This window comes from Arachis stenosperma, chromosome 3, assembly GCF_014773155.1.
Source record: "Arachis stenosperma cultivar V10309 chromosome 3, arast.V10309.gnm1.PFL2, whole genome shotgun sequence".
Classification (NCBI taxonomy): Eukaryota; Viridiplantae; Streptophyta; class Magnoliopsida; order Fabales; family Fabaceae; genus Arachis; species Arachis stenosperma.
This window is the reverse complement of record NC_080379.1, coordinates 34,980,435-35,101,165: the sequence shown is the minus strand read 5'-3', so window position 1 is coordinate 35,101,165 and position 120,731 is coordinate 34,980,435. Positions and strand designations below refer to the sequence as shown.

At 35.4% G+C, this 120,731-nt stretch overlaps 5 protein-coding genes, 1 long non-coding RNA gene and 2 pseudogenes across 6 annotated transcripts; 6 read left to right on the top strand and 2 right to left on the bottom strand.

The window, feature by feature from the left end:
• The first annotated feature begins 37,278 nt into the window (after positions 1-37,278).
• Positions 37,279-38,874, top strand: LOC130965879 (uncharacterized; annotated as a pseudogene).
• A 3,063-nt stretch (positions 38,875-41,937) lies between these two features.
• On the top strand, positions 41,938-44,026 carry LOC130965878 (cation/H(+) antiporter 15-like). The gene is made up of 4 exons (XM_057890638.1): positions 41,938-41,943; positions 42,454-42,820; positions 43,052-43,624; positions 43,721-44,026. Exons 1-3 carry the CDS (start codon positions 41,938-41,940, stop codon positions 43,456-43,458), a joined length of 780 nt encoding a protein of 259 aa, XP_057746621.1. The 3' UTR covers positions 43,459-43,624; positions 43,721-44,026.
• Positions 44,027-45,916: 1,890 nt separating this feature from the next.
• On the top strand, positions 45,917-46,729 carry LOC130965877 (glutathione S-transferase T2-like). The gene is made up of 2 exons (XM_057890637.1): positions 45,917-46,391; positions 46,467-46,729. Exons 1-2 carry the CDS (start codon positions 45,917-45,919, stop codon positions 46,727-46,729), a joined length of 738 nt encoding a protein of 245 aa, XP_057746620.1.
• Positions 46,730-47,663: 934 nt separating this feature from the next.
• Positions 47,664-61,509, top strand: LOC130968553 (uncharacterized). The gene is made up of 2 exons (XM_057893895.1): positions 47,664-48,057; positions 60,738-61,509. The coding sequence occupies exons 1-2, from the start codon at positions 47,835-47,837 to the stop codon at positions 61,049-61,051; spliced, it is 537 nt and encodes a 178-aa protein (XP_057749878.1). The 5' UTR covers positions 47,664-47,834; the 3' UTR covers positions 61,052-61,509.
• A 10,868-nt stretch (positions 61,510-72,377) lies between these two features.
• On the top strand, positions 72,378-74,120 carry LOC130965876 (uncharacterized). Its single transcript, XM_057890636.1, has 3 exons — positions 72,378-72,700; positions 72,809-73,334; positions 73,440-74,120. Exons 1-3 carry the CDS (start codon positions 72,378-72,380, stop codon positions 74,118-74,120), a joined length of 1,530 nt encoding a protein of 509 aa, XP_057746619.1.
• Positions 74,121-78,584: 4,464 nt separating this feature from the next.
• On the bottom strand, positions 78,585-79,925 carry LOC130967863 (uncharacterized). The gene is made up of 3 exons (XR_009081439.1): positions 79,721-79,925; positions 79,521-79,609; positions 78,585-79,103 (listed from the first exon to the last, which is right to left on the bottom strand). It is a non-coding gene; the product is annotated as an uncharacterized LOC130967863 (long non-coding RNA).
• A 4,249-nt stretch (positions 79,926-84,174) lies between these two features.
• LOC130969628 (homogentisate 1,2-dioxygenase) lies at positions 84,175-90,566 on the bottom strand. The gene is made up of 9 exons (XM_057895448.1): positions 90,151-90,566; positions 89,365-89,595; positions 88,209-88,288; positions 87,298-87,465; positions 87,015-87,190; positions 86,826-86,895; positions 86,521-86,675; positions 85,999-86,082; positions 84,175-84,706 (listed from the first exon to the last, which is right to left on the bottom strand). Exons 1-9 carry the CDS (start codon positions 90,336-90,338, stop codon positions 84,497-84,499), a joined length of 1,362 nt encoding a protein of 453 aa, XP_057751431.1. The 5' UTR covers positions 90,339-90,566; the 3' UTR covers positions 84,175-84,496.
• Positions 90,567-97,367: 6,801 nt separating this feature from the next.
• On the top strand, positions 97,368-99,008 carry LOC130965875 (ethylene-responsive transcription factor ERF114-like; annotated as a pseudogene).
• The last annotated feature ends 21,723 nt before the right edge of the window (positions 99,009-120,731 follow it).

Here is a 120,731-nt window from a genome sequence, read left to right as displayed (position 1 = left end):
TGTTGATGCATCCAATATTCTAATGGGTAATCCATCTATTATAAGCTCTCCGGCAGATTCTGAAGAATGTATCAATTATGATAGATGATTTGTTGGTAACAAGTAAACGAGAATACGGTTGAATCATGCATTAATTTTTTTTGGACAAATTATACCCTAATAAATCACTATTACCGTCATAAACACGGGAGTTATCAATAGAAAGATACTTACGAATGAAAAATAGTGATAAATTTCTATGATTGTGATAACTACTTGTGATGTCTTGCATTTTTTTTTTTACTGAATTTTGCAGAATTTTTTGACATTTTTATTTGTCCATAACCTACTTGAAATGGGCTCTTTCAATTACCACATAATCAATGATCACTGTAGTAAAATCGAACAACGTTCACCTCTAAATTTCACGTTTAATTTAGTGTTTTTTTCAGTCCATACAAAATAATTTTATGCAGTTTATACTTTTTTTTTAATTTAAACCCTAACTTCAGATAAATTCAATTTATTAGGTACAAGCTTTTTCAATTTTTCGATGGTTGATTTCTTCTCCCTCCTTCTCATTATTGAAAAATTAATAAGATATATGCTATTATCTGATTTTAAATGCTTGATGATTTATAATTTTTATGCTTTCTATGATTATTAATTAGCTGATGTTGTTAATTTTTTCTTCTTGATTAAACAATAATTTTTTAGTGTAGTTGTATTATTTATTACCGATATAAAAATCAGCTTGTAGTGTAATCAAAGAAACCAAATTATATACGTTCAATTTCACTATTTCTTTCTTTTGTACTGTACATATTTTTTATGTCTGTGTTCTTTCGGGCCAAATGTAATTCCAGTGTTTAATTCTACAATATGAATTAATTTAGAGACTTTGGTAATAGAAAAAGAATGATTTAATTGAAAATAAATGTTGAAATTATAAAAAGAGCATAAAAAGTAGAGTTTTTGTGTTCTAACTAATTTTAAAAACTATTAACTATGATTAATTGGAATAGTAACTAATTTAATTACTAAGTATAATTAAATTCATTTTGATGTTGAAGAAAGAAAAATCACACATTGTGTTTATTTAAATTACGTTTCATAAATCTTGGGAAACCAATTTAATTATAAACTAATTCGTCGAGCAATAAATGTTTCAGTTCTATTTTAAATTTTATCTTTAACTCTTAGTTTTAATGACTATTTTTTTATGTAAAAATTATATGTTAGTATAATTTATTCTTCTTAATAGGGAGCAGAATTTGAATTAGGGGTGTGAAGTGAATGAAAATTAATGGCTTTTATATATTTTGTGAAGATTTTCATGTGTTTTAAATATTCTCCGAATTTTTTTATAACAGTTGCTGAAAACGAAAAATGCATGCGCTCCTTTCTTTTCAGACTTTGAGAATTTAGGGAGAACATTAAAAATGGATTTTAATCTAGGAGGACCTTTCAAGAGACATTTGGATTCAATGTAAATAAAATAATTTATTTAACAAAATGTAAAAATATTATAATTGTGTGTGTATATATTACTTTTGTGTATATGAATTAGTTCTTAGAGTTAAATAGTTAAATGCTAGAGTAAATGCTATATTATTTGGTGAGTTAACTGATGGAATTAATCTATAACTTGAGTACATAATTAACCTCCAACATAATATGATCGTATAATTAGTAACTAAACCAACTAGCAAAGAACTTAAAAAACATCATAGGCAAAATTATATCCTCTTGAAAAGTCCTGTCTAGTGATTTTTTAATTTTTTATTTGTTTATATGAATTTGATTAATTATCTTAATTATAAAAAAAATTAACTAATTATGCTTTTTAATCATAATGAATTTCTTACTATTTAAGTCACACAAAATGATAATCCTTTTTGAGTAAGGTGACGACATATCATTATCACTACTCGCACGACCTTACAAAAAATTTTCAACTTGGATTACTATGGAAGTGTAACACCCTAACTTTTAGCACCTCATGATCGTACTAAAAGTCTGAGTGCTACTTACCTCTAAACCTTTTTATTATATACTATCTTTATTTAATATTGAGCCTTCGCGAATACGAACCGAAACTTTAATTAAGAAAACGAAAAGAGACTTTATTTTACGCCACTAAATCACAAAAGTATATATATTCACATAGTATTAAATACACAAACTTATTTTAAGATTCCCAAAAACAAATCCTACCCCTCTAAAAACTCTAACTAACAAGGCGAGGGGAAAACAAATCCCAACAACTCAACTTATAAACATATTCCTCTGTGCTCCTGTAACTTGACAATGAGCCTTTGCACCTGTAGCTGAAAGAGGTGGAGATAGGGGGTAAGAACCGGAAAGTTCTTAGTAGGGTCGGGGTTAGAAGTTAAGTTCATTTTGCCATTATTAACCAACCGCAACTAACAACAAAACACTTATAAGCATGAATAATAAAAGAACTCAGAAGTCAATCAGCCACGCAGCACACACACACAATCACAGAGTTACACAGCACAGAGATATGCGCAAACAAGCATGATGCATGTCTATTCCTATCGCAGGTAATGAGCTCATTTGTCGGTTTCGACCCGCACCCGACGCAATCCGACCCGCAAGTCAGATAAGGCATTCCAGCGGCATAACCTCTGCAAGTTTTCACTTCTTGCAGGCGCTAATTCTCCAGCTGAAGTATGCCGAACATGACCTCTGCAAGTGCACAAAAATTACACTCACACTATGTAATTCCGCACAACTAGCCAGCAAGTGCACTGGGTCGTCCAAGTAATACCTTACGTGAGTAAGGGTCGATCCCACTGAGATTGCCGGCTTGAAGCAAGCTATGGTTATCTTATTATTCTTAATAAGGATATCAATAGGGTTCTTAGTTTTAATTGTGAAAAGTGAAAAAGCATGAAAGGAATATTTGTTACGCAGTAATGGAGAATGGGTTGGAGTGTTGGAGATGCTCTGTTCTTTGAATTTCTGCTTTCCTACTGTCTTCTTCTTCACGCACACAGGTCTCCTTCCATGGCAAGCTGTATATTGGTGGATCACCGTTGTCAATGGCTACCAGTCGTCCTCTCAGTGAAAAGGGTTCATGTACATGGCTAATTATCTGTTGGTTCTCACTAATGTTGGAATAGGATCCAGTAATCCTTTTGCGTCTGTCACTACGCCCAACGTTTGTGAGTTTGAAGCTCGTTACAGACATCCCCTCCCAGATCCTACTCGGAATACCACAAATAAGGTTTAGACTTTCTGGATCTCAAGAATGCTGCCCATTGGTTCTAGCTTATACCACGAAGACTCTGGACTCACGGATTGAACGCTCTGTTGTCAGGAGAGGCAGTTAAACTCGTGAGCCAGAAATCCAAGAGATAAATATTCAATCTAAGGTAGAACGGAAGTGGTTGTTAGGCACGCGTTCATAGGTTGAGAATGGTGATGAGTGTCACAGATCATCACATTCATCATGTTGAAGTGCAAATGAACATCTTAGAATAGAAACAAGCGAGATTGAATAGAAAACAGAAATACTTGCATTAATTCATCGAGACGTTGTAGAGCTCCTCACTCCCAACCATGGGGTTTAGAGACTCATGCCGTCAAAGGTAAAATTTCATATGTAAAATGTCATGAGGTACAAAATAAATCTCTAAAAGTAGTTTTTATACTCAACTAGTAACCTAGGTTTACAGAAAATGAGTAAACTAAGATAGATAGTGCAGAAATCCACTTCTGGGGCCCATTTGGTGTGTACTGGGGCTGAACATTGAAGCTTTCACGTGCATAGGCTATTCTTGGAGTTAAACGCTAGTTTGTAACCAGTTTTTGGCGTTTAACTCTGGTTTGTAACTTGTTTCTGGCGTTTAACACCAGAATAGGGCAAAAAGCTGGCATTAAACGCCAATTTTTGTCATCTAAACTTGGGCAAAGTATAGACTATTATATATTGCTGAAAAGTCCTGGATGTCTACTGTCCAAAGCAATTGAGAGGGCGCCATTTGGACTCCTGTAGCTCCAAAAATTCCATTTCGAGTGCAGGGAGGTCAGAATCCAACAACATCTGCAGTCCTTCTTTAGCCTCTGAATCAGACTTTTGCTCAGGTCCCTCAATTTTAGCCAGAAAATACCTGAAATCACAGAAAATACACAAACTCATAGTAAAATCTAGGAATGTGAATTTTGCTTAAAAACTAATAAAAATATACTAAAAACTAACTAAATCATACTAAAACTATCTAAAAACAATGCCAAAAAGCGTATAAATTATCCGCTCATCACAACACCAAACTTAAATTGTTGCTTATTCCCAAGCAATTGAAAATCAAATAGGATAACAAGAAGAGAATATACATTGAATCTCACAATATCAATTAAACTTAGTCCAAATTAGATGAGCGGGGCTAGTAGCTTTTTGCTTCTGAACAGTTTTGGCATCTCACTTTATCCTTTGAAATTCAGAATGATTGGCATCTATAGGAACTCAGAATTTTAGATAGTGTTATTGATTCTCCTAGTTAAGTATGTTGATTCTTGAACACAGCTACTTTATGAGTCTTGGCCATGGTCCTAAGCACTTTGTTTTCCAGTATTACCACCGGATACATAAATGCCACAGACACATAACTGAGTGAACCTTTTCAGATTATGACTCAGCTTTGCTAAAGTCCCCAGTTAGAGGTGTCCAGAGCTCTTAAGCACACTCTTTTTGCTTTGGATTACACTTTAACCACTCAGTCTCAAGCTTTTCACTTGGACCTACATGCCACAAGCACATGGTTAGGGACAGCTTGGTTTAGCCGCTTAGACCTGGATTTTATTTCCTTGGGCCCTCCTATCCATTAATGCTCAAAGCCTTGGATCCTTTTTACCATTGCCTTTTGGTTTAAAGGGCTATTGGCTTTTCTGTTTGCTTTTTCTTTTTCTTTCTTTTTTTTCGCTACTTTTTTTTCTTTTTCTTTTTTTTTTCCACTGCTTTTTCTTGCTTCAAGAATCAATTTCATGATTTTTTAGATTATCAATAACATTTCTCTTTGTTCATCATTTTTTCAAGAGCCAATAATTTTAACATTCATAAATTTCACTATAAAAAATATGCACTGTTCAAGCATTCATTCAGAAAACAAAGATTATTGCCACCACATCAAAATAATTAAACTAATTTTAAGATAAAATTTGAAATCCAAATACTTCTTGTTCTTTTGTAATTAAGCACATTTTTCATTTAAGATATGTGAAGGATTTATGAAATTATTCATAGCTTTAAGACATAGACACTAGACACTAATGATCATGTAGTGAAGACACAAAACATAGCAAAACATAAAGCTCAAAACCGAAAATAGAAAAATAAATAGACAAGGAGATTAAGGAATGAGTCCACCTTAGTGAGGGTGGCGTCTTCCTCTTGAAGAACCAATGGTGCTTTTGAGCTCCTCTATGTCTCTTCCTTGCCTTTGTTGCTCCATCCCTAGTAATTTTGGTGCTCCTATCCTTAGTTGCTCCCAATAGTTGTGTGGAGGAAAATGTATCCCTTGAGGTATCTCGGGGATTTCTTGATGAGGGAATTCCTCATGCTTTTGTTGAGGTCCATGAATGGGCTCTCTTGTTTGCTCCATCCTTTTCTTAGTGATGGGCTTGTCCTCTTTAATGAGGATGTCTTCCTCTATGACAATTCCAGCTGAATTGCATAGGGATCACCTTTTTCTTGGCCACAACTTCATAGAAGTGGTCTTGATGGACCTTTGAGATGAATCTTTCCATCTCTCATGACTCAGAGGTGGAAGCTTTTGCCTTCCTTTTCCTCTTTCTAGAGGTTTCTCCGGCCTTAGGTGCCATAAATTGTTATGAAGTAAAAAAAAGAAGAAAGAAAGAAGGGGAAGAACAAGAGAATGGAGGAGATGGAGGGAGAGAGAATGAGTTGAGATTGGTAGGGATCCTGTGGAGTCCACAGATCCTGAGGGGTCAAGAACTTCTCATCCCTGCTCCATTTAGGCGTTCAAAAACGCCCTTAATGTGCAATCCTGGCGTTTAACGCCAGACTGCTGCTTGTTTCTGGCGTTAAACGCCAGCTTTTATTCCTTTCTTGGCGTTAAACGCCAGGCTACAACCTGTTTCTGGCGTTTAACGCCCCGAATGGTGCCAGACTGGGTGTTAAACATCCATTCTGCTATCCTTACTGGCGTTTAAACGCCAGTAAGTTTCTCCTCCAAGGTGTGCTATTTTTAATGCTGTTTTTTATTTTTCTTTGATTTTTGCAGTTGTTTTTGTGACTCCACATGATCATCAACCTAAAGAAAACATAAAATAACAATGGAAAATGAAATAAAAAAGTGATTAACATAGATAAATAAGATTGGGTTGCCTCTCAATAAGCGCTTCTTTACTGTCTTTAGCTGGACTTTTACTGAGCTTTAATCTAGTCTCAGTTTTGAGCATTCTTACTCGACATTGCTTTCAAGATAATGCTTAACTCTCTGTGTATTAACAATGAACTTTTTGTCAGAGTCAATATCCTGAAGCTCTACATATCCATATGGTGACACACCTGTAATCACATATGGTCCTCTCCACCGGGATTTTAGTTTCCCAAGGAATAGCCTGAGCCTAGAGTTAAACAGCAGAACCTTTTGTCCTAGCTCAAAGACTCTAGATGACAGGTTCTTATCATGCCATCTTTTTGCTTTCTCCTTGTAAATTTTGGCATTTTCAAAAGTATTGAGTCTGAATTCCTCTAGCTCATTCAGCTGGAGCAATCTTTTCTCTCCAGCTAATTTGGCATCAAGGTTTAGAAATCTGGTTGCCCAGTAGGCTTTATGCTCCAGTTCTACGGGGAGGTGACAAGCCTTTCCATACACAAGCTGGTATGGAGAGGTTCCTATAGGAATCTTGAATGCTGTTCTGTATGCCCATAGAGCATCATCCAAGCTCTTTGCCCAATCCTTTCTAGGGCAATCACAGTCCATTCCAGTATTCTTTTTAGTTCTCTATTAGAGACTTCAGCTTGCCCATTGGTCTGTGGATGATATGGAGTTGCCACCTTGTGGCTAATTCCATATCAGACCATGACAGTATAAAGTTGTTTATTGCAAAAATGAGTGCCTCCATCACTGATCAGTGCTCTAGGGACACCAAATCTGCTAAAGATATGTTTCTGGAGGAACTTCAGTACTGTCTTAGTATCGTTAGTGGGTGTTGCAATTGCCTCCACCCATTTAGATACATAGTCTACTGCCACCAGAATGTATGTGTTTGAGTATGACGGTGGGAAAGGACCCATGAAGTCAATACCCCATACATCAAACAACTCAATCTCTAGGATCCCTTGTTGAGGCATGGCGTAACCATGAGGCAGATTACCAGCTCGCTGGCAACTGTCACAGTTACGTACAAACTCTCGGGAGTCCCTATAGATTGTAGGCCAGTAGAAGCCACATTGGAGGACTTTGGTAGCTGTTCGCTCACCTCCGAAATGTCCTCCATATTGTGATCCATGGCAATGCCATAGGATCTTCTGCGCCTCTTCTCTAGGCACACACCTATGGATTAGTCTGTCTGCGCATCTCTTGAAGAGATATGGTTCATCCCACAAGTAGTACTTCGCATCAGAAAGCAGCTTTTTCTTTTGCTGCCTGCTGAACTCCTTGGGAATGAATCTTGCAGCTTTATAGTTTGTGATGTCTGCAAACCATGGCACCACCTGAATGACAAAGAGTTGCTTATCCGGAAAGGTTTCAGAGATCTCAGTGAGGGGTAGAGATATCCCTTCTACTGGTTCTATCCGGGACAGGTGATCTACTACTTGATTCTCTATCCCTTTTCTCTCTTATTTCTATATCAAACTCTTGCAGAAGCAACACCCATCTTATGAGCCTGGGTTTTTAATCCTGCTTTGTAAGTAGATCTTTAAGAGCAGCATGGTCAATGTACACAATCACTTTTGATCCTATCAAATAGGATCTGAACTTGTCAATGGCATAAACCACTGCAAGCAATTCCTTTTCTGTGATTGTGTAATTTTTCTACGTGTCATTTAGAACACGACTAGCGTAGTAAATGACGTGCAGAAGCTTGTCATGCCTCTGTCTCAATACTGCACCAATAGCATGGTCACTGGCATCACACATTAGTTCAAATGGTAATGTCTAGTCCGGTGCAGAAATGACAGGCGCTGTGACCAGCTTAACCTTCAGAGTCTCAAAGGCCTACAAACACTCTGTGTCAAAGACAAATAGTGTATCAACAACTAGCAGGTTACTCAGAGGTTTTGCAATTTTTGAAAAATTCTTTATAAACCTCCTGTAGAATCCTGCATGTCCTAGAAAACTTCTGATTGCCTTAACATTGGTGGGTGATGGTAATTTTTCGATTACCTCCACCTTAGCTTGATCCACCTCTATGCCTTTGTTCGAAATTTTGTGCCCAAGGACAATTCCTTCAGTCACCATAAAGTGACATTTTTCCCAGTTTAAAACCAGGTTGGTCTCTTGGCACCTTTTCAGAACAAGTGCTAGATGGTCAAGACAGGAGCTAAATGAATCTCCAAATACTGAGAAGTCGTCCATGAAGAATTCCAAAAATTTTTCCACCATATCAGAGAAAATAGAGAGCATGCATCTCTGAAAGGTAGCTGGTCCATTACACAGACCAAATGGCATCCTTCTGTAGGCAAATACTCCAGATGAACATGTGAATGCTGTTTTCTCTTGATCCTGGGATCTACTGCAATCTGGTTGTAGCCTGAGTAGCCATCCAGAAAGCAGTAATAGTCATGACCTGCTAGCCTTTCTAGCATTTGGTCTATGAAGGGTAAAGGAAAATGATCCTTTCTGGTGGCTGTATTGAGTCTTCTATAGTCAATACACATACGCCACCCTGTAACTGTTCTTATAGGAACCAGTTTATTTTTTTTATTATGAACCACTATCATGCTTCTCTTTTTGGGTACAACTTGGACAGGGCTCACCCAGGGGCTATCAGAAATGGGATAAATAATCCCAGCCTCTAGTAATTTAGTGACCTCTTTCTGTACCACCTCCTTCATGGCTGGATTCAGTCGCCTTTGTGGTTGAACCACTAGTTTGGCATTATCCTCCAATAGGATCTTATGCATGCATCTGGCTGGGCTAATGCCCTTGAGATCACTAATGGACCACCCAAGAGCTGTCTTGTGTGTCCTTAGCACCTGAATTAGTGCTTTCTCTTCCTGTGGCTCTAAGATAGAGCTTATGATTACAGGAAAAGTTTCACCTTCTCCCAGAAATGCATATTTTGGGGATGGTGGTAGTGGTTTGAGCTTGGGTTTAGGAGGTCTCTCCTCTTCCTGAGGAATTTTTAGAGGTTCTTGTATTTCCTCTGATTCCTCTAGATCAGGCTGAACATCCTTAAAGATATCCTCTAGCTCTGATTCGAGACTCTCAGCCATATTGATCTCCTGTACCAGGGAATCAATAATATCAACACGTATGCATGCAGTCTTTTGATGTGTCTGGGTGCTTCATTGCTTCAATAGCATTCAGCCTAAACTCATCCTCATTGACTATCAGGGTTACTTCTCCTTTTTGGACGTCAATGAGGGTTCGTCCAGTTTCTAGGAAAGGTCTTCCTAGAATGAGAGTTGCACTCTTGTGCTCCTCCATTTCCAGCACTACAAAATCAGTGGAAAAGACGAATGGCCCAACTGTGACAATTATATCTTCAATCATTTCTGATGGATATTTAATGGAGCCATCAGTAAGTTGAAGACATATCCTGGTTGATTTGACCTCTTCAGTCAAGCCAAGCTTTCTAATAGTGGATGCAGGGATTAGATTGATACTTGCCCCAAGATCACATAGAGCTATCTTGGTACAGGTTCCCTCTAATGTGCATGGTATCATAAAGCTTCCAGGATCCTTAAGCTTCTCTGGTGAGCTCTTTAAAATGATTGCACTGCATTCTTTAGTAAGAAAAACTTTTTCAGTTTCTCTCCAATCCTTCTTATGACTTAAGATCTCTTTCATGAACTTAGCATAAGAGGGTATTTGCTCAAGTGCCTCTGCAAACGCAATCTTGATTTCAAGAGTCCTGAGATAGTCTGCAAAGTGGGCAAATTGTTTATCCTGTTCCGCTTGGCGGAGTTTCTGAGGATAAGGTATTTTGGCTTTGTATTCTTCAACCTTGGTTTCTACAGGTTTATTTCCCACAGAGGTAGGTTGAGAAGCCTTCTTGAAGGAGTTATTATCAGTACTTTCAAGTGTCTGACCCCTCATAGGCGTTTGAATGCCAGGATTGGGGGTTGAATTGGCGTTTAACGCCAGATTCCCTCCCTTTTCTGGCGTTTGAACGCCAGAACTGAACATGGTTTGGGCGTTTAATGCCACTTTTTCTCCCTTTTCTGGCGTTTGAACGCCAGAACTGGGCGTCCACTGGGCGTTTAACACCAATTTTTCACCATTTTCTTGTGTTTGAACGCTAAAATCATTCCTCTCTGGGCTCTTACTGTCCTCAGAGGGATTTTGGTTAGCAGTCTGCTCATCCTCTATTATTTGTTCTTTTCTTGGCTTTCTGCTACTTTGAACTGAGGTATTCAATGTTTTTTCACTCCTTAATTGAATTGCTTGGCACTCTTTTGTTATCTGTTTTGATAACTGCCGTCTTGTTTGCTCAAGTTGTGCTTCCATATTCCTGTTAGCATCCTTAGTGTCTTGTAACATCTCTTTAAATTCTGCCAACTATTCTGTCAGATAACATAAATGCTGATTGACTTCAGCAACTTGTTCCAGAGGACTAAGTTCAGTGGATACTGCCTTAGCCTCTTCTTTTATGGAGGACTCACTACTTAAGTACAGATGCTGATTTCTAGCAACTGTATGAATGAGATCTTGAGCCTCTTCAATTATATTTTCTCATGTGTATAGATCCACCAGCTGAGTGGTCTAGAGATATCTTAGCTTTTGCTATAAGCCCGTAGTAGAAGATGTCTAACTGCACCTATTCTGAAAATATTTCAGAGGGGCATTTACTTAGCATCTCTTTGTACCTCTCCCAGGCATTGTAAAGGGATTCATTATCCTCTTGTTTAAAGCCTTGGATGTCCAGCCTTAGCTGTGTCATCCTCTTGGAAGGGAAATATTGATTCAGGAATTTGTCTGACAACTATTTCTATGTTCTTATGCTAGCTTTAGGTTGGTTATTTAACCACCTCTTAGCTTAGTCTTTTACAGCAAATAGAAATAGTAATAATCTGTAGACATCCTGATCTACTTCCTTATCATGTACTGTGTCAGCAATTTGTAAGAACTGTGCCAGAAACTCAGTTGGTTCTTCCTGTGGAAGACCAAAATACTGGCAATTTTGCTGCACCATGATAATGAGCTGAGGATTCAACTCAAAACTACCGACTCCGATGGAGGGTATACAGATACTACTCCCATATGAAGCAGTAGTGGGGTTAGCATATGACCCCAAAGTCTTTCTGGACTGTTCATTTCCACTTAGGTCCATGATGGAGTAAGGGAGATGAGGTGGATTTATTTTATTTACTTTATTATATTTATTTATTAATTTTTTTCGAAATAATAAAATAAAGTAAAAAAAACCAAAATAAATAAAAAAATATTTGAAAATATTTTATGAGGACTTTCGAAAAAATGAGGAGAGAGAAAGTGGTTAGGATGTTTTTGAAAAAGATATGATTTTAAAAAAACTTAAAAGGATATGATTTGAAAAATTTTGACCAAGTCAACCCAAGGGATTCGAAAATTATGAGAAATTAAAGGAAAAGATATTTTTTATTTTGATTTTATTATGAAAGAGAAAAAACACACAAAAGACACAAGACTTAAAATTTTTTGATCCAATGCTCCTTGTTTTCGAAAACTTTGGAGGGAAAACACCAACGCACACAAAACTTTAAAATTTTAAGATCAAAACACAAAGAAGACTCAAGAACACCTTGAAGACTCACAAGAACAACAAGAACAAAAGAAAGAACACCAAATTTAAAATTTTTTAGAAAACCAAAATAAAATTTTCGAAAACTAAAGAAAAATTAACAAGAGAACACCAAATTTAAAGTTTGGCACAAGATTTAATCAAAGAAAAATTATTTTTGAAAAAGTTTTAAAAGGAAGATACCCAATTACTAAGAACACAAGCACAATGCTCTAGCCAACTGAGATATAAATTTAACGTGTTTTAAAAAGGTATTTTTAAAGGAAAATAAAAACATGCAATTGACACCAAACTTAGGATATGAAACTAAACTCAAACAAAAGACTCCAAGAAAAATTAAAAACTAATAAAGAAAAATAATATTTTTGAAAGATTTTTTTTAAAAAGAAATAATAAAAGATGTAATCCTAGTGACTCTAAACCAAAAAGACGAATTTTTCCTAATCTAAGTAACAAGATAAACCGTTAGTTGTTCAAACTCAAACAATCCCTAGCAACGGCGCCAAAAACTTGGTGCACAAAAATTACACTCACACTATGTAATTCTGCACAACTAACCAGCAAGTGCACTGGGTCGTCCAAGTAATACCTTACATGAGTAAGGGTCGATCCCACGGAGATTGCCGGCTTGAAGCAAGCTATGGTTATCTTATTATTCTTAGTCAGGATATCAATAGGGTTCTTTGTTTTAATTGTGAAAAGTGAAAAAGCATGAAAGGAATATTTGTTACGCAGTAATGGAGAATGGGTTGGAGTGTTGGAGATGCTCTGTCCTTTGAATTTCTGCTTTCCTACTGTCTTCTTCTTCACGCACACAGGTCTCCTTCCATGGCAAGCTGTATGTTGGTGGATCACCATTGTCAATGGCTACCAGCCGTCCTCTCAGTGAAAAGGGTCCATGTACATGGCTAATCATATGTTGGTTCTCACTAATGTTGGAATAGAATCTAGTGATCCTTTTGCGTCTGTCACTACGCCCAACGTTCGTGAGTTTGAAGCTCGTTACAGACATCCCCTCCCAGATCCTACTCGAAATACTACAGACAAGGTTTAGACTTTCCAGATCTCAGGAATACTGCCCATTGGTTCTAACTTATACCACGAAGACTCTGGACTCACGGATTGAACGCTCTGTTGTCAGGAGAGGCAGTCAAACTCGTGAGCCAGAAACCCAAGAGATAAACATTCAATCTAAGGTAGAACGGAAGTGGTTGTTAGGCACACGTTCATAGGTTGAGAATGGTGATGAGTGTCACGGATCATCACATTCATCATGTTAAAGTGCGAATGAACATCTTAGAATAGAGACAAGCGAGATTGAATAGAAAACAGAAATACTTGCATTAATTCATCGAGACGCTGCAGAGCTCCTCACCCCCAACCATGGGGTTTAGAGACTCATGCCATCAAAGGTACAATTTCAGATGTAAAATGTCATGAGGTACAAAATAAATCTCTAAAAGTAGTTTTTATACTCAACTAGTAACCTAGGTTTACAGAAAATGAGTAAACTAAGATAGATAGTGCAGAAATCCACTTCTGGGGCCCACTTGGTGTGTGCTGGGACTGAGCATTGAAGATTTCACATGCATAGGCTATTCTTTGAGTTAAACGCTAGTTTGTAACCTATTTTTGGTGTTCAACTCTGGTTTGTAACTTGTTTCTGGCGTTTAACGCCAGAATAGGACAGAAAGCTGGCATTGAACGCCAGTGTTTGTCGTCTAAACTTGGGCAAAGTATAGACTATTATATATTGCTGGAAAGCCCTGGATGTCTACTTTCCAACTCAATTGAGAGCGTGCCATTTGGACTCTTGTAGCTCCAAAACATCTATTTCGAGTGCAGAAAGGTCAGAATCCAACAACATCAGCAGTCCTTCTTCAGCCTCTGAATCAGATTTTTGCTCAGGTCCTTCAATTTCAGCCAGAAAATATCTGAAATCATAGAAAAATACACAAACTCATAGTAAAGTCCAGAAATGTGAATTTTGCTTAAAAACTAATAAAAATATACTAAAAACTAACCAAATCATACTAAAAACTATCTAAAAACAATGCCAAAAAGCGTATAAATTATCCGCTCATCACTAAACATCACAAATTCTGCTGGCCCCCGAGCACTCCTCATTATCTATAGTTAATTGGTTTGGTTAGAAACTTGTAGGAGATATATGCACTTAGCATGCAGTATCTGCAAAGGTTTGGGTTTCTATATTTTACTATTTCTTCTGACTGGGATGACGATGTTATATTAATGGATCTTAATGTAACTTTTAAAAATAAATTATTTGCTAGCACCTATATACAACACTATAAATTGAATATAAATAGTTACATTTTTTATTTATATAGACAAGCGTTACAAACAAGCCAGCATATGAGTTTGAGTGGGCATGTCGAAAACAATTCATCATTATAGAGCGACACATTTCAAATTTTTTCTGTAAGAAAGGATATGTTCGCTCTACAACTGAATCACCAGAAATCCAAGCTGCGGTAAAAGATTTTGATCTCAAGAAGAAGCCATTTTGGAAGGATGATTTGAATCCTTTTGCTCGTGAGAAAGCTAGACGATTTTGTGAAATCTGGTATCCAAGAGAATATTATGTCTAATATACTTTTAGTTTAGTTTCGTTGAACATAATCTACTTTATTATTAGCTCTTCTATTTTTTATTCCAATTTTATTTAGACTTAGTCTTTTTGTTTATTCCAATTTTATCTATGGTAATTGATGAATGCACATTTCATGGTATTTATTTGCTTTATTTGGGTGAATTTTATTGACTTCTCTTGCATTTATTCATTAAAATAGCATAGTTTTATGAATTTTTCTTAAATTGTGCTTAAGTAGATTGAAAATATGATTTTTGTTAGGCCCTTAAATTGCTAATTTTAATCCACTTTAATTCTATTCGATGTCTTGATGTGTTTGATGAAGTGTTTTCAGGTTTTTAAGGCAAGTATGAATTGAAAGAGTGAGAAAAAAACATGTAAAAGTGAAAAATTTATGAAGAAATAAAGTTTGGAGTGTTTTACAGCCATGCGTACGCACAAGCTTTCATGCGTATGCACAGTTTCAGTTTTTACATCCATGCGTATGCACAAGAATTGATGCGTACACACGATTGCATTTTTTACAACCATGCATACGCATGATCAGGCATGCGTACGCACAAATGAGATCATGTGACTCATTAACGAGAAGATGCTGAGGGCAATTTTTGGACCTACCAAAGCTCAATCTAACTCATTTTTAAAGCTATTAGAGGCCAAATTCAAGAAGATTAAAGGGGGAGCAATTAGGTTTAGTTAGAAACATGCTTTAGGTTATATTGTAGAAAGAGAAGCTCTCTCTTTTCTCTAGAATTAGGGTAGATTAGTTAAATTTCTTAGGTTTAGGTTTTAATTCTTGTCTTGATTTAATTTTCCTTGTAATTTCTTGTTGTTACATCTTTTCTCTCTTAGTTTTACCTATTATTCCCTTTATTTTGTCACTTTTAGGTTCATGCAATTTTGTTACTTTTGATTTCTATTAATACAATTTATGTTTTCATGTTATTGTTACTTTTTTTAATTGTTGGTTATTAATCTCTTACAATGGGTAGTCATAGATTTTTATATTTCTTTCTAATTTACCATGCTTTCATTTTATACCTTTCAAGTGTTTGATAAAATGTTTGGTTGAATTTTAGAGTAGATTTTTATACTATTGACTTGTGATTCAGGACTTAGGTGCCTTGATAACATTGATGTCCAGTGTCATTGGTGATTTAGGGTTGTTAGTTGATTTTAGAATCAATTATGTCCACTTGACTTAACCCTCCGATTTTAGAGAAAAACTAAGTGGAATTAACCCTTTGTAATTACCATGTTGTGGTCAATGATCTAGATAGGAAACCTTGACTCTTGATCCTTGCCATAAGTGTCTTTTAGCATTTATATTATCTTAGTTGTTGGCTTTACTTTCTTTCAATTTATATTTCTTGTCTATCATTCCAAAATTCCAAAAATACCTCATAACCTATATGCAAACTTCCTTGCAATTCCTTGAGAGACGACCTGAGATTTAAGTACCCTTGGTTTTTATTGGTTTGACTTAAGTGACAAACAAAATTAAACTTTGATTGAGGGTTAATTGTTGGTTTGGATCTATACTTCGACGAGATTATTTTTGTGAAAATTCCTAATCGACGATTTCTCTTCGTCATGTTTTTTGGCATGCGTACGCATGGGTTTAAAAACTGTAACAGTGCATACGCATGAAAGCTTGTGCGTACACATGGCTGTAAAACACTAAAAAAACTTCATTTTTTCATGAATTCTTCACTTTTGCATGCTTTCTCCTCATTCCTTCAATCCATACTTGCCTTGAAAACCTGAAATAACATCAACAAACATATCAAGGCATCGAATGGAATTAAAGTGAATTAAAATTAACAATTTAAGGGCCTAAAAAGCATGTTTTCAATCTTAAGCACAATTTAGGAAGAATTCATAAAACTTTGCTATTTTAATGAATAAAATACAAGAGAAGTCAATAAAATTCACTCAATTAAAGCAAATAAATACCATAAAAGGTGGATTCATCACATCTCCACACTTAAACAATAGCATATTCTCATGCTAAACTCAAGAAAGATATAAGAAAGGGGTATTAACATTTATTCAAAGTAAACTATCTAAATGCAATCTCTCTATATGCATGCATTACTTGGTCAAAATAAATCAATTTCCAAAAATACATATATGAACATAAGGGCTAAGACAATCACAACTAAATCCAATCCAACAATTGATTAGAGTTATTGAAAATAATTTACAACTTTTAAGATAAGGAATAATAACCGGTGGAAACATAGAATTGAGCAATCAAACCCATCACTGGATGTGTATACATTCTAATCACTCAAGTGTTTAGGGTTGATTCACTCAATTCTCCTCTAATCATGCTTTTCAAAATTTGTTTTTCATCTAACAATCAACAATTATTCAATATATGCATACAAGTACCATGAGGACTTATCCAAAGGTTGTAATGGGGCTAGGGTCAAAGAGATTATATATGGTCAAATGAGCTTGAAATTTGAATATTTGATTAACTTAAACTCTCACTTAACATACATAACAACCTATACAATTTAAATACAAACCTAACTACCCGTTCTTTACTTTTTCACACACTCATATATTCTCCTTTTAGTCACAACACACATATATTGTTATTATTTCTTTATTTTTGGGCATTTTGTCCCCTTTTTATTGCTTTCTTTTTCTATTTTTCTTTTTTTCCTTCTTTTTATTTTCTTTCTTTTTCTTATTCTTTTCTTTTTCTCTCTTTTTTTCTTTTATATCCCATAATATATATACAAGAGACTAATCCATATGGTTTAAGTATTAAATGCATGAATATATACCCAATTTTCAAGGTTTCAACAAAGCAACAAAATACACTTTTATCTTTACCAATATTTCCAAACTTCTCCACACTTGAATAATACACACTCTCACTAGTCTAAGCTAATCAAAAATCTAAATTAAGGATATTTATTGTTTTTCACTTAAGGATAGTAATGTGCTAAAATTAAAAACAAAAAGGATTAAACAGGTTCAAAGTTGGTTAACAAAAGTCGATAAAAGGGTAGGGCCATTTAGGTAAGTGAGCTCAAGTAAAATAAAAGTTTCAATAATATAAATGCATTTATATACAAAATAATGGACATAAAGAATCAAACAAGTCAAAGATTATAATCATAGAAAGAGAATAACACACATAAGAATGAAAATAGTGGTTATATGATGAGACCACACAATTAGACTCAAAACTCATATCGTTGTGTGTTCTTAACTCAAAAATCATGTTCCACAATATAGTTCAAACAAATTTCAATGAAAAAATATTTTAACTCAAATCAATTGGGATGTCAATGCCTTATATAATGGAAAGTTTTCTTGGAAATTTCATCAAATTGACTAAGCTTATTATATATATGCAAATCGAGAAAATGTAACTAAGAATTCTAAATGACAGTAATAGCAGAAAAAATATGAAATGTGAAAATGTTTGGATTAGAACTTTTTCACCCAAATATTGCCGATTCGGTCAGACGACCTCCCCACACTTAAAAGTTTATACCGTCCTTGATGCATTCAAAGATGAGCATGAAGGGTACGGGCGACTTCACGGATTACCACCTTCAGCTGGTGGATCAACCGGCTGCTGCGCGTTCTTTCCTCTGCTTTCCTTTTTGTTTATGGTGAATCATCCTGAAAGATAGTAAACAAGATAGTAAGATGAGTAAATGCAAAGGCAAGGGAGCATAAATTTTTGGAATGAGGTAATAATCACTAAAATAAAGTGAATTAATAAGTTTGTGACATTAGTGAAAATAGTGTGTCACAGCTACACAAAAAAAGCATGTACTTTACCCATTCTAGTGTGCTTGAGATATTTTAAATGACTTGTAGGTTAAGATAAACAAACAAGTAATAAAAAGATATTCAAGTATTAATCAAGTAATTGTGAAATGGATATTGAATGGACATTGGTTGATGTGCGAGAAAATTCAATAAAACAAATAAAATATGGAACTCGTACATCAAACAATGACACACGTTGAAATTGATTTTTGCATCACCTAATTGACATAAAGTGGAAAACATAGTTGCTATGCTACTTGGGAAAAGAGAGATATAAGATGAGATCAATCACATAGAAAATATGGTCCACAAAACTTAAAAAGCTCAAAAAATGTCACTAGGTAAGCTTACGATCCAATTTCACAATTCCTCAATTTCAATACATCAACTAGGTGACGTAAATAAAAATCAATCATAAACAAGCATCACCTAACAAAAAAATGCATCGACTACACACAATTGTCTAATAATAGATAGTGAATTCAAATTACATGGGGGCAAAAACATGTAATTCAAAAAGTTTTAGAACGCTTTAAAGGCAATTTCATAAGTACTTGGTGTGCACCAAATTAAGCATGAATAATTCAATACCAAGCAACAAATTATAACCTCAATAAATGAATCCAACAATGAATATTCACAGCAACGATGCTAAAATAGCATCATGTCGGTAATCAGCAGCAATATCTTAGCACAATCAGATTAATAATCCAACACTTATCACCAAAATATAACCTAAACTAACAACCTGATCTACTAAAATAGAAAATGAAACTAACTAACTAATAATTGGAGATGGTGTTAGATGGTGAATGGTGAATGATGATGGATGGTAGTTGATTGAAGGAGGGAAAAGAAGAGAGAAGAAGAAAAGAAGTGGAGAGAAGAGAAGAAAAGAAAAATATGTGAAACAGGGTGGTCGTGCGTACGCGGACTAATGTATGCGTGCCTACAACAAATTTTTTTGGGGCCGCGTACGCATTAGTAACACTGCGTACGCGGCAATATCGACGCGAAGGATAGGGGCGTGTATGCGAACAACTCGTATGTAGATGGTGCTCTCTGCCTGAGACCATTACGTACGCGGACATGGACCGCGCACGCGTCTTGGGACAAAAACTGTTGAATGATGCGTATGCAGCTTTAAGCATGCATACGCATGGTGGGATTTTTTTTTTACATAACAACAAGACTTTCTTACCTATTATTTAGACTTTTAAAATCAACCAAAATTCAGAATCAACAAAATCCTTAGAACACAAACCTAATCTAGCAAATTATTCAAACAGTCATCTATGCAACTCAAACAAAAAAGCAATTCAAAACAAGATGCAATTCAAAACAAGTAGCCTACACTTAAAGCACAAAGCTAATCAAACAAACTAACATCTAAGGCAATATATACAAGAGTGATATAAGGAAAGAAAATGCCTAACAATGGTAACTCAATTCATTCATCAACTATATATACAAGAGAATGGAAAGAGTTTACCATGGTGGGGTATCTCCCACCTAACACTTTTAGTTATTGTCTTTAAGTTGGACAATTGGGAGGCTCCTTGTTATGGTGGCTTGTGCTTAAACTCATCGTCGAACTTCCAACTATGCTTAGATTTACAAAATGCTCCAACATTCCAATTCAATTGTACCAAGCTTCGATGGAGTTCTTCACAAGTTATGAGCTCCCAAAGTTGATCTTCATCTTGTAATTCAGGATCCCATATCTTGTTTTTGCACCCGACTTCTAGTTGATCATCACAATTACAATCGGGTGGCAAGTTTTTAGAATTCTCTTTTAGGCGCCAAACTATCCTCCTAGACCTATTTAATTTAGCATAACTCCAACCTATACATTTCAACCTTGATGATGCAACCACAGTGAACCTTGAATTGCATTTCCAACCATTAACCATCTCTCCCTTTTGCTCTTGAATCCACAAAGAGCTCTAAGTTGACAATCTGTCTCAAACAAACCATGTTCAAGCGGAATAAGAAAGCTTAGGGATAAGAGATTTACCCACTTGAATGAAAGAATGGATAGTGATGGCTTGGGGAGAGATGTTTTCAATGGTCTTGCAAGTTCCACTCCCTTGTGCTATTCTTTGATTACCTCCACCTCTTGGCAATAAGCTTCCTCAATTTCAATTCCTTATTCACCAACTTCTTCTACACATTCCTTATTGCTCAAGTCATGTGTTGGAGGTTATGCACGATCTTCCTTATCATCAATTTCACACAACAATGAAAAAGGTTCAACATTTCAAATGGTACATTGGTTGGTGCGGAATTATCTTTAATGGTGGAGCTTGCTTCTTGTTCAACTTCTTCTAATTTCTCCTCAACATCCCTTCCAATCTCAATGGAAGAAGATTCAACAGCTTCCACAAAATTATCAACAACATTAATTGGTATAGAAGCGTCCTCAAGCTTGGAACCCACCTCTTGCATAACTTTGCCTAAGTCTTCAATCACTTTTTCCTCTTTAATGATTTCGACTTCCTCCACTTGTTGTAAGACATGCTCCATACCCTTGTTCTCACGTTGAGATTCTAAAATCTCCTTCATGCTCCACTCTTCAGTTGATTCTCCACATTCATCCGTAGAAACGCTTTGCTTGTAGCATGAATCTCGTGAGTCTAAGTTAGCTTTAATTTTGGTAAGGTTAGCCATGATAGTTTCGTGCCTCTTTTGGGGTTTTGGAATGATAGATAAGAAATATAAATTGCAAGAAAGTAAAGCCAACAACTAAGATAATATAAATGCTAAAAGACACTCATGGCAAGGATCAAGATTCAAGACTTTCTATCTAGATCATTAACTACAACATGGTAATTACAAAGGGTTAATTCCACTAAGTTTTTCTCTAACATCGGAGGGTTAAGTCAAGTGGACATAATTGATTCTAAAATCAACTAACAACCCTAAATTACCAATGACACTGGACATCAATGTTATTAAGGCACCTAAGTCCTCAATCACAAACCAAGAGTATAAAAATCTACTCTAAAACCCAACCAAATATTTTATCAAACACTTGAAAGGCATAAAATGAAAGCATGGTAAATTAGCAAAAAATATAAAAATCTATGACTACCAATTGTAAGAGATTAATAACCATTAAAGAAAGCAACAATAATATGAAAACATAAATTGCATTAATAGAAATCAAAAGTAACAAAAGTGCATGAACATAAAAAAAGACAAAATAAAAAGAATTACAAGTAAAACTAAAAGACCAAAGATGTAACAATAAGAAATTGCAAGAAAAACTAAATCAAGACAAGAATTAAAACCTAAATTTAAGAGAATTTTAACTAATCTACCCTAATTCTAGAGAGAAGAGAGAGTTTTTCTCTCTAGAATATAACTTAAAACATGTTTCTAACTAAACCTAATTGCTCTCCCCTTCATCTTTATTGAATTTGGCCTCTAATAGTTTCAGAAATGAGTTGGATTGGACTTTAGTAGGTCCAGAAATCACCCCCATCGTCTTCTCATTAACGAGTCACGTGATTGAATTCGTGCGTACGCATGCCTAAAAGCTTGCGGATACGCATGGATGTAAAACTGCAACTGTGTATACGCATGAAAGCTTGTGCGTACACATGACTGTAAAACACTCCAAACTTCATTTCTTCATAAATTCTTCACTTTTGCTTGCTTTCTCCTCATTTCTTCAATCCATAATTGCCTTGGAAATCTAAAATCACTTCATCAAATACATTAAGGCATCGAATGGAATTAAAGTGAATTAAAATTAGCAATTTAAGGACCTAAAAAACATGTTTTCAATCTTAAGCACAATTTAGGAAGAATTCATAAAACTATACTATTTTAATGAATAAATGCAAGAGAAGTCAATAAAATCTACCTAATTAAAGCAAATAAATACCATGAAATGTAAATTTATCACTTAATTTTTCTGTTTAATGTTACTTTTGATTTTCAGCTGAACATGCTATATAGTCATCATTGTATGATGTACTGAAGTTTTCAATTCAATTAATGATACTATTTTCTTCTTTATTTTCTTTTTCATGTGAGCATTTTTATTTATGACTTGCTATTAATAGTAATGTTAATTCTATAAAACCATATCGTATATAACAATAATAAATTTATAAACTTGAGTATTCACTGGTGAATATTATCACAGTTATGATGTAAATAGAAGAAAATTATACACATTCTAAGAGTGAAAGGAAAAAATATAACATAAAACGTAATGTTCATACCCTGACCCAATAATCGAGAACCAGACCCAACAACATGAAAAGGCACACCAGTAAAGGTAGACCTGATTACAAACCCGACCTTTTAAAGGAGGTCGGACCACGATATAAAGGTCTACCTCTACTTGACCTAACAAGTAACTGCCTCCTTAAATTTCTCTTGCTATCTCTACTCATCTAGAAGGTAGATCCTAACAAACTCCCAAGATAAAGGGAACACTTATCTATCAGAAAAGATAGAACTACTCCAACAAAGATGGTTATCTACTCTACTATAAATACACTGGAACTTCCAGGTATACTCACGTTCTACTCTACCAAAAAATGTAACATACTGAGTTAATATTCTACCTTTAAAGGCCTTTAAGTAGGGTGTCACACTTAATATGAAAAAGCAAAGAACTAAATCGTTAGTTAAGAAAAGAAGGAAAACACGCGCGAAACTTTGGGTGGAAATCGAGTAGTACTAAAAGGATGAAATTGAACAAAACTCAAAGGGGTTCAAGCAAACATAAAAGAATTCCCATGAACACGGTTCTAAAGGAGATAGTGCTTAAAGGTAACTATGACGAAAAGGAAACTAACGCATCCTAACTAGTTTCATCGAAGAAACTTCCATCCTTGTGTCATGTCCTATCCTTGGCTCGGGTTGTCGGATTTCTCTTCCTCGGTTTCGGAGTCAGACTCGAGGTGTACCACCTTGGATGACCGCTTCTTAGATGCTGAAGCGTTCCTATCTAGGAAGGTTACGACGGGCAGCTGGGGTTCTTCTTCCACTAACTATCGATCTAAGTAGATAGTTTGGAGCACGGTAGTAGTGGTCGCAACTACCCACGCGTGCTTCGAGGGGTCATACTCAGAAGTTACCTTCGGGGGACACTGCGTCGTCTCTATCCGCTGTGCCATGTTTCTCTGGAGACAGTATGGGAAAAGAAAGGGAGTGAGAACCTAACGTCTCAGTAGGAGTGCTATGCAACACCTCCATATCCATCTCCAGCCCACGTGCGGGATTTTTAAAAAGAGCGTATAACGTGGCATGTAATATGTATCTTTCTTGTAAAACATGTGTGCAAAAAGGAAAGCATATAGGAAAATAGAAGGATAACATCTTAAGTAACATCAACATAATCATAATTAAATCTAAAGAAAAAAAAACATAAACATCAAACTTTCATTCATGCTTTCTTCTTTCTTAACTTTTAACTTTTATGGAAGGTATGAGCTCAAACCGGTATAAATGAGAGTCCCCTTCCCTTACCGAAGGTTCTTATCTCGAGTGTCTTGGCGATCACCTTCCCTTACCGAAGGATCATCTCGATCGATCACCCTCCCTTACCGAGGGATCATCTCGATATCTTGTCTTTGGGGGTCACCTTCCCTTACCGAAGGATCACTCCCTCAGTTCAATTTACAATCAAGGTTATTTAGACATACACAAGAAAAGAGTTATATCAACAAAGATATCTTATTATAAAAAATTAATGGGAGTTCCCTTCCCTTACCGAAGGTTCCCAAAGGTTTGCCGATCACCTTCCCTTACCGAAGGATCATCTCGATTATCTTGTCTTTGGGGGTCACCTTCCCTTACCGAAGGATCATTCCCTCAGTTCAATTTACAATTAGGTTGTTTAAACATACACGAGAGAAAAATCATATAAGAAGAGATCATGGAAGAAAAGGAACAATTGTGATAATAAAGGGATATATGAAAATCATGAGACTCTAGCATGTGTATAGATTTTCTAATTAAAAGATCTTGGTAATATAATAGCATGGATTGAAAGAGGTCATATCAAAGTGCAGAAAATAGGGCATTTTAAATAATTGCCCAAAATATTAAAGAAATTATGTATTCTTGATAATGGTGCAACGATCATATAATAAGAATAGAGTATATTATATATTTGAATAAAACATTTAAGAAAGCATGTACTCTTGACTTTGAAGGAGTAATAATAATGATATGCACATAATAGAATAGGGTATATTAAATATTTGAATAAAATATTTAAGAAAGCATGTACTATTGACTTTAAAGGAATAATAATGACATAATGATATGCACATAGTAGAATAAGGTATATTAGATGTTTGAATAAAATATTTAAGAAATCATGTACTCTTGGCTTTAAAGGAGTAATAATGACATAATAATATAACAGGTCACATAGATGCACATAATAGAACAGGATATATTAAATTTTTGAATAAAATACTTAAGAAAGCATGTACTCTTGACTTTAAAGGAGTAATAATAACATAATGATATGCACATAAAATATTTGAATAAAATAATATAAATAGTAATATAACAATGTAAGAGATCACACATATGCATATAATAGAATATGGTATGTTGAACAAGACAGTATAAGAAGGCATGTACTCTCGGCCCTAAGGGAATATTAATATAATAATATAGGAGATTGAATAAGCATTATAAGAAGGCATGTACTCTCGATCTAAGAGAATATTAACAATATAATCATATGAAAGAGCACAAAATGAGTATAGTAAATAATTGAATGAACATCACAAGGAGACATATACTAACGATTCAAGAAGACATGAATGACATGATGGATAGACATGATCAACATGAATAAAGGATGAGTGAAAGATAATTAATGCCATGATAACATTCGTGAATGGAAGAAAATAAAAATGGAACATAACACATGCCAAGCATTTTAAAAAAACATAATTCCCTACTCTTTTTCCTAACGCTTCTTCGAGCTTGCCTCTTGTGTTTGCCCACAGAATATTATTTCTTTGTAGAGAGAGAATGGTACGACTCTAATATTCTGAATCCTTAATATTCAAATCCTTATGCTCGAGTCATAAGTCAATGATATTACGGTGGTACGACTCTCAGGTGGATTTTTTTTATATATAAACATAGGTAATTCGAAAGGAGTATTAATCGAGAAGCCTGAAAAGAGTAGAAATAAAATCGCGAAGACGTATCACTCACGTTTCAACAACGAAAAGATAGAACGTGAAGCCGAAAGCGATATACGAACAAGGCATAAAGGAGATTAAGAGATAGGTAACAGATAGATATATATAACATAAGTAATAGCCACTAGTCGCGACCCGCGAAGTTTAGGCCGGCTAGGGTACAGTATGAAAGTAGTTGACAACAGTGCATCCTAATCTCTCCCAAAGGAAACATAAGAGCCTCTATAGGCAAGTTCCAAAAGAGTTCAACACATAATATAATCCTTTCAAAACATAGGTGGAGAGATTCTAAGCAAAACACAAAATAGAGAAAATAAATATCTTCGCCGACTCTCAGACGAACCGCAGCTCACTTCTGAGCACCTGAACCTGTATCTGAAAAACAAGAGATATATACGGAATGAGAACCCCGGGCCCCTGGGTTCCCAGTACGGTAAAAGTGCCAAATAAATACTATGCACTGCAATAAAAACTCGCTAAGCATCCTAAACTCCTTTTCACCAAGTATCCAGCCTAGATTCTCACTAATCCATAAATAGGCATCTGTCGTAAGGGGATACTAAATCTAGTTCATGTTACACATGTTTCCCAATTCGCTGATTCTTTCACGAATCAGACTCAGAATCATGAGCAAAACCATTACCAGTTGTTCTGCCTCAGCAACTTTATATCAATACATCATACCCTCGCCTGGAGCTAGTGAAATCACATCACTGCGTCTACCCAGGGGGCTCAAATGATCTCATTTAAAAAATCATCATCATTATGCAATCGCATTATCAATTCATCTCATCAAGGACAACCCCCAACATCCGCCAACCCATCATGAGGGATCTCTCAATTGTACAAACACAAGCAATACAGACAAGTAATACACAAATAAGGTACAAGTAGAACAAGTAGCATGTAATCAGGTAACATAGCATATATGATATAGAAATCCAAAACAAATAGGCAAACCCAAACAATTCAAACATATGCAAATGATGAATGCCTGCCCTATGGCTGATGATATCATCTGTCGGTTATCAAGCCAACCCGACGTGTCCGGTAGCTAACCCGGGCACAGTCTCTCTGTTGCGTATTAATATCATTAGAGGGTATCCGCGCCCTGTCGCCATTAGAGGGTATCCGCGCCCTGTCGCCATTAGAGGGTATCTGCGCCCTGTCGCCATTAGAGGGTATCGGTGCCCTGTCACCCTTACAACCAGAGAGAAAACACAAGCATGCTTACATTCAACATTTTTCACCATTACCCGGAGCAAGTGGGACGAGCCACAACCCTTGCTACTGCCCAGGTATCTTAAACATTAACCCGGAGCAAGCGGGACGAGCCACAACCCTTGCTACTGTCCAGGTATCTCAAACATATATTCATTCAATCTCAATTCATATTATCAATCCTCATTGTTATCAAATCTCAAACATTAACCTGGAGCAAGTGGGACGAACCACCACCCTTACTACTACCCAGGTATCACAAATACATTCATTCATTAATCATATATGCAATTATTCTCAGCCATAATCAATAATGGCTTTGCCGTGACCCGGCAATAACTCAGCCATCCGGCTCATGGTCCAATCAAGAACCAGCCATTTATCAATAAATATAGCCCTTCGGCTCATGGCATACACGGTACTCCCACCGTCATCCTCCATATCTTATATACTCATCGTTGATCATCATTGATCATAACTTTTCCCCTTGCTTCACTCGCAAGTTACCACATCCCCTAACTCTTTTCTCATTGATAGGCATATCATAATGATTTAATACATAAGGGGTGAGATCGGAGGCTTAAAAGTATGAGATTTGGCTTTTAAAACTCAAAAATCAACTTTGGGATGAAAACAGGGCCACGCGTACGCGCACTCCACGCGCACGCGCGGATGGCCTTAAAAACTCATCGACGCGCAAGCGTCATGCACACTAACGCGTGGATTACAAACTTGACAATCGACGCGCACGCGTCAACCACGCGTACGCGCGGGTGTTCTCGTGCCCCAGGCACAACACTGGCACAGTCCTGGCATAACTCTCTGGAAAATGGCTGGGCATTGGGTGCAGCACAATCGGCGCACCCGCGCACATCACGCGCACGCGTGGATGGCACTTTTCGGAAGAACGGCGCGTACGCGCCAAGTGCGCCCACGCGCAAGGGGTCATTCTGCTAAAAATTTTCTAAGTTAAAACTGCAGAATTCACAGATTTAAACCCCAATCTTCCAACGGACATAACTTCCTCATTTTAAATCGTTTTTCACCCGTTCTTCGAACGGCATGGACATCCCGGATCCAATTTCATTTCTAAACAGATTTGGTACAAAACAGAGATCCGTAGTCCAAGTTATGTCCCATCAAAGTATGCCCAAACACCATATTTTCATACAAAACTACAATATGCCATTTTCAAAACAAGCCATTTTCAACTCTTTTCAAAATCAACCAAAACATGCCAATTTCAACCCTTTTTGAAACCAATCAAAATATACCCAAAATCAACATCAAGCCTCCTCAACTCATACATTAACACTTTACCACGAATCGCAAAACCATCATATAACCATCTTTACCCATTTCAAGCAAATGGCTAAATTACAAACATAATAACATGTCATACATCCTTCCTCATCTCAATTTCCAACAATACTATTTCCAATCAACCATCATTATACATAATCAATATCATAATCACTATCACGTGGTTTCACCCACAAATCAACCTTAATCATCCCTCAAGCATATATCACAACATATATACCTCTCATGCATCACCATACCATCAAGACATCAATAATCATAATCACATATATGACCACATAATATTTCTCAACCCAAAACCAAACATACTTCATCTACATAATTTTACCCTTCAACTCCTCAAACCTTATTATTCAACAATCAACCCAATCATTCGCATATTCATTATATGAAATTCATCTAATCACTTGTGTCATCATACAATGCACACATCAACTTACCTCCCTGACCTCTTTCCGGCCTCCGGCCCAATTTCACAATTTAAATGCATAAACCACAAATTAATACTCATTATCCAATACATCAAATTTTCAATACACCAAGCATACAAGGCCACACAATTCTCAACCCAATCATCAATTCACATTACATACCAACTATGCATATTAGCATCAACCATTTACACAATCCAAACTTAATCCTAGGGGAATCTAGCCTAGGAATTCTCATCACGCACACGGTACTTAAATGAAACTTAAACCGTACCTCTTGTAGCCAAATCAATTGAGCCTCTTCTATTGAAGTCTCCACCACCCTTAGCTCCAAGCCTCACCAAAGGTCCACAAGCAATACCAACCTCCCAATTGTGCATCAAAATCACCAAATACACTAACATAACCAATATCACATATATACATCAACCTAGGGCTCATAAAGATGATAAATCACAAGGGTTTGAGCACTTCTTACCTCAGCCCATATGAAGTAGGGATAGAACCCACTTAGAATCCATGTTGGAGTATCCCTAAACACCCAAAATCACAAGATTTCAACACTAACTTCCCAAAAACGTGTAACAGTGGGGAATTTCGAAAACTGGGCAGAGATGAATGGAATACTCACCACAAAACTTAGATAGAATTGTAGAGGATGAGAAGAGCGACGCGTGGCCGCAAACAGCTCGCCAATCGGAGCTTCGTAGCTCAAGTTATGGTGGTTTGAAGATCAAAGAGAGTTAGGTTTTCTCTCTTCTCTTCTCTCTTCTCAATTCAGCGCCCCACACTCCTCTTTTAGGGTAAAAATGAGATGAAATGCTCATAACTAATGTTTATATATGTTGGGTCTTGGGCCCACTTAGGCCCAATTCACTTATTTTTGTCCGTTGGCCCAATTTTGGACCAAAACCTTTAACATTAGCGCTCTAAATCGCACTTCAAATATTTCTACCTCCCCTAATTATAATTTCTCATTTCTTAATCTTATTTACTCATAATCAACTTTCTCAGCTGCAGTACCAGACAGGTCTCAGCTGGTACTGCCGGTCAAAATTCCACTGCGCACTTTTACGCAGAAAACTATGTCTTCCGACTCGGAAAAATTCACTGAATCCAAATATCATATTGAAATCATCAAATTCCAATTGCCAAATCTTCCAACCATATTCGCTCCTACTTAACTCATTATTTAATAAATTTCGGTTAGACCGGGTATTACATTCTACCCCCCTAACAGAAATTTTCGCCCTCGAAAATTCCATCCATCCCTACGAGTACGCGAGCATAGTCTGCCTTTATATCAAACACATAACAGTTCCAAGGTCCTTTTACTCTGTGCGCTTCCGTTGCCGCGCTCTGATTTCTCTATTCCTGAGGGTCTCGGTCGTTCGTTCAACGCCGACCAACAGCCTCGTTCCTTACTTTTTCCGTCTCATCAACTCACACCTTATTAAATCTCAAATCATGTCATCAATAAGATTGCCATCATCGTTAATCATAGCCATTATCCCACATCACTATAATCAATCAAAGCTTTCGAGACACATCTCTTTTGTTGAAGTTACTCAGATCAAAAATCATTTTCAAAAATATAACCAACACTCCTTCAAATTCTTGGGAAAATTTTTTCAACAGCACCTCCCCAAAAATTGGAGTTTACCACCCGTCACGGGTTACCTCAACCAATCTCAATACCGCATCGACATTTCGATTTAATGGTTTTCACATTCGTCTTTCAAAATCAATCATGATAAATCTCAAACTAAAACCAAGGTCACTATGACCAAACATCACAGTACTCATCTCTCAACACCACAACTTGCACTCTCTCATCATCTAAATCCAATTGTGCATTAATGATAATTTCCTCATCCGTTTTAGAACCATCAACGCTTGCAGCCGCAATCATTTCAAACTACTTGGGGATCATCACTTGCAGTAACCCGCTTAACCCTTCTAGTATTCAAACATAAGATACTATAGTAAACTTTTACAGCTCTCATTCGTAGCTATCCTGTGTTACTGCTTCCACAAGTTTCCGTTGCTTTATTCTGATCTCTCGTCTAGTACGAGCTCTATCACTTACTTCCTCAGGTGCTCAACCACAACTTAGCTTGACTGGCATTCACTAAATTTCTATCTACGATAGCCAAAACCACATACCAACTTAATCGTACTTTTAGCACGTTGTTACCAATCTTTCGCTTACCAATTCCCAAACTGTCGGATCTAACGGTATCCCCCGTTGTTGTAGTGAACACACGACCTTGTTGTTGGCTCTTGGTAGTATTCCGGTTGACCTTCTTAGGACGTTTCTAGGACACATGTCCAACTCCTCTACAACCATGGCAAAGTCCCAATCTACCTCGACACACAGGTTCTCGAATGATGGCTTTGACATCGCCCGCCAGTCATTCCATTCTGAGATTGCTTTCTGTTAAATGCCTACCTAATCATTTATGCTCACCAAACCTTCTATTAAGACAACTTAGGGTTATCTAGAACAGATCATAATTTTTCATTCGACCATGTATTATGAGTGAATACCAGCCTTCAGCATTATCTAAAGTGGTAAAGAATTAAGTTATCAGTTTTCTTATTACCTCAGGTATGAAAATCGGACCTGGCAGTCTCCCGATCCTTCCGGTGTGGGCAATCTCTGACCAAATGTCCTAGCTTTCCGCAATTGTAACATAAACCCGAACCATAATGACACGGTCTATTTGGGTGATGACCTCCACATCTCTGACAGCTCAAAACATCTGAAGCAGCCACTATTTGTTTTTCCCTACCTTTCCCTTGGGAATTTTTATTCGTCGCAAGGTCATTTCGCCTTTGGGAAAAACGTTGTGGGTATCCCCTTCTCTTAAACTCTTGACCCCTTGTTGGGTACTCTTGATTGTGCTCACTGCGGTGGGACTCCCGATGGTCATTCTTTGCCTCAACAGCCTTCCTCACACATTCTTCAGCAATACGGCTCTTGTTTACAAGTTCGGAGAAGACCCTAATCTCCATCGGTCCAACGGAGCTCAGGATTTCACTTCTAAGTCCCCCCTCATACTTAATACACTTCCATTCCTCGAAGTCTCCCGGGGTTCCTTGACACATACGAGAAAACCTGAATAACTCCTCAAATTTATCCGTATACTCAAATATGGACATTGTACCCTGCTTCAGTTGCAGTAATTCAAGTTCCTTGGCCGTTCTAGCAGAATTCGGGAAGTACTTCTTATAAAATTCCACTTGGAAGGCACCCCAGGTGATAGGATCATTCCCCTGCTGCAGGAGACGTCGAGCCCCTTGCCACCAATGCGATGCTTCCCCCGTGAGCAGATAGGTAGCAAATTCAATACACTGTCCTTCAGGCACCAACTGCGCTTGCAGTGCTCGCTCCATGGCCTGAAACCAGGTGTCAGCTTCAGTCGGATTAGTGGTTCCCTTGAACTTAGGTGGATTAACCTTTAAGAAAGTTGCCAGTGTCATCGGGCCCTGAGCTCCACTTCCATCTTTGCCATTATTGTTTATCTGTTGCCCAAGAGCCTCCGCAGTGGCTTGCATAGCAGCAGTCATATTCTCCAACGCCGCCATAAGGTTTACCGGGTTATTCGGGTTGAATTCCGGTTCCTGAGTACTAGTACGATCTCTCTCACGTCCCCAACCGGGTCCACGAGGCGCCATCTGGTTCCTATACACACCAAACAATCGATATCAAGTTGATCAGTCTCAATATCGGAAGTATAGTGCTTCAAAGTACCAAAGGTACACTCATGAACTTCATGCTAGATGTATCGGTTAGATACCCTAACTAGCACAGGCACAGACTCAGAGTATGCATTGAAGCATAAGCAGTTCCATCCCTCAGGCTCACGAGGACGAACTGCTCTGATACCATAATGTAACACCCTAATATTCAAATCCTTATGCTCGAGTCATAAGTCAATGATATTACGGTGGTACGACTCTCAGGTGGATTTTTTTTTTTATATATAAACATAGGTAATTCGAAAGGAGTATTAATCGAGAAGCCTGAAAAGAGTAGAAATAAAATCGCGAAGACGTATCACTCACGTTTCAACAACGAAAAGATAGAATGTGAAGCCGAAAGCGATATACGAACAAGGCATAAAGGAGATTAAGAGATAGGTAACAGATAGATATATATAACATAAGTAATAGCCACTAGTCGCGACCCGCGAAGTTTAGGCCGGCTAGGGTACAGTATGAAAGTAGTTGACAACAGTGCATCCTAATCTCTCCCAAAGGAAACATAAGAGCCTCTATAGGCAAGTTCCAAAAGAGTTCAACACATAATATAATCCTTTCAAAACATAGGTGGAGAGATTCTAAGCAAAACACAAAATAGAGAAAATAAATATCTTCGCCGACTCTCAGACAAACCGCAGCTCACTTCTGAGCACCTGAACCTGTATCTGAAAAACAAGAGATATATACGGAATGAGAACCCCGGGCCCCTGGGTTCCCAGTACGGTAAAAGTGCCAAATAAATACTATGCACTGCAATAAAAACTCGCTAAGCATCCTAAACTCCTTTTCACCAAGTATCCAGCCTAGATTCTCACTAATCCATAAATAGGCATCTGTCGTAAGGGGATACTAAATCTAGTTCATGTTACACATGTTTCCCAATTCGCTGGTTCTTTCACGAATCAGACTCAGAATCATGAGCAAAACCATTACCAGTTGTTCTGCCTCAGCAACTTTATATCAATACATCATACCCTCGCCTGAAGCTAGTGAAATCACATCACTGCGTCTACCCAGGGGGCTCAAATGATCTCATTCAAAAAATCATCATCATTATGCAATCGCATTATCAATTCATCTCATCAAGGACAACCCCCAACATCCGCCAACCCATCATGAGAGATCTCTCAATTGTACAAACACAAGCAATACAGACAAGTAATACACAAATAAGGTACAAGTAGAACAAGTAGCATGTAATCAGGTAACATAGCATATATGATATAGAAATCCAAAACAAATAGGCAAACCCAAACAATTCAAACATATGCAAATGATGAATGCCTGCCCTATGGCTGATGATATCATCTGTCGGTTATCAAGCCAACCCGACGTGTCCGGTAGCTAACCCGGGCACAGTCTCTCTGTTGCGTATTAATATCATTAGAGGGTATCCGCGCCCTGTCGCCATTAGAGGGTATCTGCGCCCTGTCGCCATTAGAGGGTATCGGTGCCCTGTCACCCTTACAACCAGAGAGAAAACACAAGCATGCTTACATTCAACATTTTTCACCATTACCCGGAGCAAGTGGGACGAGCCACAACCCTTGCTACTGCCCAGGTATCTTAAACATTAACCCGGAGCAAGCGGGACGAGCCACAACCCTTGCTACTGCCCAGGTATCTCAAACATATATTCATTCAATCTCAATTCATATTATCAATCCTCATTGTTATCAAATCTCAAACATTAACCTGGAGCAAGTGGGACGAACCACCACCCTTACTACTACCCAGGTATCACAAATACATTCATTCATTAATCATATATGCAATTATTCTCAGCCATAATCAATAATGGCTTTGCCGTGACCCGGCAATAACTCAGCCATCCGGCTCATGGTCCAATCAAGAACCAGCCATTTATCAATAAATATAGCCCTTCGGCTCATGGCATACACGGTACTCCCACCGTCATCCTCCATATCTCATATACTCATCGTTGATCATCATTGATCATAACTTTTCCCCTTGCTTCACTCGCAAGTTACCACATCCCCTAACTCTTTTCTCATTGATAGGCATATCATAATGATTTAATACATAAGGGGTGAGATCGGAGGCTTAAAAGTATGAGATTTGGCTTTTAAAACTCAAAAATCAACTTTGGGATGAAAACAGGGCCACGCGTACGCGCACTCCACGCGCACGCGCGGATGGCCTTAAAAACTCATCGACGCGCAAGCGTCATGCACACTAACGCGTGGATTACAAACTTGACAATCGACGCGCACGCGTCAACCACGCGTACGCGCGGGTGTTCTCGTGCCCCAGGCACAACACTGGCACAGTCCTGGCATAACTCTCTGGAAAATGGCTGGGCATTGGGTGCAGCACAATCGGCGCACCCGCGCACATCACGCGCACGCGTGGATGGCACTTTTCGGAAGAACGGCGCGTACGCGCCAAGTGCGCCCACGCGCAAGGGGTCATTCTGCTAAAAATTTTCTAAGTTAAAAACTGCAGAATTCACAGATTTAAACCCCAATCTTCCAACGGACATAACTTCCTCATTTTAAATCGTTTTTCACCCGTTCTTCGAACGGCATGGACATCCCGGATCCAATTTCATTTCTAAACAGATTTGGTACAAAACAGAGATCCGTAGTCCAAGTTATGTCCCATCAAAGTATGCCCAAACACCATATTTTCATACAAAACTACAATATGCCATTTTCAAAACAAGCCATTTTCAACTCTTTTCAAAATCAACCAAAACATGCCAATTTCAACCCTTTTTGAAACCAATCAAAATATACCCAAAATCAACATCAAGCCTCCTCAACTCATACATTAACACTTTACCACGAATCGCAAAACCATCATATAACCATCTTTACCCATTTCAAGCAAATGGCTAAATTACAAACATAATAACATGTCATACATCCTTCCTCATCTCAATTTCCAACAATACTATTTCCAATCAACCATCATTATACATAATCAATATCATAATCACTATCACGTGGTTTCACCCACAAATCAACCTTAATCATCCCTCAAGCATATATCACAACATATATACCTCTCATGCATCACCATACCATCAAGACATCAATAATCATAATCACATATATGACCACATAATATTTCTCAACCCAAAACCAAACATACTTCATCTACATAATTTCACCCTTCAACTCCTCAAACCTTATTATTCAACAATCAACCCAATCATTCGCATATTCATTATATGAAATTCATCTAATCACTTGTGTCATCATACAATGCACACATCAACTTACCTCCCTGACCTCTTTCCGGCCTCCGGCCCAAAATTTACGGCCTCCGGCCCAATTTCACAATTTAAATGCATAAACCACAAATTAATACTCATTATCCAATACATCAAATTTTCAATACACCAAGCATACAAGGCCACACAATTCTCAACCCAATCATCAATTCACATTACATACCAACTATGCATATTAGCATCAACCATTTACACAATCCAAACTTAATCCTAGGGGCATCTAGCCTAGGAATTCTCATCACACACACGGTACTTAAATGAAACTTAAACCGTACCTCTTGTAACCAAATCAATTGAGCCTCTTCTATTGAAGTCTCCACCACCCTTAGCTCCAAGCCTCACCAAAGGTCCACAAGCAATACCAACCTCCCAATTGTGCATCAAAATCACCAAATACACTAACATAACCAATATCATATACATACATCAACCTAGGGCTCATAAAGATGATAAATCACAAGGATTTGAGCACTTCTTATCTCAGCCCATATGAAGTAGGGATAGAACCCACTTAGAATCCATGTTGGAGTATCCCTAAACACCTAAAATCACAAGATTTCAACACTAACTTCCCAAAAACGTGTAACAGTGGGGAATTTCGAAAACTGGGCAGAGATGAATTGAATACTCACCACAAAACTTAGATAGAATTGTAGAGGATGAGAAGAGCGACGCGTGGCCGCAAACGGCTCGCCAATCGGAGCTTCGTAGCTCAAGTTATGGTGGTTTGAAGATCAAAGAGAGTTAGGTTTTCTCTCTTCTCTTCTCTCTTCTCAATTCAGCGCCCCACACTCCTCTTTTAGGGTAAAAATGAGCTGAAATGCTCATAACTAATGTTTATATATGTTGGGTCTTGGGCCCACTTAGGCCCAATTCACTTATTTTTGTCCGTTGGCCCAATTTTGGACCAAAACCTTTAACATTAGCGCTCTAAATCGCACTTCAAATATTTCTACCTCCCCTAATTATAATTTCTCATTTCTTAATCTTATTTACTCATAATCAACTTTCTCAGCTGCAGTACCAGACAGGTCTCAGCTGGTACTGCCGGTCAAAATTCCACTGCGCACTTTTACGCAGAAAACTATGTCTTCCGACTCGGAAAAATTCACTGAATCCAAATATCATATTGAAATCATCAAATTCCAATTGCCAAATCTTCCAACCATATTCGCTCCTACTTAACTCATTATTTAATAAATTTCGGTTAGACCGGGTATTACAACATTCGTGAATGGAAGAAAATAAAAATGGAACATAACACATGCCAAGTATTTTAAAAAAACATAATTCCCTACTCTTTTTCCTAACGTTTCTTCGAGCTTGCCTCTTGTGTTTGCCCACAGAATATTATTTCTTTGTAGAGAGAGAATGGAGAGGATTAGTATCTGAGAGGAGTGATTTTCTACCTATGGGTGCTCCCCTATTTATATACATTTGGGGATAGGGTGGTTGGGATATTTTAAATTTCAACAGAGGGTGGTTACTAGGCTCCTATCCATAAATTCAAAATTCTAAGCTTATCTCTAACTGACTTTCGAATTTCGAATTTAATTTTTGTTTCTAGAAGGGGTGGTTGTTACAAAAAACCTGTATAAAACCCTTGCTAACTTAAACATCGGAGTCTCTTGCAGGTACCACCCCCAACCTCTTCACGAAAAATTTAGACAGGCGACACTTCGGCATCACAAGTCAGACGCTGCCACTTGAAGGGAGCTGGATCTCACGTTCAGACCCAAATCAATGTTTCAGGTAACTCTCAGAACACGTAGTAAGCTGAATATGTTCCAAAGTCACTTGTTGGAGCATCAATGTCATCCTCTTTCGAGCATCGCTACTGGAGAATCATCATTGAATACAAGTTTAGCAAAATGAATCTCTAATAACTAAAGAAAAAGTGCATCACTCAAGTCAAGATTAATACCATTTAACAATTAATTAAAATAAAAATATTACTTGAATAAGTATATTTACCTACACAGCACAAGTAATTGTCTTTAATAAGGACCTAAAATAAAAGGAGAATAAACAAGATATGAGTTATGACAAAGGAACGAGCAAGATCATCATATATTCTCAAGGAATGTCTTAAATTCAAATACTTTATTGAATAAAATATTAGACAAATTTTATTTTAAACAGCTAGATAGATTGGATAAAAGATGGTCGTAAAAAGTAGAGAAATATCTAAAAATATTATATACGGGTGGTCAAAGAAGACCTACATGTATAAAAATTAAAAAGTTTTATTATAGACATAATAAATGATATAACTCAATAGCATCTGTTAATCTATGTAGCCGATTTTATTTAGTAGAATAAGACTTTATTGTTGCTTCTATTGTTATTTTACATGTTTATAACAAAAATGTTTCAATGTTAATTTTCAATGGTAGTCTTTGATTTCATTTTATTTTACTAATTATAACAGCGACCGATAACACTGAATTCAAGAAGATACACCAACAAGATTACCATGTTTCTGTTCCTTCTTCACATGTTAATAGCCATAGTATTGGTTGCTTTTCTTATATTCAAGGAAGTTGAAGGACTAATCCAACCCTCATCAGATTCTAAAAGGAGAAAGCAAACAAGGGTAGTAAAGTATTTTCTACCTCAAGTAGAAGCAGCTTCAGTTCTAAGCATTGTTCTAGCACTAACATGGCAAACTGCAATAGAAAATGGCCAAATTTCAGGACACATTTCACACTACGGTGTTCTTTCTTCATGTCACTCTGCTAAAATTTTCCTTCTCTGCTTCCAAAAGCCTCCAACAGATGGTGTTGGAGTTTCTCTCATTGCATTTTCAATAGGGAATGGTTTATATGCATGTTGGGTTCTGAACAGAATCAAATTTTGCACCAAAATTCTAACACTTTCACTTCAACCTGTTTCCAAGTTCCATGATCTGAACCAGCCAACTTTTTACATGCTTGGTGCTGCATTGTTTTGGAAGTCACTATGGAGTTTAGCAGTGATTGGTGCATTGAATTTCTATTTGCCTTCTTTGGTGATCATTGCTTTGGTTTTGAGCTTGGCTTGGACTTCAGAGATTATGAAGAATGTTGTGAACATTAGTGTTAGTAGTGTTGTTGCTTTGTATTATATTGGGGGAATGCAATCTAGCACTAAGTTTGGATTCATGAGGGCATTGACAAGGAACCTTGGGAGTGCTTGTTTGGGATCTCTGTTCGTGCCGGCGATCGAGGCGACAAGGGTTGTTGCTAGGTTTCTGAATTTGCTTGAGGGGAAGATGAGTTCTTGTTTTGTTTTGCTAGGAGTTGCTTCAGAGTCATGGAATTCATCTTCAGATATGGGTATGGTTGGGCCTATGTTTAGATACATACAAGTACTAAACTATTTGCTACTTCATACAAGTTACAAATATATACGAGTACACCTAACAATTTCTAAAGGTGAAAAACAAGAGTTTGGTTGTTGAAGTAGTCCATGGAAATATTAAGCTCTGTTTGGTAAGTATTTTAAGGGAAAAAAATAGAAAACTGTTGAAGTTGAAATAAAAAAAAATTAAAAAAGTACAAGAGAATAACGTTTTTTTTAATAACGTAAATAATAGATTAAAAAAAGAAAGTTAATTTTAATTTTAAAAATTAAATTTTGAATTAATTAGATATAATCTTTGTTTTGAATTTGATTTTTAACAACTACAAATCCTTTCTCCCACACCGGCACCACGCCCCATCCCTGCTCCCCACAATCCCCTGCCGTTTCTCGCAAACCACTGCACACATTCCGACTTCCTCGTGTGTTCGCAACCGCCGCACACATCCGTGGTTCGTGGCGCCTCCCCAACCGCTGCATGCAGCCCAGCCTCGACGCACCTCCATCCCGCCTTCACACCTCCATCTTAGCTAATTTTGTGCGTCCTTCCTTACTTATCTCTCTTTAAAAACATAACCCTTGTCACAGATAATAAAAAAGATAGTGAAAATAATTATCCTGTTTAAACAAACAATTTTTTTAATTAAATCGTACATCGATCCATCCCACGTATGCAAGACACAAGAGCCTTTTTTTAGTAAATTACTAATTATATATTTAATAAAAAATAATGTTAGGTAGCTAAAACATTATAGATAATAAATAAAAATACATGATCAATAACATTTACATTGATCTTAACTTAGTTAATTGACACAATTAATTTTTTTATAATTATTTTTTCTTATTTAATTACATCAAAAATCAATTCCAAATTTAATGTGAACCAAATCTCAAAAAATTCTCTTTTATTATTACATTCATAATTCTATCATTTTTTTCTAAATAAAAAGTTTAAATTGTGATATTTTTAATCCTAAAAAAAAGCTCAAATCGCTTCAATATATTTTATAAAAAATAAAAACATCTTAAATTTGATTTAGCTCTATTTATTGAAAATAAAAAACATCCAAAATTATTAATTTTTGACCTGCAAAATAAAATCATAAATAATAAATTAGCACCAATTCATTGATTATAGATATTATGCGTTTAAAATTATAGATGTTTTACATATAAAATTATAAATGTTAAATTAAAAAATTTTAACAACTTCTATTATACAACTCATATTTTATATATATACTATTAAAAAATAAAATATAAACAAAAATAAATTTTTTAAAAATAATTATTAACTCATCATATTAAAATCAATAAATAAACATACATATGAATATTAAATAAAAATATTAAAATAATTAAAATATGATTCATTAGTGGACATATGAGATAATTTAAAAAATATAATAAACACATAATTTGAAATTTAGTAATACTAATTATAAAAATTTATTAATTATGGGCATCATATACATTAAATTATGAATAATATTATGAGTATAAAATTATAGATATTATTAATATGAACTTATGTATGTTATGAGTAAATTTATCAATTGAATAAATTAATTTAAGTATTTGATATTTTTTTCAAATTCAATTATGGTAAAATTTAAAAATATATGTATTAACTTGATAGTTACTTATGTAATAACTAAAAAATAAAATAATATGTGTATGAATGTAATAACTAAAAAAATATTAATTTAATTTTTAGCGTTAGTTGTATATAATTATGGATGTTATTTGTATGAATCTATGGATGTCATAATCACTACAAACTTATAAATGATATCTCATACCTCATCGAATTAGAATGATTTTTCATATTCTCATAAATTACTTTATTGTGAACAGCGATGGTGGAGCTTGAAAAATTTTTTTTGGAAAAATCTTAATAAAAAATTATATAATAGTATTTATATTAAAATAAAATTTATAAATATAATTATTTTATTTTTAAATTTATTATTAATACGTAGGATTATATATAGTTAAGATTAAAAAAAGATAATTTTGATTTTGATTAATAAAAAATTTTATTTAGGTAAATAAGCTAATTTGATTTTAAATAAAAAATCAATTTTAAAAAAATATTTTTACATGAAAAAAATTAGTTTTTTATATAAAAATCTATTTTTATTTAGAAAACTAATTTTTTATCTAAAAACTGAATTTTCTTTTTTAAAAAATTGATTTTTTATTTAAATTATATAAAATCAATTATAACTTATAAATTATTTTTTAATATTTTAAAAAATTAATTTTATTTTTAATAATATTTATCTCTCAAAAGTTTTAAGATTAATTATTTTTATTATAAATTAAATAATATAATATAACAAAACAAAGTCTTAAATTTTTAATAAAATAAAAATATCAAATTTTATTAATGTAAATAGTATTATACTATAATGGCATTAAATTTGTAAAGTTGATTTAAAATAAAATAATAACTTTTTATTAATAACAGATATTACTACTAGTTATATTATAATTTTTATTATTCTAAAAATAAAATAATGCATGAAACTATATGAGAAGCTAAATATAATTTAGTGTTAATTTTATAATGATATTTAATTTGTAACGTTAATTTAAAAATATGTCACTTGTTGTTGATTTAAAGTTATGCTATTTGTTATGTTAAATAAGATAAGATAAAAAATTTGAAAGAATGGTGAAAATGAATATAAAACTCAAATACATAAGTTGAAAGTATATCAATATAATCAAATAAGTTAATTTTACTTTCTTTAAAATAGAATTGCTAATATTTTTACAAAAATTTTAGAAGAGGGGCATGACTCCCTTTGTCCACACAAAACTCTGCCACTTGTGAACAATCTCATCAAATAAGTTTATTTATTGTTCTACTCGTGAACAATCTCATCAAATAAGTATATTTGTTATTCTACTTTTTCAACTCTTTTTGATATAAACACTGTATTAAAATCAAATTCAAATGTCATACTATCAAAAAAGAGAATTATAATTGGTTGTAAATTATTTGGCCTGATCCACCCGAAATAAGACTCAAAATTTTAAAAGAGTAGCATGTACGTATTGGCTCAATTTAAAAAACACGTCAATTGCAAATTCTATTTTTCTGCCAACTAATTGATGGATCAAGCTTTCAATTGCTTCATCCTTGCCTTGTTATGCCACCAGTGACAAAAACTCAGTTAAATTTTTTCCTTGTAAACAAAGTGAAGTGAGGAGACTCAGTAAAATGGTGACTGGTTACAAAAAAAAAATAAATTAAAATTAATGTCAATTAAAGAATATTTTTATGATTAATCTCTATTAATGTTCTAAAAATTAGACCGAACTGATCGATCGAACCGATTTAACTGTGAACTGACAGAGTTAATGATTCGGTCAAATATATAAAACCAATAATAAAAAAATCGGCAAAAAATTGTTGAACCGGACGAAAACTGACTGATCAGATCGAACCAGAATCCGGCCGGTTTACACAAAAAAGAAAGCTCCTTCGTTTCTTTCTCCCGTTCTCCCTTTCTTTCTTTCAGTCAGAGAAATCACACAAACCCAACCACAAAACCCTAGCAGTGTAAGCCTATAGCACCACCACAAAGAGTGGCATACTGCCGCCGTCCGTCGCACTCAAAGTTCGCCATCCGTCATCTAGCTTCCCTCGTGCTCCAAGTCTTCAACCCCTATTCGCTGTCATCGATTGCGGTTGCTTCCTCGAGCTCGGCGTCCATCGTCTTTGTCTGCTCAGCCGTGCTTCTATCGCCGCGCTTCAAAACCCTAGCCCTAGGTTCTTCCTCAATAGTTCTGCCGCAGTGTCGCCGCCATCTTTATTGTCGGCGCCTCCGCTTCTTCCTCTGCTTCTCTGTTCGAGGCTTGGAGCAGTTCGCCGTCGGGTCTCCGCTCTCCGTCATCTCGCTGCTCGCTGTCCGTCTCTCCGTCGAAGGTTAGTGGCCCTGCTTTCATCACTTCGGTTCTTCTTCCTTTTTTATGCTCTGTTTTCTGATGGCTGAATGTGAAATTGTGAATGGATATTTTGAAATCAAATAATTGATTTAGTTCTGGTACTCTGTTTTAGTTTTTTTAATTTCTGAAATGTTTGTTGAAATTTTCTTGTAATGTTTTGTAATTGCTGGTTGTTGTTTTGTCTATGACATGTGTGCTTGGGCTTTGTTAGCTGTAGGCATTTCCTTGTCAGAGAGGAAAGCTCGTTATTCTTATGCTTCTCTCTGGGTTCTATTGTCAACTCTTGCATTTGTTGTTGTTTGCATTCTTGTTTTTAAGCCTCTGGTGTCATGGATGATACATAAAACCCCAGAGGAACAACCCTTCAGTGAAACACAGATATGCATTGTGCTTACTGGTGTTATGATCTCTGCTTTTATCACTGATGCACTTTGGACACATGCTGTGTTTGGTGCATTTGTCTATGGTTTGGTTATTCCAAATGGACCACTTGCTGCTGCTATCATTGAGAAGCTTGAGGACTTTGTTTCTGGCCTTCTGCTACCTCTCTTCTTTGCTATCAGTGGCCTCAAGACTAATCTCACCTTGATCAAGGGAGCCGCTAGATGGGATTTGTGATCTTGATGGTTCCTCTTACTTGTATTGGCAAGGTCCTTGGTACTCTTGTTGTTTTTCTCCTATTTCAAATACCTGTCATGGAAGGTGTAATTCTTGGTCTGCTTATGAATATTAAAGGGTTTGGCTTCATTGAAATTATAGTGCTCAACATTGGCTGGGAACAAAAGTATATTTATATGATGCATGTTTTAACCTTTTATAAATTAATTCACGTATACCCATCATGTATATTATTGATTCAATTCATTATGCATGTATGTAGGTATTGGGCGATGAAGTATTTTCAATCATAGTTCTTGTAACAATTCTGATGACAACAATCATCTTACACATAGTGGCATTGATCCACAAGCCAAGAAAAAGGCACATATCATACAAGAACAGAACAATACAAAGAATAGGAACAGATATTTTATGTATTGTTTATAATTTATTTATTATTTTATTTTAAAATGGTTTTTTCGGTCGAATCACTAGTTAGACCGGTTAGACCAATAAATCAGTAAATCAGTCACTAGAACGATTTAATGATCGGTTTGATTTTTAAAACCATGGTCTCTACTGTAATAATATATACAAAAATTAAATTACATTAAAAGTATCATTAATATTAGATACGTTACCTCTTAATAATTAAAAATATATTTTGATTAATACGTGAAAAAAAATAAAATCTGTGATGAGTTGTGTAATAATATATGTGATAAGAAAGCAAGATAAAAATTCAATAGGTATAATAATAATATAAATAAATTTAATTTTAAAAAATGATAGCTGATTATGGCGAAATATTTTGGTTTTCAAATATTTTTTTTAACTAAAAAAGAATGTTAATGTAAACTTTTTTCTTTTCTGTAAGCCTGTTAGAATTAAGAATAGTTAGAACAAAATTAAGATAGTAAAGTATCATTTTTGTCCTCAACATTTAGGGTAAGTTCTAAAATTGTCCCTAACATTTCAATCGTCCTATTAAGTCTTTAACGTTTCAAAATTGACTCAATGTTATCCCGCCGTTAGGGATCCGTTAATAGAATTGACGGCAGGACAAAATTGAGACGATTTTGAAACGTTAAGGACTTAAATAGGACGAAAATGTTGGGGACAAAAATGATACATAAAAATAAATTTTAATTTTATCCTTCAATAATATCGTTTTTTTACTATACATAGTATTCAATTATTTTTTAATCACATCTAAGTAAATTAAACTTAATTATATTATTTTCATTTTAAATAAATTAATTTTTTTATAATTTTACTCTTAAAGATTTTGAGTTATCATAAAATGTTTGTAGAATGATTAGTATATAAACTTGCATAAAAGAAAAAAATAATATATATACAATAAAATATAAATTATATCTTTTGTCTCTAATGTATCAAAATTTTTTAAAATTATAAAAAAATAAAATTATTTAAAATGAAAGTAATATGATTAAGTGGAATTTATTTAGATGTAATTAAAAAATAATTGAATACATGTAGAGTAAAAAATTAATATTTTTAAAAGATAAAATTAAATTAAAATTTATTTTTATGTATCGTTTTTATTCCCTAATGTTTTTGTCCTATTTAAGTTCCTAACGTTTTAAAATCGTCTTAATTTTGTTCCGCCGTCAATTCTGTTAACGGATCCCTAATGGCAGGACAACATTGAGTCAGTTTTGAAACATTAGAGATATAAATAGTACGATTGAAACGTTAGGAACAACTTTAGGACTTACTTCAAACATTAGGTATAAAAATGATACTTTACTCAAATTAAGAAATTAAGACATATTTGGACAAACTAATTTTGTGATAAAGATATGGTAATGATCAATAAGAGCATCTCCAACGGGTAAAACTTTGGAGTCCTCCTACTGTGTTGTCAGAAAGAAAAGAGAGATGGGGCGTTGGAGAGGAACTCACTTGAGTTCCTTTACGCAATTCAAAACGAGGGAGTCTTTCTGAATGGGAACTTTCATTAACCAATACACAATTACCAAATGGCAACTAAAATAAAAAATAAATAATTATATAAAATATTAATTAATTAAATAATTATATTAAATAATTAAATAATTATATTAAATATTGATATTTTTATTTAATTAATAATTTATATTAATTAATTAACTAATAATTAATTAAGTAATTAAATTATAATTAATTTATTAATAATTATAATAATTAAATAAATTAAATAATTAAATTTTTATTTAATTAATAATTTATATTAATTATTTATATCATAATTAATATTAAATATTATTTATATTTATATTATTATATTAATTTAGCCGTTGTAAAAATAACCGTTACTATGCTATCGTTATTATTAATAAATTAATATTTTTGTTACTCTATATATACCACTTAGATACACTTCTATTGTCACACTCTCTACTACTCTTCTTCATCTTCTTCCAAGTTTACAAAATCAAAATTCTGCTACTATTATTTTTTATTCGAAAAAATGGATCCAAACCAACTCAACTCTTTCTTCAATTACTTACAAAACTTTCCTCAAATTCCAAATACCCAACAATCTCAAACCTCAAACTCTCAAGTTCCAAATCAAAACTTCATACTACCAAATATATTTCAAAATCCAAATCCACAAAATCTTTCTAATTTCAATTTTCAAACTCCTTATAATAATCAATTTCCTATATTCCAACCGCAAAATCAAAATTCACAAACACTTCATTTTCCATTTTCATCTATATTTAACCCCTCTATCGGAAATGTTACTCCAACTTCCTTGCCGTTTCCAACTCAATTTAGTGCATCAAGACATAACTCATCTGGTATTGGTGGCTCTTCTAACCCATCATCTCAAACTCCTATACAATCTAGTCCAAATTCGCAATATTCAGATTTTGCAAACCCTCGTGGATTAGATGCTATCGACCTCAATGATGATGATATTGAAGATCGGAGACAAGATAGTATTCAACACTGGCATTGGAAAGAGGATGAGATGCTGATCAGTGCATGATTAAATGTTTCAACTGACCCTATAGTTGGTACTGATCAAAAGGAGAAAATATTTTGGAGTCGAATTCATAGCTACTGTGTAGAATTTTGCTCCGACATGACAAGGGGGGTAGTTGCATGTAAGAAACAATGGTATAAGATCAACAAGGCTGTTACACAATTTGCTGGTTGCTACGATCAAGCTAGTCGAAATATAAGGAGTGGTTTGAATACTGATGATATAAAGGAGTTGGCTTATAAACTTTATTCCACAAATTATGGTAAAAAATTTACTTTTGAGAGGCATTAGAACATGCTTCGGTTGGAGCAAAAATGGAGAAGTCAACTACCTACACAGAGTGGCGGCTCAAAGAGAACCAAGGTTAGTGCAACTGGAGCATACTCATCCTCATCAAACCCAAAAACACCGTTGGCTGACGAACCCGGTGTGGACTCTCCCGTTCGTCCACAAGGATCAAAGAAGAGCAAGCGAAAAGGTAAGAGAAAAACACAAATGTCTGAAAATTTTAGTGAAAGAAAATTATTGGTTGTCAAAAAATTATCTCTCATAGAAGATTTTAAGAATATTAGAGAAAGGGAACTAATGGATAGGGAAAAAGAAAGAGAAGAGGAGAAAGAACATAGAATAAAGATTATGGCAATCAAAGAGAAGGAGTTACAAATTCAAGCGGCAATGAAAGAACAAGAATTATAAACTCAGAGGTATATTAAAGAAATGGAGATAAAAGCAAAAGAAAGGGAGATGGAAAGGATGGCCAAGGAAAGGGAAAGGAAGATGGATATGCAAATACTTAATGCTGACACGTCTACAATGAGTGAAAAATGTCGAGCTCTTCATGATATTGCATGTGAGAAAATAATGGCCAAGTGGTTTACTTAATGATTTTTTGTATTCTTAGAGTTATGTAGTATATTTTTATTTTTATTGCGTATTACTGGTATGTGATGTAGTTTGTTTTATTTATTTCTGATGTAAATTTTTAAATTAGTCAATATTATTGTGCTCTTATTGTTCATGAAAGTGACCGTTGCAAAACTAACCATTGTAAAATTAGCCGTTATAAAATTAGTCGTTAAATAATAATGAATTATTTTTAAATTTAAATATTTAAATTACATTGTTAAAAAAATTAATTATATTAATTTTAAATATTTTAATTAATTAATTAAATGAGACCAAACTAAAGGTAGTTCTTAAATGGGTAGAGTGAAGAACACGAAAACAAAATCCCCAACCTACCGTATCCTCATCCTTACACTTTTCTCTTCCTTCATTGGCTTCACTCTCAAATAATATTCCCCCAAATACTTTCTCAGTCTTTCAATTCACACTTCACACTTCACACTCTTCCCACCTTCATTTCAAAACCCTTTTACTTCCTTAAACCTTCACTATGGCCACAGCGCACGAATTCCTCGCTGTCCTTCCTCGCCCCTCCTCCTCCGCCACCGCCTTCTCTCCGGCCACCGCCCGCCGTGCCTCCGCTATGTTTCCCCACTATTCCGGGATCAAGCCCAGACCCATCGCCGCCGTTCGCTGCGCCGGTCCACTGAACCCCAGAACCCTTACTCGCAGCGGGCGGGTTGTGTGCGAGGCTCAGGATACCGCCGTTGAAGGTCAGATTTCGTCTTTGTTGACAATTTCTTTTACAGAATTGTTTAGGTTTGCTAGATGATAGTTGAATTATTGAAAATAATTTAGAAAGTTATAGCCCTTGTTTAATCCGTGGGATAGTAGAATGAAGTGTTTCATTATTTATTAATCGTCATTCATATTGTGAGATTAGTTGGCTTTCTAAGTTATGTGTGATATTTTTTTAACGGTGGAAATAAAGTTGATAATCCAGAATTCTTAGATGTTGACATGATTGATTATTTAATAATTTTTATCTATGAAGACAATTGTGGCTGATTTTTTTTTATATGGAAATAATTGTTGTATTATTCTAAGTTATGGAGGAGTGGTGTGTTTTAAGAAAAAGTCTAGGGGTCCAGCAATTTTATGGAATTTTGGCCAGCATGTAACCAGCAGAGAAAGGTGAGCCATTGGATGAAATCTCACATCAATCTCACACCATTAATTCATCATTGATGGTTGAATGATGGCTACTAATCACAAAAATTGCTGGCCCCCTAGCATTGCTCGTGTTTTAATTTAGTATGGAGATAGTCACAAATCGGTGTTCATTTAAAATTAAAATAAAAAATAAAATTCACACATCGGAGGATAGGTTTTCTAAAATTCACAAATCGGAGGGTAGGTTTTGTGGTTTAAAAATTTTAAAAAATTAAAAATTCACAAATTGGATGGTAGGTTTTGCATTTTAAAAGATTTTAAAAAATTAAAATTTACAAATCGAACCCTTCGATTTGTGATCTCCATATAAAAAACAAACACACAAAGTTCACATATTGTTGAAAAACACTACTATAAACCCAATATAAAAATTAAAAATCCGACAATTGTAAGTAAGTTGTTACTTTTTCTTTTAATACTTTGGCTGTGCATAATTTGTTTTTGTTTCTTTTTTATTTATCGGTTTGAATTGACGAGACTTGAACCTGTAGCTGTGATAAGATAATGATCAATGCAACGAGTCTCGTTTGGTTGGGATACTTTTTCTTCCCAGTTTCCAAAAATTAGTGCTGTATTGGTTCATCTTTCCTGAATATCTCAAATGCTTCCTTTGTTTCTGCTGACATAAAATTAAACAAGGTTGAAATTTTTTTTTCGGTTTATTATTCCTGTGGCTAGCTGTACGTCAGTGATCTTTAGTAGACTTAGACAGCATGTAACCTACGTATTAGATAAAGAAATGATTATTATCTGACCAAGGACCAGGGTGCCCAACTGTAAGGACTTTCAACCAAATTTATTTTCTTTTAGGGACCATTGATAATATTTTCAGAGAGTGGCTTTGGACTTGACTTGGGATTTTGATCACCAGAGATTTGGTGTTATGTGCTAAGCTTGACAAATTTAAAATGGAATCAACCTATCTAAATATAGTTTTTATCCAAATATAAATGAACGTTTCTGCCTGGACTATCATTCATAAGAAAGAGCTTGTTTAGGTGCTAGTTGTTAGAAAAAGATTTTTTTTTAATGAAATATTCTTTTTTAATATGTTTAACAAAATTTTAATAGTAAAAGTACTAAAAAAATAAAATATTTTTGTAGAAGCTACAATTTACATCTATTTTTTAAAAGGTCTTTTTTACATGTTGCCCAAGGAGTGAGAAAGGTGTTGGTAAATGTTGCAGGTGTTCAAGTTGACTTTTTGGAGGTAAGGTGTTCCATCCATGCTCACTTTCACAAAGCTTCCATTCTTTTCACTTTTGTCTGTACTGCTCTTTTGTTGAACTGCCACGATATTCTTCCGGTACGGTACGACTTCACTGGTGGCTAACCTACCACTTGTGCTGTATCCATACATACATCATATATTTCTTTAAATCATGGTTAATGTCTATGGGGGTGGGGTAACATTTTAGGTTTCATAATTAGATGAATTAATTAATAAGTCATAAACTGAGAGCCATATATTAGCAAATAACTGTTTTGCTTCATTTATTAAATTACTATTGGGTAGAATTTTACCTATTTAGATGTAGAAGAAGATGCTTTGCTATCATTTATTAAATTACTATTATTAGCTAGGCATGTAGAAATCATACCCGCTTATTCTATAATTATAATTTGAATAATAATTATAGAATAAGCGGGTGCGATTTTACATGCCTAACTAGCAATAATTCAATACTCAAAATTTGTTTATTCGAATTTTTATGAGTGTAACAGAAAAATTCAATTACACTTTCTCATTGTCTTAATCAATGATAGCAAAGCATCTTCTTCGGCATCTAAATAGGTAAAATTCTACCCAATAGTAATTTAATAAATGAATGAAGCAACAGTTATTTCTTATTTGCTAATATATGTCTCTCAATTATGACCTATTAATACATTAATTCTTCTAATTAAGAAATCTAAAAAGTTACCCCGGCCCATAGATATTAATCACGATTTAAGAAATGTATGATGTATATATGGATAGAGCTAAGTGGTAGGTTGCCACCAATGAGGTCGTACCAGAAGAACATCTTCGACAAAAGAGCAGTGCAGAAGAAAGTGAAAATAATGGAAGCTTTGTGAAAGTGAACATGGATGGAGCACCGTACCTCCAAAAAGTCAACTTGAGCATCTATAACAGTTACCAACACCTCTCTCACTCGTTAGGCAACATGTTCAGTTGTTCGCATGTGCTAATTATGAATGTTTTCTTTCATAGTTGCCAGATAAGTTTTTGGAAAGATCTGAAAAGTTTAATACAAGGAATACCATTGGGAGAAAAGGTTTTTTTTTTCCCTTTCGGGAGGAGATTTAAACAAACATGTAAAGTAGAATGGAGACAGATATGAAGGAATCCGTGGGGATCATGAATTTGGAATAGTGATAATAGATGGCAAAATCATCTTGGATTTCTTTTCAACTTTCAAGTTTTTTATTCTAACTCGTGCTCTAAAAAGTGAGACGAACATCTTATAACTTATAAGAGTGGATTGACAAGTTCCTAAATTGATTTCTTTTTGCTAGGAAAATCCTAGAAAAAAATTTGTACTAACTACAAAATTATTTGGGAGAAATTTTGACTAAACATAGTGTACTCGTTATACATTTACGTGTTTAGTAAAAGGTGAGGAGTTGTCAAGAAAGAAACCCGAGGACTAGGTGGTGGGAGATGAAAGGTGACATAAAAAGACTTCCAAAGATGGAAAGAAGCAGCAAGGTAGGATGGACATAGAAGTGTAGATGAGATGTGGTGTTGGATGGCAAAACTAATTAGAAAAGTGGCAAAAGAAAACTTTTGGAGAGATTAGAGATACTGTAGCTAGAGAAAGAATTGTGGTGGTCGGGCATACTTGCACAATGGAACGTAAAGCTAAAGAGGAAATGCTTTAAAGAATGATCTTTATGCTGTAATGTGAAAAACTTGGTTAGGTATGAAACGACTTAGAAGGAAACAAAAGTGCCGTAAGTGGAGCAAGAACGAGATTTATGAGAGTGTTTATCAGTCTTTGGGTATGAAAGAATTGGAAACATGATCTTTACAAGATAGTGAATGGTCGCAATAGATAGAGGAGAGACTTGGATCAAGTTAATTGCATTAATAACAAAAATGAAGTTTTGGTCATAGATGAGAGTATTGAAAGATGGAAGAGTTATTTTCACAAGTTATTTAATGATGGACATTCTTTCGTGCTAGGGTCGATTACATTTGATGGAGGAGGACCAAAATTTCAATTACTATAAAAAAATTTGAGATTTGAAGTTAAGGAGACCCTAAAATAGATGAAGATGGGTAGAGTAGTGGGCCAAAATAGTATCACTATTGAAGTTTGAAAAGGTTTAAGAGTAAAAGACATTTGTTGGTATTTACCAAAAAAAAAAAAGACATTTGTTGGTTAACTAAATTCTTTAATGTGATTTGAAGATCTAAGATGTTAGACAGATGTCAGAGTATTTTGGTCTCTATCTAAAAGAATTAAGGGATATAAAAAGTTGTGCAAAACATAAAGGAATCAAACTCATGAGTCATATTGTGAAGCTATGGAAAAGGGTGATGAAACGAAAGTTGAGATAAGAGATTCAGGTTTCGAAGAACCAGTTTGGTTTTTATGCCAAGAAGATCTACCATAGAGGTTATATATTTGTTAAGGAGAATGATGGATAGGTATTAGAGTAATAAAAATAATCTACTTGTAATACCTTTTTATTTGGAAAAGATGTGGGGTATCGAGGGAGATCCTGAGGAAGGTTTGGAGAAGGGGACAAGGATTGTATATATTCATTCACTTAAGGACACGTACAATGGAGTTATAATTAGTGTGAGAACCCAATGTTGATAGAGGAATTTCACACTCTTGTTGGAGGTGCTTACTAAGCATATCCAAAAACTTCAATGGCATGATGTATGTTTTTGGTTGATGACATTGTCCTTTAGGGAGAATCCTAGAAGATTTGAATGAGAATTCGAATTTGTCTAGGCTGGTGTCAATTGAGTCTAAGGCCTTGGGGATGACCCTAAGCCTTTCAACATAATTTCAGTCTACAGCCTAAAAATTACAAAACACATTTTATAAGGTTCTGACCCTAATTAAGTCCCAAAAAAAATTGAAACACGACTGGCGCTACAAGTCCTAAAATCCCTAAAAACAAAACTCATCTTCATCCGTGAGAAGAAAAATTCATGACTTGCACGTAGTGGTGTTAATATGCTTGGCCCTACGTTATAAGGTCAAAAGAACAAAAGGCCCTATAATCAATAGCACCAATTTTTAAAAAGCCAACCGGGTCGAAAACCCTAGGGCCAGCCCACAGGTACCCAAATCCTATTTTTTATGTTACTCTTTAAATAAACCTATTAAAAGTCATTGGCTTCTTCTATTCTTTTATCATTTTTATATATAGAAAATAACGAAATTGAAAAATAGATATTAAAATTAAACTATATACAAACTAAAAAATACCTTCATTATTATTTGCTCTTCAATAATGTCTATAGTAGAAAATCAAAACATCAACGGAATTTAAATTATGAACTAAAAGTGTAAATTCACCCCTCAAAATGAAATTTACACAAAAATAAATCATCTAAAATCTTGAATGTAGAGGGGATGTATAAACTTTGTTAACACTTCTTCATGAATTTTACCAATATCATCGTCTAAAATCAATTAAAAAACAATTAGAAACTTAATTTAAAACGTTATTTAAAAAAATTAACACATCTTCTGTTTCAATTTCTCTTTCTTTGTTGAGTAATCATTTTAAGATCTGATACTAAAGTGTTTCTAGAAGGCATCACAATCGTTGAAATAAATAATCTAATTCTAGTACCTTCGTACTCAACAAAACTAAACGCAAGATATGTTTTATTATAAGCTGGGCGAGTTTTTTCCGATGAACATTCTGGTCAATTTTGGTTGGAGGACCCTCTTTATCATATCATCAAATCTAATATTGAAGGGGTATGAATTTACAAGAAATTATATGACGACTTAAATGAGAAGAAGTCCCGTAATTATTCATAGTTTTCGAATTCTTCTCAATTTTGTATTCATGATTACAGAAGTTGTATGTAGCTCTTTCAACACCATTTCAATCTTTTCCAATCTTCTTAAGAAACCTCCAAACATTAGATTTTTTGCCAGAATCAACACTACCAGAGACATGAACAGGAAAAATCCCACATAAAAATGGTGTTTCTGAGACTCCTGTTGAATTTCTGGTAGTGTTGATTCTGGCAAAAAAAATTTAATGTTTGGAGGTTTTTTAAGAAAGATAGAGATGGTGTTGACGGGGATATAGAATAGGTACAGGACTTCTCATTTGAGTCTTCATATAGTTTCTTGTAAATCTATACCCGTCAGTATTAGATTTGACGATGATATAGAAAGTCCTCCAACCAAAATTGACCAGAATGTTCATCCAAAAAAACTTGGTCAGGCTATAGTAAAACATGATCTTGCATTTTAGCTTTGTTGAGTATGAGGCTACTAGAGATTGGATTAATTACATTAGTCCAACGATTGTGATGCCTTCTAGAAACATTTTAGTATCAAATCTTAAAATGATTTACTCAGCAGAGAAAGAGAAATTGAAGCATAAGATGTGCTATTTTTTTAAATAACGTTTTAAATTAAGTTTCTAATTATTTTTGAACTGATTGATTTTAGATGATGACATTGGTGAAATTCACGAAGAAGAAGTGTCAACGGAGACTATGCATTCCCCTTTACATTCATGATTTTAGATGATTTGTTTTTGTGTAAACTTTATTTTGAGGGGTCACTTTTAGTTCATAATTTAAATTCTTAGTGTTTTGATTTTCTACTAGAGACATTATTGAAGAGCAAAATAGTGATAAAGGTATTTTTTAGTTTGTAAATATTTTGATATCTATTTTTCAATTTCGTTATTTTCTATATATAAAAAATGATAAAGGGATAAAACAAGCCAATGACTTTTAATAGGTTTATTAAAAGAGTAACATAAAAAAAGCAGGATTTGATGGCCCTAGGGCTTTTGGCCCTGTGAGCTTTTTTGAATTTGGCCCTATAAAGTAGGGCCAAGCATATTGAAACCACTGTCTAGGTAACCTTTGGAGGTACATGGTTTGCATATAAATCGTGCTAAGATGAAATACACGGAATGCAAATTTAGCAGCGAAAGGGAAGAGACTATTACAAAGGTGGAAATTGCAAAAGATATTATACAACAAAGTAAAGAGATTTAAGTATCTTGTTTGTTTATTCAGGACAGCGGAGAAGTAGAAGACAATGTAAACCATAGGATTTAGGATTTGGATCTTCTAAAGTTTGAATTTCACTTTAGAGAGTAAAGTGTGATCTCTCACTATTGATTTCATAGGTGGGACCAAGAATAAATATGAAAGAGAAACTATCCAAAGGTAAAATTCAAACTTTAGAGGATCCAAATTCTAGGATTTAAGCAAATTGGTCAAAATGCCGAAGCATTTGGATTTTATATGCGATAAAAATGTACCTTTAAAACTTAAGACTAACTTTTATCTCTGAAAGAGATTTGGAATGAACAAAAGAGTAACAGGGTTGAAAGAAAACTGAGAATGATTATTATCATTGCACGCGTCCACCAAACTAATACATAAGTGATATATATATCCTCTGTTCACTCATACACACACTCAATGTACACAACACTAAAGAATAAGAGAAATCTTGCTAACTGATTTAACTAATCTTGATTGTTTTCTTGTATATCAACAACTTCTCTAATTGCCCCCCTCAAAGTTAAGGTAGCTCTAGGAGCAACCTTAAGTTTGACAGTGAATTTACTAAACTCCACTAATAATAGTTTAGTAAGAAGATCCGCAACTTGCTCTGGCGCTCTAATATGAACCACGTGTAGTTGTTGATTAACACGCTCTCACAAAATGCAAGTCAAGCTAAAGTGTTTTGTTCTGCTGTGAAGTATGGGGTTGGCTGCAAGCAAGACAACACTCTCATTGTCACAATATAGAGTTGCTGTTATTGTGACTTGAACCCTAAGTTCTTGCAACAAGTTTTGTATCCAGATAATTTCCGAACTTGCAGCGGCTAGAGCTCGGTGTTTAGCTTCCGTGCTCGATCTGCTCACGGACAACTGCTTCCTACTTGACCCCGATACAAGGTTGGCTCCCGTATAGATGCAATAACAGCACGTTGAGCACCGATCATCTAAGTCGGATCCACAGTTGGAATCTGAAAAACCAAACAGGTGCAAATCATTGGTAGCATGAAAAATAAGACCATTATTCACTGTGCCAGCAAGATATCTTAGCAATGGTTTAGCACACTTCCAATGGCTAAGCAGGGGTCTCTGCATATATTGACAAAGTTTGTTAACCGAATAAGCTATATCTGGCCTAGTAAGAGTAGCATATTGGAACGTTATTGATCTGTATAAGGTAGGATTGTCGAACACATCCTCCCCTACTTTAGACAACTTTGCAAAAGTTATCATAGGCATGGGCACAGCTTTTGATTCTTTCATTCTAACTCTTTGAAGTAAGTCACTAAGATACTTGGTTTGGGACAAATGGACAGCCCGACTCTTAACTCTTTTTTTGCCTCTATTCCTAAAAAAGTAGCTAAACTCTCCTAATTCCTTTAATGAAAACACTTGATTTAATTGATTTATTGTTGATTGAATTGCAATGGCATTATTACCAGTAACTAAAATATCATCTACATAGATAAGAATGTACAAGATAAGATGATCATCATGCTTAATGAACAAGGAATGATCTGAACTGGTTTTGAGGAATCCGAATTGATAAAGAGTAGAAGAGAGCTTAAGAAACCATGATCTAGGAGCTTGCTTGAGTCCATATAAGGACTTATGCAACTTACAAACCTGAGATGAATCTCCATGAATAAAGCCAGGTGGTATTTCATCAAAACAAACTCATTTAAGTCTCCATTCAAGAATGCGTTGTTAAAATCAAATTGTCAAATCTGCCAACTATTTTAAAAAGCAATGGTTAGTATAATTCGAATAGTGGTAGGTTTAATTACCGGGGCAAAGACCCGATCGTAGTCAATACCCTCAATTTGGTGGTTGCCCTTAGCAACCAACCGAGCCTTGTACTTAATTATCTCACCATTAGGAAGGCGTTTAATCGCAAAAATCCACCTACACCCTATAGCATTATGCCAATGTGTGGCTTGCAAAGCTTGATTAACTGAAGTAGGAATATATTTATCAAATCAATATTATTGGTAGTCACAGCATGATAAATTTTAGGTTTAACTATTCCAGACTTGGAACTAGTTTGCATAGAATGAAGGTTAGGATTAATGAGAGTTCTTGGAGCACTACCAAATTGGATCTCATTACCAGAAGTGGGGATACTGTCTTGGTGAATTTTATTAGCAGAGAGTGATGAGGTAAAGTAGACGATGGAGGTGTAGTTGGTTGCGGATCAGTATCACTATTTTGTGAAGAGTCAATAGCTAAATGTGATGACTTATTAGTACTAGGATTTGAAGAGTTGCCCACTAAAGTGTGCGTGGACAGATTTTGGAGGGTAGTAATAGGTGGTGTAGGAGTAGAATTAGATGGCAAAGATGATGCAGATGAGCCTATAGGAAAAACTAAAGATGTATGAGGAAATTGGTTTGAAGATTTGGGTGCACTATCAGTAGAAAAAAATTCATGGTATGGGAACCTATGCTCATCAAATATAACGTGTCTGATGATGATAAATTGATAATCTTGCCAGTTTTGCTTAGACACTTAATAGCCCTTGTGGTGTAGGGCATAACCTAAAAAGAGAGCTGAGACTTGTAATCAAGTTTATTTTGAGAATATGGTTTCAAGCCAGGGTAACATGCACAACCAAACACTCTCAATAAAGAATAATCTGGTTGTCCACCATGCATGAGCTCAAAAGGAGTGGAAGAATGAGTTTTGGGGGAGGGAAGCCGATTAATGATATAAGTGGCTGAGAGAAAGGCATCATCCCAATGTACAAAGGGAAGATGTGCAGTATATATATGAGTCCTCTGTTCACTCACACACACTCAACGTACATAGCCCTAAAGAATAAAGAATAGAAATCTTGCTATCTGATTTAACTTCACGGGAACAACAAAAACCACCATCTCGCTTTTTCCTTTCTTCGGTGCTACCTTTTTATTTCCAAGGGATAGAGTTGGGATGTATAATCCCATTATTTTGGAGGATGCCCGGGAAAAACTCCTAGGCAAATTAAGGATCAAATGTTGGAACCTCATGGGTAAGGATAAGGTAATGGAATTGATAGAGAAATTCATAGACCTAGGTAGGATAGGAGAATGGATAAAGGGAATAGAGATGATGATAGAGATCATACCGAGAAACAGAAGAATTCCGTACGGGTACAACTATTATTTGAACGAAGTTATAAAAATGCGATCTTTGTTGTCTAATAGAACAAACACTAATACCTTAATTGAGTCGGTCAAGATCAAATCTGTTTATCAAAGTGCTTCTTTGATTGCTCAAGACATCTCTTTTCAACTGAGAAAGAAAACAAGATCATTTCGTTCCATTTTTAGTAGAATAGTAAAGGATATTCCATTAGTAATGAAAAAAGGGGTAGAGGGAATAACATCTTGATTCTCTTGTATATCAACGACTTCTTTAACAATCTCATTGTCATTAGACCAAGTATATGTATGAAACAAAATGTTGGCCAACAAAGCGTGAATATGAAATTAAGTTCAGCATGACCAAAATATGGATGATTTGATGAATGAGTGATCATATGCGTGTGGACAAAATAAAAAATGAGGATATGAGAGATGAAATTGGAGTAGGAGTGTAGCGCCCATTGTTCAAAAATTGATGCAATCTTGTCTTAAGTGGTTTGGTTATACAGGGAGAATGCCAGTAAAGTATCTAGATGAGTGAATGAAATGTAAGATGGACCAATAGTTGAGGTAGAAAAAGACCTTAAAAGGACTTTACATGAAGTGAGCAAACAAGATCTCTTTGTGAACGATAAAATGCAATAATTTTGTTGTTTTTGCTTCTTTCATAGTTGGCAAATATGATTAAATCATCTTAGTAGTTTCCTGATAAAGAAAAAAGAATAAAGGAATAAAAGATACGTTTTCAGAGATTGAGACTAAGACTGAGATTGGGGATCTGTGACTCAATATTGTGTTTGATGGTGAAAGACTAGAACTAAAATTTCAGTCCTGGGACACAATTTCACTGCGCTACAGGTAACTTGAGGAAAGACATATTCATTGCGCCCTAAGCCAATGCAATTGCGCTTGAGATGAATTCTTGGTCTCCTTGATTTCCAAAGCTGGTATAATGTGATTCTTCTAATAATCAGATTCTTGACCTTGATATAATTACTATTCTGCCCCTTTGTGTTAGAAATACGAAAATAGCTTATTGAGCTCATATCATTTTCTCACATTATTGGCAAGTTATGCTTGTTTTGGGGTGAAAGGAAGGATGCCAAATGTTTGTGGTTGTGTCATATACACCATTGTTTGATATATTTTGTTGAACTATAATTATCGCATTTTCAAACATTGTCTAATGAAACTAGTTTTGTGGGGGATTAGATGCTTAAGTTTCACTAGAGTTGTCCCCAAGTATCTTTAAGGTCACGTATTGAAGTTGCGGAATCAGCCAGTGATACAATTATTTGGCAAGTCTGTCTACATTACTCCTTCTTGGCGAGGCCTTTCTCTAACCTTGTGTTAATGCCAAATGTTTGTGTATTGGGCTGCCTTTTAGGTGATTAAGCTCCGCTTGATTCAAAACAGTGTATTCTTAAAGGAATTTTGCTCTTACCGTTGTTAAGATGTCGGAAAGCTTCGCCGACTGAAAAAAAAAAAAATGTCGGAAAGCCTTCTTACATAGCTAGTCTTTGTGCTGTTTATTACAATACCAAGGTTAACATATAACTGTCCACATTACTATTACACTAACGAATATGAGACAAAAGTTTGGCCAGATGCTAACAGAAGTCGCATTTCTAAGGTGAAGGAATTAATTGGTCATTTTAAAAAAATCTCATCCAACCAATTTCAAAGAGCAAAATGGCATTCTGTCTAAATATAACGAGATAATCAGACTTCAGATTATAGCCCTACCATTATATACCATTTTTGTATTAAATAATGGATTTATCAACGTTAGCTCTTTACCCTTACTTGTTGTTTACAAGTAATTTAAACGGAAGCAAGCACTTATCAACTCCCGTGTTGATCATTGTATGTATTGTATATAAGCAGCAGCCCATAACAATTGAATGTATTGTATATAACGAAACCAGCTATCAGATAGGATTATGTTTTCAGCTACTCGTTATCATTGTTCTTACGACTGTTTAAAGCAAGTTCCTATTTCTAGTATATATAGAGGCTGGGTATTGCTACTGCATTCTTGATATCCTTTATGTTTCCTGCAGTACCTTCAAAAACTTAATTGTAGAGGATATGTTAATCCTCCAACTTGTGGCACTTCTCTCCTTCATACAATAAAATTTATTTTTCTTACCAAAATGGTTCCAATGATACAGTTTTACTTGTGGATCTACTGGTGTATGTTTTGGAGGTGAATGGTTTCAAACTCGCACATCCGTCTCACTTCCGACAACTTTGTCAATCAACAAAAAGTTTCAACATTTAAGGCTTGAATTTGGCATCCAAACACTTCTTAATAGCTTCATTTAGAAAATAATTTTGAACTCAATCATGAAATATAACTTCTAGAAAACTTCTTTATTGAAGTGAGTATGAGGATATTATGCCATTTGAGCTATAACTAGGTATAGCAATTAGGTACAGTACGAAGTGATGCATTCATGTGAAAAGTTTTAACCATGATATTGATATGCATGATGCAAATTTCCAATCCTCGGGGTTGATTTTATGAGAAAAAGCATACTCTATGGATTTTGATCCACCCTAGTCTCAATAAATACCCTCCCATCTCTCTCTCTCTCTCTGCCACGAAACATCTCTATGTACTGTTTTGTCTATGGAGGAACGCTATCTTGATGCATAGAAGACACATAGTTTGTGATATTCTTATGAATATGTTTATGGCATGGTTGCTTTTCTCTTAATGTGTTTGTCATTCTGTTAGAATTTTGGGGATCCCAATGTTCTTTTAACTTTTTCAACTGAGACATTTTGTCTATTCGGTAGAAATAGAGATTGGAATTAAATAAATTTGTGTTGTTGCTTATTGCATATTACAGTGGCTTCTATTACCGATGCTAATTGGCAATCGCTTGTCCTTGAATCTGAATCTCCTGTGTTGGTTGAATTCTGGGCTCCATGGTGTGGTCCATGCCGAATGATCCACCCTATAATTGATGAGCTGGCTAAAGAATTCGCTGGGAAGTTAAAGTGCTACAAACTGAACACTGACGAGAGCCCTTCAACCGCCACTCGGTATGGGATTCGGAGTATCCCCACGGTGATGATCTTCAAGAATGGCGAGAAGAAAGATACAGTTATTGGTGCTGTGCCCAAGTCAACATTAACCACCAGCATAGAAAAATTCTTATGAGGTGTAAGTAAAACAAGGCCTATGAAGAATTCCTGCTATGGCCTTCTCTTTGAAATCCATGTCGCAAGTTTCGAAAGTTTGCTTCTTTAGATGCACTCACTTACCCTGTTGTATAGTTATCGGATGCAACTTATTTTCCTTGCCCTTTTATTCTCCTAGTTGTCAACGTGCCTAAAATTTTCCGATGAAACTTTATTTTTTATTTGATAGAACCACGAATATCTTTTTTAGAAAAATGCTAGAGACATTAGAATTTATTGTTTTTAGCCATCAGATAATCATTAATATTTAAAAATATAGGATAAAGTATGTCGTTGAATTACTAGACTAAAAAAATTAAATTAATGATTAAATGATGGTCAAAAATAATAAATTTTGGTAATTTTTTAGCATTTTTTATCTTGTTATTATATTATTGGGAGAAAGAATTGTATTATATGGACACAATCATGTAGGGATATAGATTTAGATATAAAATCACCACATATTCACATTTGTAAAATTTTAAAAATAACAGGACCAAATTTGATTCACTTATAATTAAAATCTACAAATAATAATCAAATAGATTTATATTTATAATTAAAATAAAAATAAAAATATAGAAGTACAATAGTGATTAAATTTTGGTGTTTATTATTATATTATTATTATAAAATATTTGATTATTCTGTTATAAAAAAATTATTTTATTGTGAAAAATTTGATTATTTTAGTGGTTGATTAGTTTGTTAAAAAAAATATGTAAACAATATATATTATCAATCATATTAGTCATAAACAAAAAATTAATCACTATTTAATTACTTAAATAAAATATATGTTAAAATATAAAATATATATTAAAATATAAAATATATATTAAAAATATGACTACATATAAATATAGTAGCATTTGACCATTGCAAATGCATGGGACTACATTATTTACTTTCACTACAAAAAGTTTTATTTTTGATAATATTTTTAACTTTTTGTTATATCAAAATTCCATAAATACATGCGTACAATTGTAAAATTTGAGTTTGTTTCATTTTAAAAATATAGAAAAATGTTAGGGAGTTATTAGAATTTAGAATTTATTATTTTTTATTATTACTTAATTATCAATTTAATTTTTTTAGTATAATTTTTTTAGTCTAGTAGTTAAATAATATATTTTATCTTATATTTTTAAATAATAATGACTAACTGATAACTAAAAATAATAAATTCTAAGTCTTCTAATAGTCTTTAATAATATATATTCTATTGTGCTAAATATTCTCAACGTTGGTCTAAATATATATTAAGTACAAAATAAGAAATAGTTACATGTGTTATAAACTTTTTATTCATAAAAATAGAATTAAATTGCACTTAAAGTTTAAATCACCTTTTTATTCGAGTAAAGTGCCAATCCGGTCCCTGTCCATTTTGCCGAATGACAACACGACTCTTAATAAAAAAACACGATCTATTTCGGTCTCTGATCCTGTGCTCCGTCTGCCAACGCGGTCCTTCTGTCACTTTGACGACGAAAACTTGATGGAAATTGCTGATGTGTGTAGGCAAGTCGATGACATAGATGGCTTGGGTGGTTACGTGGAAAATAGAAAACCACGTAGCTAGGTGAAATGGACAGGGCCTATCTGTCCTCGTCCACAACACCGCGTTTTTAGGTTTCCAGACATCGTTTGGTTTCGTGCCTTATATGTTCTCCCGTAAAGACCCTTGACCCTCTAACACAATTACCTTCTAAACCCTAGCAGAAAACCTTCTTCTCCATCAAAGTAGTGGTGAGTGGTGACAAGCTTGCTGACAAGGTTGCTAACGAAGTTTTTGACGGTGACGTAGACGGTGAGTGGACGACGCTGTTGACGGAACTTGGACGGTTCTGTACACAGCACAAATTGTTGAGGTAGGTGTTGCTACTGTCCCTTTCTTTGTTTTTTTTGTGTGTGTGTGTGGTCCTCATTTAACAATTATTGTTTGCATTCAGTCGTGGTGGGGGTATAGAGAGGTTAATATATTGTTTTTGTTGTCATATTCTAAGATTTTTATGTATTTAAATAAGATGAAAGTGTAGAGATGTGTTAAAAAATTAATGAAAGTTGGAACAGATTATTAGGATTGGGTGTTTATATTGATGAAAGATTAAAGAAACTGTGTGACATGTTTAAATTTTTAAATTAGGAGTTAACAAAATTTTTTTACACTTTTTCAGATGGATGAATGTCTGGTTACCCCTGTGTTTCACCAAAAGGGAAATTTCAAGAAGGACAGTGAAAGAATTCTTAGCTATTTGCATGGAAAAGTTCATACGTGGCCACCAATGGATGTTGACCTGATTAATTATTTTGATTTGGTTGCTTTGTTTAAAGAGTTACGCTATTTGGTGATGGGGTTGGAGAGGAAGTTTTGATTTCCAATGACTGCTCACCCCCTAAGTCATCATCCTCCTCCTCTGATGATGGATATGAAAGCGCTGTGGATGAGACTTATAAGCTGCCTCCTCCTGGTTATGAGTCTGATGACAGTAGCAATGATGACAGTTTGAAGTAGAAGAAGAATAAGCAAAAAACTTGGCTTAAGGAGAGGATGTCACTTAAAGGAAGCAATAAGACTGGTGTAGCTAAGAAGAAAGGGCTTAAGTCAGTAGAGGATGGGCCAAACCTGTCACAGGTATGGCATCTTTAAGGATCGATTTGTCATATAATCTAAATGGTTAAGGGTTTAAGTGTGACATTATAGGTTGGTCATGATTTTAATTGTCATTAAAAAAATGATGAAGCATTTAATTGTCATCTCTGTATAATGATCCACACAGAATTAGGTTGGTGAGGATCACAATCTGAATGCCAGTGTTGTAGGAACTCTTCTAAATCATGTGGTAAGTAGTTTGTAGGGCTACTTAGTTAAAATGTGTTCATAAAATTGTTGTTGACTAGCCATCAGTTGTATACTGTTTATAATTGTAGACAAAGAAAAAAAAAAAAGAAGCTACCCAAATCAACACCAAAGGGAGGTATAGCAGTGGGACAAGGAGATGAAATTCATCTTTCACAATTTGCTCCCCAACCAGAGGTTGTAATCTAAATCACAATTATATTATAAATAGCAATGTCTTAATTTTATTTTTCGTTTCATATAATAAATTACTGTTTGTTTACAGGGAGCATCTGAGACACCCAATTTGAATAACCCACCTCCACCTTCATAAAGGATGAAGCAACCAATTGTTAGACCACCAACCACCTCCACCTTTGTTCCAACTTCTATGGTGAATCAGAGTCCTCCAATCATTGGACCTTACTTCAGGCCTCCCACTCCAATCAACACACAGCTTCCATCCAACAATGAGATTAATACTCCTACTGGATCAAAGGTGCCTAAACCAAGTCAACAAGATGGACTTAGTGCCGAGACAATGGCCGCAGCAACTTCCAGGACTGCATCAAGACTCTTCAAGTTCATTCCCACTCTTAGATTTAGGCCTCCTAAGAAGAACTAGAAGTGTAGTCCTAGGTTTATATGGTAACAAGTAGATGCTGTTTTTGATAAACTAGTTTACATACAGCCACAATAAACAGTCTTTTGGTTGCTGTTTTGATAGCCTGTGTGAATTAAGGACCAATAAACATAAGACTATACGTTGCCCACTTTTGGAGTCACCTTGTGCACAAGCTGTTGACAATTTGGTAACTGTATGAAGTTGTTAATATTACATATTATTGTTAGTTATTACTGGATTGGTTTTCATGGATTACAAGAATTGGAGTTTAACACATTCTATTGTTTGATACAGTCAATCTTTTTCAAACAACTAACACAACTATTCCATTCAATAAAATCAGATTTACACTCTTAGGTAATAGAAATTTCAGCAACAGACATGTCTAAAACAAAAACAACATCATAGACTTATTATCTGCTATCCAATTTATTGGAGATAACTTGCAAATACAACTCCAAAGGCAAACATAAGAGCCATCAATAGATAACTAAAATCCCTAATATACTTAACATGCCTAGAATTTTTTATCTGCAACTCTAAGCCAGAAACTCTGTCCTCTAGCTTAATCACTTTCTCCTCCATGGAAACAGCTGCCACCAACAAATGTTTTTACTTTGGATTCCGACCATAAAGACTGTAATCATTTATTTGTTCCTCTTTAAATAGTGAAATATATTCATCCAGCTATAGAAAATATTTGCAATGAGATTCTGCAATCTGCATAGTAAAAAATGGAAAAATTAGAATTACAATGAAGAGATGCTTGCTATAGATCTAAACAGGAATAAGAACATAACTAATTATTTCATACCTTGAAATATGGGCATCCAAAGAATAGTCTATTAGGGTTCGACTGTGTTGACGACATGAATAGAATTACATGAATCCCACAATTACATTTTGGGGCAACAAATCTTTTCTTCTTCCTCACTCCAGTACTGCCAACGGAGCTCACAGAAATACTCCTACCCTGATCGATCGACGTATCTCTTCCACTCCCACGCTCTCTGCTATTGTTCATGGTGGTATGGGTTCCATACACAAAACAAAGGAGAGAGACGACCAGACTCGTCTAATAAAGACACCTGAGAACCTAAAAAATGATGGCGTTTGTGTGTTATGGACAAGGACAGATAGGCTCCTGTCCATTTCATCTAGCCACGTGGCTTTCCATCTTCCACGTAATCACCCAAGCCATCCATGTCACCCACTTGTCTCTACACATCAGTAATTTCCGTCAAGTTTTCGCCGTAAAAGTGACAAAAAGACCAGACAAAACTCAGGGTCAGGGACCAAAATAGATCGTGCTTTTAGTTAAGAATCGTGTTGTCATTCAGAGAAATGAATAAGGACCGAGTTGGTACTTTACTCCTTTTATTCCTAGTTAAAACCATTTCAATGAAATATTCTCCATGAAAAAGATTTTTGAATTCAAATCTCTTTTCTTTATCCTACCCATTTTGTAAATTTTTTCCCTCCGAACCAAATTTATATTCATTTCTATTTATACTTTTCAAAACAATGAAATTATATTCATTCACGTTATTTGATAATGGTATCACGATATTTTAATTAGAATTGCTAAAATAGGTTGCATTAGTTGGCCTGACTGGTTTAACAACCTTAAATGAGCGAACTTTTGATTTAAAAAAAATATCTTGAAAATGAGTTGTATGTTTTACATGTTTGACTCAATTATTGGTTCGTGAAATAAATAGATTGACCTATATATCTCATTCAAATTTTTTCTTATTCTTGTTTCTTATTTTTATGAATAAAGTAGTTTTTGTTTCCAATATTTAGGATAAATTTTAAAGTTGTCTCTAATGTTTAAGTCATTTTATTTATGTCTCTAACGTTTTAAAATCGTTTTAATATTGTCCTGCTGTTAGTGATCTGTTAATAAAATCGACGGTAGGACAAAATCGAAATATTTTTAAAACATTAGGAACTTAAATAAGACAAAAACGTTAGGGACAAAAAATAATACATTACTCTAAGAAGAATTACCAAATCAAATAAATTAATAGCGAATATCAACGGAATGAATTGCATTTCAAATCCAAGATTTTTACTCGTATATACAATAAATTATTCAAAATTTTTTCTCGTATATACAATAAAGAGCATGTAAATATATAATAAAGTATAAATTATATCTTTTTATCTCTAATATACCAAATTTCTTTAATGTTTAATTTAATTAAATTTTATTTTTAATTTTAAAACAAATTTAAATTTTTTTCTTCAATAATTTCAATTTGTTTTATGACAGATAATTGTTAAATTTATTTTTTAATTTTTCTCTTAATGAACAATAAATTTACTTAGAATAAAAATAATGTGATTAAGAGTAATTTATTTAGATGCAATTAAAAAAATAATTGAATAATTATCTACCATAAAAATTAATATTATTGAAAGATAAATTTAAATTTATTTTAAAAGTAAAAATAAAGTTTAACTACATTAAACATTAAATGATTAAAGAATTTTGGTACATTAGAGAGAAAAGATATAATTTATACTTTATTATATATGTACCATGCTTTTTTTTCGCAAATTTATGTACTAGTCATTCTACAAATATTTCATGACGAGTAAAACTAAAAAAAATCAATTTACTTAGAATAGAAGTAATGTGATTAAGAGTAATTTACTTAGATGTGAGTAAAAAATATAACTATGTACGATAAATATATAACACCACCTCTTCCTCCTCCTCCTCCTCTTCCTCTTTCTTTTTTCATTGGAATTTCTTCTCCTCCTTTCTTTTTCTCTTTCTCCTTCATCATCAGTTATCTCGTTGTTGAAGATAATGAATAATTCATGTTCAGATTGTCAATTGAACCAGAACGAAATTTATTATTGTTTTGAATCCAATCAAGTGGTTGAGGTGTGGTTCAATTCAGAAGAAAAAAATGTAGCATTAGAGGAAATATTTTTCTGTATTTGCAGTAAATTTGGGTGTAACATGAAGATATTTGGGTGTATTTTTATTTTGATAAGTTCTGCATAATTCAAAATTCTTCCTTCTCCTCCTTCTCATGTTCTACTGCATTTTTTTTATTCATCTTTTTTCTTTTTGTTTTACATTTTCAAGTTTTTTCTTGTTTTACTCTCTTAACAAGAATAAAAACAAAAAAATCAAACAAAGAAGAAGAAGAAACACATAATACTGTAAAATTACTTGAAAGATGATGAACTTACATTCATTTAACTAAAAGAAAGAAATAAAAAAAAAAGAAGAAAAAAAATGCAGTATTAGAGGAAATATTTTTCTGTATTTGCTATAAATTTGAGTGTAACATGAAGATATTCGAGTGCAACACGAAAATATTTGGGTGTATTTTTATTCTGATAAGTTCTGCATAATTCAAAACTTTTCCTCTTTCTCATCTTCTGCTGATTCTTTTTTTTCATCTTCTTATTTCATATTCTCATACTTCTTCTTGGGAGAAAAAAATCAAACAAAAAAAATACATAATATTGCAAAATCAATGGAAAGAGAAAGAGGAAAAAAATGCAGCAACAACAACAGTAGTAAAAAACGACGATAAATATGAAACATGTGAAGAAAAATGAGGAAAAACGCAAAGAAGAAAGAGAAGAAGAAGAAGGAAGAGGAGGAGGAGGAGTAACGCAAAGCGCACTATGGAAACCATTGAGTAGAGCGCGTGTTGACACGCTCGTATGGGTGAGCGTCATTTTTGTTGGATTTGGCCCAACTTGTATGATTTGTAAACCAAAATGACTTGTATGTGTAGCACTTATATATATATATATATATATATATGTTACGGCCCGGCCCAGAATCAGCTTTGGGCCGACCCGACCCAATCAGTACCCGACCCGGACACGCGCCCTCCAACCGACCCGGACACGCGTCCTGTACGGTTCACACACGGCTGCAGGACAGCGTCCTCGGAAATATGGGCCTGTCCCATAAGGGGCCCACTACTGACATGTATATAAGGGAAAGATTGGCTCTTCCCCCGAGGTACGTCACATCTTTCAACCCTATACTCTGCTCGCCTGCACATTGCTGACTTGAGCGTCGGAGTGTCTTTGCAGGTGGCACCCCCCCTCATCATCTCTCCAAGACAAGTGCTCGACTACTCGTCTACCCGCAAAACAGCGCGACCCCAGTTAAGGCGTCCTCACCCTTACATCCTTTGTCCACCCGACCTGTTCGGAACCCGAGGAACGAACATTGGCGCCGTCTGTGGGGACCTCTTTGCCTGAATGGAAGTCGCGCCAGGTCCCGGCGACCGAGCTCGAGCAGCCGGAGCGGAGGGGGCAGCCTCCGTCGCCTCGCAAAGGGGAGGCCGGAGATCCCCCCAACAACACACGAGAACCCGACCATTCGGGGGAACGGGCGGCGATAGCGCCATAATAATGCAGGAGCTACGCCACAGGGTCCAGAACCTAGAACGACAGCTGGCCAACCGGGAGAGTGATGGATGGTCTACCGACCCAAGCTACACCCCGTCTCCTGGGGGCGAGGAGGAAGAGAGCTCTCACCGAAGCCGCTCACGGCGTATATCTGCATCCCGGATGGAAGCAGAGGGCACGCAAGAGGAATCACCCATTCCGAGAAGACGGAATGACACAATCATCTACTCTCGCGGCAGACAATCTCGCCGAACGGCGAGAGGTCGTGAGGACGGAGAAGGGAAATCCGAGAGAACACGACAACCTGTGATAATGGGTGTCACGCCGTTCCACCGATCTATCCTCGAGGTCCGGTTGCCGAAACACTTCGACAAACCAACGGACATGAGGTATGACGGAACTCAAGATCCTCTAGAACATCTCACGGCCTTTGAGGCTAGGATGAACCTAGAGGGAGTAGGCGACGAAGTAAGGTGCCGCGCCTTCCCGGTAACCTTAGCAGGACCAGCGATCAGATGGTTTAATGGCCTCCCCCAAGGTTCCATCTACAGTTTCTCAGACATCCACCGCGCATTTCTGGCTCAATTCACAACGCGAATAGCGAAGGCCAAGCATCCTATCAACCTCCTCGGGGTAACCCAGAGACAGGGAAAGCCGACCAGGAGATACTTAGATCGGTTCAACGACGAATGCTTGGAAATAGACGGCTTGACCGACTCGGTGGCCAGTCTCTGCCTGACGAACGGCCTCCTCAACGAGAACTTCCGGAAACACCTTACCACGAAGCCGGTTTGGACGATGCATGAAATCCAAACGGTGGCCAAAGAGTACATAAACGACGAGGAGGTCAGCCGAGTCGTGGCTGCCAATAAGCGGCAGTCCGGTTACGGCCAGGCTCGGCAGTCCGGTGGCGACGGGGAGAGAGCAAAAGAAAAGGTTAGGGAGGAGGCATCAAACAAAGCTCCTAGGCCGTTCCCTCGAGTCGGGAAGTTTACTAACTACACTCCACTCACCCTCCCCATTGTGGAAGTCTATCAACAAATAGCTGAGAAGGGAATTCTTCCGAAGCCCCGACCACTAAAGGATCGCACGGGTGGAAACAAGAACCTTTATTGTGACTACCATAAGGGATATGGCCATCAAACACAGGACTGTTTCGACCTGAAGGATGCATTAGAACAGGCGATAAGGGAAGGAAAGCTAGAAGCGTTCTCCCACCTCATCAGGGAGCCGAGAAGGCGTTATCGTGATCAGGACGAGGAAGACAAGACACGCTCGGCCAAACGGCGACCGGAGCCCGAAGACAGAGACCACGGCCTCACGGTAATAAACGTGGTAACGGCAAAAAACGCTGCACCAAAATCCCGGTCGGCACACAAGAAAGACGCCAAGGTTCTGGCGATCTCATCTCCACCTGTGCAGAGTACCAAAAAACCTCCGTCCATTTCTTTCGGCCCAGAAGATCAATGGTTCAGCGACGCCCCGGAAAACCCTCCCATGGTCATAACGGCCAGAGTGGGAACCGGCCTCGTCAAACGGATCCTTGTCGACACTGGGGCTGATTCAAACATCATGTTCCGCAATGTGTTCGACGCACTGGGGCTGAAGGATGCCGACCTGACGACCCACCAGCACGGGGTTATCGGGTTAGGCGACCACTTCATCAAACCAGACGGAGTCATTTCCCTACCGATCTCGGTAGGACAGATGCAAGGCCGAAGATCGGCGATGGCCGAATTCGTGATCCTCCGAGACTCCACAGCCTACAACATCATCTTGGGAAGAAAAACAATCAATGATTTCGAAGCCATAATCAACACCAAGCTACTAGTTATGAAGTTTGTCACCGATGATGGATCCATAGAGACCATAAGAGGAGACCTCGAGACGGCGGTCGCTTGTGACAACGCCAGCCTTTCCCTCAGAAAGAAGTCCAAGGAAGCATCTGGCGTATTCCTAGCCGACCTCGATGCCAGAGTAGAGGACAACCCGAGGCCGGAACCAGAAGGGGACCTGGAGAAATTTAGCATCGATGACGAAGGGGAAAAGTTCACATTCGTTAACAAGAACCTCCCACATGAGTTGAAGGAGCCTTTGATTGAAATGATAAGGGCCAACAAAGACTTGTTCGCATGGACGCCAGCCGACATGCCGGGCATTGATCCACAAATCATCTCACATCACCTAGCCGTCAAGCCGGAAGCACGCCCAGTGGCTCAACGAAGGAGAAAGATGTCGGCGGAAAGAGCAGAGGAGGTAGCCAAGCAAACGGCCGGCCTCCTAGAAGCAGGCTTCATACGAGAAGTGGACTACTCGACGTGGCTCTCAAATGTGGTATTGGTGAAAAAACACAATGGCAGATGGAGAATGTGCGTGGACTACTCTGACCTTAACAAAGCATGCCCCAAAGATTGCTTCCCCCTCCCCAACATAGATGCACTCGTCGACGCCGCGGCGGGGTACCGATATCTGAGTTTCATGGACGCCTACTCCGGTTACAATCAGATACCGATGCACCGACCAGACGAAGACAAAACGGCGTTCATAACGCCAGGAGGAACTTTCTGCTACAAGGTAATGCCGTTTGGCTTGAAAAATGCAGGGGCGACATATCAAAGGCTGATGAACAGGATATTCCACGACCTCATAGGGAAAACGGTCGAAGTTTACGTGGACGACATCCTGGCAAAAACAACACGACCTGACGACCTCCTAAACGACCTGGCAAGTGTGTTTGCGTCCCTCCGTCAAAATGGTATGAGGCTGAACCCCCTCAAGTGCGCCTTCGCCATGGAAGCCGGCAAGTTCCTGGGATTTATGATAACTCAGAGAGGGGTAGAAGCCAACCCGGAGAAATGCCAGGCAATACTTCAGATGAAGAGCCCGGGCTGTGTCAAGGACGTCCAGAGGTTGGCAGGGCGATTGACATCACTTTCCCAGTTTCTCAGGGCCTCGGCGGCAAAGGCCCTGCCATTCTTCAACCTCATGAAGAAAGGGATGGCGTTTGAGTGGACACCCGCGTGCGAAGAAGCCTTTCAACACTTCAAGGAAATCCTAGCGGCACCTCCCGTTCTCGGGAAGCCAAGGGACGGGGAACCACTGTACCTGTACCTCGCTATAACAAGCGAAGCCCTGGCCGCAGTACTAGTGCGGGAGGACGGGAGGACCCAACAACCAGTCTACTTCATAAGCAGGGCCCTACAAGGAGCAGAGTTAAGATATAGCAAGTTGGAAAAGCTAGCCTTAGCACTCCTAACTTCCTCGAGAAGGTTAAAACAGTATTTCCAGAGTCACCAAGTGGTCGTCAGAACGGACCAAGGGATCCGGCAAGTTCTCCAAAAACCCGACCTGGCGGGAAGAATGATGACTTGGTCCATCGAACTCTCTCAATATGACATACGGTACGAGCCCCGGCAAGCCATCAAGGCGCAGGCCATGGCGGATTTTTTGGTTGAAGTAACAGGAGACCCAGGCGAAGACATGGGTACACGGTGGAAGCTCCATGTGGACGGAGCCTCCAACCAGACCTTCGGAGGAGCCGGGATCATCCTAGAAAGTCCAAACGGGGTCGTATACGAACAGTCGGTCAGATTCGAGTTTCCCATCTCGAACAACCAAGCAGAATACGAAGCCCTCATAGGAGGCTTGACCCTAGCAACAGAGGTCGGCGCAAAAAGGCTGGAAGTATGCAGCGATTCCCAAGTCGTCACTTCCCAAGTAAACGGCAGCTATCAAGCCAAGGACCCCTTGTTGCAGAAGTACTTGGAAAAGGTCAAAAGCTTGAGCCAAAAGTTCGACGAGGTCACGGTCCAGCATGTACCCAGAGAAAGGAACACACGAGCAGACCTCCTATCAAAATTAGCCAGCACGAAGCCAGGGGAGGGAAACCGGTCTCTCATCCAAGGCATGACAAGGGAACCTGCAATTGCACTACACATAACAACCCTAAGTTCTTCATGGCTAGACCCCATCACCAACTACCTAGAACACGGCCAAGTCCCTGGTGACGAAAAGGATGCGGTGAAATTAAGGAGGAAAGCGGCCAAATACGCCGTCATCCAAGGACAGCTGTTCAGAAAAGGGCTCAGCCAACCCCTACTGAAGTGCCTACACCCCGACCAAACGGACTACGTCCTCAGGGAAGTCCACGAGGGCTGCTGTGGGCACCACATCGGAGGAAAAGCCCTAGCAAGGAAGTTGATCCGAGCTGGGTACTACTGGCCGTCGATGATGGCAGATTCCAAAGAGTTTGTCAAAAAGTGCATAAAGTGCCAACAGAACGCCAACTTTGCCAAGGCACCGGCAAACGAGTTGAGCTTGCTGACGACTTCCCGGCCGTTCGCTCAGTGGGGAATCGACCTCTTAGGGCCCTTCCCTGTCGGCCCTGGGCAGGTCAAATATCTCATAGTGGCAATTGATTACTATACCAAATGGATAGAAGCCGAACCATTGGCTAGCATATCCTCAGCCAATTGCAGAAAATTCATGTGGAGGCAGGTGATAACACGGTTCGGGATACCAGAAGTCGTCATCTCGGACAACGGCACACAATTTGCTGACAAAAAGTTCACAGAATTTCTCAACGGCCTAGGTATAAGGCAAAGGTTCTCTTCGGTAGAACACCCTCGGACGAACGGACAAGTGGAGTCCGCCAACAAGGTTATCCTTTCAGGGCTAAAGAAGAGGTTGGACAACAAAAAGGGTGCTTGGGCCGACGAGCTGGCATCGGTCCTCTGGTCTTATCGAACAACCGAGCAATCCTCCACCAAGGAAACCCCTTTCCGACTAACGTACGGGGTGGATGCAGTAATACCCGTGGAGATCGGTGAACCGAGCCCGCGATTGCTTTTGAAAGGAGTAGAGGAAACTGTAGAAAAGGACCTGATAGATGAAGCCCGGGAAATGGCCCATTTGACGGAAACAGCGCTAAAACAAAGAATAGCTCTGCGCTACAACACCAAAGTGCTCAAGAGGGACTTTGAGCCTGACGACCTCGTCCTGAGACGGAATGATATCGGCCTGCCGACCCCCGGAGAAGGCAAGCTAGCGGCAAACTGGGAAGGCCCTTACAGAGTAAAAAAGGTGATGGGAAAAGGAGCCTTTAAGTTAGAAAGGCTCGATGGCAAGGAGGTCCCGAGGACATGGAACGCGGACAACCTTAGAAGATTCTACTCCTAGAAGACGGAACGACGTGCCGGCTAATCTAGCTAAGTAGTCAATTTGTCATTTATAGTAACTTTCAAGTCCTTTATGTGATTACCGAATAAGATATACTTATGCAAATTCTCCACCATATTCTATCTAAGTTTTTCAGATAAACCATCCCATCGTGACTAACAACGACGTGCGACCCGGGACTGATCACCCCGGGAAGTCGTCAATCAACGTTATAACAAACAACTACACGAAAGGCCACGGGCCGCCAGTCTAAACGACTTCAAACCAAAAACGGTTAACAGGAACAATAACACGAGCAGGCGAGTAAACGACAAGTATAAACCAATACGGTTAGAAATGATAACGCGCTCAGGCAAATAAAAGGTTTATCGCGACAACACGGGCAAGCGACCAATAAAGGTCATTGTTCACAAGCCGAAAGAAAAACGGCTAAGGTCAAATAGTCCACAAAGCCAAAAACGGCAAAAACTAAAATAGTTTACAAGTCAAAATAAAGCGGCTAAACAAGAACTATGAACAGAAGGATCATTTCATGGAGGCATCGACAACCTTGCCATCATGGATAACCTTGCGAACACCAATCGTCGACGTGTCGAACTCAGGGGCAATAATTTTAACTTGAGCTTTAAGGGCTTCCTCGGTAGCCAGGATCGCACCCCTGCCCTGTTTGACGACGTCCTTGTACTTTGCCTTCCATGTTGACAGCTCGACCTCCACGGCCCGCTTCTCTTCCTCAACTTCGGCCACCCGCTTTTGCGCCGCACCGACCTGTCCTTCCAGAACCATCTCACGCTCGACCAAACGTTCAATCGTCGCGTCCGACTCTTTCTGTTTCTTCTCGGCAGCTGTTAACTTTTGTTCAGCGGCGGTGGTTTTCTGCTCAGCGGTGGTAGCCTTCTTCTCGGCGGCGTCCAACTTCTCCGAAGATTGAGTCAACTGCTGCCGGAGAGTTTCCACTTCACTTTTTAATTCATTGTTGGCCTTCCCACTAGCCTCCAGCCTCCTCCGAAGGGACTCCATCCCGGACAGCTCAAACTCAGCCTTCCGGGCTATCACGGCGCCGCGCAGGAGTGTTCGGTACATCCACCTCGCTTGCCCGGCAAGGGAAGACTCGTGGAAGTACTCCTCGGTGCCGGGGATCAGTTGGGAATCTATAAAATTGCTTGCGTCAAAATTCCTCTCCATGACGGTGAGGACCCCCTCGGGACTAGAGGACTCCTTCCTTTTTCTTTTAGGGGTGGGGATGACCACCTCCACATCATCGTCAGGGGCAGACGTCGAACCCCCTTGGCCTACCACTTCGCGAGGAGAAGAGGCGTGAACCGCTTTCTCGACCTCGACCTGGGCAGTTTGGGTCGAGATCCCGGTTCCCCCAACCGCGCCCTCCGGCCCTGAAGTAGTTTTGTCCTCTGGAGGAGCTGTAGACGTCTCAGCGGCAGGCTGCTCATTATCCTCCTCCTCATCACCGCCGCCAAGGAAAGTCTGAAACAAGTCGGGAAGACCCGTCACGGACGCAGACATATCCACTGCAGGAAAACAAGGAAGGTCGGTTAGTCGTCATATAATATCAACAAGAAGGAAAAAGACAAAGGGGAAAGTAAAAAGCTTCTCACAAATATAGTTACGGCCGGACTCCCGGTCACCCATAAGGAGATGGGGATTTACCGGGTTCTTCCCAAAAACTGCGTTTAGCACCTCGGCAATCTGCTGATCTACTGCCGACATGTTTTTATAAACCACCTTAATAAAACTATTGGCTCCCGCCCCGAAGCTCCAATAAGTCGGGATGAGCCGTACCCCCTCCAGAGACAACCAAAAGGGGTGACGATCTTTGGCCGGGCGGACCTTAAAATACTTGTCCTTAAACCCATGGTAAGAATCTTCGAACAAGCCGAAAATCTTCCGACCCTGAGCAGCCCGGAAGGACATGAACCCTTTCCTATGTTTCCCCTCCTTGGTAGGGTTTGTGAGGGTGAAGAAAAAGAGGAAGACATCTACGGACCCCGGCAGGTCGAGATATTCACAAACCATCTCGAAACAGCGGATCGAAGCCCAACTGTTCGGATGCAACTGCGACAGTGACACAGAAATTCGGTTTAAGAGCGCCATTTGAAAGGCTGAGAACGGAATGCGAACTCCGACTTGAGTGAACATGGCCTTGTAGAACCAAATCCAGTCGGCGACCTGGCGGGGTTGGAAGTTGATTTCATACAACCGCTCGTGAGCAGCCGGGACGAAGGCGTCGTAATTGGCCTCCTCGTCAGTCCCGCCACACAAATACCCGGCTTGTCGGAACTCGGTGAGCTCCTCTTCGCCCATTTGGTTGGGTGAATCCCTTATATCAGACACGACCCAAGCATATTGGTCGTACGCCGCGGGGTTAACGGATGCCCGGGAGACCGTGCGAGCCATACCTACATGGGGGTACCATCCAGTTAGTCTAAGAGATCGGTTGCTCAAGCCGAACACACACACCACCCTCACGACTTCCCGACTAAGGCCAAACAAGACTAAACGGCTAAAAGAGCGAGAAAAAACCTACCCTGGAATGGTACTTTTTCCCCTAACACGTCTACTCGCAACTAAGAGGCTACACGATAACTTCAAAGAACCAAACAACAAGCATACAGAAATAATGCATAAAAAGGGGATGATCCAAAAGTTACCTGAATTGATGAAAGGAAGATGAAGTTGAATCTGGGAAAATGCAAGAAACACGAACGGAGGCACCACAGCAAAGCCTTGTAGCAAGGAGGAAGAAGGGAGAATAGGGAGTGCGGAAAAAGTGCATAAAGTGCAGAAATATCAAAACCACTCGTTTAAAAACTGCCTCCAGAGCGCAAAACGCCTGGGGGCAAAATGGTCTTTTCAAACGGGGTTTTTTACCCCATTATGAGCATTCAATGCTCGGCGCAGGAAACGAAGCGATGAAACGGTTGTTTGAGCAACCAAGAGACGCGCCATGGGGGCACGTCCTCCCCACGAGCGACCGACCAGACGAGATGCGAGACGACACGCCATTGGTAGCTCCCACGACTACCGTTGGCGCGTGGGGGCACTGTTACGGCCCGGCCCAGAATCAGCTTTGGGTCGACCCGACCCAATCAGTACCCGACCCGGACACGCGCCCTCCAACCGACCCGGACACGCGTCCTGTACGGTTCACACACGGCTGCAGGACAGCGTCCTTGGAAATATGGGCCTGTCCCATAAGGGGCCCACTACTGACATGTATATAAGGGGAAGATTGGCTCTTCCCCCGAGGTACGTCACATCTTTCAACCCTATACTCTGCTCGCCTGCACATTGCTGACTTGAGCGTCGGAGTGTCTTTGCAGGTGGCACCCCCCCTCATCATCTCTCCAAGACAAGTGCTCGACTACTCGTCTACCCGCAAAACAGCGCGACCCCAGTTAAGGCGTCCTCACCCTTACATCCTTTGTCCACCCGACCTGTTCGGAACCCGAGGAACGAACAATATATATATATATATATATATATATATATATATTTTTCATAAGTTTATCTATTTGTCATTCTAGAAGTGTTCTATGATGAATAAAAATATTGAATTTGTAATGCAATTTATTCCGTTAAAATTTATTTTTATTTTGCTTGATTTGGTAATTTTTCTAAGAGTAATGCATCGCTTTTGTATCTAACATTTTCGTTTTATTTCAGTCCTTAATGCTTTAAAATTGTTTCAATTTTGTCCCGTCGTCAATTTTATTAATAGATCACTAACAGTAGGACAACATTAAAATGATTTTGAAATGTTATGGATTTAAATAAAACGATTTAATTATTAGGAACAACTTTAAAACTTACCCAAAACATTGGAGACAGAATAATACTTTACTCTATTCTTATTAACGTGTTTTTAACAATCCAATCCAAATATTTTGAGTTCTAATAAAAATATCTCAAATTCCAACCTACTTGTTAAAAGGCAAAAAATTTCACTAAAAGTTGATATTTTAGTCCAAAACATGATTTTTCAATAAAAAATTAATTTAGAAAAAAAAAATAAAAAACTAAACACGTTGGCTAGTTTTGTTGGTTGGCTTTTTCTTAAATGACCCAAGCTCCCATGCTGGGGCGCATATATATTTGATACATAATTGTTCTATCTATGATCCTAAATCTGCAGGCCTAAATTACTAAGTCAACCCAAAAGACACTCTGCTTCAAAATATATTGTGCTGGAAGTGAAGGAAGTTATAACAAAATTCCAAAACTAACTCTGCACACACACTAACAAACTATATATTTCAAAATTAAGCTATAACAGACTAATTATAATAGGCTTTCAAAATTAAGCTAGGACTCAGACTTCTCCTCAATTTTAGCTCTATTATCAATATCCATCGTTAAACTGAGATTTGGTTTGTGAACAACTCTCAGTTTTCACCTCAACCTTTCGAAAGCCACAGCTGACAATGGCTTAGTCAAAACATTAGCAATTTACTCATTCTCAGAGATATTTACCACTTGAAGTGCTTGCTACCTGACTTTGTCCCTGATTAATTGAATATAAATTTGACAATGCTTGGTTTTAGCATGCAAGACTGGATTTGTTATCAGTAGAACGGTTCTAAGATTGTCACAAAATATTGTAGGAGAAGTTGCCAAAGCCACTTTTAATAATTCTGCCAGCATGTTGTTAAACCAAACAATTTCACTTTCACAATCTGCTAAGCTCATGAATTCAGCTTCCGTTGAGGATCTGCTAATGGTGGTTTGCTTCCTACAAGACCAAGAAAGAATATTTGTTCCAAGAAAAATGCAAAACCAAGACACAGACCTTCGATCCTCAAGATCCGAAGCCTAGTCTGAGTCTGAGAATCTGTATACCCGAAATTCTTGACACTTGTGAAAGACTAATCCATATTCTTTTGTCCCTTGAAGATATCTCAAAAATGCGTTTCACTGTCTTCTAATGAGACAGCCTGGGATCATGCATATATTGGCTCACTTGACACACTGCAAAAGCTCAATCAAGGCGAGTTATTGTTGCACAATGAAGAGAGCGGACAACAGATGTATATAACTTGGAATCTTCAAAAGATTCTGAGCCACTATTAGTTAGTTAAAGTGATAAGAGCATGGGAGTTGGCATTGGTGCAGCATCATGCATGCCTATTTCTGAGAGAAGATCATTAATGTATTTAGTTTGTGTTAAATATAGCTTACCACTACTTGTTCTCAACACTTCAATAGCAAGAAAATATCTCAATTCACCTAAGTCTTTTAATGAAAATTTTTTATCAAGATTCTTTATCATCGTATCAATCTCAATTGAATCATTTCCTATAATTATTATGTCATCAACATAGCATAAGACAAAAATAACAGAATTAACACCACACTTAATAAAGAGAGACATGTCATATTTGGAACCTTGAAATCCAAAAGATTGAAGAGTGATGCTCAGTTTGAGAAACTACTCTCTTGGTGCTTGTTTAAGTCCAAAAAGAGACTTGTTCAACCTACAAACTTGAGTATCTGAGTTAGTTTCAAATCCAATAGGCTGTATCATAAAAGATAATCTTATGCAAGTCTCCATTAAGAAAAGCATTGTTAAAGTCGAATTGTCTTACCACCCAAACTCTAGAAAGAGCAATGCTAAGGATTAACCTCACAGTAGCTGGCCTAATCACATGAGGCTTGGCATCGAGCGATTCGTTCTGCGAGGCCTTGCGGGGTTCATGGGAGCCTGATGAGGATCTGGCCTGAAGTTCCGTTTTTAGGTATCCTTCTCACAGCAGTGGTGTTTGAAGACCAAGAGTGCACATGACCAAAAAGAATATGCGTGATATAAATTAATAACTGTTTGAAGGAACAAATTTTAGCACTACCTGAAGAATTATTATCAAGGAATACATGGACACCAAGAAAAAAACAAAGAATATAGAAGCAGAAATGGTACCACGAAGGGCAGGGATTGGTGAAGAGGACGACAACACCACATTACTCGGAGAAGAAGACGGTGTGTTAGTCACAAACAGATGAAGGCGACGATGCTGGTGGAGAAGGAAGATCGAAGACATGAGACTTGATGGTTGTAGAACTCACGAGACGAGACGACAATAGAGCTTAAGGCACAGTAAATCACAAACGGCGGAGCTTGAGGTGCAGTGAAATGCGGACAACAAAACTCCAAGCGCAGAAAATCACAGACAGCAGAGTAAGAGCTTGAGGCACTGTGAATGGTGGACATTGTGTTAGACTTGAGTGTGTGAGAGAAGAGAAAAGTGATGAGTGATGGGTGATGTATATAGAGAATGGAGGCACTCTAAATAGTGAATGGTGAATGAGAAAGTGATTTAGGATTTGTGGGGTGTGCCTGCTGTAATGCTGTGTATAGTGACAGGGACTAGGGGTAGAAGTAGTAAGTTAAGTGGAGAATGGGGTTGTGGTGTTGGTCGTGGAAGTGGAGGTGTGGGTGACAAAGGAGGTGGACTGAGATATGGCTATAGTGGTGAAGGGGTGGGAAAAATGATGATAGATAATAGCGATAAGAGAAAGAAGGGGTAAATAAGTAATTTTATAGGAGAAGGTAAGAATAAATTAGCACTTTTATAAAAAAAAATTTAACAATGACTAAATTTTTAGGACATTTTATTAGACGGAATATATTTTTTAGGAGTTATTTTGTTATCATCATATTTTGAGTATGTTTTGTCAAAATCAAAATCTTTGAAGTGCCACAATAACTATTTACTCAGAAATTATTATTTTCGGGATGTGAGAATAATCGAAGCAAAGGAGAGAGTGAACGGTGAGAAAATTATTTTGGATTAAAGGTGAGAAAATAAATCTATATAGTTGTAGAAACTAAAGGTGTGTTTGGGTTCGGGGACATAAAAGCTCGTTTGAACGTTTTAAACGCCACATTGTTATGTTTGGCAATTTTTTAGAATTTCTAATCTAGAAGTGTTTTCACCTCGGAACGTACGTTCACGTGAAGCTAAAAATTTATGCTTCTGCGTTCACGTTGGAAAGATTAATGATCGTTGGAGGAGTTAGGTAAGAAATTCATTTTATATCTACCAACTATACCCTTCATTTCTTCTATAAAAAGGATGTCCATAACCACATAATTTCACACAGTAATTCTTTCTATGTTATTCGTTACATAATTTTTTTTATCAAACTCTTTTAGATTTGTTTTCATCACTGTCAAGGTAAAGATTTTAATTTTCTTTTTAATATTTTTTAGTTCTTTCTCTCATATTTTAATTTTTCTATTTTTTATTATATTTTTTATTTATATATGATAAATATTTTTTATATTATTTTTTTAGTGTTCTGATGTTATTTTTTTTAATTTTCTATTGTTATATTTTTATTGTATTTTTTTATTTATATGACAACTATTGTTGATATAAATTTTATTTTTATTAATTTTTATTATTTTTTATTTATATAAATTATTTTTTTTATCTTTTATTGTACTATATTTATGTTATGTATAAATTTTTTATTTTTTTTATTTGATTATATTCATATAAATTTTATTTACTTTTTATTATAATTTTTTTGTTCATATAATATATATTGTTGGTTGTAATTATTATATATATTATGTTTGTATGATTTTTTTTGTTTTTATTTTTTATTTTTATTGTACTTTATTTGTTTTTATTATATAGTAATTATAAGTAATAAAAGAGTCATAAATAATAAAAATTTATAATCCAAAATATACTAAATTAAAGAGTACTCACGGAACTAAAATAAATTATAAAATCTTTTCTTTTTGTTTGACATTATAAAATGTATAGTACTCTCTTTTATATTTTTATTTCTTATTGTTTTTTAGTTCATATGAATTTTTTTTATCATTTACTTTTCTTTATGTTTAATATGTAAGGTGTCTTTTTTATTTTTTACTTATTTTATCATTGACCTTTTTTATATTATTTTTCAGTGTTCTAATCTCTCATCTCTCAGGTATATTATTAATTTTTTTTTTATGGTATTCTTATTATTTCTTGTTTATATGAATTTTATTTTTCTTCTCTTTCATGCACTGTATTTATATTGTTGATTTTATATGATATATATTGTTCATATGAATTTTATTTTTTCTTCTCTTTTATTATATTTCTTTTATTCATATGATATATATTGTTGGTTTTATAAAATTTTTATCTACATGAATTCTCATTTTATATTTTATTATATTTTATTTTTGTTTTGGCTAAAATTTTTTATTTTTTATTCAACTATGTAAAATTTATAATTATAATTTTCATATATTATATTTTATTGTAACTCTTTTTATAATATAGATTAATTGATTCCATCCAAAAAAGACAAACTAAATAAAAAATATTCATAAGTATTAATAAAATTATGAATGTTGGATGTCAAAAAAAGTCTTATAAAAATAAAATTATTGAGAGTATACTAATTTTGTATAAGATATTATTTTTTATGTATTTCATTAGTGTTTTATCTTTTATTTTAATATTTATTAGTGTTTTTATGTATTAAAATATATTTTGTCAATTTTTATATGTTACTTTAATTTAGTAAGTAAATATTAACTTTATTATAAAATAAATTAATAATATCTATTCAAATATTTAAAGTAAAATAATAGAATAATCTAAAAAATAATATTTTAATTGATGTCTATTTTAGTAAATTTTCATCTAAAAGTGATTTTGAATAGTATAATCCAAACAACATTTATTTTACTATAATCAATTTTGATATAAAGATTGCCAAACATAAATCACATTAACACAAACTTACTTTTCATCAAAAGCAAGTTTGCATAAATGCAAACTTTCGTTTGCAAACTGAAATCTAAACACACACTAAGTATTCATAATTGACAATTGGCTAATTAATTGCTTTTTCGTTGGCATAATGGCTCAACCCATATATTTTTTCAGAGTGATGCTACGCATTTAACTTTTTTTGACAATTAAGTCTAATCAAATTGGTTCAAACCCAACAAAAACGAGCTTTAGCGCATATGAACATGCTACCTTTTTATATCCGGCATTTCTTTTTATTCTTCTTTGCGCTCTTCTTCTTCACATATTTGTTTGTCATCATGGTTCTTTTACTATTTATGGCTGTATTTTTTCTTTTTTTTTCTTCTTCACATATTTGTTTGTCATCATGGTTCTTTTATTATTTATGACTGTATTTTTTCTTTTTTTTTTTCCTCTTCCTAGTAATTTTTGCAGCATTATATATGTCTTCTTTTTTTTTATTTGATTTTTTCTTCTCTTTTTTTGTTTTTATTCTTGTTACGAGAAAAAAACAAAAAAAAATTATGAAAAGCTCAAATTAAAAAAAAAATGATGATAGTAGCGAAGAAAAAGAAAGGGAGAATGAGTTTTGAGTTATGTAAAATTTATCAGAAAATAATACCGAAATTTTTATAACGTGACATAGAAATTTTTTTATTTACACTTATTCGATTAAATTCTTACCATAAATAAAAATAGCACCGAAATTTCATAATTTTAATATCGAAATTTTGTTACAAAACACATAAATCTTTTCGTTACTGCTGTATTTTTTTTGCTTCTTATTCTTCTTTTTTTTTTCTTTTGCTTTTATATCTTCTTTTAGGAGTATTACTTCTCATATTAGACTTGAATAACATGTATTGTAATCTTATTTAGTTGAATGATTGTAAATTCACTCTTATTAGATTGAATTCTTACTAGAAAAAATAACACTGAAATTTGTTTAAAGTTTCGATGTCAAAACTAAGATACCTATGTTATTGTTAAAAAATTTTAGCCTTATTTTTCTGATAAATTTTACATAATTCAAAATTCTTTCTCTTTCTCCTCTTCATCTTTTATTCTTTTTCATCTTTTTCTTCTTTATTTTTTTTAATTTTAATTTTAATTTATTTTTTTATTTTAATTTTTTATAATTTTTTTTTGTTTCACTTTCTAACGATAATAATAACGAAAAAAAGAAGAAAAAAATTCAAATAAAAAGAAAAAGAAAGAAAGAGGAGGAGGTGACGGCTACAGCAACAGTGATGACAATGACGATAACAAAAGAAAACGACAAAAAAATTACTTGATTAGACTTGGATAAATCACTTGGTTGTAGATCATTTTTCATTATTATAAGCTTTTACATTTATTTTTCTAAAGGTAAGTGAAACACAATACTATATATTATCGCATTTATTTGTATACAGAGACATACACACACTATTATTACCATGTGTTCTATAACTTCCTGAGCTTACTCTGGATTCGAACCTTTGTGCAACTCTTTGAGGCAGTTGATAATGCCACTGGACCCAAGCCTCGGCTGCCTGTGTTGTTCTGTCACTAACCTCCTTTCTGTGTTTTGTATGGATCACCAACAACCTTTTGAATCCCCTATTCTCCATTATTCTGCAGGTTTGGGACTTCAGATTTCGGATTAAAGTGAGATCTGAGGCCAATCCAGCACTGGTAATAATCATGATCCAAGAATGGTGATTGTAGAGCCCATGGAGTGATGCGGGGTATCAAACACGATTCAAACATAAAAGCCATTGTTTCTGTTATCTTTGAAGGTCCTACATCATTCCCACGTGCAATCGTAGCCTGTAAGTGCACCAATACATGTTATTATTATTCATTTCTCTTTTGGTTGTTATCATAGGTATCAAATATATGAAAATGTAAAATATTAAAATGTAAATAATATCATTAGATGCCAAAAAATAATTAGCAATTAACACATTATGATGTTCAAAACTGAATGATAAGGGTTTGGTTGAATGTCAAAGAGGTGAGATAAAAGCAAAAACAGATACGAAGTTCTTTCTAAGAAGAAAGAAAAAATTAACATGGCCCGGAAGAGTCACACCAGATTGGGCGACTTGAGTTTTCGACTTCAACCGGGTGGGTTGAGCTGGGGTTCATAACAACTAGATTTAGGTCCGCAAAATGTATGAAAAACTACTACTATAAATTTTTGGTAAAATTTTTTTAGATAATTAAAATGATAATAGAGGAATTTTGAGTTTTATAATTAGTTATAAAACAATATATATATATATATATATATATATATATATATATATATATAGTTATTTAAAACAAATGTAATAAATTTTATAGTATATTACACTGATAATAATATAATAAAAACTAATTCGATCAATCTATACTTTATATATATATTGAAGTATTTGCTTAAGTAGTAATTTTAACTCTTAAAATAAAGAATTATATCATAGTAAATTCTGTAGTATAATAAAATCTAGTTCTACCAATCTATAATGTTTGTTTATATATATATTAAAGTATTTGTTTAAGTATAATTTTTGATAAAATATAAAAAAAAAAAGAGTCAATTTTTTTTCTATTTGGTTTTGATAAATCTAAGTATTTTTGCAACAATTCCTCTTAACATCATTGAATACCAATTAACTTCACAATTTATGATTTTATCTTAAAAATTCAAAAATTTATATGAAAATATAATATATAGATTATTTGATCTATAATGCAAAATATATAAGAATAGAGTAATATTTTAATAAATAGCATTAAATTCATTATTAATTAGGAGATAATGCTAGTAAATGTCATGAGAAAGGATAATAAGAAAAATAAATTTAAAATTCTGTAAAAATTGCAAAAGAGTTTATGTGGCAATAATAGAATAAGTAAAAGAGATGTCATTCTCTAATTGCAAGAAAATATAGGTATCAACTTTTATATAGATAAGATAGAAAGATTGATAGATGGTTGGCATACTTATGCTACTCGATCTTATACCTTGTTAAAAGATTCAATACTCAAAATAAATCAATAAATAAATAAATATGAGGACAATGTATAATAAGTACATCTAGCATCTTAGTACAAGAAAAACGACATATATATACCTCATACGACTTCGTATCAGGACCATGCGGAGTCATGCAATTATGAAGACTTGCACCGCCTGGAAGAAATCCATCGACCTTGGCCTTAAAAAACAAATTCGTATAATGTATTAGTCACAGACAAAGACAAAATTTTGCCTCATGATCACCAGATGTAAAGCACAGTGATTCAGAATGCTGGGGGAAAAAAAAAAGAAACAGATTTTTTAATATTCTAATAATTTAAAAAAAATACAGAAATGTATGAAAATAGATTATTTTAGACTAAACACTTAACTCGTCTTTTTTTAGGGAAAATTCAATCCCTAACCAAAATAAATTAACGTGCAGTTCTAAATACTAAAAAAGATGAAACATATTAGTCCTTTTGGTATCCCAGCCTATGGAGTATCGATTAATGCTTCTCCCATTTTCCGTGGTTGGGGAATGGGGACTGACCATTTACTCTTCTTTTTAAGTAAAAGTGGTTGTTTCTATGATATCAACCAACGGCTCTCTAAGGTTAAATTAGATCTAAGTTACCTCATAGCCACCATAAACGAGGCCCATAAATTCACTCATGCAATTGCGATGATAGTATGGAGGACGGAAGGTGTGCTCAGCAACCAGCCATCTTGGTGGGAAAATTACAAAATCAAGCAATGCCACCCCAGGTTTATCCGTTGGTGCAGTCAGTACTGCATATACAAAACAATTGTCAGAACACAGAAAAAAGAAAGAAAAAAAGGGGGGGGGGGGGGGGGGGGAAAGAGAGAAGAAAAAGAGACAAGTGGTTTAAGGGAAAGTCTAAAACTTGGAAAAGAAAAATAATGGTAAAGAGATTGTACCAGTGTTTATTGAGGGATCACTATGATCGAACAGAACAGTATTGTAAGGGCAGAATTTGTTTAGATCATACTACAAAGCAAAAACAAGATTTGCCAAATTATTATTACCCCTAAAAAATTGGAAATAACATGTTGAAGATTGAAATGATAACATTCTCTTGAAACAATGTTGCTACAAGAGCAACCCACCTTATATGGAACATAATTACCATGCCAAGCAACAACATTGAAGGGAGAGAAATCCTGGACTGCAACAAATAGTTCACCACCAAACTTCTGCACTATAGTGTACCCAGGATTGAATTTATCTTCATACCATGCTGTAGGAACAAGGAAATCCCTTGGAGATGCAAGACCATTAGCACCTAAAAAAAAACAAAACAGCAGATCAATTTTTAATTTTGTGTATTATGAATTTGTGAGCAATTGATATGTTAACTTAAATTTCTTAATGGCACAATAGATGATGTACCTATTGGTCCCAGATCCGGAAGTCGAAAATGAGTACCGAAAATTTCACCTACATAGCCACGGGATGGGCCATCGGGCAGATTCACAGTGAAACGAAAGCCTTGAGGTAATATAGCGATTTCACCGGGGGAAACTTTTAATCTTCCGCACTCAGTAGTGATCACGAGTCCTACAAAACCAGCCAAAGGTCATTAGAAACATATACTACAAAAGAAGTGACATTAATAAAGGACTATTTTGAAGAATACTCTAGCTGTCATGGAACCTATATTATTTAGCCAAGACTCCAAATAAGATATTGATGAATTCAGGAATATGGTGACACTGAGAACTTTGGTTCCTTCTAATAATAAGATTCTACATAAAGTGTCATAAAGACAATATAGACGAAATAATTCAGGAATAATATACATTATAAAGAACTATATAGATGATATTTGCACCATCCCTTTAAAGAGCAGTACTTTTCATCCAAATTTACTCTTGAATTAGATATTTTCTTTTATAGATTCAAATTGCAGTCCACAACCAGGGCACTACTACTGCAACTACAGCAGCCCCCAATTATGGAATGATACTGATTCATGTAATTTGACCAAAACATAACTGCATCAGGATTGCAACGGGCCACAACAATAGAATCAAATTCATGTTGGAAATAAAGAAAAATATTCATACTGCCATGGCCAGAATGCCCAGAATCATAGTAACGAAATCTAAACAATTTAAACCTAGCACTAAAGTATGAAGACTTAAAAGAGTACAGAGAACAATGTTTCTTCTGTTGTATGAAAGGGAAAGATCAATCCTAGGTTTCTAAAGCGCTGATCAACTAGGAAATCGTATGGCTCTAAAAGCATGATAATGAAAGCACATCATCACAACAGAAGTAGCATGATAATTGTCACTTACTTCCTTGTTGGGGAACAATTAAGAAGTCTCCATCAGCATTGCAAAAGGCACATTTGTCCATGGATTTGTTGGCAGTGTACCTGTAAATGAGATATATATTGCACTCAACATAATTAGTGTGAATAATACCTTCAAAATTTGAATAATTCACAAATATGACAACTCGCACCAATATCTACTATATCAAACATTATTCATGTTTTGCATAGGCTACAATAAAATTACATAAGTGGGGAAAAATTGCAGGATAATTGTTCAGGGCAACAATCCATGGCAGCATAACTAACGACAAAGGAAAAATAGCACATCACTTAAGAACTCATTTGGCTCAATACATAAACTGAACATAGAACCAGTTTCTTGACTACTCTTCAGTCATTCTTACCAAAACAGAATTTCATATACCAATTCAATGAATATAACAAAGTTGAAAGAGTTTATGAACAGAGAAAGTACACTAACTATTCAACTAAAGCAGTAACTGATTATGTTAACAAGAAATAACTAAATGATTTTGTTTACTCGTTCCACTAACATTTAATGAAACAAGTATAAATGAGAACCCTCTAAACATGTTATCTGGTTCTGACAGTAGGTCCACATTCAGAAAACTAAATGAAAGGCAGAGAAAATTAACATAAGGGTATTGACATTTGAGTTTCGGCAAGGTTTGTGCATGTTATAAAGTGATGTTATTTGAAAGTCATAAAATAGACTAAATAACCATTTTGATACCTGAAAGATTCTAATTTTGACCAAATAGATCCAAACATTTGTTTTTGACAAAATAAACCTCCCAAATATCAGCTCCGATTGACAAAATGGGCTAATCATTAACCCATTACTCGTGACGTCTAGGCCATCTGATATTGGGAGTTCATTTATCAAAAACATTTATATGTTGATGACTGTTTTGTCAAAATCAGGTGTCAAAATGGCTATTTACTCCATAAAATAAGATAAAATGTTGGTATCGACATAAAACTCCAATCACAAACGGTGAGTTGGCATACACAATATCCACTTATCACATCCATCAAATTTGTTTTAGAGTAAACCACTAATCTGGGTCTCCAAAGATTTTGTTTCTGACAAAATGAAACAAAGAAAGAAAAAACACCGCCGAATAGCATAAGATATCAATTTGATGCATTACATGTGAATAGCATATCCATGGCGCATGAAGGAGCTGCCGGAACCACAAACAGTGAACAAACCATCAATGAAATCGGTGGGCGAATCAGGAATTTCCACAGGCTTCCATCGAAGTTGAGTTGGGTTAGTAGTGCTGTTGGATTGGCTGAACTCGCTCAAAAGTCTCTCGTTAGAAGGAACACGAGCCTTGAACGGTTCGTGAGTCACCGAAGGCTTGATCCGATAAAACCAACTACATCAACCCAAAAATAAACAAATAAATTAAAACTGGGAAAACAAGCAAAGAAAGTCAACAAAATGGCTAAACGGAAAAGGAATTTGGATCCTCTAAGTTTTGAATTTTTACTTTAGAACATAAAATTTGATCTCTCACTCTTGAATAATTTTTTTCTCATATTTTTTTTATTCCACCCATAAAGTAAATTATGAAATCTCACACTCTTTTAAAGTAAAATTTAAAATTTAGAAGATCCAAATCCAAGCAGAAGAGGCCTCGAATGTTCAATCTGATTTCTCAAATTTCAAGCATGAGTCAAATTAGTCTCCAACTTAATCTGATGAAAAATTTGCCGTATTGGACCTACGTTGATGTACCTTTGTTAATTTGAAGGACTACGGTTAAAAGTGGGACCAATTTGACTCATGCATAAAATTAATTTTGAAGACCAGTATGACAGTATACTAGAAGAAAAAAAAAAGAAAAACGAAAAATAAAGGAGGGGGGTGTTTGAATTGAAGAAGATAATAAACTGAAAGATGTGAAGTGCGTATTAATTAATTAATGAACCTGAAGAGGTTGTGGCTGCGAGGGGTGGTGAAAGAGGTGCCGGAGATTTGCTCAGCGTAGAGACCATAGGGGCAGATGAGGGGGCTATTCTGGTCGGCCGGCAGAGCTCCGACGAGGGCCTCCGACGACAAGTGGTTGCCGAAGCCGGAGAGGTACTGGAAGTCGCCGCTGGCCTTGGGTTCTTCCATGATTCACGGAAACTGATATATTTAATATGTATGTATACTTAAAGGCTTATAAGTAGAAATAGCCTATGGCAGTCACAGAGAAAAGGAAGGATGTTCAAGTTATTAAGGATCATAGCAAGTGAGCCAAGATGTAAAATCTTCGTGATTACAAACAAGAACCGAAAAAGAAATAAGAAAGAAGCAAGTTTCGAACTTCGGTGACCTGGGTCCCTCATAGACAGAAGATAAAATGATCACGTTATGAAATTTGACAAGTCACATCCCATACTCATTAGAGATAATGATAACTATAAACTAACAAACCAAGAAAAGAGATAAATTCCAATTCGATATTATAAATATTCTGATGTTGATGAAATAGAATTTGATTTTTATTATTGGTAAAATAATTTTTAAAAGACTTTAAAAATTAATAAGCGTATTTTTAAATTCGTCAAAGCCCATTTTTAATAAAAAAAATATTGAAATAATCACCAAATATTGATAATATGATATTTTTTTTAATCAATTATTAAATTATTTTGTATAATTAATTAAATAATTATAAATTAAAAATTTTTAATTTTTTTGTTTTAAGATATTCTCGATCATGTCAATTTTTGTAGAAGGGTTTGTCTGTGTTTTTTACAGTTATTCTTTATTTTTTTATTGTTGTTTTAGATACTACCACCACCGATCTAAAAACCAAAACCACATCCTTCCCAATTCATGATTCTCGCAATGAATGTGTTTCTGTTATACAATTTGATCAGTTAAACAATAAAACAAAAAATTTCACAAAGAAAAATAAAAAAAATATCAATGGAAGAACAATAAAAAAATCAGTTCAGCAGCAACTTCAGAAATACAAATTCTGTTTACAGTATTTTGCAACCCCATAAATAAAAAGGTTATAGAGGATGGAGTTTTAACTGAAAAAAGGTCGACATATTAATTATGATATGAATGAGAACTAAAATGATGTTGATTAGTTGAGAATAATAAAATATTTATGAAATATGATTAATGAATGAGTTAATGTGGATTATTTGAGGGAGTGCGAAAATGTTATATATGAATGAACGATGAATAAATAAATTTGAATGATTATTTGGCTTACGCACTTCTTTTTTATCTGAGATACGAATTTTTCTGAGTAGATGCAGTGGTTAGTCACCACTCGCTCCAAATTGAGACTCGATATTCTTGATCCTAAGTTATAAGATGTAGCAGAGTATTTTAACTCCCCGAAAATTCTCCCAATGAGATAAAAATTAAATGATTGAGAATTATATGCAAAGACTCTTGGAGATGCGCACATGAAGGGACTGTCCAGGAGTAGCTACCGGACATGTCGGGGTTTGGCTATATAACCGACAGATAAGACTCATCAGGTATAGGGCATGCATACATCGTATGCATTTGTTTGTTTTGATTGAGTGAGCATTCTTTGGGTTTGCCTATTTGTTATATACTATATGCTATATGTTCTACCTACTATACTTGCAACTGAGAGATCCCTTGTCTGGCGAATGAGTGACGAGGGTAGATCTACCAGTGTTTCGAAGGGTTGGAGGAGGCAAAGGTGAAGTGTTGAGTTAGATTTAGATTCAGGACTTGAGAACCTTAGATAGTTTACCTAATATCTGGTTTAATTTACTCCTTAAGTTTAAATTCTGAGTACCAGAGTTCTAGGATTGTCTCTGTCTTTTCCAAAATATTATATATTATGTATGTTGGCACCTTTACCATGTTAAGAACTCCCAGTTCTCATTCTATACCTATATTGTTGTTTTCAGATACAGGTCGAGAGGTATCTCGCTAGACATCTGGAGTTTCTTGCTGCATGTGATGTTGGGATTGCTATTTATTTTGTTATTATGTTATGTGTATGTATATAGATTCTTTTCCATATATGTTTTATGTTTGATCCTCCCAGAGGCTCTTGTGGAGAAATAGGAGCTTACTCGATCGATGCGCTTTTTTCACTTTGCAATTTTTGCTTAAAATTTTCTTCAAGACTCCTCCATATGATTTTCCTTCATATGTATATACGTATGTCTTTTATTTTAGAGGTCGTAATGTCTCACCACCTATGTTTTACGACTTAAGTATAAAATTCTGTGTGATAAAGTGTTACAAATTTCACCTAATTATTCTAAATTTTGCTATATATTTTGAAATTTAAGTTACCATATTATACCATATCTCATTGTTGGTCACATTGAAGCAATCTGTTGGATCTAGTTCAAAATGAAAAAAAAAATCTCTTTTGTATTTTATGCATTTGCATTATTCGTTATATCACTTCACTTGATAATTGATAGTTTTGGCAAAGGGAAAAAGAGTTGCGGATGCGGAGAAAGCTTCCATATTATAAGCTTTCATATTATTTATCTTAGTAGTAATAACTCTAAATTGTTATGTTATATGTTTAGACTAATCCACACTTTGAATCAAGGTGAAATTGCTAAAAAGATACTATTTTACAATAGTTAAGATGATGGACACTGTTGAAAGTGGATTTGGTTAGAACGACAAAGATAAAATAATTGTAGTGGAGCGACAAATTTTAAATGAAAGAAAGAATGTAAATTCTAAACAACTTTTTTAATACAAGTTTTTTATCTTAATTTTTTAATATTTACTGCCTACTTATTTTTCTTTTAATTCCAGTCCCATCTTAATGCTAATGGCCTCTATAATAGATCATTTTCATATTTTGAAGAGTTGGAAATAGCATTTGGTAGGGATAGAACTCAAGGAGATAATGCAAAAAATATAACTCAAGCAGTTGCTACTATGAAGGCTGGGCGCAAAGCAAACTTGAGTGATCAGCAAGTGAATGAAAACATTCAAGTAAATTTGGAAAAGACTAAAATTTAATATGAAACTGATTCTCAAGTACGTAAGTAATTGACTCTAGTTCATATACATAAATTTATTTATTGTTGACCATATTGTTGTGTACATAAATAGATAATCTTTTATGAAGTGTTTATTATATTTTAGGAGCCTCCAACTCCTGGTATTCTTGTTGCTCCTGGTATTTCTACTGCTCCTAGTGCTTCGTCTACTAGAGAAAGGGATAAGAGAGAGAGAGAAAAAGTGAGGAAGTGCTTCACATAATATCAAAATCAATTAGAAAAATGAAAGATGCTTATCAAGAATACACAACTGTTCTAATTGATATGGTTTCTTGTTTTAAGCATGAGAAAGAAGGAGTTGAGCGCAGAATGAAGCTAATGATACTGTTGAGGAATGTTTCTTATTTGGGCATTGATAAAATAAAGGTTGTCCTTATTATAGTAAAGGACAATAATCTAATTGACATGATGTTTTAATTTTAACTGAAATTTTTTTGCCATTTTTAAAAAAATTGATTTAAATCTTGTTATTTTTTAATTTTTATGGATTGTATTAGATTGTCGTTTTTAAATTTTTAGTACATGTATTTAAAAATGTTGAGATTTGTTTTGTATAAATTCAATTATAAGACGAATTATGGATTATGTGATTTTTAGAAATTAGATAAGTATTTTGTGTTAATTTTATTGTGATGTTTGTTATTAAGGATATTTTTAATACATTTTATTATGATAATGTTAATTTAATTAAACATATTTATTATTAAAGAAATTTTTGTAAATTTATTATTAGAGATATTTTTGTAAATTAAAAAAAATCAAAGTAGAAAAGTAATAATATTTAATTAGATTTATATTTAATTTTTAAAAAATTTAATATTAGGAATATTTAAAAAAAATAAATAAACATTTTTATCTAAAATTGATTATAGTAAATTTATCTTAAAATATATTTATATATAAATTTTTTATGTATTTATTAAATTTAGTCATTAATTTTTTAATTTAAATAAATAAAAATAATTTTAATATATTATATAATATGACTAAAAATTTTAGATTCAATGAAAAAATTATTTATTTTCAAAAATATTATACAAAATTCTAAAATATTAAATTTTGTAAATTAAATATTAAAATATTATATGTCAAGTAATATCATTTGTAGACATTGTATTTCTAAAAATGATATTATTGAAAATAAAAATTAATATTTGGATACTTAAATTTTTTTGGCTAAATTTTTAAAATGGTCTTTTAATTCACAGTTTTTATTATTTTTAAAATTATTTCCAAAATTTAATTCGAGATACTATATTAATCCCTGAATCCTTTTAATACTGAATTAGTGAATTAAATGCTGAATTAGTATAAGTTGTCACGCTGCAGATATGACTAAACAACCTCGTTTCTATTTTGCATTTAAACAAGTTTCCCTCTACCCGAATCTTTGGGCCCTGCTTCTTCTCCGTTGGTTTGTCTCTGTTCCTCTCTTCCTCCATTACTTCTATTTCGACTTCCTCATCTTCAGACAGCGAGAGCTCATTCCCTTCCTCCACCCTGACCGGTGTCTTTCCTCCTTTTACGGCATAACAAAATAACTTCTTAGCTTGACCTCCTTGCTGGCTTCTCTCTTCCCCCTCGATCATCCATTCTTCTTCTCTAGGAACGAGTGAAACCTCTCCCGAAAAGCTCTGTCCACCTTCACCTTTTCTCACCTTCTTCGCATTCCTAAACCCATGCTCCTCTCTATGAGGTTCATGTGATCGTGAATGTCCACCGCCAACGTAGCACCTCTCATGATGGAGGTTCAGTCCTGGGGTAGCTTGGATTGCAGACTGAGAGATCAGAGAAAAAAACAAACAACTGTCGTTATAGTTTGGTTTTTTAATCCAAACCATTTAAACAATTTTAAATCTGGATCCGGATCCAGATACAAATTAAAATCCAAAATTAAAAAAAACACCCTAATTTCAGACTCGCTCTATGCCTTCTTGATCTCGCCCTCTTCCTTCTTCAACGTGCGTCTCCGCTGCCGGCGTTTGTTGTTTCTGCCGCATCCGGCACCGGAGCAGGAAGCTTGAAGCTGCGACGGTGCGTCCCCTTCCTCATCTCCCACGGTGCGTCCCCTTCCTCTCTCGGAGCTTGAAGCTGCGAGTTCCTCTGTCCGCCACTCTGCGGCTGCGAGCTCTGCCATCGCCTTGTCGTCGTCGTCTTCTACCTCTCGTCGCCGTCGATTTTAGCGCTGCTCGCCTCCAGCTCCATCGCTTCCGGCGTTCAGGTATAATGCACGTCTCTGTTAGACTGTTACTCGATTCAGTTCTTCAGCATCTCGTCACTGATTCAGCTGTTACTCTGTACTCATTTCATTGTGCTAATTGCTAAAGATTAAACGGTGTTAGTATTTTCTACATAATTGGCAAAAAGGCTTCTTCTTTCAGCTCAATTAAGTTTCTTTCTGAAGAAGGAAACACTAATTTTAGATTGGTTATTTGATGAATGCATTCATTCATATTATTTGTGTATGGTGTTATTGGCCTGCTATTGAGAATCTTACTTGCTGTTAAGTTTTTTGCGTTTCATGATGAATGCTTGGTAGTTTGTTCTGTTATTGATGGCAATTTGACATGAGTGATTTCATGTGTGTATGTTGAATATTGAGGTAGGAATGGTGCAAGAAATAGAAGAATTTTCTCTTATCTGCTGTTAACATTGGTTGATATTATATTGTAAACTTTTATGATCATTTGGACCATTTTATCATATCTATGAACACTCATTTAAACCCTTGCATTTCATTTAAGAATACAGAAGATCAGGGTGCTAGAAATACTTTTGGTGTTCCCTTAGTTTGACTAACTGTTGTTCCTGTTCATTCATCATGCTAATTTTGGTTCTAAATATGTTGTTGGGTGAATTTATTTTGAATTTATTCAAGATAATGTCATGAGAAAGTGAGCTAGTATTTGCAAATTATAATATAATGAAGTTAGTTGTAAGTTAGGATATTGATACTGAATCTGTTTTTGATGTGAATTGCAATATTAACACCCAATCTGTTTATCTAGTGTTGGCTTATTGCATGGTTGTGGTTCCTGTTCATTCATCATGCTAATTTTGGTTCCAAATATGTTGTTGGGTGGATTTATTTTGAATTTATTAAAGATAATGTCATGAGAAAGTGAGCTAGTATTTGCAAATTATAATATAATGAAGTTAGTTGTGAGTTAGGATATTGACACTGAATCTGTTTTTGATGTGAATTGCAATATTAACACCCAATCTGTTTATCTAAGTGTTGGCTTATTGCATCATTGTGGTAGATAATAGAGTATGATTTAACTTTTAAACTTCAACCCTGTTAAAATTCAACTCCTCTTCAGAGTTATGCTTCTGCAGCTTTTGTTCTGTAAGTTATTTTAAATGCTTTAAATGCTTGCCATTTCATGTAGGCGTAGCAAAAAGTTCAGGTCATTTATTTTGGGTGTTTCTTTATTTTGGCTACTTGTTATTGTTGGATAACAGATGACTTTAATTTTGGGTGTTTCCTCATTTTGTTCTGTAATTTTTAAAGTAATTTTATTTGTTAATTTTTTTTACCACTATTCACATTTGGTTTTATACTTTCATTCAAAGATTTGTCTTAAAATGACAAAAATATAATTTATTTTGGGTGTTTCTTTATTTTGGCTACTTGTTATTGTTGGATCACAGATGACTTCAATTTTGGGTGTTTCCTCATTTTGTTCTGTAATTTTTAAAGTAATTTTATTTGTTAATTTTATTTGTTAATTTTTTTTTACCACTATTCACATTTGGTTTTATATTTTCATTCAAAGATTTGTCTTAAAATGACAAAAATATATTTTGGTTAAAAAATCTGGTTTAAAAATTGGATTTCTAAAAATTGAATTTTTGGTTAAAAGATATGGTTGAGGTAAAAAAATCTGGTGATTTCCAAAAAAAAAAGATCAGATTTTAAATTTGGATATTAAAAAAATCAGATTTAAAACCCGTTTGTATATAAAATCGGATTTGAATATTAAAATTGATTTGAAATCGATTTTTATTTTTTTAAACCGGTTTAGAATCGATTTCCCTTTTTAATTCGGATCCAGTTTGGTTTCATGAACCATAACTAATTCTAAAGTGGATGCAGTTTGGATTTTTAAAAATCCAAACCATGCCCACCCTTGATGATAACATTAGAAATTATATTGTTCTAAGTCAAGTTAAACCCAAATATCTTGAAAAACAGTTTCCATCTCATGTTCCTGTTAGCTATGAGTCCATTGAAACCATCCTTCATGGCATGAAACAATATATAATCCCCGAAATGACACTGGCGGAGTCCTTAATTCTTTTCATTATTCCCATCAAGTGGTAGCATTGCTGGCTTAATGGATGAGATGCTCAGCACTAGATTTAATGTCGTTGGATTCGACGCTCTCTTCTCTAGCGGCAACCGAGGTCGAGAGCACTGTCATTGATTGGCTCGGTCAAGAGCCCAAGTTACTAAAAGAATTTCTTTTTTATGTTAGGCACGACATGTAAGGCAATATTAGCACTAGAGATAGAATGGAAAATCAAATAGGAAGAGACAAGATCGGAAAGCTCTGTGGTGTGCGAAAGCTCTGTAGTGTGCGGCTCATATCAAACCCCTTGTCCGGTTCAAAAAGTCGCTCATATTGCAGGGTTTGATCCAAATAATTTTAGAGCCATTAAGACTTCAAGAACGAATTTAATTGTGGTAACAACGAGAACGTACTTTAGATAATATTCATATGAGGTAAATACCAAATTGGTACTCGAAAGATTCTGACACATGGTACCTGATCTTTATTATTGATAAAATGATCTCCCGAAAAATTTTAAAATTTGACAAAAATGACAAACTGCCAATTGTTTTACCTGAAGTTAAGGTTTAGGGTGATGTCTCAGTTAACAATTATCATATTGACCTACTTTTAATTTTTATAATTTAAAAAAAGTCCAATTTCAATTTTTTTAAAAATCCTAATCCTCTTTTTTTTCCCTAAAACTCTCGTCTCTTTTTCTAAATCATCATCATTTTCTAAAATCCTAAATTTTTTTCTTCTTTTTCCTCTCAACGATGCCATTTTTGGGAATCAGGTAGTGGTTAACGAGGCTCTGGTTGTAGTTGTAGTTGTGGTGGTGGTGGTAGCGGCAGAGGGGGTGAGATATGCTGTGGAGGCTCGCATGGAAGATCCTGTTCTTGAGACAATGGTTTAGTTTGCGATTGGGAAGGTGTGTGAAGAGGAGAAATGGATGGCGGAGATTCGCGATCCAAGGAAAGGTGTTCGCATTTGGCTTGGAACCTTCAACACCACCAAAAAAAGCCTCCATGGCCTGTGACAGAGAAGCTCGTAAGATTTGCAAAAAGAAAGCTAAAGTGAACTTCCCCAACTAGGATGACGAACATTCCATTCAACAATCTCGCAACATTATTCCAAACCTTCCTCCTCCTCCCATTCGAAGATCGAATAATCATCTTCCTCTGTATCAATATGGTGATGCCAACAACAACAACAACAACATGAATAACCAGACAAGGACTCTGAACCTCAATTTGGAGTTTGGTTACGATCTAAATCATGGAGGAGTTGTTGGTGTTGGTGGTGCCATTAATGCAAATCCATTTGTGAGTTGTGTTGATGATAATTCTAAGTATGGGTCTGGTTTTAGTTTGGCATCGGAGGTGGCAGGTGGGTCAAGTGGTGATCAACAACATTAAGAGGAGAAGAAGAGCTACGAGGTGGAGAAGCTTTTGGAGGAGTTAATGGCATATGAGAAAAAAAAATGAAAAAGGGGGTTGAGTATCAGAGAAGCAACTTTGGTTAGAAGAGTAAGAAGAAAGAGGAAGGTAGAGGTAGCAACGAATGAAAATGAAGAGGATTTAATTACAAAAGAAGAAGAAAATTGGTGGATGGTGATGAGGAAGGGGAAGAGATGAGAGTTTCAGAAAAAAAGGGATTAGGGTTTTCAAAAAATTGAAATTGGGGATGTTTTTAAAATTATAAAAATGTTTTTAAAATTATAAAAATTAAAAATGAGTAAATTTTGTAATTATTATAATTGTTAACTGACATGTCATCTTAAAATCTTAACTCCAGATAACTCAATTGACGGTTGGTCGCTTTTGTCAAATTTTAAAATCTTTCGAGAATCATTTTGTCAATAACAAAGATCAAGTACCATTTTGTCAGCGTCAAAATTTTTTGGGTACCGATTTAGTATTTACCTCTATCCATATTATTATTATTCAGGTATTTAAAATTTAAAATAAAAACAAATCACTTTATAATTTTTTAAAGAAAGAAATATTCGAGTTACTTGTGGTTACTACAATGGAGTTAGTTTTTGAAGTCTTAATGGCTCTGAAGTTGTTTGGATCAAACCCAATATAAACACTTTTTGAACCGCACAATGGGTTTGATTTGAGCCATAACCTGTACATTAAGAGCTTTTCTATCTTGTCTCTTCCTATCTGATTTAGCATTCTGTTTCTGGCCACAAATGTTGCCAATATTACCTCGCATGTTGTGGCTAACTTGACGCCACCGTGACCCGCGAAGAGGAATTCTTTTGGTAGCCTCGGCTCTTGGCCAAGCCAGTCATGATGGTGCTCTCGAGCTCGATTCTCGTCGGAAAAGAAAACGTTGAATCCAACGAGACGATATTGAGTCCGGTGCTGAGTATCTCGCCCATGAAGCCAGCAAGCACTTGATGGGAAGAATGCAAAAAAAATTAGGGCTCTACCGGTGTGTGATCCCGGGATTATTATGTGTTTTTCATGTAACAAAGAATGGTTTTAATGGACAGGCCAACAGGAGCATGAGATGGAAGCTGTTTTTCAAGATACCGGGTTTAACTTGACTTAAAACCAAATAGTTTCTAATGTTATCATAATAATTGGCAAGAAAGTTAACTATCATGTGGTATTAAATCACTCTTCTACCTCAGCCCATGACAACAATAAAGACGTCTCACGGCCCACAAGTTCAGCCCAACAGAATACACAAATTCAATTATAATTTTAGTCTTTATCTTATCTTATAGTTATCTTTATCTTTATCTCTATCTTATCTTTATCTTATCTTTTATCTTTCATAGACTAATGCTCTATATATACTTAGTTTTACCTTCATAGTGAACAATTCAATCAATCATCAATCAATAAAATTTCTTCATCTTTTCTTTTCTTTCATTATTATTCTTTCACAATTTTATTATCTTTGTATACTCTTTCCGTTTTATTATGGTATGACATCCATGGATCAAGGAGAAAGGGCACAACAGCAACTTCATTCGGAGCCTCTTTTGGACCTTTCGTCAACCCAACACTTTTTTTTCATGGCACTTCCTTTCAATGAAGAAGCTCGTCCTTCAAACCAACTTGAGCTTTTGCTAAGTCCAACTACTCATTATCTTTGTTCTTTCAATACTTTTTCTACTGTTAACAATTCTTCAAATCGAGATTCATTCTTGAATACTTGGATCATTGATTCTGGTGCCACAGATCACATTGCATCAAATTTGTCTTGGTTTATTTCTTACACACAAATTTCTCCTATTATTGTTCATTTACCAAATGGTTCTCAAGCTACTGTTTCTTATAAAGGCATCGTTCAATTTTCACCATCCTTGGTTCTTCATGATGTTCTTTATTTACCTCATTTCAACTTTAATATTATCTCTGTTTCGAAAATTACTTCAGCACTCACATGTGAACTCACTTTTTCATCTTCTTGCACTTTACAGAGCAACAATTTGGGGACGATTGATTTGGCCAGAATGAGAGAGGGATTATATGTCTTTGAACCCAATTTCGGTAAAAATTCATTCACTACACACTCCATAAATTCCATCCAATCTCCACCCATTACACCTTCCAATATATGGCATTTTCGTTTAGGACACCCTTCTGGGCAAAGACTTAATCATTTACATAAACAATTTCCTTTTATCTCTATGCATCATGATGAGGCTTGTGACATTTGTCATCTTTCTAAGCAAAAGAAACTTTCATTTTCTCAAAGTTTTAACAAAGCCAATGCGAGTTTTGATTTATTACATTTTGATATTTGGGGTCCGTTTCGACAAAGTTCTATTCATAATCATAAATATTTTTTTACTATTGTTGATGATTTTAGCCGCTTTACATGGGTTACTTTATTGAAATCAAAAGGAGAAGTGAAAAATCAAATAAAAAATTTTATTACTTTAATTGAAACACAATTCAATTCCAAAGTCAAAACTATTCGTTCTGATAATGGACCAGAATTTATTTTACCTGATTTTTATGCTTCAAAGGGCATTATTCATCAACGTAGTTGTGTTGAAACTCCTCAACAAAATGGAAGGGTAGAACGCAAGCATCAACATATTTTGAATATAGCTCGTGCTCTTATGTTTCAATCTAATTTACCATCATCTTTTTGGTCTTATGCTGTTAGACATGATGTTTATCTACTTAACAGAGTTTCATCATCTGCAATTAATTTTAAAACACCATTTGAGATTATATTCAATCATCCACTAAATTATCATGACCTTAAAATTTTTGAATGCTTATGTTTTGTTTCTACCCTAATGGCAAATAGATCAAAATTTGATCTAAGAGCCAAAAAGGCTGTATTTATTGGCTTTCAAAGTGGTTTTAAAGGATATATTGTTTATGTTTTAGAAGATAAAAGAATTGAGATTTCTAGAAACGTGATTTTTTATGAAATGATCTTGCCCTTAGTCACAAAAAATGCCCAATTTCATACACTCAGCCCAACATTGCCAAACACACATTCTCAAAAACAAGATTCAGTTAGTCTTCCAGTTAAACCCTCACCTATACCCATTGATCCAACTCCACCTAGTTCTTTATTTTCTCCAACAACCTCTCCCTCTTCCTCACTATCGTTACCTAGCCAAGTTGAACCCATGACCACCGAATTACTTTCAACACAGACACCCATCTCTCCTTCCACACTAGACACCAGTCCACCATCACCTTCTCATCCCCCGTCACCTTCTTCACCACCTGAGCAACCCCATCCTCGTCATTCCGACCGGCCTCACCGACCTCCAGCATATCTCTCTGATTACTTGTGTAATTCCTCTCTCATCTCTACAAATCAATCTCCCTCAAAGTGCAAGTATCCTTTATCTTCAGTCATGTCTTTTTCTTCTCTTTCATCTTCACATAAAAGGTTTCTTTTATCTCTACATTCTGACGTTGAGCCAAAGTCTTTTAAGGACGCCAATCAACACTCTAATTGGCGTGGTGCTATGAAAGATGAGTTGGATGCTCTTGAGCTGAACAAAACTTGGCGTCTTGTTGATTGCCCTGCAGGGGTTAAGCCGGTTGGCTGTAAATGGGTCTATCGCATCAAACGCAAGCTTGATGGTTTAGTTGATCGATATAAAGCACACCTTGTGGCTAAAGGGTTCACTCAAACTGAAGGTGTTGATTTTTTAGAAACTTTCTCCCCTGTTGTCAAGCCTGCCATCATCAGATTAGTTTTGGCATTGGCCTCTATGAAGCGTTGTCCCATACATCAGTTGGATGTTAATAATGCTTTCTTACATGGGGATCTTTCTGAGGATGTTTATATGACTCAGCCACCCGGATTTACATCTCCTCAACCGAATCAATGTTGTAAGCTACTAAAGTCACTGTATGGTTTACGACAATCTAGTCGTATGTGGTATGACAAACTTTCTCATCTTTTGCTATCTCATGGATATCAGCAGACCTCGTCTGATTATAGCCTATTTGTTAAATTCATTGGTGATCAAATTTCTATCCTTCTAGTCTATGTTGACGACATTGTTCTTACTGGTAATTCCATTTCTGAACTTGCTACCATTAAGTCTATTTTGCACCAACACTTCCGAATTAAAGACTTGGGCCCATTCAAATATTTTTTGGGTATTGAAGTTACTCAATCAGAGAAGGGAATTTGCTTAGCTCAAAGAAAATACTGTCTTGATCTTTTAGAGGATTCTGGTTTATTAGGTGCTAAACCTGCTTCTGTTCCAATGGATAATACCACAAGACTATATCAAGACAAAAGTCCCCTGCTATCCGACCCTTTTATATATCGCCGTTTGGCTGGCTGTCTTATCTATTTCACCACTACTCGACCGGACATCATGTATGCAACTCAACAATTAAGTCAATTCATGGCATCTCCTACTGAATCTCATCTTCAAGCTGCCAAACATGTGTTACGATATCTGAAAACTAGTCCCGGCAAAGGACTTTTCTTTCCAAGGGAATCAGAAATTCAGCTTCTTGGCTTCAGTGACTTTGATTGGGCTGGATGTCCTGACACTCGACGATCTTTAACAGGTTATTGTTTCTTCTTAGGCAATTCTTTAGTCTCTTGGAAGACCAAGAAACAAACCACCGTTGCCCGCTCATCCACGGAAGCAGAATATCGTGCACTTGCCAACACAACTTGTGAACTTCAATGGATACTAAATGTGTTACAATTTTTACGCATCTCCCCTATCCGTCCACCAGTTTTATATTGTGATAATCAGAGTGCTCTTCATATTGCTGCTAACCCAGTTTTTCATGAACGAACCAAACATTTAGAGGTTGATTGTCACTTGGTTCGACAAAAAGCTCAAGCTGGAGTGATGAAACTTCTCCCAATTCCCTCTTCTGGGCAACTAGCCGACATCTTCACCAAGCCTTTGTCTCCTCAACCCTTCCATCTTAATCTGAATAAGCTTAGTATTCTTGACATCTTTCATCCTCCAGCTTGCGGGGGCGTATTAAATCACTCTTCTACCTCAGCCCATGACAACAATAAAGACGTCTCACGGCCCACAAGTTCAGCCCAATAGAATACACAAATTTAATTATAATTTTAGTCTTTATCTTATCTTATAGTTATCTTTATCTTTATCTCTATCTTATCTTTATCTTATCTTTTATCTTTCATAGACTAATGCTCTATGTATACTTAGTTTTACCTTCATAGTGAACAATTCAATTAATCAACAATCAATAAAATTTCTTCATCTTTTCTTTTTTTTTTTATTATTATTCTTTCATAATTTTATTATCTTTGTATATTCTTTCTGTTTTATTATGTGGCCTTGCTTGCTGAATTTTTCAACATCCAAAGGGTTGTTCATGGTGAATGAATTATAATTACTCTTGCTATCAATTTGAGTTGTTCTCATGTTTACTTTGTTTTGGAATGATTATGTAAGGTTTAAATGTTAGTTCTTTATTTGGAATGGCTAAGTGAGGTTCGTAGGATATATAAATATAAATAAAAAAGAATATTTTATATTTTTTTTTGTAACCGAATATTCGATATGTTAAACTCGTGTTTGTTTTAATTTTTTTTTATTTTTATATTTTTTTGTTCCGTTTTTATAAGAAAAAGAATAAGAGGTCAAATTTATTGAGCACGTCATAAAAAATGCTCCAATAATAAAAAAGATTACCATAATCAGTGAGGTTATTTTGTGCTACAGAAATTAAAAGGACTATAAATCTAGCCTCCGATTCTTTTAGTAGAATCACCGACTCAATTCTCTAACCGTGATTTTTGTTAGTTTTTGAATAAATTTTTTTGTCTTACAGCCATTATTAAAATAATCTTTTTTTGTTAGTTTTAAAATGATAAAAATATTCTTTTAAAATCATTTATAAAAAGACTAAAATACTGTTTTACAATTAAAGTTGTTTAATTTTTATTAGAAATTAGATATTTTAATTTAATTTTAAAAATAATAAAATATTCTTTCTTTTTTAAATTTTAGATAGATAAAAATGTCCTTTTGTTTTTTAATTGTCTTAATATAGTTAGAAATTTGAATTTGTTTTTAAATGAATAGACTATTAGTTTAGTTAATCTTAAAAAGATTAAAGTATCCTTTTTAAAAAATTTGTTTTAAAATACTAAAATACTTTTTAAATGAATTAAAAAATAAAAATTTGAATTTGATTTTAAAACCCTAAAATACTTTTGTAGTAAATTTTATTAGAAGTCTAAATAAAATACACTAAAAGGTTGTTTTAGTCCTTTAGTGATCAAACTCTCGTATTTTGTTTCTAATACAATCAAAGATCTTTAATCTTATAGGGTATTTTAGTATTTAACATTAAATCCATTTTTTATTTATAATATTAGCAAACAACATTAATATATCCTAAAATGTTATTTTATTCTCTTTAAATTAGTCCTTAAAGGAATATTTTATTCTTTTAAAATTAAGTTTTAAAAGGGTATTCTAGACTTAGAATTAAATAAAAGAGTATTTTAGTTATTTTAAAATTAAACAAAATTAAAGTTTAAAAGATTATTTTAGTCATTTAAAAATTCATTGAAAGGGTATTCTTGTTTGCAAAATTAATCAAAAGGATGTTTCAATCATTTAGTTATTAATTGTCAACATCATGATAGTATAAGAAATTATATAATATATTTTTTTGAAAAATAAGTAAAAAATAAATACTGATAATATAATCTATATATATCTCATAGGGTAAAAAACCATAATAAGCCAACTGGCTCAAAAAATAACGTAAATACGCCAAAGCAAAAATCGTTTCAGCAATAAGCCAGACCGCATTTTTATATAATTCGAACCAGCTTGGTTCGAACTAGAAATGGTAGTAATTCGAACCAGGGTGGTTCGAATTAGGTTATTTTATTTGTTAATAAATCGAACCAACCTGGTTCGAATTATGAATGAATGTAATTCGAACCAAGGTGGTTCGAATTAGGTTATTTTATTTGTTAATAAATCGAACCAACCTGGTTCGAATTATGAATGAATGTAATTCGAACCAAGGTGGTTCGAATTATAGAGAGAAAGGGTTTTCCGTGTAAATCGAACCGGGCTGGTTCGAATTACACAAATCATAGGTCGAACCAGACCGGTTTGAATTAGGGTGAGACTGACTGAGCTGTTTATCTATGGACGAGGCAGATCCGAATCGGCCAAAGAGGTGCGGCCTATGGCGCCAACCCGGCCTATGTCACCATTCATAGTTCGAACCAGACCGGTTTGATTGTTTATGAATAATGCAACACTTTCCGTGGATGCACAATTTAATAAGAAAAAAATAATCACTAAATTGTTTCAAGATTCGTTGATCGTAGGAAGTGAATGTCCCACAAGAGAAATAAAAAAAAAAACATAGGTGAACAGACTACAACATAATAAAGTAAATGAACAAAATTGGTGGAGTGAAAAAATGGGTGACAAGACATAACACTGTCACCGAATTTCAAATATGATGACGGAAAAGACTCTAACATGCCTCTTTGTTTGAAATGCTCTTCTTTGGGGTTAACTTAGCGGAGAAGTATTATTTAAAGACAATAATTAAAATAAAATATTATTCAGTAATAAAAATTAAATATTGGAAACTGTCCAAACTATGGAAAAAAAAGTACAAACCACTATCATACATGATTGAACTTTAAAGAAAAAAATACATGAAACATGACTCATCTAAACAGATGCGACCCAGTGCCACAGCGAGGGGGTACCCGTGCCCTCTGACCTCGGCGGATCAACGGCTCCACATCCTCGATGTCATCCTCGTCATCCGGTGGGGCAGGCTGTGCTGGTGGCGCAACATGCAGGGGTGTCGCCGAAATCCCTGCGACAGACTGTGATGCAGCGGTGAAGGCGGATGGAGGAGTACCTCCGAGACGGAACTGGTGACCAGCGGATGAGGATGGAGGCTCATTCAGATCAACATCTAACGGGGCCTGTGTGCCTGAGGTCTGACCACCACTGCGCGGAGTGGCCTCCCCCTGCATGATGGCGCTGATCTCGTCAAGGAAGCGTGGACTCCCGAAGTCCCCAACAAGCGTGTCTGACCCAATGAAGTCTGACCACTGTGATCCGGGGATGCGCCAAGGTGTCCCCCCCTGCTCAGGCTGGTCATCGGCTGGCACACCAACGAAGTAATCTCCAAGAGGGCCTGATCCAAGTACAGCATCACCTGTGTATGCCCCGGCACCCATCCCTGTACCATACAACTCACCTGCATGACCATGATGTGTGGTAGCACCAGCAGATGCAGCAGCCCCTGAACCACCCCCACCAACGGGCCGATGCTGATCGTCGGTGTCGTCCCGATGGTCAGGACGACCCCTCGCCCTACCTCGCCGGCCTCGTCCTCCGCCTCTAGCGGGACCGGCGTCGTAATCATCGTGCACACCAAGGTCAGGCCACCTCCACTCACGCTGGCTCCTCCGTGTCCCCACACCCATCCTCCTATCAACCCTACGCCTGTCCGGCACGTCCTCCTGACGATCCATGTCAGGAACTCGCCCCGGACCCCGCTGTGAGGCCTCTAATGGAATAGGAACTGCTCTAGGATCCCCCAACTGCGACTCCGGAGACAAGAACCTCTTACCATACTGACGCCACCAGTCAAGGAACGCATGCGAAGGACCGGGGTCGCCTACAACGTCGAACCTCAGCACAGAGTCCTGACGAGAGTCCCAAAGGAGATGCCACCTCTGCAAAGTAGACGGGAACCATCGATCGCCGCCTCTACCGTCCTTGGACATCGAAAAGTCAATGTTCAGGACGGGATGCGGAATGGGCTGAACCCCACCAAACTGCGGAAGAACACGATCTATCTGATGCCACTCTATCACAGCAAAGTAGATCAGCGCCGTCACAGAGCGCCACAACGCCATATGCCGAGGCTCCAAAACCTCTGGATGCACAACCTGAAGTACGTCCGGAGTAGTATACGGCATCCATAGAAACTGCAAAAGGAACTCACCCTTGTCAGGGCAACTTTATCACACAACTAGAAATGCTAGATTCTAAAAGGAGACTTGTTAAGTAGCATACTCACCTCCCCATCCTGTAACATGTCTATCCTGAGCCTCCACATCTCCACTCTAGGACCCTTCTCGCTCCCGGAAGGGTTGTAACCTGACCATCTGCACCATACACATTGGTTACATGAACAGAAATATTAATGACTACGCAGTTATGTATGTCAAATTGAAATAGAGAAGGCATAGTATAGTACCTGGATGCCAATGGCCAGCTCGACTCCTCATATCCTGCTGGCCTAAATCGAGGAAAGCGCCAAAGATCCAAGACTGGAGCAGCTGAAGCGGGCCCGCTAACTTGACCACATGTCTGTTTGCCACTCGGCACATGCACCGGTACAACCAAGCCAGTGCGGCGGAACCCCAGCTGTAGGTACCCATCTCCTCCAGCCTAGCTACGTACGGGAGCCATCTGATGTGAATCCGGTTCCCGGACTTGTCCGCAAACAGCTGCGTGTCCAACAACATCATGATGTACGCACGGGCATAACGGCGCACAGTCTCATCATCAGCATCCTCAGGGCACTCCCCGAAGGTCTCCTGAAACCAGCTGCAGTTCACTGCGTACTTCTGAACCTGGCTGGGAGGAGGTATAACTCCGAGCAACTCCTGGAACCAGACCCAGGCTGGACGGCCACCCTCGATGTATATATGGAACTCGGACAAGCACCCGCTCACGTAACGGCCGTCCACTGGCAAACCCAGCTGGTATGCCACGTCCTGGAGTGTGATGGTGCACTCTCCGAACGGCATGTGGAACGTGTGCGTCTCTGGACGCCATCGCTCTACGAAAGCAATGACAAGAGCCTCGTCTAGCCGGAACCATCGGTCGTTCAGCCTTGCAAGATGGTATAGACCTGCCATCTGCAAGTACGGAACGTATCTGTCATCAAGTCGCATGCCCTGCTGCCGCCGCATGCTCCTAATGCATCGCTGGGGCTGCTCACAAAATGAAACGCTCAGTTAGAACCGGCTTGAAATCCAACCACAACCATAAGCAGCATCATAAATCATCAACATACCATTCTGCTAAATAAGACCGCATAACATTACATGAAAGATAACCAACTAGAAAACAAATCCATAGACCGCACAACTAAACCGCATAAATAAACCAGCCTAACGAGAAACAGCTTAACTAAACCGGTTTACGTAAAAGAGCTACGGTAAAAACAACTAGCATAAAAAAAGTCAAACAAATCACCAACATAAAACCACTAACGAAAATCACCTACCCTAAACCACTAACATAAACCGTTTGCATAAATCACTCGCAAAAACCGCTAACACAAACCTCCAACATAAACCACCAACAGAAACCACTAACTTAAACCACTAGCATAAACCACTAACAAAAACTACTAACATAACCCACCTACATAAACCACTAACATAAACCACTAACATAAACCACCATCTAACCCACATGCAAAACCACTAACATAAACCACCAACAGAAACCACTAACTTAAACCACTAGCATAAACCACTAACTTAAACTACTAATAAACCACCTACATAAACCACTAACATAAACCACTAACATAAACAACCATCTAACCCACATGCAAAACCACTAAGGCACAAATACCGCTAGAATAAAAAATATTTCCGTACTAACCTCCTCGTCGATGACCCCGGCTATATGAGCGACTCCGTCCAACCGATATAACCGTGCCGGATCGTCCCCCATGAGCAGAGTATTCCGTTCAGCTATTATTCGGAGAGAATCTCGGTCGTTTTCTCTGAGATTTTGTGGGGTAGGAGGGAGGAATAAGAGTTCGAATGAGGGTGATTCGAACTCCTTATATAGCCGAATCAAAGGTAATTCGAACCACCTTGGTTCGATTTATGAAGGAGAGTAATTCGAACCAACTTGGTTCGAATTACATGCTTTGCAATGGTCATAGTTCGAACTAGCCTAGTTCGAATTATGTGGGATTGAAGTTCGAACCACCTTGGTTCGAATTACGTTGAAATAACAACCTCTAATTCGAACCACCCTGGTTCGAATTACTACCATTTTGAGTTCGAACCAAGCTGGTTCGAATTATATAAAAATGCGGTCTGGCTTATTGATGAAACGATTTTTGCTTTGGCGTATTTACGTTATTTTTCCACTCATTTGGCTTAATATGGTTTTTTACCCTATCTCATATGTTTGTTCATCCATGTTTTCATTTTATTATTGATACATATTAATTTGTCGTCATACCAAAATCATTATCTAATATTTTGTGATGAAGTATCTCATTCCTACATTTAGGTAGGAGTATAGAGTCTATGATATTTTATAGATACTTTAGTATTAAGAAAAAAGTCTTTTCAATACCAAAATATGTTGTCTATTTTTTTATTTTTAAACTTAAGAAAAAAAAAGTATATTTTGCTTAAAAATGATAAGTGCAGTTTATAATTTTATCAAATATATCAACGTTTAAAAACGTAACAACACATTTTTTTTATGCATGTAGTAATTCGTTGGCATCTAAATTAAACAAAAGGCATTCTTATAGCCAATTTTCGTTGGCATCTAAATTTCAACTGATATATGGGAAAAAATTATTCAGGTGACTGCATTTTTCTCATAATGAAAAGTTTAGGATACAGGAATAAATTAAGTTGACACCTTATTTTGATCAAGAAATAATACGGTATGTAGTAAAATTTGGAAATGATTTTTTCTTTTTTTATCATACAATACTCACATTCACACGCAACACACACACTCTATTAATGGTTCATCCACCGTCTCTAGTGAAATTCATTTTAACCAAGGTACAGCATTTTAAGGATATTGACACTGAATCTGTTTTTGATGTGAATTGCAATATTAACACACCAATCTGTTTATCTAAATATTAGCTTATTGCATCATTGTGGTAGATAGTAGAGTATGATTTAACTTTTAAACTTCAACCGTGTTAAAATTCAACTCCTCTTTAGAGTTATGCTTCTGCAGCTTTTTGTTCTGTAAGTTATTTTAAATGCTTGCCATTTCATATAGGCATAGGAAAAAGTTTAGGTCATCTATTTTGGGTGTTTCCTTATTTTGTCTACTTGTTATTGTTGGATCACAGATCACTTCAATTTTGAGTGTTTCCTCATTTTGTTCTGTAATTTTTGAAGTAATATTATTTGTTAACTTGCACGCAGATCACTTCAATTTTGGGTAAAACTTTTTATAACATGTGCACAAAATACTAAAAGTTTATTCATTTTTTACAACTAGTTTTTTATCACTTCAAGTCTGTGACTAGGTATGCTTAGTACTCACATTTAGTTTTATACTTTTATTCAAAAATTTGTCTCAACATGACAAAAATATATTTTAGTTAAAAAATCTGGTTTGGAAATTGGATTTTTGGATAATCTAGTTTTGAGGTTAAAAAATCTTGTTTTGAAATTGGATTTCCAAAAAAAAAAAAACGGATTTTAAATTTAGATATTAAAAAAATCAAATTTAAAATCGGTTTGTATATAAAATTGGATTTGAATATTAAAACCGATTTAAAATTGATTTTTATTTTTTCAAACTGGTTTAGAATCGATTTTCCTTTTTAATTTGGATCCAATTTGATTTCATGAACCACAAAACTGGTTCTAAAGTGGATGCAATTTAGATATTTAAAAATTCATACCATACCCACCCATGATAATATTAGCAACTATCCTGTTCCAAGTCAAGTTAAACTTGGATATCTTGAAAAACAGCATCTTATCCCCTGTTGTCCATTAAAATCATCATTCATGACATGAATAACACAAAATCCCCGAAATCACACTGGCAAAGTCCTTATTTCTTTGCATTCTCCCTATCAAGTGGTAGCACTGCTGGCTTCATAGGTGAGATGCTCAGCACTGGACTCAACGTAGTTGGATTCAACGCTCTCTTTTCCGACGGCAACCGAGTTCGAGAGCACCATTATTGATGGCTCGGTCAAGAGCTCAAGCTTCTAAAATAATTTCTCTTTCACGGGTCATGGCGGTGGAGTCATGTTAGGCACAATATGCGAGACAATATTGACAACACTCATGACCGCCAGATACAAAATGTTAAATCAGATAGGAAGAGAGAAGATCGGAAAGCTCGCAGTGTGCGGTTCAGGTCAAACTCGCTGTTCTAAGAGTCACTCATATTGCTGGGTTTAATCCAAACAACCTCAAAACCGTTTAAGACTTTCTTCATTATTATATTCATATTATTATTATTTAAATATTTAAATTTAAAATAAAAATAAATTAATTTATAATTTTTTAAATGAAATGCGAGTTAATATAAATATATTACAAAGCGAATAACTCGAATATTTTTTTTAAAAATTATAAATTTATTTATTTTTATTTTAAATTTTAAATATTTGAATAATAATATGTATATAATAATCTAGAGTTCATTTTCGTTGTTACCACAATCGAGTTCGTTATGGAAGTTTTAACAACTCTGAAGTTGTTTGGATCAAGTCCTGCAATATATGAGCGGCTTTTTAAACCGCACAATGGATATCCGGCTTTTTGATCTTGTCTCTTTTTATCTGATTTAGCATTTTGTCTCTCTGGCCACAAGTGATGCCAATACTGCCTCGCTCATTGTGCCTAACATGATGCCGCCTTGTCACCGGTGAAGAGGAATTCTTTTAGTAGGTTAGGCTCTTGGCCGAGTGACGTGCTCTCGAGCTCGATTGTGGTCGGGAAAGAGAACGTTGAATCCAACCACGTTGAGTCCAGTACTGAACATTTTGCCCATGAAGCCAACAGGCACTTGATGAAAAGAATGCAAAGAAATTAGGATTCTGGCAGTGTGTGATTCTGGGATTATGTGTTGTTTCACATCATGAAGGAGTTTCAATGGACAAGCCAACAGGAGCATGACGGGTTTAACTTGACTTAAAACCGGATAGTTATCATAATAATCGGCAAGAAAGTTAACTATCATGTGGCCTTGCCTCTTGAATTTTTCAACATCCAAAGGGTTGTTCATGGTGAATGAATTATAATTACTCTTGCTATCCATTTGAGTTGTTCTCATGTGTACTTTGTTTTGGAATGACTATGTAAGGTTTAGATGGGTTAGTTCTTTATTTTGGAATGACCAAGTGAGATTCGAAGGATATATAGATACTAATAAAAAAGAATGTTTTATATGTTTTTTTTGTGATTGAATATTCTATATGTTAAACTCGCTTTGTGGTTGCTTTAATTTTTTTTCTTTGTTCATTCCCTTTTTATACACATGTTATTTTGTGCTACAGAAATTAAAAGACCAATCAATCTAGTCTCCAATTCTTTTATTAGAATCACCAACTCAATTCTCTAAATATGATTTTTGTTAGTTTTTGAACAATTTTTTGTTGGGTCTTACAACCATTATTAAATAACCTTTTTTGTTAGTTTTAAAAAGTCAAAAATACTCTTTTGAAATCATTGATAAAAAGATTAAAATATTATTTTACAATTAAAGTTTAATTTTTATTAGAAATTAGGTATTTTAGTTTAATTTTAAAATACTAAAATATTATTTTTTTAATTTTAGATAGACAAAAATATCCTTTTACTTTTTAATTGTTTTACTATGGTTATAAATTTGAATTTTTAATTCATTGGAGTATCCTCTATCAAGTTTTTTCAGAACTTGGAAAAGTATTTAGGGTGAACCTTAATCACTCTTGGGCTATGAAGCACGGATTCGCTCATGATGCCGGCGTATCCATGTCGGACGCGAATCCGACGCCGACACGCGGTGGATACGTCAAACGAGCGTATCGGCGACGTGCCTTCTTGCGGTGCAGAATTTTGGTGAAGCGGTCACAAATCCGAACGAGTCCGACCCGATTCAGATGTTCATAAGACGAATTTTTTTGCTGAGCTGCAAATCTACAATTGATTTTGTGATTTTATGGCCCGATTAACCGATTTTTCTTTTTTAATTTTAAAATATTTTAAAATAAAAACAAACCAACATTTAAATTTAAAAATAAAATAAGTAATAAATCAAAACCTAAATCTACTTACCGTTTGTCTTTGGTGGCTTATTTACTCACTAGCTTAGCCGTTCTTGATTCTCTGCGTTATATTGAAGAAGAAGAAGAATAGAAGATACAGAGGATGATGGACTTGAAGCTGTGGTATTTGCGGATGATGGACTTGGAGGAGAAGAAATTGATACATTTTCTGTTAGCGAGATGGCAAGAGTAGATTAAAGTTTTTTTTATTTTTTTTAATAATTACATAATTTTAAAACTTTTTTATGTAACTATATTTACTCTTATATTTACAATATGATATTTTATTATTTTAATATATTATTTAAATTTTAATTTACAACATATCGTAAACGTGTCGTATCCAATTATTTTATAAAAAAACGTGTCGGCGTATCCGTGTCGTGTCCGTATCGCGTGTCGTATCGATGCTTCCTAGCTCTTGGGTGACATGTACAACTTTCAACGATATTCTGGACAAGATTTGGGAAAGGCTAGCTAGTTGAAAAGGTAGATTGTTTAATAAGACGGGCAGACTTTGTTTGCTTAATTTGGTAGTGACTGTAATTTCTACTTACCGCATGCAATTATCTCTTTTTTCTAAAGGGGTAACTAAAAATAAAATTCATGATACAAAACTTTCTATGGAAGGGTCAAGCTGATGGTAGAGACCTGAATCTAGTTAATTGGAAGGTGTTAGTCACCCTAAGAAGGTTAGAGGTCTGGAAATTAGAGATCCTTTTTGTGCTAATATTGTTCTTCTGGAAAAGCTAGTTCGACAATTTTTTCACCATCCTGACAAGATATGAGTTCAACTATTGACAGAGAAATACCATTTCTCTAAAGATGATTGCTTCAGTCGATCTCGAAGTAGGGAATCTTATGTTTGGAAGAGTATATGTCAAGCTTGAGATATCCTGAAGGATGGTTTTATTTGGTGTACTGGGATTTAGAACAAAACTTTTGGTTTTCTAAATGGAGAAGAGAAGGGTGACTGTGCCATGAGATGGATTATGTTTACGATTTTCGGATCTTGGTCCTTTGGTCATCTGAACAGTGGAATCTTGAGAATATCTATTCTCCTCGGAATCAGTCTCTACATAGTAACATTAACTCTTACAACCCGTATGTTCAAGCTGATTCAGAGGTTGCATTGGTTGGTGTTGGACTGGTGCGGTTTCAAAGGCTTATGACGCTCGTAGTGGTTATTTGTGACTCAGTAAGATGTTTAGTTGGGAGGATAGGGGAAATTGGCTTTGGCGTCAACATAGTTATCAGAATCGAATCGGTGATCGAACCAGTCAGGTTATTGGGTCACTGGGTCATTGGTTCAACTGGTGGGTCACTGGTTGAACCGATTGACCCGGTCCTATGTAAATAAAAAACAAAATATAGTAAAAATTTAGAATTAAAATTTAAAATACATATTTTTACTAATATTTTAAAAATATCTAGCTATTCTAAACAATATGGAACATAAACAATAAATATTTTGTTAATTTTACTCTATCATAAATATTTTTATTTTGTTTTTTATATTAAAATAATTATTACTTTCGAATTTTAATAATTTATTAATTAGTTTATATCTATTATACTTTTATATACTACAAGTATTTATTGAAAAATAATATTAATAAATATTATATAATTATGAAAAGAAAATAATAAGTGAATTTATAATTACTGTTAAATAAAAATATAATTAATTTAAGAATAAGTGAGCTTACAATTAAAATTAAAATAAATTAAATAGAAGTAAATTATTTGCTGAAAGATATCAATATGTATTTTAATTTGCGTAAATATTAGTAACAAGCAAGTTAGTCGGGTGGTTGTGGCTATTGTTTATATCCTTGAAGGAGGGGGTTTCAACCCATCTATTTCATTTTGAGTAAATTTTGAAATTGAAACGGTTCGGTCGGACCAATCTTTATTGAGTTTGACCGATTTCTATCGGTCCATTTCGAGTTTGACCGATTTGCACCGGTTCATTACCTTGTGCGGTCCAATCGTCAGATTGGACCGATATATGGTCTGATTCACCGATTTTTTGGTTAGACCGGTCTTTACCGAGTTTGACTGGTTTCTACCGGTTCATTACCTTGTGCGGTCCAATCATCGGACCGGACCGATATAGGATTCGGTTCACTGATTTTCTGGTCGAACCGGCCGGTCCGGTCCAATTTTGATAATAATGGGCGTTAACATATTCTAGAAAAGCACAAATTCTTGGCCTGGCTATGTCTTTGAGAGGCTCTTCTTACGCTACATTTCGTTTTAGGATGGGCAATTCGCACACGAATAGCTGCCCACGATGTTTCTTAGGTCAAGAATCAGTTTTACATTGCATTTGGAATTGTCCAAAAACCCAGCTAGTTTGGCAAACTTTGGGGATCTCCGGTCAACCAGTGAATTTGATGAGTTAGTTCTTACATAATAACAAGCAGTGCCCCTTTAGATTCTTTTCTGGTCTCTGGTGAGATCTTTCATCTCCACGAGCCTTGGACCACGGACAAGGTGACTGGTATGACTTTGTCCTTGAAAAAGGAGCTTCAGAATATTTTTGAGTTGCAATGAGTATTTATCCCTTCCCTCCATCATTAGTGGCTCTTGGATTCTCTCTCGGTGGGTACCTTTAAGATTAATTGTGATGTTAGCTATCCTGGCAATGGTGTTCGAGTTGGTTTTGCTTGTGTTAGTAGAGATTGGAAGGAAAGGTGGCAACGAGATTGTTTGGAAACAATTGAGAGTCATAATATTTGAAGAGTTGTTTGCTATTTGGAAAGGCTTTCTTTTAGCCTGGGACTTGGGGCAAAGAGATATTATATGTGAGATGGACGGTGTGGAAACCTTTATTATTGTTAATAATTTACAGGATTGTTCGGATTTTATTGATCCTTTGGTGTTAAAAATTCGAGATATCATGTCTTGGAAATGGCGTGCTGATCTCCGGTTGACTTGAAAGATACAAACATAGTAGTAGACATCATGGCAAAGGCTGTAATGATAACCCTTTCTCCCCAAGTAGAGTTTCTGTTGCCTTAAAAGGAGTTTGAGAAAAGTATTTAACGAGACCGTCTTTCTTAAGCGGTTTCTTATTTGTTTTTTCTTTTTTAGGTGTGGTTTGTTTTCTTTTCGATCACCAAAAAAAATGAATAAACTATTAGTTTAGTTAATTTTAAAAAGACTAAAATATCTTTTTTAAATATTCATTTTAAAAGACTAAAATACTTTTTTTAAACAAATGCTTAAATGAATTAAAAAATAAAAATTTGAATATGATTTTAAAACACTAAATACTTTTGTAGTGAATTTTATTACAAGTCTAAATAAAATACACTAAAAGGTTGTTTTAGTCCTTTAGTAATCAAACTATAGTATTTTGTTTCTAATACAATCAAAGATCCTTAATTCTATAGAATATTTTAATATTTAACACTAAATCCATTTATTTTATTTATAATACTAGTAAACAACATTAATATATCCTAAAATATTATTTTATTCTTTTTAAAATTAATCCTTAAAAAAATATTCTATTTTTTTAAATTAAGTTTTAAAAGAGTATTTTAGACTTAGAATTAAGTAAAAGGGTATTTTAGTTATTTTAAAAGTAAACAAGATTAAAGTTTAAAAGGTTATTTTAGTCATTTAAAAATTCATTGAAAGGATATTTTTGTTTGCAAGATTAATCAAAATGATGTTTCAATCATTTAGTTTATTAATATCAACAACATGTTAGTATAAGAAATTATATAATATATTTTTTGAAAAATAAGTAAAAAAATAAATATTGATACTGATCATATAATCTATATATATGTCACTTGCTTGTTCATTCATGTTTTTATTTTATTATTGATACATATTAATTTGTCATCATACCAAAATAATTATCTAATATTTTTTGTAATAGAATATCTTATTCCCACATTTATATGAAAGCTTAGAGTTCGTGATATTTTATAGATATTTCAGTATTAAAAAAGTTTTATTTAATACCAAAATCTGTTGTCTATTTTTTTATTTTTAAACTTAAGAAAAACAAGTATAGTTTGCTTATAAATGACAAGTGTAGTTTATAATTTTATCAAATATACTAACGTTTAAAAACGTAGCAATACGTTTTTTTTTTCATGCAGTAATTTGTTGGTATCTAAATTAAGCAAAGACATTGTTATAGCCAATTTTCTTTCGCATCTAAATTTCAACAGATATATGGGAAAAAAGTATTCAGGTGACTGCACTTTTTTCATAATGAAAATTTTAAGATATATAAATAAATTAAGTTGACACCTTATTCTGATTAAGAAATAATACGGTATGTAGTAAAATTTGGAAATGATTTTTTTTATCATATATGAGTTAAATATTAAAATTGTTCTTGAACTTACATTCGAATCTCAAAGTGATTTCTAAAATTAATAATTACTCAAATTCGTCTTAAAAATTGACGTCCGAAACTCATAGTAATTTCTAAAATAATTTTTGTCCATCTTTGTTATTTGAAAAAATTGAAACGACGTTATTTTATATTTATTAAAAAAAAAAAGAAAACCCGAGCCTCACCTTTCCTTCCCTTCCCCTTTCTCTCTGGTCGCGCTGCGCCGCAGGCTCCTCTTCCCCAACCTATCTCTTACACTCTTGTCTCTTCTTTATTTTTTTTTTCTGCCTCTCCCTCTTCTCTTATCTCATCTCAGTCTCCCTTTACCTCTTTTATCCCAAAATTAATTTTTCTATTATTTCATTTTATTTTTCTTCATATACAACCAACCATCAATTTTCACATATGAATTAACTAAACATTTTCATTACTCATCAATTTTCAGTCAATAAAAGTTAAAAAATAAAAAACAGAAAGAAAATTGGATGTACTCCTGATATCGGAAGGTTAAGAATGACGAACTCCGTTGCTACTCTTGTTATTACTGCGTCGGTCAAGTTCGAGAATAGCTCTGACAGCAGAAGCGACGAATAGCGGCATAGTTGGTGTAGAAGGAAAAGCAGAGAGGCGGCGGAGATCGATGACGTAACGATTTTCAGTGCAGTTGAAAAATAGAAGACACCGAATGCAGCGCCATAATAATAATAATAACAAAAAATTAACAGGGCAGTAGAGGTTGGGGAAGAGGGAGGAGAAGAAAAAGTGGAAGGGAAAAGACCTCGTATTGGAAAAGAAGAAGAGAAAGGAAAAGGGAAATTGGGAATGGGTTGAGGAAGGGAAAGGGAAAGAGAAAGGGGAGCTTGGAAGAGAAAGAAAAAGGAAAAAAAGAAACGTGGAAGGGAAAGAAAAAAGAGAAATGGAAAAAGGTTGGGAAAGGAGAGCGTGTTTTTTTTTTAATAAAATATAAAATGATGTCATTTTAATCATTTTTTATGGTAAAGATGGACAAAAATAAATTTCAAAAACAAATTTACAATACTCAAATACACTACTATTGGTATTATAGATTTTTAAACCAACAACTAACCTCAACTGAAATTAGAACTCAAATACAACGTTGTACGAAGCAAATAGGTAAACCATCTATGCTGGGTCTCTGTTGCAGAAATGAGTTAAACAATATCTAATTGATCTCTATGTCTATCTGTGGCCCGAGAGAGATGGAGTTTGGACCAATTGTCAAGGGTTCAAACCCTAGAAAAAATAATTGAGGAAAAATGTGATAATATGTGTGAAGAGTGTGTGGGTGTGTTATGTACCTAGAATTGGGAGTTGTCCAATCCATCGAGGTACCTAAGATTGGGGTTGTCCAATCCACCGACAAAAAAAAACAACATAAATTAAAAAAAAATAATAATAAATTCACAGCAACAAAAATCAAATTAACATCAACCTCCTCCAAGATTTAGATAATAACAAATTCAATATCAAAAATTGTACCTGATTTGTATTTTTATTTTTATATTTAGTATTTTTTATATTTTAGAATTTTATAAAAAAAAATATACAAAAGATAAAAACTAAAAAATAAGTTTATTGTGTTTTTTTTTATAAATTTTTAAAATAAAAATATAAAAAATACAAATACAAATTAAATACACCTTTATATTTAAAGAATATAACATTAAACACTTGTCTTTAAATCCAAGGAGACATGATATGATAAACCAATAAGAGAAAAAATTGTAAGGTTGACATATGGAGCCAAGTGCTCTCTCTCTCTCTCTCTCTCTCTCTCAACTAACCTTGCAGCAGCACTGAGACCATAAGTGATCATGAATGCAATGAAGTTTGTGTTCGCACTCCAGATTTTTGTTTTTAAGATTAATTAAATTTGTGAAAATTAAAGTAAAATTAATTAATTTGGGAAAAGAAATCTAAACCATTATTGTTAAGGAGATGGCTATTTCTGAATCAGGCATTAGTCCGGCTAAGAAAACCAAGACTTAAAGCCCAATACTCCAAACTTGCGTAACACGAAAACATAATTAATGAGATTTATAAATATAATACTCTATAACTAACTTGCAACAATATTCTCTCAATTTGACTTGCAAATACGGTAAATTTTAGAAGTTACATTTATCCATATTAAATTTTTAAATTAGTCCTTATCGATTTTTATATAGAAAAGATTAGTCTTTAATATAAAAAAATTAGCAAATTAATCTTTAATCTTCTTTCTAACAAAAAATAAAAATTTAGTCCCCATATTTTCTAATAAAAGAATTTGATACAAAAAGCCAAAATTCTTTAAAAACTGA

Bases quoted from the DNA above. Each gene is read 5' to 3' on its own strand.
- LOC130965878 (XM_057890638.1), top strand. The intron at 42,821-43,051 runs GTTAGTGGCCCT...GGGCTTTGTTAG, and splicing joins TGTCCGTCTCTCCGTCGAAG to CTGTAGGCATTTCCTTGTCA.
- LOC130965877 (XM_057890637.1), top strand. From the start codon at position 45,917: ATGGATCCAAACCAACTCAACTCTTTCTTCAATTACTTACAAAACTTT. The intron at 46,392-46,466 runs GTATTCAACACT...CTGACCCTATAG, and splicing joins TGAAGATCGGAGACAAGATA to TTGGTACTGATCAAAAGGAG.
- LOC130968553 (XM_057893895.1), top strand. From the start codon at position 47,835: ATGGCCACAGCGCACGAATTCCTCGCTGTCCTTCCTCGCCCCTCCTCC. The intron at 48,058-60,737 runs GTCAGATTTCGT...TGCATATTACAG, and splicing joins TCAGGATACCGCCGTTGAAG to TGGCTTCTATTACCGATGCT.
- LOC130965876 (XM_057890636.1), top strand. From the start codon at position 72,378: ATGGCGGATTTTTTGGTTGAAGTAACAGGAGACCCAGGCGAAGACATG. The intron at 72,701-72,808 runs GTACTTGGAAAA...AAAATTAGCCAG, and splicing joins AAGGACCCCTTGTTGCAGAA to CACGAAGCCAGGGGAGGGAA. The intron at 73,335-73,439 runs GTCAAATATCTC...ATGTGGAGGCAG, and splicing joins TCCCTGTCGGCCCTGGGCAG to GTGATAACACGGTTCGGGAT.
- LOC130969628 (XM_057895448.1), bottom strand. From the start codon at position 90,338: ATGGAAGAACCCAAGGCCAGCGGCGACTTCCAGTACCTCTCCGGCTTC. The intron at 88,289-89,364 runs GTAATGCATCAA...TCTCATTTACAG, and splicing joins CATGGATATGCTATTCACAT to GTACACTGCCAACAAATCCA. The intron at 84,707-85,998 runs GTATATATATGT...GTGCACTTACAG, and splicing joins CTGATACGAAGTCGTATGAG to GCTACGATTGCACGTGGGAA.